This window comes from Trichosurus vulpecula, chromosome 3, assembly GCF_011100635.1.
Source record: "Trichosurus vulpecula isolate mTriVul1 chromosome 3, mTriVul1.pri, whole genome shotgun sequence".
Lineage (NCBI taxonomy): Eukaryota > Metazoa > Chordata > Mammalia > Diprotodontia > Phalangeridae > Trichosurus > Trichosurus vulpecula.
In genome coordinates, this window is record NC_050575.1 from 399,793,444 (window position 1) to 399,937,622 (window position 144,179).

The 144,179-nt window shown below is 41.3% G+C and overlaps 2 protein-coding genes across 2 annotated transcripts; one reads left to right on the plus strand and one right to left on the minus strand.

The window, feature by feature from the left end:
- Nucleotides 1-35,544: 35,544 nt before the first annotated feature.
- On the plus strand, nucleotides 35,545-81,071 carry PRSS54 (serine protease 54). Its single transcript, XM_036750081.1, has 5 exons — nucleotides 35,545-35,623; nucleotides 71,408-71,588; nucleotides 73,290-73,545; nucleotides 74,588-74,719; nucleotides 80,499-81,071. Exons 1-5 carry the CDS (start codon nucleotides 35,545-35,547, stop codon nucleotides 81,069-81,071), a joined length of 1,221 nt encoding a protein of 406 aa, XP_036605976.1.
- Nucleotides 81,072-81,577: 506 nt separating this feature from the next.
- CCDC113 (coiled-coil domain containing 113) lies at nucleotides 81,578-113,233 on the minus strand. The gene is made up of 9 exons (XM_036752571.1): nucleotides 113,124-113,233; nucleotides 96,417-96,540; nucleotides 95,722-95,883; nucleotides 92,539-92,694; nucleotides 91,578-91,658; nucleotides 90,387-90,542; nucleotides 85,389-85,496; nucleotides 83,495-83,650; nucleotides 81,578-81,664 (listed from the first exon to the last, which is right to left on the minus strand). Exons 1-9 carry the CDS (start codon nucleotides 113,231-113,233, stop codon nucleotides 81,584-81,586), a joined length of 1,134 nt encoding a protein of 377 aa, XP_036608466.1. The 3' UTR covers nucleotides 81,578-81,583.
- Nucleotides 113,234-144,179: the final 30,946 nt, after the last annotated feature.

Genomic DNA, 144,179 nt, shown 5'->3' on the forward strand with positions numbered 1-144,179 from the left:
ACTCCCTGAGGCTGTGCCAGTGAAGCACAATGTCTGGCAGCTTCTACCATGTTGGAAAGGCTTCTGCTATCATCCTGGCAGCCTATGTTCTGAGGACCAGCAGAGAGGTTCATTACCAGGAGACTAGCCACCTGGTGATCGATTCTTTGACCATGCCAGTCCACAAAACAAAGAAAATTACAAAATGGATTACAGTCCTTAGCATCCCCCTTCCACTTCTGCACTGATTATTTCAGAGTGGTAGAAGAGGGAAGAGGAGGCTAAGAATGACACAGTATTTGATCATCTATGAACTGAAAAGACCTTAGCCTGAAAGGGCCAGGATCTCCCAATGCATCCTGGGCCATCTCTAATCGTCCTGGTGAATATCAGGCCATCGGGTTCAGATGGCTCTGGAGGAGAAAGTGAGGCTGGTGACCTTGCACAGCCCTCCCTCACTCAAATCAAAGCCAACTGCAAGTCATGTCATCATTTCCCTGATGTCATGGTCCTCTTAGAGAACGAAGGACAAACACAACCAACAACTTAGCCATTTCTGCTTTCAGTGGGATATTCTTGTCCAATGACCATTGAATAAACATGTCATCAGAGGAAGTAAATCATATAAATCTTGACATTCTCCCTGAAAAGGAAGAAAGAAGAAAGCAGCAGGTAAGTGGAAGGATGACCATAGGTTCTCCTTGAATGGGCAAACAAGGGAATTGATGGATCTGATTTTATCGTGAATCCCATGGAAACTGGAAACATCATTTCATGGGCTATTTAGCCATTTCACATTGCAATGCTTCTCACCAGTATTTGCCAAAGGGCCACAATGAATAGATGCCAACATTGGCTATAGAAGTGAAGAGGTAGAACAATTCTATAAAGGAATTGATAAAAAAACCTTCAAATTTAATCAACATTTTCTTTTATCCTCAGTGGCTTCCAGGAACTGGCAACAAATATTTTGGAAAACATGGAGCAGAAATAAGGAATAGTTTAGAGCAAAGACTTATAGATTACTTGTGTCCTTAACATGAACACTTTCTAAAAAGAAAGAATTGGAAGGAGCTGGACATGGCAAGCACTGAATAACATCCTGCCCTCCAAAAAAGGAAATGGATAACATGTAATAGGAAACTGTGGGATGTGAAAATCATCCCTGAATCAGTTGTCTGTGTACAATTATATTACTAACTAAAAATAGGATGGGGTAAATTATCTCACATAAAAGAGGCAAGAGAAAGCTTTTACAGTGGAGGGGAAAGGGGGGAAGTGAGGGGGAGTGAGTGAACCATACTCTCATCATCAGAATTGGCTCAAAGAAGGAATGGCATACATACACTCAGTTGGGTATGGAAATCTATCTTACCCTATGGGAAAGTAGGAAGGGAAGGGGATCAGAGAAAGATTGGGGGGTGATAGAAGGAGGGAGGGGATAGTTAGAAGCAAAACATTTTTGAGGAGGGACAGGTTGAAAGGAGAGAAAGAATGGAATAAAAGGAGGGAGAGGATGGAGGGAGATACAGTTAGCAATAATAACTATGAAAAAAATCTTGAAGCAAGTTTCTCTGATAAAGGCCTCATTTCTCAAACATTTAGAGAACTGAGTCAAATTTATAAAAATAAGAGCCATTCTCCAACTCATAAATGTCAAAAGATGTGATCGGTTTTCAGGTGACATAGTGAAAGCTATCTATAGCCATATGAAAAAATGCTCTAACTCATTATTGATTGGAGAAATGTATATTAAAACAATTCTGAGGTACTACCTCGTACCTATTAGATAGGCTAAGAGGACAGAAAAGGTAAACGACAAATGTTAGAAGGGATGTGGGGAAAATGAGACATTAATGCACTATTGGTGGAGTTGTGAACTAATTCAACCATTTCGTGGAGCAATTTGGAACTATGTCCAAAGGGCTATAAAATCATGCATATTCTCTGACCTAGGAATCCTACTACTAGGTCTATGTCCAAAAAAAGATAAAAAAAACAAAAAAGCAAAAGGATCTATATGTACAAAGATATTTATAACAGCTCTTTTCTGGGGGCAAAGAATTAGAAATGGAAAGGATACCCATCAACTGGGAAATGACCGAACAAATTATGATATATGATCATGATGGAATACTGTTGTACTATAAGAAATGATGAGCAGGGTCCTCCCAGAAAAACCTGAAAAGACTTGCATGGGCTGATGCAAAGTGAAATGTACTGGTAATGTACAAGTAATAGCAATATTGTAAGATGATCAGTTGTGAATGACTTAGCTATTCTCAGCAACACAATGATCCAAGGCACCTCTGAAGGACTTATGATGAAAAATGCGATCCATCCCCAGAGAAAGAGCTGATGATGTCTGAATATAGATTGAAGCATACTTTATTTTTCTTGAGGTTTTTCCCCTATGTTTTCTTTCACAGCATGGCTATTATGGATATGTTTTGTGTGACTATGCACGTATAACCTATATTGAATTGCTTGCCTTCTCAAAGGGGGCAGGGGAGAGGGAGGGAATTTGGAATCAAAGTTTTAAGGATGAATGTCAAAAATTGTTTTTGCACATAACTGTGGAAAAATAAAATACTAAATAAAAGCTTAAAAAAGCCCAATTATATTACTAACTTACTAGAACAAAAAAGTCAAAATTAGTAAAGCTAGAAGAATAAAAATAAGAAAAAGATATGGTGCACTATTTTAAAAAGTTCTGACCTATTTAAATATGTTATTCTTGCTGACAATGGAGTATAGATGAATGAAAGAAGTTACAGATGACAATAATTTCTTACAGAACTTTTATCTGTGAAAATTAATTGCCATAATAAGGAGCCCCCAAAAGACTAAAAAGCACCTTAGTCAGGAAACACTCAGTTTACCCACCAAGTAGAAAGTTATGGCAGCTAAGGGTAACTCTAGTTTAGAACATAAATTCATCTGTAAAATCTTAAGAAAAAGGATCTTGGAAGATTATGAGCTGTACCACCTCTCACCTGGTGAGAAGCAGTCATTGAAAATGATGTCACTGGAAGACATCTGTGGTGTTGGTGGCATGAGGTGCCCCTCCGCCCAAGTGCCTCGGCCATCAGTGTTCCTCTCTTAGCACAGTGTCTGGCACATAGTAGGTACTTAATAAATATTTGTCGACTGATTGTGTACTCTGTGTGTGTCAACTCTTCCCAGTTTTATGGGGAAAATGTCTTATTGCTACTTTCCTTATTATTCCATTTCATCAAATGTCTTTGCTTTGAACTAAATGTGTTCTTTGGATGATTATTAAAAGCAAACCCATCAGTTGAGGGCATACGAGCTATACTTTTTGGGTGCCGATCCAGAGAATCCCTTGAACCTAAGATAGCTGTCTACTAAAGGACCTACCCTGCTAGTTGGAGGAGGTGGGAGGTACCCATCAGGTGCTCCATTAACACCACTTAATTTCTTCTTCAATTTCTTCAAGTGAACCATGGTACTCCAGCAGCTAAAAGAATTTGCAGCAATTACTAAAGTGATTAAATTTTTTGAGGAATTATTTACTGCCACAGTTTGGTCTAATTATTTTGGAAGAATTCCAAGAGAATAATAAGGAAGAAAAGTCAGTTTGAGAATACCACCCTTGGAATTGCTATGAAATTATATTTTTCAATTAATCTCTCAAAACAAAGTTTTCAAAAGGATGCTGATTCTTCTGGGTTTGATCTGTTTAGCTAACATTCATTTAACAATTCCCTACTTTATAGCCCTGGAGACAACAATTATCTTGGCCTTTTTAATGAGTCTGTAGAAAGTCACCAAATAACCAATATGGCAGTGGGCCTTTGATATGAATTATTTTCAGCTGTGAAACCATTGGAAAGGAGCTGAGGAGATTAAGCCTTTGGGGATTTAGTTGGTAATACTCACAAAAATGTCTAATATTTCTTGTCTCAGTCTCTAATTTTAGAGCAGGCAGCTGTCACTGCTTTGTTCTAACAAGTCGGTAACTTTCCATTCTCCTTGTGTACACTGGTTCTCTTTATGTACTTAAGGTGTCATTCTCTCCTTGCACAAACCTTGTGGCAAAAGCAGAGTTATTCTTATCTGTGTCTCAAATCAAAGAAGGAAAGTCACGGAGGAGAAAGAAAGACAAGCACCTGTGTGTGTGTGTGTGTGTGTGTGTCCACATTTTTGTAATTTAGTAGATTTCCCTGTAAACACAGACTTTTTTTAAGGACAGTCCTCTAATGCAGATGAAAATAGCATAGCCTTATTTTACATGAATACATAACATCATAAAACACTGTCTATGGTTTTAAATCTTGAGGACTTAAGAATTCCCATGGTCATTTGGTTATATAACCCGATATACAATATAATATTACATAACACTATAATGGTTTATTGCATTATACTAATACATTAATTTATTATATAATGACATGATGTAATGCAATATTATATGACATGTGATATTATGGTTCATAATTTCTGCTGTCTTTTGCTCCATCACACATGTGTTTTCCATTAGATGATGTTTAAAATAGCATTGCTTTTGAATCTCTGTAGCATAATGTTGACTCTGGGGCAGGAGCTACTTAAAATCCAGAATTCCTTGAGAACTTGCTACAGCCAGTCCTGTAGAGTGGTCCATAGATGGACCCAAGACATGGTGGTCTTTAGTGGAGAGAGCCCTGGAATCAGTATTACAGCTTCTTAGAGCCACAGGGCAAACCCGGGGAAATTGGCTTAGCAGATGGGCTAAGTGGAAGGTAGCAGATAGGCTTTCAACCCACTGGTGAATTGGGGGAGTGGGGGTGTCTATCCCAAGCATGTGAATGGGCAGATGAGAGCAGTTCATTCTAATGGCCGTGACGGCAGCTGAAGCAGACACTATAGAGCACTTAGAGCTTGGTCAGACATGGAAGATGCCAAGGTCATCCACTGCATCCTCGGCTGTCGCCAGTCATCCTGACTTTTGTCTTGCCACCCGACTTTGATGACTCTGAAAGAGGGAGTGAGGCTGATGATTTGTGCAACTCCCACAGGCAAGGCAAGTCATCACTCATTCGTCATGTCATTGGCCTTCTTTGAAAACGAAGGAAGAGCAACAACTGAAATCAATCTAAAAACCCGTGTTTGGATTCTGGCTGGTGACCCTAAGAAAGTGATGTAACCTTTCCTCATCTACTTTGTAAACACTGAAGGCTATATAAAAGATTATTAGGTTATTTTAGTTTTTAGATGAATTATCTGATTTTTAAAAATTAACAATATATTAAAATTTTCATTTGAGGATGTTGTTTCTGAATTCAATTCCTTTCCATGATTTTAACTAGTGTGGACATTTCCTCCACTGACAAACCCTTGACAAGTTAGTAGATGGTCTTTGAAAGTTGTCAAGACCAAAAAATTCATCACCTCATAGGCTCTCTTAAAAATTACCTAGGCTGACCCTCAAATGACTGACATAAAGTTTGTTATCTCATCATAGTCTTTATATTGGTCCCCAGGGAAGAAGTTAGGTGACTATATGAGGGGGAGGCAGGAGAGAGATAGCTTGACTCTCTATGGGCTCATTTGCAAGTACTTTCTTGGTCCTTTACTGTGTAAACAAAACTATTACATGTTTTGATGCCTTATGAGCCTGGGTGCTTTTAAGGGAAGCTGGTGGCTATTCTTGGGAGAGTTAGACAGATGCTGGAATTCCCAGAATCTATCTGGCAACAAACCAGTTAAATGAGAAATACCCAATATGCACAATGATTTTGCACCCATTTCTCTCTGAATTAGAAAAGGTGTTATTAATCTAGAATTTTAAAGTATTGCTTTTGTATACTTGATGAAAGTATCTAAATTTAGGACCTAAAAAAAGACACAATGCTAAACTATCAATCAATCAATAAACACTTATTAAGTGCCTACTATGTGCCAGGCACTGTGCTACCAAAAACTATATCTTTCTAGATACACATATGATATTGAAAATGCCAAAATTCACACATGCAGAACTTTTCACTGAACTCTCAAATAAGTGTTTTGAAATTTTTAGAAGTCCAAGAATCCTTTTATTTTTTAATTAGGACTTCCATCAAACATTGAAGTTTTAATGATTTTTGTGAGGCAGCTTGCACTAAAGTCGCCTCTGATGCTTCCTGAAGGTGTGGAGGGATTCTGGGTTTTTGAAGGCTTTATCAGGGGAGCCTAAACTTTAGTCATTTCCTCCCTCCATCCTTGTGCCTGTGAAGGCATGCTTCCCGTTTGCACAGGGACCTCCCACTTTGTGAGTTAGCCATTCTTTCTTAGATTTTCTTTCCTTCTCCCAGCTTCCTCCAAGAAAAGTGGTTCAGATTATGCAAATTAGCCTTGACTATTTCTCAGAAATCTCCAAAAGAGAAGTCAAAAGGGTTAAGCTAGTAGCACTCAGAAGCTACTCCCAGCAAGGTGCCTGTGACCCCCTACTGCAAAGGCATATCAATGATTAAGAAATCCATGACAAGAAATCATGAAAGAAATAGATATTTTTATGTGTTAAGTAGAATTCTCTGGAAATAATCTTATCTTCCTTATTTCTCATCAACCTAAAATTTGACTGTGACTATGAGGCACCTAGATGGTACCACAGTGCATAGAGCCTGGAATCAGGAAGACCTGAGTTCAAATCAGGCCTTAGATACTAGCTGTGTGACCCTGGGCAAGTCACTTAACTTCTGTTTGCCTTAATTCACTGGAGAAGGAAATGGCAAACCACTCCAGTATTTTTGCGAAGAATACCCCATGGACAATATCGGCATGCTCAAGTCCACTGGGTCATAAAGAATCAGAAATGACTGAATAACAACATATGACCTAGGCCTAGCAAATTCCACCTTTGCGCTAATTCTTAATTGACTTTCATTGCTTGCCTGCAACTAGAGTCACAGCTTTCTTTAATACACCTTTGAATTGTTGGGGATAATTTGTGTCCTATCTCATTAGTTATCCCTTTCTGTATCTTTCAGATGAAATGGTAAATCTATTTTGTCAGAGCACCAAAACATCCCATAGAATATTTTATGAGAGTAACAATCTTTTGGTGTCACTAGGTGGTGCCATAGTGCACAGAGAGCTGGCCCTGGAGTCAGGAGTACTCATCTTCCTGAGTTCAAATCTGGCCTCAGACACTAGCTGTGTGACCCTGAGCAAGTCACTTAACTTAGTTTGCCTCAGTTTCCTCATTTGTAAAATGAGCTGGAGAAGGACATGGCAAACCACTCCAGTATCTCTGCCAAGAAAACCCCAAATGGGGTCTCAAAAAGTCGGACATGGCTAAACTGAACAAAAACAATCTTTTCTGAAGGTCTATTCCTAAATTTTCTCTTCATTACTGCTGTATACTTGACATACACTGGTTATTCTCTTTTAGCCCTTAGATATTATTCTAAGAAGGATGATAGATCACTTAGTATTTGCAACATTTGTACATTTATTTCTTGGGAATGGGCGGCCATTGAATCAAAAACACATAATCTCACATTCTCTAAAAAAAATTCCATACCTGACTGAGAGCAATATCTTTTTACTGGTAAGTACATGTTATAAGTGGAAATAACCTGCAAAATGCCCAGTGGTCTTAATTACCTAATAAATTATAGTTTGTCATTTATAAATTCTAATTAGAAGCTATACTTAGCATGTCAGATCAGCTACAGATTTTTAAAGAGAAAGCATTTTAATTTCCTGCTTAAAGACGATGAATTTTTTTCTGAACTAGTATATGTTTAGAAAGAAACAAACAAACACATAAAGTCTGTTTCCTATGACTAGCAAATTCTACCTTTGCTACCTGGACTAATCACCTCCTCTTGCTAGGTATAAGTTTCTTCATCTGTGAAATGGGGGTGCTGGTCTACATGAATTCTTTTTTATGTTTGTTTGTTTTTAGTAATTTCTTTTTATTTTTTTTATTTTTATTTTTAGTTTACAACAGACGGTTCTACATAATTTTGAGTTCCAGATTTTCTCCCCTCCCTCCCCCCTCCCTCCCTAAGATAGCATGGAATCTCATATAACTACCACAAATAACTTCGCATTGAATTAATTTATACACTAGTCAAGTTGCGGAGAAAAATTATGACCAATGGAATGAATCATGAGAAAGAAGAAACAGAACCAAAAAAAAAGAAACAAAAAACAAAAACAAAAGAGAAGAGAAAAAGGCGAGCATGAAGTGTGCCTCAATCTGCATTCAAACTTCATAGTTCTTTCTCTGGATGTAGATAGCATTCTGCATTGTGAGTCCTTTCACCTTGTGTTGCTGAAAGAACAAAGTCTGTCAGGGTTGGTCCTCACAGAATCCATATATCTGTGGTTGTGTACAGTGTTCTCCTGGCTCTGCTCCACTCACTCAGCATTATGTTGTATAGGTTTTTCCAGGTTGTTACGAAGTCCGTATCATCCTCATTTCTTATGGCACAATAGTATTCCATTACCTTCATATACCACAGCTTGTTCAGCCATTCCCCAATTGATGGGCATACCCTTGATTTCCAATTCTTGGCTACCACAAAAAGAGCCGCTATAAATATTCTTGTACATATGGGTTCTTTCCCGCTTGTGTGATGTCTTTGGGATACAACCCTAGAAGTGGTATTGCTGGGTCAAAGGGTATGAACATTCCTGTGGCCCTTTGGGTGTAGTTCCAAATTACTCTCCAAAATGGCTGGATCATCTCACAACTCCACTAGCAATGTAACAACGTTCCAATTTTCCCACATCCTCTCCAGCATTTATCATTTTCCTGTTTTGTTATTTTAGCCAATCTGACAGGAGAGATGTGGTATCTAAGAGTTGTTTTGATTTGCATTTCTCTAATCAGTAGTGATTTAGAACATTTTTTCATATGCCTAGAGATAGCTTTAATTCCTTCCTCTGGAAACTGCCTGTTCATATCCTTTGACCATTTCTCAATTGGGGAATGGCTTGTATTCCTATATATTTGGCTCAGCTCCCTGTATATTTTAGAAATGAGGCCTTTATCAGAGATACTAGTTGTAAAGATTTTCTCCCAATTTTCTGCTTCCCTCCTAATTTTTGTTGCATTGGCTTTTTTTATACAAAAACCTTTCAATTTAACATAATCAAAATTATCCATTTTGCATTTTGTAATGCTCTCTATCTTGTTGGGTCATGAATTCTTTTCTCTTCCATAAATCTGATAAGTAAACTATTCCTTGCTCTCCCAAATTACTACATGAATTCTAACATCTTTTCCAACTCTACATCTTATGATCACATATTGTTTCAAAATTGGACCAACTGTTGTCACAAAAGAAATAATTTCTTTAAATGTAGAGTACTCCAAGAAGCAAGGCAGCAGTTAAAAACATGATTTTAAGTCTTGCTTAATGTTATGATTTAAAGGTCATCACTCCTTCATGTATCTCTCCAATAAGCATTAGTTTAATGCTGCTCTGTGGCCGGCCCTGGGGTATACAAAAGGACTATAAGACATCATCTCAGAGCTTATAAACTAGCTGTGGAGATGAGAGAGGAAGACACATACGTAATGCCAAAAGAAACAGTAAAAAGCACTTGTGATGGGTCAGATGAGAGGTAGGGCCAATATGTAGTATAATAAATTAAAAATATTCAAATCAATAGGGAATGATCAACAAGCATCTATTACACACCTACTGCATGCCAGGTGCTAAATATAAATACAAAGAATCTCTACTTTCTTTTTAATGGTTTTTTTTTTCAATTACATATAAAGAAAGTTTTCAACATTCATTTTTATAAGATTTTGAGTTCCAAACTTTTTTCTCCCACCCTCCCTCTTCTCCCCAAGATGGCAAGCAATCTGATATAGGTTATACATATACAATCATATTAAAGGGAGAATCTGTACTTTCAAAGAACTTATATTCACAAAAGAAGCCTTATAAGAGATGTAAAAAAAAATTTAGACAGTTTGAAAAAGTTAATTATTTCTGATACCTAAAGACATTTCAGTATGAAAAGTTAGTGTTGTCAGTTCATGAAATCATCCTCTGAATTTGAGACCATCTTGATGTGCAAAAGATCACAGAGAAAATAACTCTGATGATTTTAGATAAGTGTGTGCTTATTTGTAATGAGAACTTAGCACCTCTAAGATTGTTAACTGTCTTCTTCCCATCATTTCCTCTGGCACCAGGGACAGCCATTTAGAGTATATAGAAGGACCATGCTAGGGAGAGGGTTTCCTTTCCCAAGCAATGTTTTTAAATAAATAAAATGTGTTCTCCATACTACACTAATTTGTCTCTCTGCTAAGTCTGATTTTTTAAAAATTGAGTTTCCTTAATTTATAAAAAAATTAATTCTTTAATTCAATAACTTTAAAATTGAGCTTCATTCTTTGTATTTATGTCCTTAGCTTGTAGTACTTAGTTGAGTATCTGGCATGTAGGAGGTGCTTAATAAATACTTATTTATTGATTATTTCCTTTTGATTTGAATGGTTCTAATTTATTATACTAGTTGTTGGCATTACCTCTCATCTGACTCATCATAAATGCTTTTTACAGTTCCTGTAGGCATTGAGTATACATTTGCTTCCCTCATCTCCACACCTAGTTTATAGGCTCCAAGATGATGTCTTATATTTTTTTCTGTGTGTTCCAATGCTGGCCACATTCCTTACATGCGACTAATATGGCAACCTTGTAGCTTAAAATAATTAGTGTCCATCCATCCATCCATTCATTTGTGATATTCCAGTGGAGCGAGTTCTAGCCAGTACAAACTGGTTTACTGAACTGGACAATCATTTGTAATTATACATCAAGAATAAGGAGTCCCAGGCCTGGACTTGGGAATGTTTTTCGAGAACAATTCAGGACTCTCTTAAAGGTGGCCCCGCAGTTAAGCGAGATGTTGGTGGAAGTACAAATCTCTGCAGAAAACATTGCATTGGCTACAAATTTCTTGTGCAAGAGTGAGGTTTTTCACCTGTTCCTCGATTACGGTATACTTGGAAGGCCCAGACTTCTCAACTGAATCAGTAAATCAATCAAAGGTAGAAGCTGGGTACAAACAAGTCAATTTGGGAGGAGCAAAGTGTTTTGACCATTGGATGAAGGCAGAGGATACCATGCAGGAAATATTTTGCAATTGGTTAAAGAGAATCAGTCATGCCCTGTGGGACTACATGAAACTCAGCAAATCAGAAATCTTGAAGTAAAGCAGTTAAAGAATTTTCAGGAGCTTCCAGACTCAGAAAGGAAGGAAACAATCATTACTTTCTACGTGTCAGGCATTGTGCTAGGTATTTTACCAATATTATCTCATTTGAGCCTTACAGCAACCTGGGATGTAGATTCTGTTATTATTCCTATTTACAGTGAGGCAAGCAGAGGTTAAATGACTTCTCCAGGGTCACCACTAGTGAATGATTGAGCCTGTATTTGAACTCAAATCTGTCCCACCGTAGGCCCAGTTCTCTAGCCACTGTACCACCTAGCTGCCTAAGGAGGCAAACAGATCCCTTGTATTGGTAATAGAAGGCAGCAAGTGGCAAGTGTGCCAAGAGGAAGGTTATAATCACCTACTATGTGCTTAATAGTAGTAAATAATAAAGTAACTGGAGCCAGTAACAGCATCTCTGAAGCATCAGGGGCGGGGACAGCATTCTCCATACCTGAGAGACACATAGAGGACAAATTCATACATGAAGAAAAGGCAATTTCTGGATTGTGTGAGAGCATTGACACTTGGATCCCAGCAGAGACCTCCACCTAGAAGGAACTTCATGAGAACCTCAAGAAGGAACAAAAGGACTTCCAGGATCCAAGAGCTGTGAATTTACTCTTGGTCATATAAGATCTCTTGGTTTGAGTCCATTGTCCCTAAGGATTTCATGTGTACAAGAGAAGAATGTGCCCCTAGTTTGGGGGTATGTAACTGTAACAACTATGCTTCTTACACCACTTAAATCAATAAACTTACCTAAAAGCTAATTAAGTCAGTGGCTGATTAGTAATAAAGAGCACACCAGGTAGGGGCTTGTGAAATAGACTACTTGAAACCCCAACCCCTTAGGAGTAATTTACCCTAATGGGAAGAGTGGTTAGCCACCCTTTGGGAACCAAATCTTTCAGTGCTAGTGGGAGTGAGGGAAAGAGCCCTAAAGGGGTGCTACATTTATAAAAAAAATTATAAAATACATTTATAAAAACAAAAAGGCAACCTTCACTTTCTCTAGTTTTCTTGAATTTTTTCATATAATGATAACAGCTGACACCTAGTGTGTAGCTTTACATATACTCTCATTTTTGTCTCGCAACAGCCCTGTATGGATGATTACCTTCATTTCACATATGAAACAGCATAGTGTAGCGGATGGAGATAGGTCTTAGAGCCAGAAAGATGTGGTTCAAGCCCTGCCTTTGACAGACTGAGCAGCAGATCCCTCAACCTCTGTGCCCCTAGAAGTACAAGCTACAGAACACTCACTGCTTTACCTTGGGAGAAGAGGTTTCCTTCTCAGTAATTACCTACACCCATGAACTCACACGTAGTCTGAAAAATAAAACTAGGGGAAACTGAGGCTCAGAAGGGGAAGAGATTTGCCCATAGCTGCAAGCTAATAAATGTTGGAGTCGGGACTCAAACTCAGGTCTTCCTAAGTCCCAGTCGAGCATTTGTGTTGGTAAGCAAAATGGGCCCTTAGCACTTAGTTTGGCTTTTGTTCTCTTTGAGTAATTCAGTGTATTTCATTGAGCTTTACTAGGTGCTAAGTCCCAGGCCCAAACCTCTATTAGGTGTAAAACCTTAGTGGGTGTGGATTGGCAACTAAGGCAGGGCCCAAGGTGGGGCTAACTCCAGGGAGGGCCTAGTTTACATGTCAGGGACAGCAGAGGCTCTTAGACCACGTGGGTTTAAATTGCCTCTTTGTGACGATTCTAGGTCACGTGGGTGAGTCTAATGTGTGACTCACCCCTGACGCTGAAAAAGATATAAAACCAGGGGTTGGCTTTCTTTTCTTTGGAGCTCTTTCCTGCAGCAGTGGTGGCGTGCATGACTCTGGGCCAGCCCTTGTTCTGAGCTCCTGGGCTGAACCTAGATGTTGGTAACTAGGAATTGTATTGGGTCTGTCTGTTGATGTTTGTAATTTGTTTGTACTTTGCTCTGAAGTTCAATGTGCTGGTCTTTTCCCCTGAACTAAGTGAATGATATTTGTATGCTGAATTAAAGTAAGCTTGTCAACCCCTTCACATAGCTTTCCTTAGTTAAGCAGATCAAAAGAACCTGTGCTTTTGCAGCATGCTGGTAGTGTTCTTGTTGTTGGGCTTTCACCCCCACAACAGCTGCTAGCCAGATTGTTGAAACAGCATTCCATCCAATACCTGGCACATAATAGGGGCTTAGTAAATGCTTATTGACTAGCCACTGACTATGCTCTTCCCCTTTTTCACTATCCTTGAATCTCTTTTTGCAAATGAATCAATCAAGGAAACCCTAGATGAAAAGCATCAATAAGACAGGCAGTGGGTGTAGCTGGAAGCCAGAGAAACTCCTCTCAGAACTTTTGGCTATTGAAAATGTGAGCCTCAACTATAGAAGGTAAGTTCCTTGAGGGCAGGGCCAGCACCCCCTCTATCTTTGTGTTCCCAGGCTAATGGCTTGCTCCAGTGGATGCTTAATAAATATTGACAGGGGCTTGAAATTGAGTAGTCACCAGGTCATGCCTGTGACAAATCAATGTCTCCAGGATTACTCATTATTTCTTGATTTCTTTTTCCTGGAATCTACCCAGGAGAGCCACAACTTAAGGAAACTTCTCACTTATACAGAGTTTATCTTTGTAATAATCTCAGGTTATTACACAGAAGGTCACTGAAATCAGTCTAATATGGAAAGGGGGAAGGAGTTAATGACCAGGGGAGGTGTTGTCTGAACTTAGTTTCTGAATTAAAAGAAAATATAATCTTATTTTAACCTCACTATTCCTCTTAGTAACTGAGGATCATAGATGATGTGCTTATGTTGAGGGGAGAAGCCTCTCTGGGCTTCATTTACCTCATTCATAAAGTGATGGGTTTGGACCAGATGTCCTGTATGGTCCCCTCCCATGCCAGCTCTAAAAATCAGAAATTCAGAACATAGAAATTAGAGGTCAAATCCAACCCTTTCCTTTTGCAAATGATGAAACTGAACTTGCCTAAGGCTGTGCAGATATCAAGTGCCAGAGAAGGCTTTGGATTCTAAATCTAGTCTTCTTTTCCCAATATACCCCTCCATGTGCTGGGAATATAATAGGATAGTGGAAACTTGAAAAAAAACTTCTCCCTTAACCAACCCTTAAATTGGCAATGTGGGACTTGTCAGGCCCCACTGAGCTCGTTCCCAGAGTTCCCTCAGCCACTGTCCACCGAGCTCTCCCTCCTAACTACTTCCTACCCTTGTTTCATCTTTTAACCCTTATTACCTGGGCACTCTGGTTGGAAACCCAACCCTCCCCAACTTCCAAAAAGAAACTCTTGAAAATCTGGTTTGTAAAAGCAAGAACTCCTCCATTCTTGAGGACTCTCAATTTTTTCTCTCCCATCAACTTCCCCATAAGGAATAGTGGGGAGCCACCTCTTAGCAGGTTGGCCAAAGCCAGTGTCTTTCTTTCCTCTTTCACTCACTTCCATCCGAGAGTCATAAAACAGTGTGAGGAACCCAGGCAGTGGGCCTAGACACACAATGGAGCAGATTTTTTCCTTTTGCTTTTTTTAACGAATGAATCCTCACCAATTCTCTGGAATTCTTTCATTCATTGACATTGCCTTTACTTTTAAAGAGGCGTAACGCAGACCATGCTTACTATAGACAAGAGTGCCACCTGCTGAGAGAAAACGTTATTGTAAGAACTAAGAGCACAGACTTGCATCTCTGAGCCTGGGTTTCCTCATTTGCCTTCGGGTGAAGGTGCCAAAGGGACTTGATTCAATCCAAGGGTACCTGCTAGATTCAAAGAACTGTGCTAGGTTCTGGGAATACAAAGACGCAAACTAAATAGGCCCTGCTCTCAAGGCTCCTGCATTCTGCTGGGACAGGGAATATATAACTCACAATGCTAAATAATTTGAGGAGGGAAAATCATTAAAACTGGGGGTGGGGGTTTGGGTGGGGCTTCATAGAAAAGGGTGTGAGATGAAAAGGGATTGCATTCTAGATACGGGGCATGGTCTGGGCAAATGCTTGGAGACATAAAATGAAAAACCACATTCAGGGAATAACTAGCTGGCTACTTTGGTGTGTTGGAGCAAAGCTGGTTCTTAAATTTTCAGGGTGAGCATTTACACATTGGAACTTAGCAAATGTGATGAGTCAGGACTTGATTTGTTGTTTCGTGGATTGTCTTAAGAAAGAGATGGAGAAAATGTCATTGATGCAGATTAAACTTAAAAGTGTGTCATTGGGGCAGCTAGGTGGCTCAGTGAGTAGAGCACCGGCCCTGGAGTCAGGAGGACCTGAGTTCAAATCCGGCCTCAGATACTTGACACATGTACTAGCTGTGTGACCTTGGGCAAGTCACTTAACCCCAGTTGCCCTGCCAAAAAGCAAAAAAAAAAAAAAAACAAACCAAAAGTGTGTCATTTGTATTTTTGTATTTTTTTTCTAAAGAGCTGGATGTTAAACATTTACTAGCAGACCCCAGTTGGAATACGGAATTTATGAAGAGGAGTAAACTAAAATAAAACTGGAAAAGGTAGGCTGGAGCCCTATTGAGGAGACTTTTAAATGTCAGACTGAAGAATTGTATTTTATCTTTTGGGTAATAGGGAGCCAATGGAGATCCCTAAGCCACAGAATGATGTATTCAGATCTACATGTTAGGATTATTATTTTGTATGCTATGTGGACAATGGATTGGAAAGGGGAGGAATTGGATATGGATAGACAAGTGAAGTATGATGGTAACCAAAAATGGGCTCCTTAGCACTTAGTCAACAAGTGCCCTTGACTAGTTTGGCTTTTTCCCCTGAACTGAATGCCGTTTGTACGTTGGATTGGAGTAAGCTTGTCGGCCCCTTCACCTTGCTTCCCTTGCTTAGGCTGATCGAAAGAACCTGTGCTTTCCCCAGCGTACCTTACACCCCCGCAGAAGTCAGATGGTTAAAAACAGCCTCCGTTGGAGCCAGAGGCTGCCACAGCCACAGCCACAGCCACAGCCGAAGCTGAAGCAGGAGCTGCCAGTAGCAGAGCTGACCTACAGGAGGAAGCTGAACAAGGACTTGAGGCCAGTGGGTAATCTTTTTACCATAGAGGGGGAAGCATGATTTTGCTTTACACCATCATGCTTCTCTATAGCCTCCTGGTTACTCTTGTAAGGTGTACTTATTGGGCCTGGAAGCTTTTGATCAATATGTCAAAATGGGGATGCTGGTTCATGGGTTGGTTACTGTGGAGCCTAAATATATGCTTTGATTCTTCTGCCTCTTATCTTGAGAATTTCTTATATCCAGCGGTTCCGAACCTTTCAGACATATATATGATCCTCTTTGAAATTATAAACTCTGCCCTCCTAATACACGAAGTAACTACTACAAAAGTACAGAGAAGAAGCAATGGGAGCCTGAGCTAGGGGGTGAATAGAGAGAAGAAAATGGATGTGGGAAAGTTGTAGGGCTAGAATTAGCAAGAGTTAGCAACTGATTAGATATTGGGAAGGAAGAGTCAAGGATGACTCCTGGATTATGTAACTGGGCAAAAGAAATTTTTTCAGTTGTGCCCAACTCTTTGTGGCCCCATTTAGGGCTTTCTTGGCAAAAATATTAGAGTGATTTGCCATTTCCTCCTCCAACTCATTTTACAGATGAGGAAACTGAGGCAAACAGGATTAAGTGACTTGCCCAGAGTCACACAGCTGGTAAGTATCTGAGGCTGGATTTGAACTCAGGAAGATGAGTCTTCCTGATTCCAAGCCCGGTACTCTATCCATATTTATACCTAGCAGCCCTGAAAAAGAAACATGGGAGTTTAAAGAAGGTACCTATTTATGGAGAAAGACAATCAGCTGTATTTTAGACATGTTGAGTTTGTGAACAACGAAATGGATGATAGAAAAAGATGGGTTAGATATTTGAAGACAAGACATGACAGGTGGTTAGCCTAACTGTTCCACTGTCACCCAAATAGTATCAAGAAGGCCCCCAAACACACTGGGTGGACCCCCAGGGCAAACTTATGAAAGACAAAGACAAGAGTAGCATGAAATGGCTAGCCGTAGGTGGTTATTATAGCATCTTTGGAGAGAAAATCTAGATCAAGGAGATCACAGATTCATGAGATCTCAGTTTGAAATGTTATTTATTTATTTATTTATCCATTTATTTATTTATTTATTAGGTGTTTAGTTTATTTAATTTATTTAATATATTTAGTTTTCAGCATTGATTTTCACAAGAGTTTGAATTACAAATTTTCTCCCCATTTCTACCCTCCCCCCCACTCCAAGATGGCGTATATTCTGGTTACCCTGTTCCCCAGTCAGCCCTCCCTTCTCTCACCCCACTCCCCTCCCATCCCCTTTCCGTTCCTTTCTTGTAGGGCAAGATAAATTTCTACACCCTGTTGCCCGTGTATCTTATTTTCTAGTTGCATGCAAAAACTTTTTTTTTGTTTTTGAACATCTGTTTTTAAAACTTTGAGTTCCAAATTCTCTCCCCTCTTCCCTTCCCACCCACCCACCCTAAGAAATGAAGCAATTCAACATAGGCCACATGCATATCATTATGTAAAACCCTTCCACAATACTCATGTTGTGAAAAACTAACTATATTTTGCTCCTTCCTAACATATCCCCCTTTATCCAGTTTTCTCCCTTGACCCTGTCCCTTTTCAAAAGTGTTTGTTTTTGATTACCACATCCCCCATATGCCCTCCCTTCTATCATCCCCCCCTTTTTTTATCTTCTTCCTCCTTCTTTCCTGTGGGGTAAGAAACCCAATTGAGTGTGTATGGTATTCCCTCCTCAGGTCAAATATTATGAGAGCAATATTCACTCATTCCCTCTCACCTGCCTTCTCTTCTCTTCCTACAGAACTGCTTTTTCTTGCCACTTTTATGCGAGATAACTTACCCCATTCTATCTCTCCCTTTCTCCCTCTCTCAATATATTCCTCTCTCATCCCTTAATTTGATTTTATTTCTTTTAGATATCATCCCTTCATCTTCAACTCACCCTATGCCCTCTCTCTCTCTCTCTCTCTCTCTCTCTCTCTCTCTCTATATATATATATATATATATATATATATATATATATATATATAAATATATATACACACATACATATATACATACCCCCCCACATATATATACATACACACACACACACACACACACACACACATATATATATATATATATATATATATATATGTATATATATATATATGTATATGCATATTACCTTCAGCTACCCTAATACTGAGGTCTCATAAATCATACACATCGTCTTTCCATGTAGGAATGAAAACAAAACAGTTCAACTTTAGTAAGTCCCTTGCGATTTCTTTTTCTTGTTCTTTTTCTTGATTACCTTTTCATGCTTCTCTTGATTCTTGTGTTTGAAAGTCAAATTTTCTATTCAGCTCTGGTCTTTTCACTGAGAAAGCTTGAAAGTCCTCTATTTTATTGAAAATCCATATTTTGCCTTGGAGCATGATACTCAGTTTTGCTAGGTAGGTGATTCTTGGTTTTAATCTTAGCTCCACTGACCTCCGGAATATCATATTCCAAGCCCTTCGATCTCTTAATGTAGAAGCTGCCAGATCTTGGATTATTCTGATTGTGTTTCCACAATACTCAAATTATTTCTTTCTGGCTGCTTGCAGTATTTTCTCCTTGACCTGGGAGCTCTGGAATTTGGCGACAATATTCCTAGGAGATTTCTTTTTGGGATCTATTTGAGGAGGCGATCGGTGGATTCTTTCAATTTCTATTTTACCCTCTGGCTCTAGAATATCAGGGCAGTTCTCCTTGATAATTTCTTGAAAGATGATATCTAGGCTCTTCTTTTGATCATGGCTTTCAGGTAGTCCAATAATTTTTAAATTATCTCTCCTGGATCTATTTTCCAGGTCAGTGGTTTTTCCAAGGAGATATTTCACATTGTCTTCCACTTTTTCATTCCTTTGGTTCTGTTTTATAATATCTTGATTTCTCATCAAGTCACTAGCTTCCACTTGCTCCAATCTAATTTTTAAGGTAGTATTTTCTTCAGTGGTCTTTTGGACCTCCTTTTCCATTTGGCTAATTCTGCCTTTCAAGGCATTGTTCTCCTCGTTAGCTTTTTGGAGCTCTTTTGCCATTTGAGTTAGTTTATTTTTTAAGGTGTTGTTTTCTTCAGTATATTTTTCAGTACTTTTTGGGTCTCCTTTAGCAAGTCATTGACTCGTTTTTCATGGTTCTCTCACATTCTTCTCATTTCTCGTCCCAATTTTTCCTCTACTTCTCTAACTTGCTTTTCCAAATCCTTTTTGAGCTCTTCCATGGCCTGAGACCAGTTCATGTTTTTCTTGGAGGCTTTTGTTGTAGGCTCTTCGACTTTGTTGACTTCTTCTGGCTGTATGTTTTGGTCTTCTTTGTCACCAAAGAAAGATTCCAAAGTGTGAGACTGAATCTGGGTGCATTTTCGCTGCCTGGCCATGTTCCCAGCCAACTTACTTGACCCTTGAGTTTTTCATCGGGTATGACTGCTTGTAGAGTAAAGAGTACTTTGTTCCAAGCTTGAGGGGATGCGCTGTTGTTTTCAGAGCTATTATAGCCAGCTCTGCCACACCAGCACTCCTCCTTCCCCAAGAACCCCCAACCCAGACTGGAATCAGATCTTCAGCAGGCTCTGCACTCCTGCTCTGATCCACCACTTAATTCCTCCCACCAGGTGGGCCTGGGGCTGGAAGCAATTGCAGCTGTAGTTCTGTAGCTGCCCCACCTCCACTGCCACTGGGGCATTGGCTGAACAGCAAATTCTATCACCCTGTCCCCAGCAGCTTTTCCCACTAACATTCTCTGTTGTCTTTGGTGTTTGTGGGTTGAGAAGTCTGGCAACTGCCTGTATTAGGAGGGCAGAGTTTATAATCTCAAAGAGGATCATAAACATGTCTGAAACGTTCGGAACCGCCGGATATAAGAAACTCTCAAAGTAGAAGGCAGAAGAATCAAAACATTTATTTAGGCTCCACAGTAACCAACCCATGAACCAGCAACCCCATTTTGATATATTGATCAAAAGCTTCCAGGCCCAATAAGTACGCCTTGAAAGAGTAACCAGGAGGCTACAGAGAAGCATGATTGCGTAAAGCAAAATCATGTTTCCCCCTCTATGGTAATAAGATTACCCACTGGCCTGAAGTCTTTGTTCAGCTTTCTCCCGTAGGTCAGCTCTGCTACTGGCAGCTCCTGCTTCAGCTGTGGCTGTGGCTGTAACTGTAGCTGTAACTGTCGCTGTAACTGTCGCTGTAACTGTCGCTGTAACTGTCTCTGGCTCCAACCGGAAAAGGAAAAAAGGATCTTCAAGCTGTCCTCTCCCCTCTTATAGAGTTTTTTGACATCATCAAGCACCGCCTGAACGACCAGGGCCGATTGGTTCTTGACTTGGCCCCTCCCCCTAGCGTAGCCGTTAACACCTCCCCTCAGCCAGCCCCATGACTCATCACACAGGAAGTTGTCTGCTTCCTGGAATGCTCTTTGGGCTTCCTGCCCCGGAAGAGCAAGCCACAGTGTCCAGAGGCTCAATGAGGTAAGCTGAGTCATTCAAAGAAAACAAAGGCCATTCTGGCTACACTGCCACAGCTCACTGATTCAGGGCGCTAGGGCCCGCTCCACCTGGTTCCTGGTCTGGTTGGTCCACACGGCCCACATTGGGTCTGCTCCGCTCCCAGCTCCGTGCACGATAGACCTCACCCAGCAACCATCCAGGCTGTCCTGGGATAGAGCCCTGCTTCCCTCTGCTATTTTGTGGGTTTTGCGGTTCTAGAATTGGTTCAGAGCCATTTTTTATAGGTTTTTGGAGGGACTTGGTGGGGAGCTCACGCTAGTGCCTGCTTTCCAGCCGCCATCTTGGCCCTCAGTTTGAAATGTTAACATCTTGAGTTTGGAATGTTAATAAGCCATCCATTGAGGTGGAGATATTGGCATGAGTAATATTATTCATGTTGTCAGCAACTCATCGTTCTGTCAAAACAAAAAAAAATACCTTCTGCCTCCCATTTTGCTGACCGTCAAGATTCTTCCGCATGTGAAGGGCATGAGCATGCCAAGTAGGATTATTAGTCTGCTACAGACCTCTCTTCTTGTCAGAAAAGAGCTTGACAAAAATATTGCTTTGAGTTATTTCTCATGTTAATAAATTTTAAAAGACAATTTGATTCATGACTCCTGTAATTTAAGCATGAATCGTCTCGTTTTGAATATCATGGGAACAGATGAATGCCAATGGCCATTTGTTATAATAAGCATGAATTAGTTTACAGATCCAGCTTTTGAATGTTAGTATTCCAGAAGGCTTGTTTGCTTTATATCTGATTATGAAATAAATGAGTGTCATTTGTACAGCATTTTGGTATTTTTTAAAAGGAAAATTCATTCCATTGATTTTTGTTGTTGGATGATTTTCATCTCACTTCTTAGTTTCTATATCTAATACTACCTCTAAATGTTCTCTTACATTATTAAGAAAATGTTTCATAGGGGCAGCTAGGTGGCTCAGTGAGTAGAGCACCAGCCCTGGAGTCAGAAGGACCTGACATCAAATCTGGCCTCAGACACTTGATACATTTACTAGCTGTGTGACCTTGGGCAAGTCACTTAACCCCAATTGCCCTGCCTTCCCCCTGCGAAAAAAAGAAAAAGAAAAAAAAGAAAATGTTTCATGGAAGCTGACAGACTTCAGCTAAATACCCAGAAGAGGTTAGCAAATATAGGATTTTTTTCCCATTGCCTGACCTATCTTTTCCATTACATTCTAGGTTTGAATTCCAGTTCTTCAACTTACTGCTGTTATGACCTTGAGCAAATCACCCAATTTCTCTGGGCCTGTTTCTTCACTTATAAAATGAGAGAATTGGACTGAATGGTTCCTTCTAGCACTAAAGCTCGGAGCCTATGAGATGAAATGGAATGGCCGTCATCCCTTCAGTAGGTTTCACAGATTACAGCCTCTACATCTTTTTCTTATGTAGTTCCCTATGCCTAGAATGCCCTCCCTCTTAGCCCTAGTCTCAGCCATCCTTTAAAGTCCACATTAAGATGCTTCCTCTTAGGTGAAAGAAGTAATTTTTCCATAATCTGCTTTCATAGCATTGTGTCCTCCTCTTTGGTGCTTGTATTCTGATTTCTACTTGAGCTAGCTGTTCCTTTTTCTTATCTGTTCTGTACAAGCTTAATAATCTGTTAACTGTAAGACTTGCCAAGTGTTTTACACAATCTCCCTTCCTCTTCATAACAACCCAATGAAGGAGATAAGATAGGTATTATTTTACTGGTAAACTAAGGCTAAGCAAGGTGGATGAAGCAACTTGCCCAGGGTCATACAGCCTCTAAGTGTCAGAGGCAGGATCTGAACCCAGCTCTATGAAGATCACAGCTTTAGGGACCTTCAGAGCTATCTGGTCCAACCCCATCATTCTACAGATGAGGACATAGGACTCAGAGAAGTTAAGAGACTTGGCCAAGGTCACACATAATAAGTAGCATAGTTGGTATTTGAACTTAGGTTCTTGATCTCCAAATCCAGCGTTCTTTCCACTGACCCACACTGCCTCGAGTCTCTCCTGACTTCAGATCCTCTTTTTCTTTCCACTCTAACACTAACCTTGTCCTTATAGACAAAGACCATGCCTTATTTATTTTTATATTTCTACTGCCTAGCATAGTACATAGTGGGCACTTAAATCAAATGAAGGAATGAATGAATGACCTAGAGCTATGATGCATCACTGACCTTCAAGTTTGAAGATGTTCTTGTTGACCAAAAAGTAATGCTTGATTAACCTAGAACAGTGCTATAGGGTGAAGGCTTCCATTCAAGTAAATAAGTACACTTTTTCTGTATTACCCCTCTCTGGCAATTAAAATTATTCAACCAGTTTGCATAGGGCTTTTCAGGTTGTGTGCAGAGTGGGCAATGCAAGAACTTAGGATTGCCTCTACAACCTTGCCTTACTTGACACCCCTCTTTTGGGGCTCCTCTGCACAGGTCCACTTCACCCAGTTTGCATTGCAAGGATTATCAACTCAATGCTCCCCCAGCTGAGTGGGCTCCATTATATATTTTTAGAAAATTTCTTGTGCCTATTGGTGCTAAGATTAGTTTGTTTGTAGGTTTTATCGAAAGCATGGTCCAAGACTTTACTCCAAATACTACCTCACCTTCACACATTAAATTGAATGATCAGTTACTTTGCAGCCCTTAGCCTGGTCTGGAATGTGTTGGGGTATCATGGGAATCTTTACTTCAGGACCATTGAAGGCTCTCGCTCCAAGAATGGCTTTTCTTTGAGGCTAATGGGAAGCACAAGATACGTGGAAAGATTTCCTTGGTCCTCTGGACCTGCGAGCATGCTTCAACCTCACCCATAGATCTGGAATCGGGTGCTTACAAGCCCTGTTGGCCCTGACCCAACTGGAGCCAGTGCCTGCAGCATCAGCAATAGAAAAGAGCTCTCCCTTTGGGGGCAGAGCCAAGATGGTGGCATGGAAACATCTCTCCCTCTGAACTCATTCATTCAAAGTGAAAAAAAGCAAACAAAAAATCCCTCTTTTCCAATTTGTGAATAAGCAGGTAAAGGCAGCCACATAAATGACATTTAAGTCTGGTATATTTACTCAGTCAACAATCAATCAGACAATAAACATTTATTAAATACCTAAATGTGCCAGGAGGCAGCTAGGTGGCACCATAACGCATGGAGTGCTAGACTCGGAGTAAAGAAGACTCATCTTCCTGGGGTCGAATATAGCCTCAGACACTGACTAGTTATATGACCCTGGATAAGGTTGAGGCAAACCTTGTTTGCCTCAATTTCTTCATCTGTAAAATGAGCTGGAAAAGGAAATGGCAAACCGCTTTAGTATCTCTGCCAAGAAAATCCCACATGGGGTCAGGAAGAGTTAGACACAATCAAACAACAAAGTTTAGGTATCAAGAGCAAGCATATTTGAATCTTAGAAGGAATTTGGTAAGATTTTTCCCCTATGTTTGCACACAGTTTATATAATATTGGAAATAACTGTTCTTTAAATATTTGATAGAATTCACTTGTAAATCCATCTGGTCCTGGAATTTTTCCTTTGGAAATTTATGGCTTGTTCAGTTCCTTTTCCTGAGATTAGATTGTTTAAATTCTAGTTTTTGTTCTGTTAATTTGGATATTTTATATATTTTGTAAATCCTAATCCAATTAATTTATTAATTAGTTTTGTTGTCATATAATTGGACAAAAAATTTCTCCTAATTTCCTTTATTTCTTCTTCATTTGTTGTGGTGTCTCCTTTTTCATTTTAGATCATGGCAATTTGGCTTCTTTTCTTAAAAAAAAATCAGACCAGTTAATGGTTTATTTGGTTTATTTTTCAAAAAACAGCTTCTAGTTTTATTTATCAACCCAATGGTGTTTAATCTACTTAAGAGAATAAACTTTTACCATTTTAAGAGCACCCATCTGCAGATAAGCATTTGTCAGTGCTAATTACAAATGGATCTTATCTGCTGCTTAAAACAGATGGGAATCGTGCATTTCAAAATTCAGATTTTCATTGATTCAGGTTTTATTGTGCTTACAGACATACAAATAAGCAAATAAAAGCCCATCTTTTTTAACACTAGTATTCTCTTCCCATGAAGCTTGCATGTCTGTGAGTCCTGTGATACAATAGTCTCTGAAGGATTCACATTGTAAACAGAGGCACCCTAGGAATTTTTGTACCTGGGAGGTGGAAGAAGTTTCTTCAGTTTTATTGGAGTGACAGGGATGCTGGGACAATATCATGAGAAGCAGGAGGGAGGAGCTCATCCCTTTGGATTATTGGGTGGTTTCCAATACACAAGCATTTATTGAGTCCTTACTATGTGGAGGAAAAGAAATATAATTCTCTTGTCATACCCCTTCTCTGAGGAGAGCAAGGGAGGCCAGGCTAGTAGCCTCAATCTCGTGCTCCCTTTCAGGCAATCATCAAACTCTCCCTGGAGAGGGGGTGGGTGATGTGCCATGTTATCTATTCAGTCTCCATTTAGATGATTCCATGTGGACATACATCCACACAGCCGACATGAGCAACATCCACATAGCCTACGTTTGTTTCAGGCTTCCAATACAACAATGGAACAATCATTCTATTCGTCTCATCTTAATTGATTGTTCAAGTACAACCAATTTAGCACAATTCCCCTTGACCATTTCTGCATCAATGATCACACTTTATACACAAATAATCTGAAATAATTTTCAGCATTAAAATGCTGCAGATTCTGCCAAATAATAGTTATTCTCTAATTCAGGGGTCCTTAACCAGTGAATTAGGTATAAGAGCATATAGCACAGCCTTACCTTTAAGGCAAATATTGATGCTATACACCATTTCCAAAAACACTCTCTGGGATTTCCAAGTGGAGGAGAATGTAGTCAACTTCCCTTTACCATTCACGAATTTCATTTTCAGTTCAAGCCCACCTTCTCCAGATCATTCCAAATTTTAAAAAATTTTAAGTACTTAAGATGTCTAAGATTTAAGCATTTAATCTTTAAAGTATTTAAGATGGTTCCTTTTACAAAAGTAAATATAAAGGGATCAGGGGCCTATTCCACAGCATCAAGAATGGAGCAAAAGCCTCCATCCAGCTGTCAAAGGAAGGAGGGCCCTTTGCCATGGTAACATGGTAACAAAGGTCACTAATTCCACTCTTCCCTTGAGTGTTGCTAAGTCCTTCCTTTATGTAGTCATATGGGAGTCTGAAGGTCATTTCGTGGACTGGGTGCTAGCAGCCAGGAGCAACATAAGAACTGAAAAGCTTTTTAGTTATCCTTACCCAGGTAAGAGGGAGGACAAGGAAATTTATCATTGGGATGGTAGAGGGGGGGAATTAATGAAGGAAGGGAAAAAAAGGTCTTGACAGCTCTCTGAGGGTCCCTTTTCTGTGCTAAGCAAGGCTGAAAAGGGCTAAAAACATGTCAATTGACCCCATACCCACGGCCATGTTACAAGAGGGTAACAAGACTTCCTTAGGGAAGAAGGAGCTACAATAGATTTCAGCTCCAACAAGAATCTTCTTCACAGTGGAGAAGTGGAAGTACAATCAGACCCAGTCCAGTCTATGAGGACGCCAGAACAGTGGATGCCAGCTCAAGCAGATAACAGTAGCTTGTTGGAAAGGCGAGTTTGGCAGCTGAGCCAAGCATGAGGGAAGGACAGCCAGTTGCTAGGAGACAGAGTTGTTAGTGATATCAGTGCAACCCTAAAAGCACCAGTTATCTGTGTGGTGTTCCATCACAGTGGGAATCTGTTGCCGATTACACTTCTGTGTGTGTGTGTGTGTGTGTGTGTGTGTGTGTGTGTGTCTGTCTGTCTGTCTGTCTGTCTGTGGTGTTGTAGGACAATGGTCCTACTCACTGATTTCCCCCTTATTATTTGCTTTTCTATTCCGCCCTAGTTAAATGTTTTGCTATTTGAATTATGGCTCCTCTTTTTTGTCTGTTGATAGAGAAGGCACTGGATAGAGGCTCAAACTATATTTCTATAACTATGTTTACCTGAAAAGTCCAACACTGAACCTGGGATAGAGAATTCCAGAATCTTTGGCATCCATGATAGACTAAAGTAAACACTGCCTTTTAGGAACACATTTATTGTGCAAAGAAGGGATAGTCTTAGACTTGGGGTACTGGAAAACCACCATGTGAAATACCAATTTGTTGCTGGATAAATATTTGCTAGTGCTGTATAGTGAGATGGATCCTGGTTTTGTAGTCAGAGGATGTGGAATCAGGTCTAAGCTCTGTCCTCTACTATCTGTTTGACCTTGAACATACCCCTTAGCTTCTTTAAGACACCCCTCTCCTTTCTTCATTGGTAAAATGCCGAAATTAAGTAATTGCTAATTCTATCTGGCTCTAAATTTTTTGATTCTAAGTCATTTAAAGAATCAGTTTGGTGCTGTCATAGAGGAAGAGAAGAGTTGATCAGTTTTCACTTCCCTAATCAATTTACTTTTTTATCAGCTTACAAAACATATCTTGGACTTCCAGGAAGAGAGGGAGAAGTTGCAAGAGATACTGCCTTCCACCCCCGAAACAGAAATGTTGGGTTTTTTAAGTATCAGAAATCATCAAAAGAACACTGCTTTTTTTTTTAAATAAGAAAACACTTAAAGAAAGGAAAAAAGGAGAACTCAGAGGATACCAATAAGAGTGAATTCCAAAGTAACAAGTGAAAGGAAAACTCCAATACAGTGAAAAAGTATTATAGATTAAGTGGAGACAGAAATGCCAAAAGAAAAATAGATTGCAACAACAGCAAAACAGGCACTCGAAATGAAACTAGAAGGTCCTCAGGATACAATAAAATGGAAAATGGACACAATGCAGCAAATGAAATTTAAAGGAAAAAGTCTTAGATGAAATGAAGTGAATGAATCTAAGAAATCTTAGTGTGAGGACAATGAAATTCAAGGTTGGGAATACAGTATTTCAGGAGTCCGTGGTTTCATCAATGCATGCATACCCTTGACCAACCTAGATCACTGACCTTCTGTGCCATCATAGTTGGTCTCCAAGAGTTGCTACGTAGCTGAAAATTTCATCATCCTGCAGGCCATCTGGTGATGAGCCTTTCTAAATTACCTAGTTTGGTTCTCAAATGATAAACATACATCCATACTAGAGGCAGAGTTAAAGCTCTTTCAGTGTAGTAAGGCTTGCAAGCTTGAGCTCATGCTGTGCTTATTTCAGGGTTGCCTCTGTGCCATGATGAAGCATTGAAGCAGGACTTAACTACACATCGCTCTGGAAAATGGAAAGAAAATGACTCAATGAAAAAGAGCATGATGTTTCTAGACAATAAAGTCGTGGGAACAAAAGAGAAAGCAGAAATACAAGTCTGGAACATTAGGTGCCTGGAATCTAGGTAAGCAAAAATAATGGAGTGGGATGACAGAGAAAGGATATCAAACAGAAAAATTGTTGGCCTTGACAAAAAGTGTTGAGAAAATAATTTGATAATTCTCAAACGATAGTTTAGGACGTCATACGGGAAGGTTTCCCAGGAATTTTGAAGAAGAGAAATAAGACTGAATGTCAATAGCACTCATAGGTCTAAACCCTTCATTCAACTCAGCATTCTTAAACTTCAAGACTACAATGATAACAAGATGATTTTGCAAGGTCAAGAAGAAAAGAAATATACATCCCCCCAAAAAAGAAATGAAATAGTCTACAACTTTCCCACTAAAATGAGGAGGGACAAAGGTGGAATATGATATGCCAAAAATTGAGATATAAAACTTGATCATGATATCAGTTACTCAGCAGAAAAAAAGTGTATTATTTTTGAAGACAAAAGATGGGACATTTAAGAATTACATGAGATTATAGGAGGCATCTAGATGGCCAAGTGGTTAGAGCACTGGTCCTGGAGTCACGAAAACCTGAGTTCAAATCTGGTCTCAGACACTAGCTGTGTGACCCTGGGCAAGTCACTTAACCTCTGTTTGTCTTAATCTACTGGAGAAAAAAATGTCAGAAAGAAAACCTCAGGGACAATATTGGCATGTTATGGTCCATGGGGTCATGAAGAGTCAGATGGGACTGAACAACAAGTGGGCAGAGACAATTTTAAGGCAGCTTTTGATACACAAAACCAGTAATAGCAAAAAGCCTGTGATGCATCAGCAAGATATGGTCTGCGGGTTGAACTAGCTGATACCTCAGTAGGCAAATCACAAGAGAACAGCAGCAGGGTTGTTGTGATTAATAAATGAACCAAGCAAATGGAAAAAAACAGAGAGGCGCAGGAAGAGTCTTAGAACAACGCTCCTGTCTCAAACATGGTGGGAGGGGAAACTGGAAACTTACTGAGTAAATACAATATAATACAGAAACAATTCAGTGTTGTGTGAATGTGTGTATGTGTGTGTGTGTGTGTGTGTGTGTGTGTGTGAAGGTGGGGACAAGATTGCTATTAGTAAAATAAGGAAGAATGTATTCCCTTCTTGCAAAAGAAATAATTTAACAAAATGTGGTGCAAACTTAGACAAAATAGATGACCTTTTAGTATAAAAATAAAAGGTTTTTTTTGCAAGGGTGTATAAGAGCCAGCTTATACTGGCTCACAAGACCCACTATTACATTTTCAGTGGGAGTATTTACATGGCAGAAATGGGCAAATGCTACAAATCAGCTTGATTTATTGTTTTGTTGGTTTTGAAAGTGATGAGGGAAATGGTGATGATGCAGATTAAACTGAAAAGTGTGTCACTAGTAATTTTTGTGCTCCTCCCCTCCTCAGCAGTTTGTTAAATATTTACCAGTGGACCCCTGATTTTATGTGATGAAAAGTAATGAATCCTGAAAATGGTTAAATAAACAGACTGAGGAAAATCTTGATTATAAACTTTTCTGATAAGCCTGATTGCTGAAAGCTATAATGAATGGGCATAAATTTTCAAGAGGAAGTTGAATGTCATAAATGGTCAAATTATAGGAATGGGCAGCTCTCAAAAGAACACGCATTTTTTCTTTCACAACATGGCTAATACGGAAATATGTTTTGCATGACTGCACATGTATATCAAACTGTTCGTTTCCTCAAGGGGGGAGGGAAGGAGAATTTGGAACTCAAAATTTTAAAAAACTGAATGTTAAAAATTGTTATTAAATGTAACCAGAAAAATAAAATATATAACTTTTTAACAACAACAAAAAAAGAAAGAACACATATTATCAATAACCACCTGAGCAAGTGTTCAAACTAGCTAGTAATCAGAGAAATGCACATTTTCAAAACTCTGAGATCCTGCCTTACATCCATTAAGTTGTCAGAAAGAACTGATAACAATTACGTTTAATGCTGGTGAGAATATGAAGAAGTAGGCACTCATTATGCTGTGAGAGCAGCTGTGAATTGGTGCAATTTAAGGGGTTCACTAGGACCAAGACTGGGTATTTAAATCACATCTCTAGGCTTTGATTTAATAGTCTTCTCATTACTGTAGTCATTGAATATCTGGTTTTCCTAGTTCTGCTTTCTTCACTCCATTATTAGCTCATACCAACTGTGCTACGTTTCTTTGAATTTCTTGTATTAATCATTTCTTATGGTGCAATAATATTCCAACATATCTATGCATCATACTTTGTTTGGTGATTCCCCAAGCCAGTGTTGGGGCGGGGGGAGCAAATTTTTCCATTAATTGTAGCAACTTCTTGGCTTGTCCTACATACTCTGTCTTGACCATAGTCACATCCATACCAGATAAGTGTAAAACTGGAGCATCATTCTTTTCAAAAAGATTTCTGGCTTTTCTTTTGCAGGCTGCAGGGTTGAGAAAGGCAGCTGCCCTTCTCACTTGTGCATTGGAAAGAGTAAGTTGATCTCCAAATACCTGGGCTTCTTAGCAGGCTGCTCTCCTGTCATATCAATTAAGTTGGGTGTCTTTGACTGAATCTTACTAGGTGCTAAACCCCAGGCCCAAACCCCTATCTCCTAGGTGCTAGGCCTATGTGGGTGTGAAGCCCTCAGGGTCCTAAGGGGAGTTGCTAAGACCAGAGCCAATAGTAGTCTGAATTCTGGTCACTCAAATGATGTTTGATGATGGCTAAAGAGTGTATAAAAAGAGACAACAGAGGGCATCTAGGTGGCACAGTGAGTAGAGCACTGGCCCTGGAGTCAGGAGGACCTGAGTTCAAATGTGGCCTCAGACACTTGACACATATACTAGCTGTGTGACCTTGGGCAAGTCACTTAACCCCAATTGCCCTGCCAAAACAAAAAACAGAAAAAAAAGAGAGAGAACAGAGCTCTTTGCTAGGGGCTCTCACTCTTGGCAGAGTGCTGATGTGGAGACTCTGGGCAGCTGTAGTTAAGAGCCCCGCAGCTTGTAAACCCAGATGTTCAGACTTTGTTAAACCCTGGTAACTATGAATTGAGATTTGAATCAGACAAGGTCTGTTGATGTTTGTAATTTGTTTGTATTTGCTCTGAAGTTCAGTGTGCTGGCTTTTTCCCCTGAACTAAGTGAATGATATTAGTATGTTGGATTGAAATAAGATTGTTAACCCCTTTAATGCTACTTTCCTTAGTAAAGCAGATCAAAAGAACTTGTGTTGGCAGCTTTCTGTGTACTAGTTGTTGGCAGGTCTTACACCCTTACAGCAGCTGCTAGCCGAATTGCTGCTACATCTCCTTAGCAGATAAAGTCTCTAGTGGGATGGGGTGTTTTGTTTTTGCTATTACAAAAAGTCCTGTTGTTCAGATTTGATCTTTATGGGACCTTCCTTTCTGTCTTTGAACTCCTTGGGTTGTGGTTGGTCTTTCGTTTTCAAAAAGGACCAGTGACATCACGGGATGAAGTCTTGACTCCTGCACAAATTGGACGTAAGTGAGGCAGAGTTGCACAAAGTCGCCAGCCTCATTGTCTCTTCCAGAGTCATGACCTTGGTGTCATCAGTGTCTGACCAAACTCTAGGCACTCCACAGCACCTGCTCCAGCTGCCTTCATGGCTCTTGGGACAAATGCTCAGCAATTGGATCTCTGTATCAGAGAGTAAGAAATGCATAGTAACTTTTCTTACCTAGTTCCAAATTATTTTCCAAAGTTAATTTTGGATTTTAAAGCACCTCAAAGAAGCAAGGATTGATATAGATCCTCATTTTAGAGCTAGAAAGGACCTCAGAGGTTATGTAGTACAACCCTCTCATTTTGCAGATGGAGAAACTGAGGCCCAGGGAGACTAAGTAGCTGCCCCAGGATCACATAAAGTAATAAGCATCAGAGGTGGACTTTGAAGCCAGGTCTTCTGATTTTAAAGCTAATGCCCCTTCCATTACATCATTGTATCTATGCCAAGGGAGCCTGTAATAGACTTTCAATAACAACTGGTTACAGTTAAGCATTGACCCTTGACTCCTGACATAGAAACTGTCTTCTCAAAATGTCATGAAAAATCTGATACATTTCAAGAGTATGTCATTTCATAATTCACCATTAGCTTCCCAAAGTAGTATTCATGAGATAAAAAATAATTAAGAGAACGGATGACCCAGTGAATGACTTAGATATAGATCTCTTTTCATTAAAGTTAGCCTACTATCTCCCTGTGCTGAACCATACGGCAGGTCTGGTCTCTTTGGTGTTTCTGGCCTTGAAATTAATATATTGAAATCAATCCATCAGGCAATCAGAAAATACTTATTAAGCCCCCGGTATGTGCCAGGTACCATTCTTGGCACCAGGAATACATATATAAGGAAAAAAAATGTTTCTACTCTCCAGAGGTTTATATTCTATTGGGGAGACCACATGCACCTATTGAAGTTTATACAAAATAAATAAAACTACAAATGTAATGGGATTGACCAATGAGGGCCCGGTCCTTAGAGCATGCTCAAATTTGCCTTTCTCATTGATTTATATATAGCAGAGCTGTCAAACACGTAACATTCTTGAATGCAGCCTGAACCAGATTAAGATGTAATTGGTGAAGCAGGGGGTGGGGTGGTAGCTAGGCGGCGCAGTGAGTAGAGCACGGAGTCAGGAGGACCTGAGTTCAAATCCAACCTCAGACACTTGACATGTTTACTAGCTGTGTGACTTTGGGCAAGTCACTTAACCCCAATTGCCCTGCCTTCCCCTCTGTAAAAAAAAAAAGATGCAATTGGGAAATATTTAACAAAATAAATAAAAATACAATCAAACACAGATAACATTATATTGGGGTTTTTTTAGTGTTTCTTTTAAAATTTTATATTTTGTTTTCCCCCAATTACATGTAAAAACAATTTTAACATTCTTTTTTTTCAAAATTTGAGTTCCAAATTATCTCCCTCCTCCCTTCCCTTCCCCCCCCCCATTGAGAAGGCAAGAAATTTGACATAGATTCTACATGTGCAGTCAGATATCTTTGCATTTTAAAACTACAGCAATACACAGCCAGCAGGGATCCTTATGTACAGGTTAGCAGCTTCCATTCCCATTTGGGTCTGACCCCATTAACTTAAAGCATAAGCAGACATTCCCTGCCTGGTTACAATCCAGCATGTGGAACTTCAGTAGTCTTCTTCCAAATATGTGTGACTGTACTGTGATGGAGGAAAGTCTTCTAACCATCTGTTTAGTCAGAAGAACCAATGACTCCACAGGGACCGAGCTGAAGCTGAGTTTGCCTACAACGGGATGATCCACCAATCTCTCAGTCTCTTTTCCTTCCTGGTGACACGAGGTAAAAACTGTTGTAAGCTGGTGGGTGAGGCAGTGGAATTAAGCTGTGTTCTCCCTCCCAGACATCATGCATCTATGAGCCTTTCTTGATGTCTCCTCCATTACAGTTGGGTTTTTGCCTTTTGTGTCCTCCATGCTTTGCACAGTGCCTGGCAAATAGCAATTGCTTGGATTGTGTCCACGTGAGTTTTCCCTCCACGGACTCACATCGGAATTCATCTATTACTTTGGTAGTTGGTCTTCTCGAGCTGCCAGGGCTGAGAAATGCAGCCAGCCAGTGTGGAGCCTTCCTGAACTCAGCTGAGCTTAACCTTGGACCACAGACAGGCAGTTTGCTGCAGGACCCGTCCTCGAAGCCTTTCCAGCGTGGTAGCACTGGCCTGAGCTCAGGCTGTCTTCTGGGTCAGCCTTTAAGAACCCACGGTCACCACAGCACAACGAAGTACTGGCATGAGGTCGAATTCCATGCAATGACAATAATAGCTCGTAATTATATCGCACTTTAAGGCTTGCAAAATGCTTTACAAATATAATCTCATTTGATCCTCACAACAGCTCTGGGAGGTAGCTGCTTTTATTATCCCCATTTTTCAGATAAGAAGACTGGTGTTAAATCATGTGTTCTAGGTCTGAGGCCAGATTTGAACTCAAGTCTTCCTTCCTTCAGGCCCAGTGCTCCATCTATTGTGCCATCTAGCTGCCTATTTCCATTTGTGGGCACAGGGGGCTGAGTAAATAGTAGGTGCTTTATGCATGCTTGTTTAATTTAATTAAGCTGAGTATGCCTCACATTACAATAAAACCCAGTAGGCATGCGTGCATACATGTATTGGCTTTGCAGGCTAGAATGGCTTTCCTTTAGTTTCTAGATGCATTTCGTGAGCCTGGGAATTTAAACCTGCCTGCCATGCCTGGCCAGCTCTCATGTTCCATTTCAACCATGAATAAGCCATCTGTTCATCTCCCTTCTTGGTGCCGAGGTATACAACCCCTTCTTATTCTTTTTATTTTTCACATCTTGTCCTATTTTTTGGCTTTATATTATTTCCACCTATCCTCATTCAGCATATCACCTATGAGCAAATAATAGCTGACATTTATAGAGCTTTGTGAAAACATTTGTAGACATGTTGTCTCCTCAGAGCTTCACAATATAATATGAATATCATGGTCTCCATTTTACAGATGAGTTAACTGAGGCTCAGAGAGGTGGAATGATTTTCCCATAGCTATGTTAAAAGTGGAATTCAAACCTATTTCTCTCTCAGCTTCAAGACTGGCCCATTTTCCCACTGCATCCCTATTAAGAGTCCCAAAGAAGGGAGGAGAGGAGAAAGAATCAGCAGCGAATGGCAACATTAGACAGGACCCCTGCACCAATATTGGCCAAATTGTTTTATGGTTCCTGAATATCAGTGCATTTTGGAGTAAATAATAATAATAATAGATGGTATCAATGCTTTGGAAATATAATCTCATTTTATCCTCATAAATACCATGGGAATTAAGAGGGAAAAGCCTGTATTATGTGGCTGCAATTTATAGCCCACAAATGAAAGTTTTTCTCCATGGTGATGTGAAACTTTGCCCTCGTCTCCTGATTTTTTTGTTAAATGTCTATGTTTTCAGTATACCAAAGCAGCTGGTTTTGAAACCACTTTACTTAAAAATGATGTTTTTCTTGTTGGCCTGCGCTGTGTTCTCACAATTGGCCGAAAGGGGTCACTAGAGAGTTCCCCAAGGCTGCTGTCCATTGTACTTGGGTGGTTCTGGGACTAGTTAGTTTTCTGTCAGGTCAAGCAATTTTTTTTTTGTTGTTGCTGTTGCAAGAAGGAATCAAATGGCATCACTTTTCACAGTCTACATCAGCTAAAATAAGCCATATGAATTAACGCCTTCAAATGTTAAACACTAATGTTTGATGACATGTGGAGTAATGATTATAATCAGTCAGTCAGCAAACATTTATTTATTAGGTGCCTGCTATGTACAACGTATCTTCCTAGTCATTTCAGGTCATACTATATTTATCAGCATGCCCTGTTTAATTGTCCTACACGTAATTGCAGATTCAACAGTTACCTAATTTGCCTGAAAGTGATTAGTGACTAAGATGTCAAATTGTTAGTTACAATGATCGTCCATGATTGCGATGGTGGTGGTGATGGTGGCGATTGATCTTGGTGGCGATGATGGTGGTGGCAATTCCATATGTTCCTATGGTAAAATCTAGAATGACCGGAAGACTGGGGGATTGAGGCTAATAAAATTTTCTCTTTGCTAAGACTTACTTCAAGTTGCCTCAAGCAACTTCTTTCTTATACTACTCCTCCCAAGACCAATACGTGACAATAAGGACGGTGATTTAAGTATAGTCATTTACACATTTAGGTCAATGCTGTTGCAAAATTAAAGAACAAAACAAAGGCAAAGATAACAAAGCTATGACTTGACTTTATAAACGTAATGCTCTAACCACTGGGCTTACAAGTCATTTTACTATAGTGATCTTCGAGAATACAACAAGAACAAAGAAGGGTATTCATGAAAGGAAATGTGGTCTCCATTGGCTTTCTTTTTAGGTATTTCTTTTGTAGTTCAAGCTGGGAGTGGTAGATATGGTCTCATGCACAATTAAGCCCCAGAAATCCAGTTGCCATAGAGACAGAGAACAACCGTGATGTAACCATCACTGTTTAACATCATTAGCTGGCTAAAACTGACCTCTAAAACTTAATCAGCATTCTTTCTTCTATTGCTATATTAGGACCCTGGGAATATGAATTAATGTTTGCATTTTGAAAATAATTCAATTTTTTTCACTATTAAAACTTATTCAGAGGGTCCTGTCCTACTGTGTTTTGAACTCTCCGTAAGTTCCTAAAATCCAAATGCTCCAAATCCACATTTAACTGGCTTGTTCGCAAGATGATAGAAATGAGGTCCTGGGGAGAGTGCTGCCCAATTCCTTTTATCTGTCTTTCTTTCCCTATGTTTATCTCTGTGAGACAACTCCTCGGGGAGATGAGGATTGAAGAGGAGGAAAAAAGGAATGAGGTCCTCAGAAAACTACCTTATTTTTGTAACTCTCCTGTCCATTAGTCTGGCTCCCTTTCTTCCTGAAAATCCAATAATACCTTGATTAACAATTCTTTTGGGAATGAAACTCTCTTGTATTGAAGCTAACTACTTTTTGAAAACATCTTCCTGATCCCTGAAAGGAAGTGTTGATGTGTACTATATGGCTTACCAGCAGTATTCCTGCTGAGTTTGGCCTTTTTTCAGGTAAGCAATAGGGAGCCACTGAAGGTTTTTGAGCGAGGGAGTGAATTATGTGATCCTAGAACAGTACTTTAGGAAGAAAACTCTGGCAGTGTTGTGAAAGATGGGTGGAAGCAGGGACAGACTGAAGGCTTAGGAAGACAAGTTAAGACGATTTTATAGTAGTCCAAGAGAGAAGTGAGGAGATCTAACTAAAACTAGGGCAGTAGAAATAGAAATGGGAAGGAGGAAAGGGATGGATGTGAGAAATGTGTTTTACTGATGAAGAACTTGGGGCTGAGAGAAATTACTTTCTCAAGGGCATAGGTAGTAAGGAACAGATACAGGTTTCTAACTCAGGTTCCCTGCCTACAAATCCAGTTCTCTCCCTTCTCCCAATACCTCTTCTTCCCAAGTGCCCCAGTGCCCTCCACCACTAGTTACTTGCCCCAAGTCAAACAGCCTTGGGTTTTTCTTCACTGGTCTTTTTTAAAAAATGCAAATACTTTTCAGAAGGCAACAAAACAACTCAAGCTATGTAACTTAACCAAACTCCACCAAAATCCTCCTCTGATTGGGAAGTTAACTCTAGGTTCTTGGAGGCAATTCCTTCAATCAATGAGCAAGCCTACTATTGCCAGGCACTGTGCTAGGCATTGGGGATACAAAGTTAAAAACGAAACAGTCAATAACCTCAAGGAGTTTTCATTTAAGAGTAACGTGTAAGCTTGGACAGATCCCACCAAGCTAGAAAGGCTTTGAACATTGGCCCCATGTCAGACTCAGTGCCTGTTAAGTTAAGTTAAGAATGGTTCTAAGATGATCATCGCTAGGTTGGTAGCAGAATCATAAATTCTTTGGCCACAAGTCTCAAAAGCCATCTTACTAAGAACAAAGAGGCTGCAATCTGCATCAGTGAAAGCTTCCTAACCAAAATCATTTCCCTCTGAAGTTCTGAAGCAAGACTTAACCAGACTACCTTTCTTCCTTAACAGTCAACACTTATTAAGCCCCTACTATGTGCCAAGCACCAGGATAGGTTATGGGGATACAAATATGATGAATGGACAAGGGAAGAATAAAGACTAGGTGTCTAGTGGAGGGGGGCCTGAATTCCCACTTATGATCTGGTTTACCCCTATCCTTACCCTGATCTCTACCCTAAAAAGGGAATTTCCTTAAGGGTTAGAATAGTTAGTCCTCAGGGAGCACTCGGTTTTCAGGCTTTTATTCAGATTACCAGCAAGAGACCTAATTAATGTCCCTTGCAGTGTTGGCTTTCATAATGTGGACAATGTGGATGCTACTCAGCTAGGAAATGAATTGGAAGCCTCAGCTCAGTTTACATAGACCACTGACTATCCCTCTCAGTACCGTATTTATTTTTGTTTCTCAAGAACCTGAGCTATATCATAACCACTGACTTGGCAGTGAAAGACACCTTATCCTATATGCAATTACCAAACTTCAGCTCTGGAGTCTTTTTTTCCATGATTTTTTCCCTTTTAATAACATTTTTGTAGTTATCTTTTGTTTTCTTTTTATATTCCCTTCTTCTCCCCAAAGTTACCCCTTACAACAAATAATGAGAAAGAGAACAGAGAGGAGAGACAGAAGGAGGGAACAGAGAAAGAGAGGGAAGGAGGAGAGAGGAAGAGATTGAGGAGAGACACAGAGATGGAAGAAGAGAGACAGAGAGATAGAAGAAAGAATGAAGAGGGAAGAGAGAGGGAGAAGGGAAAGTCAGAGAGAGATGGAGGGAAGAGAGAAAGAGAGAGATTGGAATAGAAAGAGGGAGGGAGGGAAAAAGAGAGGGAGAGAGAGTGTGTGTGTTAGAGAGAGGAGGAAAAGAAAGACAGAGGGTGGGAAGGAGGGAGAGGGAAAGATACAGAGAGAGAGAGAGAGAGAGAGAGAGAGAGAGAGAGAGAGAGAGAGAGAGAGAGAGAGAGAGAGAGAGTTCAGCCATACTAGCAAACACATCATCCATGTCTGACAGTGTATTCATTCTTCTGCATCCATGGTCCCCCATCTCCTCAAAGACAAAAGGGAGGTGGATTTTCTCCTATTTTCTTCAGAGCTAAGCCTGCTTACTGTAATGACACAGAGGGAATGTTCTTGATGTTGTTCTTTCCATTTCATTGGTGTATTCATTATTTTTATTGTTATCCTGCTTCTACTTACTTCACTGTGCATCAGTTCATATAAATCATGCTGTACTTCTCTGTGTTTATCATCTGTATCATTTCTTATAGCATAATATTCCATTCCATTCCATGTGCCCTACTTTGTTTAGCCAATTATCGATCAATAGACACCTACTTTGTTTCCAATTTTTTGCTACTGTAATTATACTATTTTGATCTGTATGGGACTGATAAAACCTTTTCTTAAAGCTTGTTCATGTAATTCCACATTCCCTCAATTTTTTTCTCCATCCTAAGTGTTATGCCCCCTTGGGACTCACTTGCCCAATTCAAACCGCCATTGGCAGATTGTTTCCTTAGAAAGGTGCACTTAACCCCAATTGCCCTGCCTTCCCCACCTCTGCAAAAAAAAAAAAGAAAGAAATGTTGCTGTTACCACTTGTAAGGCTCTGGGGTCTCTCCATGCGGTGAGTGACTTAGCTTATGAGCCCCCATTGGTGTGCTTCTCCTTAACAGTTAGCCAGGAAACTCCATTCTTTTGCAAAGACATTTACTCATACGGCATAGCATGAATAGTAGTACTTATAAAATATTTCCCCAAAAGCCGGGGACACATTCTCCCACAAACACACCCAGAGTCCAGGAGTGGGAAAGAGCAAGCATAAGTATGATAGTAGTGAGTTCGATAGTAGTGAGGCACTCGTAAAGGGAATGTAGTCAAAGTAACCAATAACTGTCTAGAACATCGGGATCTCTATGTTTTTCTGCTTCAGTGCTACAAGGCTCTTTTCAGCTAGAGCAACAACCCTTAGATTAGAATTGGCAGACATTTCTTCCCTTTGACTCACTCTGAGGGTGTTTGTCACCTCTAGGTAGGACATGGGTAAAGGCTTGCTCTCATATTTAGAATTCTTGTCTCAAAAGTCCTTTTCTTCATAAGTCACTCCAAATTGCCATATGGTGACTTATTTCATTTCAGTCAGTTTCACCCACCCCCCCATACTCCTTTGGGAATCTTATAGAGATGAGTGGTTAAGGACAAAAGTATAAATGCAGTCTATGCCCTGGAAGCATAGTCATGTTTTATTTTGCTGGCTTTTTCATGAGCAATTAAAGTATTTAAGCTTCCTACCCTTTCTAGGCTAGGGAATGTCTATTTCTTATCAGAAGCTTTTCTCCTTTACCTTTCAATATTTCTGTCTTTTAGCTTCTGTAGACTTTCAACTTTTGTTGGTCTTAATAGGTACCCCCTTTCCATAAGAAAATAGGGTACCACTTAATAGGTTTTCCTTAATAATAGTGTATTTACAAATACCAAGTGCTTAATAAAATTGAATTAGAACTAAATTTAGGGCTCTACATGTTATCAAGTTACTTGCCCAAAACATCCCATCAGTCAGTGTGGCATAGTTGAAAAACTCTTTGGAGTCAGAGAACCTGGTTCAAAACTTACCAAAACTTACCAAAGTCTGTGCGACTTTGGACAAGTCACTTCACTTTCTAAGGCCTCATCTGTAAAATTCAGGGGTTGAACTAGATGTTCTCTGGGATCCTTTCCAGTTAGGTCTCTGATTCCATGTTCCTAAATCCACAATCCCCTCATTAATATAACAAATCAGGCAGGCCTGACTTGTCACCCCAATTCCGCCAACTAAGAAGCTGAAGTCCAGAGAAGTAAATGATTTACCCAAAGTCACACAGCTAAGAAGCTAAGAAACTGGGACAAGAATCCAGGTCTACTCATTCCAGATCCTGTCCTTTTCCCCATTCCATTCCACATCACTTTCTCCATAGCTCTAGGTAGCATCTATAGAATTTATTCTATAGCTTATGCTTTCTACTTATAAAATGATTTATAAAACATAATTCATTCATTCATATGCCATTCTAATGAAACAGATAAGCAATAACATCACTATCTAGATGGGAAAAACCAGACAGTACAATGAATGAAATCCTATGATTTGTTAAACAATAAAACTATGCAAAGCATTTCGGAAAGTTGCTTATAAAACTTGCAGCCCAGCATGAACCCGGAAGTTTCTACTTTTCTGCAAATGCAATTACATCTCAGCAAACAAATGCCAAATTTCCAAGATAAAGAATCTAGCAAGGAAATGCGCTATTATTACCAATCAGTCAGGAAAATAACAGACACAGAATGCCCACCTTGGGCTTTTCCCAACAGAAATGCCATCATGCCTCACTGTGACGTTCATGTCAGGGAGCTGCCTTTCAGAAATAAAAAATCCTCTTGAACAGGATCAAAGATGGGGCTGTGTTACACTTAATTCCCTCTAGGGAGCAGCAAGTGCAATGTGGAGGTTTCAGTACATGGTGCCCACAATGGGGAAGCATTTGGTGTAGCAGGTAGAAGGGCTACTTTTGCCTGGAGGAACCAGAGAGAGGCCTGTTGGGGGGGAGACATGCTATCTCTCTTTCTTTAAAAAAAAATCTAAACTTAGTAATTATAAACAAAACCAGATTTCCAAATGCACAAATTAAAAAAGAAATCATACTGCATTAATCAGAATCAATGGTGGCTGAGGTCTCTTCCAACTCTCAGATTCTGTGATTCTGAAGCTGTCAACGTGCATTATTTATAGTTTTTTAAAGTCTGTTTGTTTCCTTGTCTCTTTTTGAATTATTTCTCTACTTTGTATTTATTATTGTTGTTATAATCATTATTATTAAAGAAGTAACCTGTCATATTAGAGAGTTGGCCAAGAAGACCTCAGAGATCTGTGTTTATGTTTTATCTCTTGTGGCTGCATGATCCTAGACAAGTCATTTAATGACTTTGCTCTCTAGGCCAGTAGTATCAAACTCAAATAGAAAAGGAGACCACTAAGTCATACGTAGTAGGCACAGGAGATAGAGTCCCCAGGCTTGGAGTTAGGAAGACCTGAGTTCAAATCTGGCCTCAGATACTTACTAGCTGTGTGATCTTAGGCAAGTCACTTCACCCTGTTTGCCTCAGTTTCCTCATCTGTAAAAATGAGCTAGTGAGGGAAATGGCCAACCACTTTAGTATCTCTGCCAAGAAAAAGTCACAGTCAGGCATGACTAAAGCAACTGAACAACAACAAAGACATATATAAGGATCCCTATGAATCGTATATTAACTCAGAAAACCACAGATGAACATTATCTATGATCCATCATATTTTATTTATTTTGTTCAATATTTCCTGATTATATTTTAATCTGTTTAATCTGAGAATGTTGCCGGCTACAATGGAGAGAGGGTTTGGGGCAGCATGTTTGACACCTCTGCTCCAGAAAGACTGAATTTCAGAGAAAGACAAAGCTGTACTGGGAGAAGAAATTCCTCACTTATTATTGCTAATTACATAATTGTCATCAATGTGCTTAGTTGTGATCAAAGTGTGATCACTTTCAAAAGTCCTTGCACTTTTTCTTTTTATGACTATTTGTCTATTTTAATGGAATGTTGGTAGCCATATGGAAAGCCAATCTGATCCAGTGGCTTCTGAGTCAGGAACATATGGGTTCAAATTCTGCTTCTGACACATACTGGTTGTGGAACCCTACACAAGCCACTACCCTCTCAACATCCCAAGCAGCTCTTTAAGACTATGAGATACAAAGCAGATGAATACCTTCATTGGTAGAGGGCATTTCCTCACTGGAAGCTCTTTGTACCTTTGAAATCACATATACACCCTTAAAAAAATTCCATGATGTTCAGGTGGCATAGTTTGTTTAATTATCCATCAATCATTGATCCTAATCACATTTTCACAGTAAACTTGGTTGTAGTTCAGAAAACCTTTTTTTTAAAACTATGTATACACTAGACATACCCTTTTCTCCTTCCTGGCACTTCCTCCATTTCCTGTGAACTTCTATGCCTGGAAACCTTTATGTTAGAAACCTGCACTTCCTGCCCCTCTACATAAAACCCCTAGTCCTCATCCGTATTCCTGAGCTACTCTGTGCATGGAGTTATGGCAGACCCATGAGTCCTAACTAGTGAGAGACTTGGGACAATGATACACTAAATGCAGGGTCCCTTCTCCTGCCGCATCCTCAAGAGCTTCATGCCCACGACTCTAGTGCTGTCTCAGGTTGTAATCCTTTTCTTCACCACCTGTGTCCTGTCTTGGTTTGGGAGGGTAGGGACTGCCCTGGTTTGGAAGGTGGAGGCTGCTGCCCTAGTTTGGGGAGCAGGTGCCACTTTAGTTGACCTTACCTTCCCATTCAGGTTCTCACCCTCACATATTTCAAATTAAGCCATATGGCTTTCCTTTGCAGATGTTAAAAAGTAGGACAAATGAAGGCTTATTGGTTTTAGCTTTGAATGACTAGTCTAATTCATCTAGGATGTTCCCTTTAGTCTCCAAACCACCACATTGGATCACGACAAGCTTTTGGTGACCTGTTTTGTTTTGTTTTCTTAAGGATGCTGGGGATTGATTATTAGTGATTTTATCAGTGATTATTAATTATTAGAGATTTTAAAATTTTTATTTTTCTTATTCTGAACTTAACATATTCTAAATAAAATGAGCATTTCCGTATATCTAGTAGAACAAAAACTGCGAAGAGGAGAGACATGAAACTATGAATCTCTATCGCTTTTCTAAACATATAGTAAATTCTGCATGGAACTTTGAAAACTGTCTTTCTTGTCTGTGATTCCTTCTGATCTTGTTTTCTCCTGGGAATTTTTAAAAGTTTGTATTTCAAATCATGTCTCAGATACCAGCTGTGTGACCTTGAGCAAGGCACTCGACCATAATCCACCTCAATTTGTCTCTAAAATGGGGATAATAGTAACACTTACCTCTCAAAGTTATTGTGAAGTGCATTACAAGCCTCAAAACTCTCTATAAATGCCAGCTATTGTTATTATTATCATTCAATGACCTTCTTTTCTTTTTCTTTTGGCAACTCTTTCCATATCCACCTGCTCCATTCCACCTTCCCCTCGCCATCATCAGGGGAAAACCCAACCTCTTTTTTATATGATAGGATTTATTTTTTAAGCATTTACTTTCTCTTCCTTCCACCTTCCTTCTCTCCCCACTTCCCACATATTGAGAAAGAAAAGATGAAAAACAAAGCCTTGTAAACAATATGCAGAGTCAAGCAAGACAAATTGCCACTATTGGTTGTATCTGAAAACATATGTCTTATGCTATATAGAGAGTCCACCATTACTCTGACAGTGATGCCTTTTCGTGAACATTGATATTCTGCCAGGTTGTTGCCCAAGTCATAGGCATAAAGATTTGTATCACTGCTGTACTAACAAATTAACCGATGCCCTCAATTCCACCAGTGTTTTGGCTTTTATTTATAACATGAACTCCTCATCAGAAGGCTTGTCATTAGGCAATACCTAGCTGGTTAGGGGTCACATGAGTGAAGGAATCAATGAATGAATGAAGCATTTATTAAGCCCTTCCTTTGTGTAATACATTGCGCTAAGCTCTAAGGATGCAATAGAACAGTAAGACAGTCCCTGCCTATGCAGAGCTCATATTCTAGTGGGAGAGACAACACATATAGGAGATTTCTGTTGCAAATCAGATGGAAAGGTCCCATGATCAGGAGTGCAGGGGCAAGGTAGATGTTAATGCCTCTTCATGAACATATCTACATTAACATTAAGGGAAGCACTGGCCCTGAAGTCAAGAGGACCTGAGTTCAAATCTGGCCTCAGACACTTGACACAAGTACTAGCTGTGTGACCTTGGGTGAGTCACTTAACCCCAATTGCCCTGCTTTCCCCCACTCCAAAAACAAAACAAACAAAAAAACCATTAAGGGAAGCCCTGCTTGGATAAAATCATGGGTCTTTAAAAATGTTGAAGGATTTATAACATCCAAATACATTCTTTTTTTCTTTTTTAAAATTTTAATTAATTAATTTAATTTTAGTTTTCAACATTCACTTCCATAAGTTTTAAATTTTCTCCACCTCCCTTCCCTTTCCCCTCCCCAAGATATAGGCTCTACATATACATTCTTATTAAATATATTTTCACATTAGTCATGCTACCAAATACATTCTTGTCAGTCTTCCCCACACCTTTTTTTTAAAGATCCCTTTGTCTCCTCCTCCTTATTCTACACGAGGTAGAGAAGTTTAGCTGGTGATCAGTGCATAGTCAATTTGAACTCTTGTGGTCTATATGGAAATAGGAGGAAGTGAAAAAGAAACCTTTTCATCCATTTCTCCCTTGAGTGTTAAATCGCTTCAACCGGCTATTTTTTTTTCTTTTTCAATAGGTATTTCATTTCCTCCTCAATTGGCTTATAGAGTTGCTTTTGTTTTGGACTCAAGAACATTTTAACTGGCTTGGGGGTTCTGTTTAGTTTCCTTTAAATATTCAAATATTTATCTTATTATGAAAAAGTATCTCTCCCTTATTTGCTTAGGCTATGAAGCAGTATAATACAGTGGGAAAAGCACTGAGACACTGGAGATTGAGGAGATGGGTTCGAATTCCACTTCTGCCACTTACTTTTGTGACCTTAGACAGGTTACTCCCTATGCCTTAGCTTTTCATCTATAAGATGAAAAGGGTTAGACTAGACATCCTCTGAGGTCCCAATTCAATATCTATGATCCTATGGAAAGGAAGAAACATGAAACTTCTTGATCACATGACTAACAAGATGGCAGGCTAGACATTTTCTCCAATCTACACTCTCAAAAATCTCCAAAAAAATGATTTCTCTGCCAGAAATAGAGCAATTATGCATGAATCCAAATGATAAAAAAGAAAACACCACAAGGTAGAATCTTTATGAGTTAACACTGGGCAACATGAATCCTTCAAGTGCTCATTCAGTACCCTTCCCCAACTAGCATCCGAGTTATAGACAGGACAACCCAAGGGCTGGTACCTGGGATCCACATTGGGCATCCCTCTTCTGCTGTAAAAAGTACAAGAACCTCTTACTCCTAGACAATAAGTAGATAAACACAGATTTTGCCCAGCCACATAAGGAGAGTAGGGGAAATTGGATATCTTCTCCCTGGAGCAATCCTAAGGTTACCCTGAAGTTTATAGAGAGTCTTTCCTTCTCTGACCCTGCAAACCTTAGAAGACACTGATTTATCCTATCCATAGAAGGATGGGATGAAAATCAAGGGAGGAATTGAGGTAGAGGGCTAGTGTAAGTGGCTACAAATGGCCTGAAGGGAAGGAGAATAAAACACACTGGAGGCAGTTATACCCCCAGAAGCTACCTAGGGCGGGGACCCAGGTGGGTGAACCATATATTCCCAATGTAGGAGGCTGCTGAGACTTACAATCAAACCCTGGAGATGTACCTATTATCAAAAGTAGAAGTTAAAAAGTGAACAACTAAGAAATATGAAGAAAAAGATTAAATCATAAAAGATTTCAAAAAGGAAGAAATTCAACAAAAACCCAGGATACAAGCATATAAATCAAGAGAGGGGTTACCTTAACTAGAAGAAAAGATGTGTACTAAACTTTCAAAGACAATACAGAGTTCTCTTAAATACTATAAGACAGAGGAAAGTAAACCAATGTTTGGTTGGTTGGTTGGTTGTTGTCCTTTGTTCTTGAAGAAGACCAAAATGGCATCACTATGCTTGAGTCAAGATTCAATGTGTCCAACTGTGGCTGATCAGGGCAATATGAGCTCAAAATGCTCTACCACAGGTCGGGCACAAATACTCTGTGTGGACATTTGGGGAGGATACTCCAAACTTGTGTATCCTGCATTTCCTTTGAGCTGTTTCAATTCTGCTTTGCTCATAGAGCAAATCACCTTCTCTGATATGGGAACACCATGCTGAGTGGTTTTGTGCCAATGTCTCCCATGTCACACAATCAATTCCAAAGTTCTTGAGAGAGACCTTGAGAGTGTCCTTGTATAGCTTCTTCTGACCACCATGTGAACACTTGTCCTGTGTGAGTTCTCCATAAATTAGTCTTTTTGGCAAGCATATGTTTTGCATTCGAACAACATGGCCAGCCCATCAGAGTTGCACTCTCTGAAGCAGAGTTTGAATGCTTGGGAGTTTTGTTCAAGTAAGGACCTCAGTGTCTGGTACCTTATCCTACCAGTGGTAGGAGAAACACAGAATCCTGTGGAATCTCAATAAAGCATGGAATAATAATAAGAAATCCCCCCCAAATAGTCAAGATGCACAGGGACAACTTAAGAATCATCGATCTCCAAGAATCAAAAAACCTGAACCCCATAATGTAGGAAATAATCCAAGAAAATTGCCCAAACATTTAAATACATAAAACAAAGCATCTGTTGAAAAAATCCACAGATTGCCTATAGGGAAAAACTCTATACCTAAAACTCTAAGACACATAGTAGTATAATTTCACAATTCAAGTAATAAGCAATAAATTCTGCAGAGATCTAGAAAGGGGACTGTCAAATATAATAGAAAGGGAATTTGAATAATAGAAGACTATTCAACACCTACCAGAAATGTCAGGAGGGAATAAAATAGTATATTCCCAAAAGCAAAGGAGCTCAAGACATTGCATCCTGTAAATCTGAGTCTAATCATCCACAGTTAATAAAAGAGGGGCATTTGCGGCATTACTGCAAAACAAAACCAGACATGAGCAGACTATTCTATTTGAAAATGTGCCAAACAATAGAAAGACAAGAATTATAGAATAGTCATTCTATCCTTACAACAACCCTGGGAGGTAGGTGTTCTTATGACCTTCCTTTTACAGATGAAGAAACTAAGGTAAACAGAGGTTAAGTGACTTGTCCACCATCCCACAGTTAGTAGATACTAGCTATCATTATTATCTTTTGCAAAATCTTAAAATGCTATATAAACATTAGTTGTTATTACTACATTATTATTATTATTATCATTTTCTCTGCATTCAGTCTCCTTTCCTGCTAAATGGGGGAGTCAAACCAGATGACTCCTCAGCCTCCCTTGCATCTTTGACATTCCATGATTTTTCAATAATTAGGAAAACTTTGAAAACTGTGAACTGGTTGCCTTCAAAATCTCAAGCTGAAAATTTCCCTTTTTTACATGGAGTTGTTATCCAAAATGTGTGTGACATAATTCTTAAAAAAAAAACTTGTCCCAGTGTATAGAACCAATATCCTTGTCTTAGCCTAATTAATCCAGCCTTTATCATAGAAAGGCATGTAAGGTATTCTGAGGGACATGAAGAGAAGATGAATAACTATGAGCCAGCCAGCTGTGTGGAAATGAACTAGACAGACCCTGTGAATGACAATACCAACTTCCCCTTGTAGATTTTAGTTGCCAACATTCTACTGGGCACCTGCAGTTATCCACAGGCAAACACCATAGCATTTTATTTCTATATGAATGGTCAGATTTCAAGTGTCCAGGAAAGAGGCTTAATTCTTGTTTAATTACTGTTCTGTAGGAACTCAGATTCAATACTAATCTTCCAGGACCTGATGGAATTTGCCATCAGGTCCACAAGTAGATGGAACTGAGTATCATTAATACATGTACTCTGTGTTTTTCAGTTAAGACTGCTACATTTAGGCTATGAAATATGGCTCTTGAGAATCCTTAATAGTAATTGATTTTCTTTATGAAAGATTAAATCCCTATGAATATGACTTTTTTCTCTCTCTGTATTAGACCTCAAATTTTTGCTGGCCTAAAGATTTAACTATAAAACAGTGCAATTAAGCCTTGACATGAGATGTAATTAATGAACGAGTTTTATGTTTTATGTGCCCTCTCAGGAATAGAAGGGTACTTCAGAAATGTAATTTTTTGGGTTAGTTTGACAGCTTTGAGATTTTTGTTAGAATCTTAGAACCCCTGAGGTGGAAAGGACCTAATTATGCATCCTGGTGTGCTGAGTTGGAATTCCATAATTAAATTAACACAAAGAACACTTACTGAGTGTCTTCTGTATACAAGGCATTGTTCTAGGATATAAGGACAAAAATGATCTCTTTATGCCCCCTTCGAATAGTTTATGTTCTTCTGGGGGTGGGGCAAACACAATACATGCAAGACAAATAATTATGAAGTATATACAAAATGAGACAGCTAAATAGCTCAGTGCATAGGCTGGGCCTAGAGTCAGGAAGACCTGCTTTCAAAACTGGCCTCAGACATTTACTAGCTGTGTGACCCTGGGCAAGTCACTTGACTTCTGTTTGCCTTAATCTACAGGAGAAGGAAATGGCATCCAGCATCTTTGTCAAGAAAACTCCATGGGGGAGGGGGGAGAAGAGGGAGGGGGAGAAAATTTGGAACTCAAAAACTTATGGAACTGAGTGTTGTAAATTAAAAAAAAAGACAAACACTAGAAAGCTTAGGACTAAATGGAGCCTTCCTTAAAATCATAAGTAGCATCTACCTGAAACCATTAGCAAGCATTATATGTAATGGGGATAAGCTAGATGCATTTCCAATAAGATCAGGGGTGAAATAAGGATGCCCATTATCACCCCTATTATTCAATTTGGTACTAGAAATATTTGCTTTAGCAATAAGAGAAGAAAAAGAAATTGAAGGAATTAGAATAGGCAAAGAAGAAACTAAATTATCACTCTTTGCAGATGATACCATGATTTACTTAGAGAATCCTAGAGAATCAAGTAAAAAACTACTTGAAATAATAATAACTTTAGCAAAATTGCAGGATATAAAATAAACCCATGTAAATCCTCAGCATTCTTATATATTACTAACGAAGCACAACAGCAAGAGATAGAAAGAGAAATTCCATTTAAAGGTACTGTAGACACTATTAAAAAAAAAAACCATGAATGGTATTGACATGCTATGGTCCATGGTGTCATGAAGAGTTGGACACAACTGAACACTAACAACAACAATCAAAAATAATACAAAGTAATTTAGGGGAAAGAATACTGATGACTATGGGGATCCAGAAAGGGCTCACATAGGAAGTAACAGCTTAGCTGGGTCTTGGAGGAAGCTAGGGATTCCTAGAGGCAAAGAGGAGGAAGGAAGCATTCCAGACGTGGAATAGAGCTAACTATGCAAAGACATGGAGTCAGGAAATGGAATGTCCTATGTGTAGCAGGGAACAGGCCATCTTGACTTGCTAGAAGAGTGAATGGGGGGGGGGGAGTGGTATGAAATATGACCGAGGAGATCAAGAGGAGACAAATTGTGAAGGGCTTTAACTGCTTAGACTGAGGAGGTTGTATTTTACCCCCTAGGCAAGAAGGAGTGATTGAAGATTCGTGAATAGGGAAGTGACCTGATCAGACCTGAATTTTCAGAATATCAGTTTGGTATTTGTGAGAAAGGTATATTAGAGAGAGGAGAGACTGGAAACATAGAAACCAATAAGGAAAGAGACTATTGCAATATTCTGGGTGAGAGATTAATGGTTGCTTATCTTATCCTAGGATATAGACTTTATAAATAGAAATAGGTGGACATGCAAGAAAAAAATGGTGGATTAGGAAGTTTTTTTCCTTTCATAGAACTGAACTCTGCCTCTCTACAACTTCCACCCATCTGCTTCCATTCATCTTCCACATGGGAAACTTTGTTCACACATCTGAATGCAGGCATCATGTCTCCCCTAAAAGTCTTTTCTGAGTTCAGTGTCTCAGAAAATGACAGTTAAGGCTCTTAATCTCCAACTCTAAGCTTGCTGAAGAGCATTCCCTTCAAGGAATATATCCCATTTATTTCTAAACTTGAAAGAGTATGTGACCTTGGGTAAATCACTTAACTTCTCTGATGCTCCATGTCCCTATCTATAAAATGAGAGATTACAGCTACAATCCTTCCCAGGTCAAAATTCTCTATGAAGGATTCTCAGTTTGAGCAGAAACAGTCGTATGTTGGCTGAAGGGCAAACTTTTGTATTTGTATAAATATGCACGACTAGAGGCAATTACCCACCCTCTTTTTCCAGACCAGGTCTTTGATTTCATTGGCACAGACAGCTATTTATGAAAAACTCTTATCACCTGTACTGTACTTTATAGTCTTTTTTTAATATATGTTAACAGCAATAGTTTTTTTGGTTTTTTTTTTAATTTTTATTTTTAGTTTACAACATACGGTTCTACATAATTTTGAGTTCCAGTTTTTCTCCCCTCCCTCCCCCATCCCTCCCCAAGACGGCATGGAATCTCATATAACTACCACGTATAACTTCTCATTGAATTAATTTATACACTAGTCAAGTTGTGGAGAAGAATTATGACCAATGGAATGACCAATGGGTGAAACAAGGATGTCCATTATCACCCCTACTATTCAATTTGGTACTAGAAACATTAGCTGTAGCAATAAGAGAAGAAAAAGAAATTGAAGGAATTAGAATAGGAAAAGAAGAAACTAAATTATCACTTTTTGCAGATGATATGATGATTTATTTAGAGAATCCTAGGGAATCAAGTAAAAAACTACTTGAAATAATAAACAACTTTAGCAAAGTTTCAGGATATAAAATGAACCCACATAAATCCTCAGCATTCCTATACATTACTGACAAAGCCCAACAGCAAGAGATAGAAAGAGAAATTCCATTCAAAGTTACTGTAGACACTATAAAATATTTGGGAGTCTATTTGCCAAGACAAACCCAGCCTATATGAACATAACTGTGAAACACTTTTCACATGAATAAAGTCAGGTCTAAATAAATGGAAAAATATCAGTTGCTCATGGTTAGGCCAAGCTAATGTAATAAAAATGACAATTTTACCTAAATTAATCTATCTATTCAGTGCCATACCAATCGAACTACCAAAAAATTATTTTACTGAGCTGGACAAAATAATAACAAAATTCATCTGGAAAGACAAGAGGTCTAGAATATCTAGGGTATTAATGAAAAGAAATGCTAGAGAAGGTGGCCTAGCCATACCAGATATTAAACTGTACTACAGAGCAGCAGTCATCAAAACTACCTGGTACTGGCTAAGAAACAGAGGTGTGGATCAGTGGAATAGAATAGGAATACAAGATGGAGAAGTCAACAACTATAGCAATCTACTCTTTGATAAACCCAAAGAGGCCAGCTTCTGGGCTAATAATTCACTATTTCACAAAAACTGTTGGGAAAATTGGAAAATGGTAGGGCAGAAACTGGGCATAGACCAATACCTTACACCATATACCAAAATAAAGTCAAAATGGGTTCATGATTTAGGAGTAAAGGCTGATACTATAAGTAATTTGGGAGAGCAAGGAATAGTTTACTTATCAGATTTATGGAAAAGAAAAGAATTCATGACCCAACAAGAGTCAGAGAGCATTACAAAATGCAAAATGGATAATTTTGATTATGTTAAATTGAAAGGTTTTTGTACAAAAAAGCCAATGCAACAAAAATTAGGAGGGAAGCAGAAAATTGGAAGAAAATCTTTACAACTAGTATCTGTTATAAAGGCCTCATTTCTAAAATATACAGGGAACTGAGCCAAATATATAGGAATACAAGCCATTCCCCAATTGAGAAATGGTCAAAGGATATGAATAGGCAGTTTTCAGAGGAAGAAATTAAAGCTATCTATAGGCATATGTACTTTATAGTCTTAAGAGAATTTCCTGGGGCACTGACAGGTTGACTTACCCAGGGTCACATAGCCAGTATGTATCAAAAGAAGCTCTTGCTGACTTGAGGACAGTTTTCTATCTGCTACGTACGCTTCCTCTCCCTATGCCAGTGAAATCACAGCTCGTGTGAAGAGGACCATATATCTTTTTTCTAAGTTGAACATAACTTAGAACATTTGGTAGAATTGTCCAGAACTTGAGCCTTGTGTTTTTGAGACCCTAAACCACTTTGCTGCCATGAAGATGAATTGGAGGAGAAGGACTTTTGTAGAAGAAGTAGCAGCAAACATGGTAAACAAAAGAGTGAAAACCAGGGTCTTTTAGATTTCAGGCTAAAATATCTGACTGGCTTTGGGGAACGGTAATGAAAGAAATGCTATTATTCTCCATAGACTACACTATAGAGCAGAAGTTCCCAAACTTATTTGGCCTACTGCTCACTTTAAAAAAAAAATTTCTTGGTACCCCTCTGGAAATCTTTCTTTAATCCTTTAATGTTTTTTTAATTTGCATCATTTCAAAAAATATAAATTTTTAAATGATACATCTTAAATATAATAATTTTATGTAAATTTGTGTTTTTTCCTGCATTGAAATTTTGATGATGCAATATTGTCATGTAACCATGTAGTACTGTATTGCAAACAAGTCATTACACACACATATTCCTGCCAATGCATGCTGAACTTCCCGACAATGTTTGACATGCTCACCTGCCAACCCTTGCTTGTTAAGACCTGTCAGCAGACTTCACCACTGATTGGTTAATAACTTGCACTTTTTTGTGTCTATTTGGAAAATAATGTGATCATTACGACTTTAACTCTGTTACACAACAGATGAAACATGCACAGTTTTCAAAATTTTCTTCTCTTCTTTCCCTATGCTTCTGTTGTCCCCTTATTTTTAATTCAATGCCCCTCAATCATATCCAAAGCTACTACCACCCCCTTGGATCATTCCAGCACCCCTCAGGAGGTGGTATTTACCACTTTGGGAACCTATGCATAGAGTATGGGAAAGGAAGGAAAGGAGATGAAAGAAGACCTAAAAAGGACCAGAATTTTATATGCAGCTGAATCTAGGTTTCATGGATTTTTGTGCAAGTGCTATAGTGGGAAAATTCAACCATTATATGATATACAACATAGAAGGACCAAGAGAGGCAATACAGCGTCTGTACGCTTTTCCTGGCATGTAGAACAGTGTTGAGCACATGATAAGCACTTAAATGATTGATGATTAATCGCCAAGTTTTGGAGAAGGTGCTACTAAGGTGCTCTTTGACCCAGGTGGGGTCAAATGAATGAACAGAAGGAAAAGGAAGGAAAATTTATGACATATCCTGGGTTGGACCTTCTGAGAATTCATTCAGCTTGAATACCTTGGTAGCCCCACCACCAAGGCCCACATTTAAATCACCCCAAAACATCTGTTTTTTTAAAGACCTCTAGGGAACCTTTCATAACATTTAGGATTATAGATTTAGAACCAATAGGGAACTTAAAGACCACCAAGTCAAGCTTCATTCTTTTACACAGACACAGAGGGAACAGAGACATGGAGAGGTAACATGACTTGCCCAGGGATCACACAAAGCTCATAAATGTCAAAGGTGGGATTAGAATCCAGCTCTTCCTGGTTTTTAAGTCTAGTGTCCTGTCCATTATGACACGCTGCCTCTAGGTGCCTCTTTCCCCCATGGGGGGAGCAGTTGTGTGGGGTTAGTCAAAAAACTAAGAATCATTTGAAAATATGATTAAGTGCCAATCCCGTGGATGTCTTAATGAAAAATAGAGTCAAGCCAATCTGTGTTTATTGATGTGGGGCAGTGGAGAGAGAATTGTATTTGGAATCAGATGACCTGGGTTAGAACAATGACTTACTATTTACAACTTCCTACTCATGGGACCTCAGGCATCTGGCTCTTATGGTTACATTTCTTTAGCTCTCCATTTGTTTCTGTATTAAAGGAAAAAATCAAACTAGATGGCTTCTGAGATTCCTTCCAGCTCTAAATAGGTGATCTAAAAAAAAGATTATTACTGAGCTTATGCATACATTATTATTATTATTATTATGCAACCTTACTTAAGCACTATGGTTGAGGAAATGAGAAATAATGAGGGATCTCTTTATAAATGATAAATTGTCTTACATCATCTTTATCACTGATGCATGAGGCACAGAGATGATGTTAGGTAATAGAACAGCAAACTAGGGATCATGGGCTCTGCAACTGACTTTCCGAAAGGTTTGGATCAAGTCACAGAAACACATCTCATCAGAGCTGGAAGGGACTTGAGAGGCCAGCCAGTCCAAATGATCTTTAAACAGAAATCATAATATTTAATATAATATATAATAAAAGTTATAATAAAAATAATATAATAAAAGCTAGCATATAAAACTTTCAGGTTTGCAAAGCATTTTACACACAGGTTAATGGATTTGATCATCCCTGACTCACCTCAAATAAAGACGTCCAGCTTTAGGGAATACCTTCTCTCCTGAGATAGTCCATGCCACCTTGAGTCAGCTCTGAGGTTAGAGTTAAGCACTTATTAAGCATTTACTATGTGCTAGCCACTGTGCTAAGTGCTGGGGAGGCAAAGAAAAAAGTGAAAGTCTCTGATCTCTTGGAGCTTACATTCTAATAGGGGACACAACATGAACGTAAATAATCACCATATATATATATATGCATACATATATATAAAACATACACACAATACATACAGAGTAATTTTAAAAGGGAGGGTACTAGCAGCTGTGGGGGTCAGGAAAGGCTTCATGTAGCAGGTGGGGCTTGAGCTGAGCCTTGAAAGAAGCCAGAGATGCCTAGGTGAGGAGGAAGTACTTCCAGACCTGGAAGAGAGCTAGTGGAAAGATATGGAGAGAAGAAATGTAGCATCCTGTGCTCAGAACATTGAGTAAGCCAGTATGACTAGGTCATAGAATCCATGGAGGGGAGTAGTGTGTAAGAAGACTAGAAAGGGAGAGCCAGGTGTTGGAGGAGAATTAAATGTCAATTAGAGGAGTCTAGATTTGATCCCAGAGATGATAGGGAATAGCAGGACTTTATTGAGTGGTGCGATCAGACCTGCTCCTTGGGAAAGTTCACTTTGGCAGCCCGATACAAGTTCTCCTCCTCTTCTGCACTCACGCCTTCTCTTTTCTGAACTAAACAATCCTGACTCTTGATCAATCCTTGTGTGTCAACTTCTCAAAAATATGGCTGTGGTTTCCTCCTATGTAAATTGGAGGTAGAGGGTGAGATGGCAGTGGTGTGCTGGTAAATGTTTAATGACCACCAACAAATCAAAAAAAATAAGTCCTGATTTATAGCATTCACCAGTTTTCAAGATAGAAAATTTAACACTCCTCAGCCAGTCTCCCTGTGAGGGCAGTATATTGGACTAGATTTCCGAGGTCTCTTCTAGATCTAACGAGTTCAAGTATACTAGCCGATCTCAAATAATGCAATGCTGAATATTCTATTCCATAACAATAGTCTTCCACATTATGCAAATGAGAATGTATACATGAGCCCATGCTGAATGGAGGCTGTTGATTGTCCTTTCTCGAAGAGAACCGAGACATCAGGAAGGTAATGTCATGACTTGCAAGTGAATTGGATTTAAGTGAAGCAGGGCTGTGCAAAGAAACCAGCCTTACTTTCTTCTCTGGAGCCATCTGGGTCCAGTGGCAAGATATAGATCAGGAAGATTGAAAATGGCCTTAGATGCAGTGGGAGACCTCGGCCTTTTCAAGCTAAGATCTTTCCCAGGTTTCAGTTTGATTGACGCAATTTCCTGAATGGAGTCTATGAAAGCCCGCAAGTCAAAATGGCAAAATATTCCCTGATGATTATATTTCTTTAATTTTTAAAATTTATTTTTAACCCACATTTGTCATCTCCCGCTCCTATTTCCTCTAACTCACCAAATAATGAAAATAAAAACAAAAACAAAACTCTTACGCCAATGTGCATCGTCCAGCATAAACAAATCCCCATGTTAACTATTCCCAAAAATGTCATTCAGGGTTATCGCCTCTGTGGAAGGAAGTGTGAGGGCTGTGTGCTTCACCTTTGGATCCCTCCCTTGGTGGTTCATCATTCCATTGATCAGAAATCTAAAGTTGTCTAAAGTCTGGCAAGTTGTTTTTCTTTACAATGTTGTTGTCCTTATATAAACTATAAGGGAGATTCCCCATTTTGGCCTGATTAGTTCATCAGTTGCTGATTATATTAAACCCCTTGATGCTTCTAAATCTTTGTTAAGATAACAATGATGGTGCCTTGCATTTTTCTGGTACTGTCTTTACAGTAACCCTGTAAGGCAGGTCATGTCAATCTGGTCATCGCCTCTTTACAAAAGAAGAAAAGAGAATCTCAAAAGAGGCTGAAGGACTGGCTCGGGTCACATGAAGAGTGAATATCAGATCTGGGTTTTGGGTGCAGGTTTTCCTGATTCTAAGACCAAGACTCCTTCCATTCAAGCTCGCTGTAATTGTCAGAATAAAACAAATTAAAAACTGGATATTTCAGCCAGAGTATCCACATTGCTATAAAAGGCTGCCTCAGGAGCTCATTCAGAATGCTATAAAGGCTAGAGGGTTTTCCCTTTCCCCTTATTACATTTATTTTCACTACTTTTCCCTTTACCCTTATAGTAACTCTCCTGTCACAGATACACACACAGGCGCACACACCCGCACATGCATCTTCTGTGTTCCCCCAAAGTTCTGGGTAAAGTGGAAGGCTCCTGAACTAATGGGTCTGGTCAATGATGTGCTGGTAAATGTTTAACTAAATCTCTAAACATCATTTAACCAAATTATTTATTTAATTAAATTTGCATTTAACAGCCAGCCCTCTGAGGAAGGTGGGGGGAGGGCAAGGCAGGGAATATACCCATTACACACTTTCAACTTTAATATGCATTATTAATAATTTTTCCATCACTTTCTTAAGGCTGGATTATCACCAAAAGTATAAATCAATCCCTGATTTTTAGCATTGGCCAATTTCCAAGGTGCAAATGCTTGTGCTGAAAATTTAACAATTAGCTCTGGAAGACAATAAGAGCTACCTGTGACACACTCCTGGGTCTGGTTCCTATTTATGTCTTACACGATGCTTAGGCTGTAATAAGCAGTGGATACATCATTGATTAATTCATTTGAAATGAATTGAAGCCAACCCTTTTCTGCCTCCTTTGGACCAGACACATTGGAGGTGCTGTTTGGGGTGAATGTCTCTCATTGCAAGTCTGTTTCATCCACATGTGGTCAGAAAAATTCTTGTGCCTTTTTTTCAGCATAAAGTTATGTAAATGCAGATTTAACTCAAAACCTCCCCTTTCCTTCCACCTCTCATTTATGGCATACTTTTATGGACCTAATGTGTTTTCAATCACTTAACTGCCCTCTGTCTAATGATCTTTCTTTGTAGGTTGTTCTTGGTCACAATGCTAATACCAAAAAAAAAATCTGGATACAGAATTTTAAATTCTGCTAATGACCTGTGGAGAGATGGGGAGTTTGAGCTCACATTCAGTTGATAGAGTATCATATCAATATAAAATAAAAGCATTAAAAATGAGTAGCACACAGAGGGCCGAAAAGGGGCTCATGATAGGTATCGGATAAGGATATGTTTTCACTAGCTGTTCCCCCCATGTTTGGAATTTCCTCCCACCTCATCTCTACCTCTTGACTTTCCTGGCTTTTTAAAAATTCCAGCTGAAGTCCCACCTTCTATAGGAAGCCTTTCCCAATGCCCCTTAATGCTAGTACATTATCTCTGTTGATAATTTCCTGTTTATTTTGTATATAGCTTGTTTGTACATGGTTATTGGCATATTGTCTCCCTCCTTAGGCTTTGAGCTCCTTGAGAGCAGGGACTATCTTTTGACTTTCTTTGTATCCCCTGTGCTTAGCCCCCTGCCTGGCACAGAGTAGGTGTTTAATAAATGCTTATTGACCTGAGTTAAAGGACTTCATCAAAGACATGATCACATCTGTACTTCCTATCTCACAGGGTTGTTTTGAGAGCTTTATAAATGTTAATGTGCTATATAAAGGTGACCTAGAAAATTATTTTACCTATACTCAAAATATTCAAATGCTCAGAAATTCCAACGGATCTGTGATCTCATTAAAATTGGTGCAGATTACGTCTTCTCCATGCCTCCCATAAGTTGACCACAAGGGTCCAGCCAAGATGCATGCAGGGAACCTTCCTTCATTTCTTTTCACATCAATGTCAAGGACACCAGTGGGGCACATGGGCTATCTACCTGCCATACACTGTTCTCACCATGAGACCAGGTTTTTTAAATAATTATTTTAAAAAAAGAAAAAAAGATTGGTCTGGTCATATGGCTTTCAGTAATCAATGCTGCTCCATGATGTTTTCGTTGACTAGGACCCTTGGAAGGATGGATGGTAAGAAGCGTCATCCCTTTGCAAGGACTTATAAAGAATAGCTAACAGGCCTGCTCAGTCTCTTTTCACCTTCCCGCTTTCCCTTTGTGACTGTGTCTGAACAGCAGAGAGATTTCTCCATTGCTCCCCACCCCCTCCTCACTCTTAGCTCACCTTGTGGCAAGAGCATATATCAAGCTGTTTTGTTCCTGCCCAGGTGACTTGGGTGAGGTGTTGCCGGCTACCTTCTGTCTTTGTTTCCTTCTCTGAGAACAGGTCATCTATCAGGAATCTATCAGGTCAGAGACTGGAGAGCTGATAGATTTTGGCAACCCCAGAAGTGGCCACAACTGGGGCGATGATCGTTTGGGCAGTGGCAGACATACATGTGGCCTCCAGATCTTAACCCCTGTCTGCAGACCCCTAGGCACTGTGATCTGACTTGTTGGATACAACCTATGAACTGCTAAGCCTTGCAAATCTACCACGCACTGAACCCTGAGTATTTCTGAACTTCCCATTCACCGGCAGCCAAATGTTTTTTATCTGTGTTGCCTCCCCAGTTAGCGTCAGCTCCTCAGAAATAGTTATCCTTCCACATTGCAGTTTCACGGGAATTTGGGGGGAGTTTTGGGGAAGCTGCAGATGACACACAAAGGCCCACAGATGACGCAGAAAAAGTTTAGAAACTCAGAAATGCATAAAATATGTGTATAGTATGGTACAATATCAACCCAAATTTTATAATAAGATATTGTACACACCCCATAAAAGACAAAGAAAAAATTCAGACTTCTCTGGTATGAAGGGAGGGCCAAAAAATTTTACATGGATTTTCTAGATCGTGAGGGCACCACATTCCTAACCCTGCAATGTGGAAGGGATAATTACAGCGATTGGCTCCTGTTTTTCTGTTTTTCTACCCCCTCCCCCACCACCCAGTGCTTATCACGGAGGTAACCACGTAATAAATTTTTTTTATTTATTCATTCACCCATCAATTAGTCATTATGCATTTTTAAGTACTTGCTTTGTACAGACATTATGCCAAGGACCGAGGATAAAAAGGAAGTGCCAGATGTCCCTTGCCCTCGAAGAGCTTACATGTTAATGAGGGGATAACCATAAAGAGGTAGGCACAAGATACCTGCAGAATAGGCTGAAGGAAGGTGGCCTTCAAGGAGGATCCACGTTCAAGATTCCTGAATTCTGCCAGACCAGAGGAAGGAGGGAGGGGAATTTCCTAAGGAGTGGGATCCCAGAATCTAGTCTGTGAGCAGAGGGGAAAGATTCCTTGGGCAGCTCCAGTCTGGGGGGCTGCCTCACAAGTAACCTACACACGTAAGAGTTTGGAGACTTGGCCTTCTGGGGAGAATGGGGGTCCCTAAATAACTTCCTCTTGGAGCTATTTTATGTGTATACACACACATATACATTTATACCATATAAATCATATATATACCATGTATATAACCACATAGATCATCTCTCTCATTCTCTCTCTCTCTCTCTCTCTCTCTCTCTCTCTCTCTCTCTCTCCCTCTTTCTCTCCTCTCTCCTTTCTCTTCTCTCTTTTCTCTCTCTCCTCTTTCTCTCCTCCTCTCTGTTTCTGTCTCTCTATCTCTGTCTTTATCTCCTCTCTCTCTTTCTCTGTCTCTGTCTCTCATACACACACACACCATATGTATCATAGATATTCCATATATATACTGCATATATAACCACATAGATCATCTCTCACACACACATATACACTATATATCATATTCATATATTTCATGTATATAACCACATAGACCATCTCTCTCTCTCTCTCTCTCACACACACACACACACACACACACACACACACACACATAGACGTGTGTATACCATGTATATAATGTCAAAATAATTATCTCAGTCTTTTTTTTTACCTTGCTTGCTACTGCCTTAAAGGAAGATTAAGTTTAATCTTCCACCTCAAGCATAATAAAACAACCCTTTATACTTGACTGGTTGGAAAATGGCATCACTCAAGATGAAAGAATATTTATTAATTAATATTTAATTTACTATTTCCCAGGGATTGATCGATTTTCATGGCCAAAGCCAAGACACATGGTAGAGATGATGACTCTGTGCTGAAGGCCCAGCAGATCACTCGATTCACTGGATTTAAGTCTGAATTGTAAAGAGTTGGTAGATGCCTTGTGCAGCAGTTTCCCCTAACACAGTCCTCCCAGCTAGATCTGCATGATTCGAAGCAATCTTTGGCCAGCGGGGACTTCCTAAGCTATAACTGTTGTGACTTAGGGTCTGGAAGGCCTCTTAGAGCTCATCCAATCTAGCCACCTTCTTTTATAGATAAGAAAATGGAGGCTTACAGAGGTGGTGACGGGTACAGGGTCACACAGATAATCAGTAACAGACCTGAGATTTGAACTCAGGTCCTTGAAACTCCCAAGTTTAATATGCTTTTCACTATCAATCCAGCATTTGTTAAATATTATGTGCTGGGTACTAGGGTACTAGGTCTATTATGTGCCGGGTACAAGGTAGGAACTGAGGACAGAATGACAAGAGCAAAATAGTCCCTGCCCTTAAGGAGCTTACATTCTACCTAGGGAAATAACACACACACACACACACACACACACACACACACACAAATATGTATGATGTGATATGTGTATATATTTACATACAATTTCCGCATATATGTATGTCAATATACATGCATATATGGATGTATATAATTATATATAATCCCCATATATATGTCTATGTACACACACATATATGAAACAAATACAATTATCCCTTCTACATTGCAACTTTCCCCATGGAGGTTTTGTTATATCACAGGTCAGCATAAGAAATTAAACAGGAATTTTGGGGGAAGTTTTGCAGAAGCCACAGACAATACAAGTCCAGCAGATGACACAGAAAAAGTTTAGAAAATCAGAAATGCATAAAACATAAGTATAGTATTGTATAATATAAATATATTTTATCTTTTAATATTACAATAATTCAGACTTCTTCTCTGGTACAAAGGGAGGGCCAAAAAATTTTATGCTGACTTTTCAAATCACAGGTTAAAAGGGGCAGTGGGGGTTGGGGGGTGCACTGATGCCCTAACTCCAAGGCTGTGGAAGGGATAATTGTATAAGATAACCATAGAAAGGAAGGTACCTGAATCTGGGGAGACCAGGAAAGACTTCTTACCTAAGGTGATGCTCAAGTGGAGTGTCAAGGGAAGCCAGAGATACCAAGAGAGTAAAAGGGGAGGAATTCCAGGCTTGGAGAACAGCCGGGCCAAAGGTAAGAAGGTAGTAAAGGGAGCGCTGAGCATGAGGAATAGGAAGTAGGCCAGTATGGCTGGACTATAGAATATAGAGAAATAATGCATAAGAAGGCAAGGGCTTTAAATGCCAAACAGAGGAATTTTTATTTGATCCTGGAAGGTAATGGGGAGCCACAAGGGTTTATTGAGTAGGGGAGTCAGACTTGCATTTGAGGAAATCACTTTTGTGACTCTGTAGAGAACAAATTCGAGTGAGGGGATGTGAGACGGGCAGAGACCAAGGAAGAGGCCATTACAATGTACAGCGCACTGTGTTCTCACTGTTGTTCAAAGCTGTTCATTCTCTCTTCGTTCCAAGCCATTCAGATGCTGCTGCTGCAAATGTCTGAGCACATTCATGGCCAAGAAAATAAACCGTTTTAGGTGGCAATTACTTTTCTAAGAATGTACCATGCATGCTAAGCCTCCCTAGACGGTAATTATTTTATTTTCTTTTGTATTTGATGATACCATCAAGAAGCAATGTTTTCTTCTTTTATATACGTTATATATTCTACATTATAACCTTTATAGGAATATGGGGCTGAAAAGACCAGATCGTAAAGAACGGACAAAAATGTTGGAATGCCTAAATTCAAAGCTCTAACTAGTCGGGGTGATTGGGGCTTTGTTCCAAGGCATCTAAGTTCAGACGGCAGCATAGAACGACTGGGCTTAGGGTTATATAATAATACTTAATTGAAGCAGGAAGTTACTGTTTCCTTCCTCTTCCCTCACTTGCCACACCTCTCTCCCCACAGGTGAGCTCTCCTCTCTAGCCTGGCTCAGCTCCACCCTGTTCTCCCATCTCTATCAGAGGCTTCCTCAGCAGCAGCCTCACAATGATCAAGGGTCTCTCTCTCTCTCTCTCTCTCCCCTCCTCATTTAAATTTGTCTCCAGAAGTTGACTTAAGGGCGTGTTTGGGCTCTGTCTGAATCTATATTCAAAGCCACAGGAATCTACCCGAGCTTTCCAATCCTGACTCATTCTGTGTCCCTCTTCGAAGCTCTGTTTAGGTAGTGATGCCATGGTAACCGTGACGGCACAATTGGACATTCCTCACTCAACATTTTTTTAATAAGGTCAAGGTGAAATCCTTTGTGTAGCATCAGTAAACTTGAAAAGTTCAAGGAAGGCATCAAACTGGGAACCAGAAACATGTGGTGACACCAATGAAACAAGGTGACTTAGAAACTGAGTTGGGGCAAGGCAAGTTGTTGATTGTGAGAAGTTCAAAACACATCTCCAGGACAGGAAGGCTGCTGAGGCGATAAAGGAAAATGAAGCATTGTTCTTAATATTGGAGTAAATGACGGGGCTAGAATAAAAGCTTGGCTTACCGAGACCTAAGACCCAACAAAGAAGTTAAATTCGGAGGGGAGTGGTTTAAAACCTCAAGTGTTTGCATTGCCAAATGCCTCTTAGCCTAACAATAGTGTGTGGCCATGGGGTGACACAGGGGTGGGTGCCTGGCTTTGAGAAAGGACCTGAGAACCGGCTCCCTTCAAAAATCCCAAGGTCTGTCTTGGATTGAGGAGGAAGGAAGCAAATATTTGGCATCTCCCTCTCCCTGGATCCATATTCCCAATTGTTAGCCTAATCGGTAACATAGGACAGATACCTTCCCATCTCCTTTTGCTGATAGGACGAGCAATGAGAATGAAGACACTGGGTAACTCAGTGGATAGAGCAGCTAATTTCAAAACCTGCCTCAGACGTGAGCTGTGTCCCTTAAGTGTACCCAGACTCAGTTTATCCATTTGTTAAGTGGGGATAACAACAGCATCTACATCACAGGGTTGTCTTGAGGTTTAACTAAGATAACATGTAAAGTACTTTTCGACCTTTAGCTAAAGGGGGAAGGAAAGAAGGAAGTCCAGTCAGTGCCTGTCTCAGAAGGCAATGAGTTCTGTAATATAAGGAAGTTGACGTAGAGATAGTGTTGGAAAACCCGAGTTCAAGTCCTGCCTCAGATGACTCCAGGCAAACCACTTAACCACTGCCTGCCTCAGTTTCTCCATTTGTAAAAACAGCAATAACCACAGCACCTTTCTTCCAAGGTTGTTGTGAGGATCCAATGAGGTAAAATAAGTGAAGTTCTTTGCAAACCATAAAGCCCTCTCTGAAGGCTAGCTAAGATAATGGGCCATGGTCATGATGATGATGGTTGGCTTCCTAGAAGCTAAAGATGTGCTTTTGTCAATGATAGAAAGAAAAAGATAAATAAAACACCACAGACTGGGGTGAGAAAAAAGATGCTTGTGAGCTGAGCCAAATGACTGAATCATGGGCTCTTTTTTTTTTTTCATTTTCGCAGCTGTCCCGGGTTCTCAGCTGTCTCTTGCTCTGGCTCTCTTTCAGGATGGCAGAAAGGAGAATGCAATTTTCTCTATTGTTAAGCATTTTACATTCTCTTGCTGGTGAGTTACTTCTATTTCTTTTGGGATGGCTTCAATGGGGGGGGGGAGGGGCTGGAATCCCAAAACCATCAAATCATTGGGAGGTCCATTCCCAGAGATGGTCTTGGTCTCCTTCGAGGATCAGAGTGATTTCTTTCACTGACAAAAGCAGGTTTTCAGCTACCAAAGCTTTTGCCCTAAAAACAAAAGGAGATGAGGTAGTGTTTGTCCCTATCACCAGTGAGTTACTCTAGGCACAAAAACTGTATTTATGAACAGGAGACCTGGGTGTGGTGGTCTTGGGCAATTCATCTTCCGAGTCTCCACTTTCTCATCTGTTCAGATGGGAATGGTTACGATCATAGCTGCGCTACATACATCATGGGATGGATGAAATGAGATTACGCCTGTAGAGTGCTTTGTAACCATAAAGCCTTCCGTCAATAAAAGCTCTTGTTTGTGTGATCCAGAATACTTGGTTATGCAAAGAATGCCAGTGAAAGTACAAACACCAAAGCGTGTAAACAGCTTGGGGACAGCCTCTGAACTAAAGAGCATATAGAAAAATCCTATAGAAACACCACCCAAGCAAAGCGAGTTAGCACCAAGAGCTTGATGCGCCCAGGTACCGCTCAGATCATCGATACGGCATTCTGGGGCTATCCAAAGCCCCTTCCCATTTTCTGGCTGCCAGCCCACATCAGCCATAGCGAAAGGACACCTTTACTTGTTCAGTAGATGCGGAGACGAAAAGCCTTTTTACAAGTCGAGGAGCGGGGAGGTTTGTAACGAAGGACAAAGATCCTCCCAGTCCCAGGCAGTGACCCTTCTGGGATTATTTTCTCCAAGACCGACTTTTCCTCCCACCCTCAGACCTTGGTCATTGGTGCAGGGTCTCTTGCAGCTGGGAGCCAGATCCTCTGCACGTTTGCATTTCCGAGGCATGTCTAACAAGGCCCTTTGAAGATAAGCCAAAAATGCTCGTTCTTGAACCGTATGTATAGGAATAAATATGTGTAATGTAGATCTATGCACGTATAAAATAGTATGTCTATGATATTAATATATGTATATACAACATGTATGATAGTTATGTATATATAATTATATATAACTGACCTGCAGAATAAGAAAATATAATTCTACCCAGTGTACCCACTCCTGGAGTTACCATGACTCAAATGAGATAATGTATGTAAAAGTGCTTCATAATGATCAGGCATTATCATCTGCATGTTACAGATGAAAAGACCGAGGTTCTGAGATCAGTGATTTGCTCAATGTCATACATTCAGTAAGATGGAAATTCAAACCCATGTCCCTTCTGATTTCCAAGTCCAGAACTCTTTCCATTATATATATGAATGTATGTGTCTGTGTACACACACACACACACACACACACAGTTTGGAGGGGTGGTTGCCTTTCTTCATGTCCCCAGTGTTTAGCACAGTGTCTGGCACATAGGAGGTGCTTAATAAATGCCTGTTGTCTTTACTTATCATATGTAGCTGGCCTCAGCAATAGTTATTAGGCACCTATCTAAAGCACTATGATTTAGGGACATCGAAATGAACCCGAGCCACCAGCCTTGCTCCTGCCTTGCTACTGCTGATGCCATCTCCAGTTCCCAAAGTCCTAGAAAGCAGGACCAACCTCAAAGGCAAAGGAGTCCCTGAGGGAGAGCTCCTCTTGTTGTTTCTTAGGGACTGAGCATATTAGGAAGAAGAGGTTCTGGAAGGAAGAGAGCAGGAGGAAATAAATTTGAGCTTGGTCCCTTCCCCCTCCCAGCTGGCATATCTGGCTTTGTACCACTTGCCTAGCATCAGGGATGTGGTCTAGAACTTCAGTAGGGGACTCCCACCCCACTCCACCCCCACAATTCTTGGAAATGCTCTGAGATCCTTAGGGAGTAGAATAGAGAGGGAAGGTAATAGGGATGGGGAACATGATGCCTTGTGGTTCCCTGCCACTGGGAAGGCGCATAGGCAGATGGAAGGAAGGAAGGAAGAAAGGAAGGAGGGAGGGAGGAAGGAAGGAAGGAAAGAAGAAGGAAGGGAGGGAGGAAGGGAAGAAGAAGGGAGGGAGGAGGGAGGGAAGGAAAGAAGAAAGGAAGGAGGGAAGGAGGGAGGGAGGAAGGAAAGAAGGGAGGAAGAGAAGAAGGAAGGAGGGAGGGAGGAAGAAAAGAAGGGAGTAAGAGAAGAAGGAAGGAAGGAAGAAGGGGAGGGAGGGAGGAGGGAGGGAGGGTTTATCATTCTCCCTTAATTTCTCTCCACTGCTCTTACTTTCTCCCTTGTTTCCTTTTCTCTTCCTTCTCTCTCTTTTCCCTAGTATTCCCATTCCTGTTTTCCTCTTTATATCCTCATTCCCTACTTCTCACTTTTCCCCAGACCATCTTCTCCTATCTCCTCTATTTCCCATCTTTTGCCTCTTTTCCTCTCCCACACACAATTGTCCCTATTCCCTTTTCTTGCCCCTACCCCGCTATTCTCTTTCTCTTCTGGTTTTTCTTCTGTTCTCCCCATTCCATTGTTTTCCTAACCCCTTTCCCCTTACCTAGTCATCACCCTACCAGACCTATTTCCGCTGCAGATTTCAAGTTAGGCTGTGGAGAGAGGTACAAATTATCCCTAGAGCACCATTTTGCCTCAGGCCAGCCCTAAAAATAATTCCTTGATTATCCATAGCTAGTGAAACGATCCATGCTCAAATTATGGGTTGGTTTTTTTTTTTAGCTTTGCATTTAGGAGTCAGAAAACATAGGCTCCAACACTGGCTCTGCCACTATGGGACCTGGGGCCAATCACCCAATTATTCTGTCTTCTATTTCCTGAGCTGAAAAATGGAATTAATGACACCTCCCTCCCTCCCTTCCAGAGATGTAAAATAAAACGTGATAACAGATAAGAAAACTCTTTGAAACAGAAAAAGTTCTATAGAAATGCACAGCATTATCACTGCTATCACCAGAGATTAAATTGTATTCTATTACATGGTTAAGGAATAAGATGCCCTGGTTAAGAAAAATCATGACTCACAGACACTTATCATGTATACTATACATAAGTGACCACTTTCCAAAGAATTTAACAATAAAATGTTTTAAAATGTTCCATCACTTGCTTCCATCACTCCCTACCTTGTCGAAGCAGCTAGGTGGTGCAGTGGATAGAGCCCTGAACCTGGAGGCAGGAACGCAAGAGTTCAAATCCATCATCAGACACTAGTCATGTCACTCTGGGGAAGTCACTTAACCTTTATTTACCTCTGTTTCCTCAACTGTAAAATGGGGATAATAATAGCACCTATCATCTGGAGTTGTGAAGATTAAATGAAATAATATTTGCAAAATGCTTAGCACAGGCACTTAATAAAGGCTTGTTTCCCATCCTCCCTTACAGTATTAGTTTCTTGAAGGAAGGGCTCACTTTGTTTTTGCCTTTGTCTCCCCAGTGTCTAGCTAGCACAATGGATTCTTAGTAGATGTTTTGCGAGTTCATTTAAATGCCATTCGCTCTTAGATAATTCAGAAAGCACTCCATTGAGTTGGTGAGTCTTGGAAGTGTCCATTATTTGAAGTCTCTAGTTCATAATCTGAAGGACAGTGCAAAGATACACAGTAGGTATAGGCAGGCAGCAGCTTGTTACTAAGAAAAGATTTGTATGCAAGAAGTGGGATAAAAGGTATTATGGAGAATACATCCGACCAGAAAAGGATGTGGGCTAGTGAGAATGGGAGTCAACAGATGGACAGCTTAAGCAGCATACCCAAGATACTAAAAGAGGAAAATCTTCAGTGGGTTAGCTGGAACTTCTATTAGGGATTTATGGGAGAATATGGACAAGAATTACGCAGGATGCAAAGATGATGTGTGTTGATGGAAAGAGGACTCCATATTGCAGATCTTTCAAAGTAGACCACTGAGCAGCACAACATTTATAACATTATGACTATTATAATATGAAACAATTTTGGCATGTGGGTGATCTCTAAGGTCCCTCCCTCTTCTAAATCTATGTTTTTCTTCAGTCAAATTGTTTTCATATCCCATTGGTATTGGTTTGAAATCAAATACAGTCCATAAAGTTCTAGATGTCTGAGCAATGCCCCATGGTAGCTTTTTGACCTTGACTTCTTTTCAGAAAAAACAAAAACAATGGCCTCTTGGATCTTTGTTTTAACTCTCCTCTTATAGCCGGAATGAGGATGGTAAGACTCTTCTCTCTCCAGTAAATGGACTGGATACCAATGTTAGGAGTCTCAAGATTCAAGGAATCAGAGCTTGGGGGATACCAAGAAAGGGGAGAATGAGGAGGAAGTAAATCCATTTGTAACAGAAGTAAGACAAGATAAACGTGAAACCAGGAGACTAAGGAACAATAAAAGAGAATCAGTGGCATGTCATAATTAAAAGTCATGCCTAAAGACTGATCTTTGTTAATGTTTATCCTACTATAGGCAATATAGAAACCCAACCAGTGCATAATGTGGTAGCAGTTCATTTTCCTTTCACCATCATCTATTTCTTCACATCATTTTTAGATGTCACTCAGATTATTTGAGAGGTAACATGGAATGAACACTGGCAATTCAATTCCGAGGACTTGGAGGACCCAAGTTCAAATCCCAATTCTGTCATTTTGCTAGCCATGTGACCTTGGGCAAATTGCTTTATGTCTCAAAGTCTCAGATTTTTCCCGGGTAAAATAAGGGGATTACACTAGACGATCCCCAACTCTAGATCTTAGGAATTGAAAATCAAGTTTCCACAACAATTAAGTCTGGGGAATATTAGTGCTGGAAGCTTTTTCCAAAAAAAAATCCTTTATGGAATTCCAAACTGGTAATGAAATGACAAGGTGAGCTGTCTTTGTGTTCTACCTTACGAATCCAGCCTCTCCCTCAGTTGTGTAGAGAAAGCAGGTCTGTGTATTTGCTTTAGATGACATCTTGAACCAAGTAGAGTTCAAGAATGTTAGTGCTCTGTCTGAAAGTTCAACTAATATTTAACTTAAAGTCAAGGCAAAACTAAACCCAGACATTCCTAGGTGCCTGTTCAACACTGCACCTGCCAGATAATGCAAATACACTGTAGGACTTGGAAGTCAGAGAGGAAAAACACAGAAGCCTCGTTCATTAAATCCATGAATGTTTATTATGCCCTGTTCACAGGGCTCAAACATGCCACTATGATTCCTGGACCTTTTGCAAGGAGGGGAAAGACTCAGTAGTACATGGGATGGAATGGCAGTAATAGAGGAGACTCTATTTGACTCCTCAAAGATGACAGCTCCTCTGTGAAGTTCAGCTCATCCTAGGATAGCTCGATACAGCTCTCTGCGATATGCCGACCGAGACCATGGTACTCGTATACTGATACCTTGGTGCTGTCCTTGGTGGTGCAGCCAAGGACCGATCAAGACCATGCAACTCATATACTGATACCTTGGTGCTGTCCTTGGTGGTGCAGCCAAGGAATGAGGGTATTAGATCATTCATTAAAAATGCATGAATATGGGGCAACTAGGTGGTGCAGTGGATAGAGCACCAGCCCTGGAGTCAGGATCTGAGTTCAAATTCCTTCTTTTTCAATTACTACCTACTTGACTTTGGACCAGTCATATTACCTCTCTAGACATCATCTAAAGCATGTTCTAGCTGGTCTTTAAAGGTCCTTTCCATCATCAGATATGTTGAATACTATCTAAGAGTGAATGTTATATTCACTGGGAGTTGAGGTCAAACAGTTAAATTGTGGGATCCCTGTAATTTTTGTAGGGCAAAATCTTGTCTCAGCCTGTAAAGGGATTCACACATTTGGGTCTCGAGACTGATTAACTGTGAGAATTAATGGAATGGTCAGAGGGCTTTGTATGGGATGTGAGTACCATGGGCAATGTGCAAGAGAGAAGAGAGTACACTCTGAAATATTGGACCCAGAGGAGCATTACCAGACAAGCAGGGTTATGTATTAAGCACTATCCATGGTCTGAAGGGCAATTGACTCAAGTCCCAAGGTGCATGAGGAGACATAGGCATTCAAATATCACAAATGAAAAAAATATTAAACAGATATATCCAGTGGATGCTATTTTCCTATTAGCACATTCACAATAAAATATCTAGAGGGACATTTGATGGCTTTGTAGATAACTATGAGCTATTAAACAACAACAGAAAGATTGCACCAATTCTATCAGCATTCTGCTAGCACAAGGTTCGCGTACCCTCATCTGTGCTCAGAACATTCTCACAATAGCAGCATCCCATCTGCATGAGATAAATGGCCAGGAATGTCCTGAAGGCCATATCTTCACTTGGTGAGAGACAAGATGAAGAAAGAAAACCCAAAGTCTACCGAATCTAACAATCTCATGGAAGGGTGGCTTCTCAGAGAAAGGCTTTTGTTTACATATTACAAAAGATACTAGTCCTTAAGGGAGACATTCTAGAAAATATGCATGATCCCTTTTATCTTGGGATCTCTCCCTCTGCTTCTCTCTCTCTCTCCTCTCTCTCTCTCTCACACACACACACATACACACTCTCTCTCTCTCTCTCTCTCTCTCTCTCTCTCTCTTTCTCCTCCCCCCCTCTCTCCACCCATTCCATCTTTCCATCTTAAAGGAAATCTATGTATATACCAAATAATGCTTAGCTTATTTTTATTTATTTTGTTACTCATACAGTAACCTGAAAAGAAAAATTTTATTTGGAAATAAATTAAGCTATTTTTGTAACACAAATTATGCTCTGTCCTGGTCAATAAGAGTTTTAGGGTAAGGGTAGAGGGTAGAGTGAGAAAATAGCAAGAGATGGGTCCAAGAAGTCTTTGACTTTGCTGCAGTAAGAAGTCATCTGAGAGCTTGACCTGCCTTTCCCTTGCAGGTTGTTTGATCCAAAATAGCTTCAATTCTGCTGTTCTCCCCAATGATGACAATGATTTAGCCACTGTGGATATGTTCCCTTGGGTAGTGTCCCTGCAGGATTCACAGTACACCCATTTGGCTTTTGGATGCATCCTAAATGAGTTCTGGATCCTAAGCATCGCTTCCTGCTTTCAGAACAGGCCAGTATCGGCTATTTCCTTATTCCTACACCTGAGCTATCTCAGAGAGGTACAAGGAGCTGGAAAGGGGCAGGGAGGAGGTTGGGGTTGGGGACAGGCAGAGCAAGTGGGAGTGCTTAAAGAAAAGCTAGTCTGGTACACTGTGCCCACACGGTGCTCTGTCTGGAGATCACGCTTCATCTCTGATCTCTGGCGATGGGAATTTGACAGGCTGAACCCTTCTTGCCCCACACAGCATGCTGAGTTCTAAAAATGCTCAGCCTCCAAAGGCTTGAGTCAGCCAGGCTTGGTTGGGCTGTTTTATTTTTGTTTTGTTTTGTTTTGAACTTGCCATGGCAAATCCAGTAATGAGGCCAATTGAAAAATGAAATTCCATCTGAATTCCAGAGAGAATATTTTAATGATGAAAAAGCACTGGCTGATCCCACAGAAAGACGCTGCTCCCTCCTCACCAGTCCAGGGCCACTTCCCTTTGACGTTATCATTATCACTTTTGATTGCTGAAAAATGTGAGAAAGCAGGTTTCTGCTTGGATGAACTGGGGAAGAGTTAGTGGTGCCATAACATCTGTGAAGATATTTTGTGTTTCCTTCCCCTCCTCCCTGCCTCCTCACCCACTATCTACTAGCCAACAGTGAGCTTAAGCTTTTTGAAAGGCTGGATTCTGCCCCGCCCCCCCCATAACCTACATAGACACCAAGCTAGGATGAAGATGTTCGTATGAAGTTCCTTCATTTATTTGAAAAACCTCGATTAAGGTCCTACCACGTTCCAAACATTTGGCATACGAAGACATTAATGAAACAGTTGTTACCCTCAAAGGGCATACATTCTATTGGAGGAGACAATATGTATGTAGATAAACACAAAATATACACAAAACATAGTTTGGGAGAAGCACTAACAACTGGAGAAGTCAGAAAAGATTTCTTGTAGGAGGAAGCCTCTGAGCTAAGCCTTGAAGGGAGCTGAGGGTTTTAAGAGCCTAAAGGTAAAGCAACTAGATGGCACAGTGGCTACAACACCAGACCTGGTATTAGGAAGACCTGAGTTTAAATCCAGCCTCAAATACTTTAACCCTTTTGCCTCAGTTTCCTCATCTGTAAAATGAACTGGAGAAGGAAAAGGCAAACCACTGCAGTATATTTGCCAAGAAAACCCCAAATGACGTCGCAGAGAGTCAGACACAACTGAACAAGGTGAAGGGAAGAGCATTCCAGGGAACAGGCAAATGTCACCTCTATTGCCAATGAGAGAATTTGTTTTTCTTGACTGAACCTATATGTTAACAAGGGTTTTGTTTGTCTTTTATCTTTTCCCAATGATGAGGGGAAGAAAAGAGGCGGGTAGAAAGGAGAAAAAGCAAAACCTTGTTAATTGAAAAAAAATAATTCTAATTTTTTTTAAAGCAATGTCATATTTAGGGAATCTAAAGCAGGCCAGTCTTGGCTGGAACACATTGTGCAGGTGGGGGTATGGTGCACAATCAGTGATTAGAAGGGATTCCTGGGCTTGCCAACAAGAAGCCTGCTCCGCTCAGTGTTCCCTCCTTCGTCCCTTTGGTGTCAAGGGTTTGTCCCCACAAAGCAAGGTGGGCTGGGGAGGAGGGAGAAGTTGGTGGCTTCCTTTCTTCCTGGTTGTCAATGGAGGAGAAGCTGCACAGGTATTTTTAGCTCATCCCATGCTTTGTTGTCTCTCCAGGAAGAAGGTTTTGGCATTGGTCGGTATCACTGACATGAATGCCCGGAGAAGAACCCAGCCAGAGTATCCCATCTCTGCCATTCTCAGGCACGAGGGCTTTAATTACATGACCATGGAGAACAACCTTGCTCTCCTGAAGACCTATGCGGCCATAGAGTTCAATGACCAAGTTCAACCCATCTGCTTCCCCGGCAGGAAGCTGGCCCCAGGAATCCTGGAGAACTGCTGGGTGTCAGGATGGATCCACACTGCTGCAGTTAATGCCTTTATTCTAATAAAGGAGGGTGTGTGCTGGAGATGGGTTTGGCTTACATGATCTCCTCAGTTATTCAGGCAAAAAAAAAAAAAAAGCAAAAGTTGGGCTAGAAACCTGGTAGGTGGCTCAGGGGATAGAGCCCTGGGGTCTGGAGTCAGGAAGAGCTGAGCTCAAGTCTGGCCTCAGACATGTATTAGCTGTGTGACCCTGGGCAAGTCATTTTACCCGGTTTGCCTCCGTTTTCCTCATCTGTCAAATGAGCTGGAGAAGAAACAACAAACCATTCCAGCATCTCTGCCAAGAAAACCCCAAATCAGGTCACAAAGGGTCAGACAGGACTAAGCAGCAACAACAAACACAACAACAAAAATATGTGGGTGTGTGGGTCAGGTGTTTTCTTGAAAAACATTTAGTTTTAGAGTCAGGAAGACAAGTTCAAATTTGGCCTTAGATACATGATAGCTGTGTGACCCTGGGTAAGTCATTTAACCTTTAGCTGCTTCAATTTCCTCAGCTATAAAAAGGGAATCAGAACGGCATCTGCCTCACAGGACTGTTGTGAGGATAAAATGAGATGTTTGTAAAGTGTTTTGCCAACCTCGAAACATGCTATAAATGCCATATTATTGTTATCATTATTAACAGCACATAAATACGAGGCCCATGCGTCTCGTTAAACACTGATTCCTTCCTGTCCCAAGTTGATTCTAGTAGTCCTGAAAATTGGTGCCAGCTGACAGGAAATGAGGTGAAAATATGCCCTGAAATAGAGGGTTGATTGTCCATTCATAGGACTCACCCAAGGGGATGCCAGTAATTCTGTTAGATAAGCTCTCACGATAGACCAGGGAAAGCCCACTAGATTTAGAGGCAGAGGCCTTGAGTTCAAATTCTAACTCTATGCCTTGGTAGGATAAAGTTTGAGTAGATCGATAGTGACCTTTCCCACTCTCTCATATTTTACCATCTTTATTCGGATAGTCTCAGCAAAGAAGGAAGTATTTGTGTTAATGTATATTGGGCTTGCTTTTTCATGGTCCAGAATAGAGAGAAAATGGAGATGGGCGTCCTAAGAAAGCTCCCAGTACAGGAAGTGTGGCCCTGCTCCTTAAAGAGACCCTGGGGAACGGCCTGCTACAGCTCCAGGAAAGAGGACAATGCCTTTGGATGCTTGGTAAGAGTATCTAGTGGTAGGCACGGGGCATAAGCCCACTGGAGGAGCTGTGGTCCACGTCTAATCAATTATGTGGCTAATCAATTAATTAAAAAAATAATTATGTGGCTAAATTAAAATTATTGATGACCAACATCACTGAGGGAATTCAATTCATGTAAATGAAATGAGCATTTGTGGAGAGCCTCCTATGTGCAGGGCACTGGGTTGGGCCTTGGCAGACTTACTCCTGATCAAACATATAGCATCGTGAACTTATTTTTATCCAGATAAACCTCCTCTAAGCCTGTTAAGTGTAGAATCACAAGATTTCATTTCTATGGAGACCAAACTCCTTTTTAACGTAGATCCTTATCACTTGTTTAGGTGGTTCACTGGCTAGAGGGCCAAGCTTGGAGTCAGGAAGACCTGAGTTCAAATCCTTTCTCAGAGACTTACTAGCTGTATGACCCTGAGCAAGTCACTTAACCCCTCCTAGCCTCAAGTTTCTTCACCTGTAAAAATGAAGAGGTTGGCCTCAGTGACCTCTAAGATCCCTTCTAGATCTAGGATCCCACAAGTCTTCCTAAATGAAGTCTCCCTGATCAGACAGTTGTACCACAAACCATTTGTATTCTGAAAGCTCCTCAGACTCTTGGCTTATTAAAGCTTAACCAGCTTCTCCCTCTAAATAACATTCAGTAATCCTAAATGGAAACCACAGCTAGGTCCCAATTAGTTCAAGTAATGAATCCTTAGAAGTAGTTGCAGATATCTGAATTGATAATTATGTAAAATATAGTAAGTGTTCCAGCCCAGTGGAAATATGTAGTATGAATTCAAATAATGGGACCAATTCTCAGATATTCATTATTTCTTTTTAATAGTATTTTTTCCAATTACATGTAAAGACAAATTTTAACATTGTTTTAAAATTTTGAGTTCCAAATTTTCTCCCTCCCTCCCTCTCCCTCCCCCAAGATGGTTGCAATTATGTAAAACATATTTTCATATTGTCATGTTGTAAAAGAAGTAATAGACCAAAAGAAAAAAAAAGCTAAAAAATAAAGTAAAAACAGAATGCTTTGATCTACATTCAGACTCCAACAGTTCTTTCTTTGGGGGTGGATAGCATTTTCCATCATGAGTCTTTTGGCATTGTCTTGGATCACTGTATTGCTGAGAAGAGCTAAGTCATTCACAGATGCTCATCATACAATGTTGCTTTACCATGTACAATGTTCTCCTGGTTCTGCTCACTTCACTTTGTATCAGTTCATGTAAGTCTTTCCAGGTTTTTCTGAAATCCGCCTGCTCATCATTTCTTTTAACACAATGATATTTGTTACATTCATACACCACAACTTGTTCAGCCATTCTCCAGTTGATGGGCAGGGGATTCATTACTTGAACTAATCAGACCTATCTGCATTTTAAGGAGAAAGGAGATGCCAGACATTCAAGTTGAGAGGACAACTTTACAGAGATAAATATAACACATACACAAAGTTATATGACCCCTACTAGGAGGAATGGGGTACAAATCAAAAAAGGCCTTTTGTTGAGCATGACCGTTGGGAGGGCCTCTCAGGATGCTCAAGATTCCAAAAGGCAGAGGGGAGGAAGGACTGTACTACAGGCATGAGCAACAGAGCGAACGCAGGAGATAGAAATGTCACATATAGGGAGAAGCAAGAAGACTAGTTTGGCTAAAAGGCAAGTGTACACATTTTGTATCTGACATGATATTTTCCTCCTAACAACCCCATCAAATGGGTGGCACAAATCCTTATTTGCCTCTAAACTGAGGTTCAGAGTGAGGAAGTGATTTTGTCTATGTCACAGTATGTGTTTGAGGGAGACCTGAACAAGGTCCTTGGACTACTAAAACAAAGGCCATTTCCATCACCCCCCCACCCCCACCCCCACTCTGACAACCTTCCTACTTCTATCTCACTAAAACACAACTTCAGGGATGGCAAATAGGCAGTATGGTGGATAAAGCACAGTGCCTGGGGTCAGGAAGACCTGAGTTAACAGCTGTGTGACCCTGAGCAAGTCATTTAACCTCCATCTGCCTCAGTTTCCTAATGTGGAAAACACAGGTTATACTTCCCAGGGCTGTTGCAAGAAGGGAATGAGTTAACATATGTAAAACTCCTTGAAAACTTTAAAATACTATATAATGCTGGTTATTATTCCTGGCTTCTGCTTGGGTGAATACACGGAGTGAGCATGTGGAATCTGGGAAATAGCTAAATAAGCAGTCCAATTTTATGGAACTGAAGCATCCATGAAGAGTTCAGTGTGAAATAATGCTGAAGAAGTAGATTGGAGCCAAATTGTAGAGGTCCAGAAAAGTAGGGCTAAGGGGTCTGCATTTATCCTAGAAGCACCAGGGAGCCACAGAAAGTTTTTGAGCTGGGGAGTCACAAGGAAGATTTATTTTGGCAACTGTGTGAAGGATGGATTGGGAGGGAAAATTCTGCAGACAGGGAGAAGGATTAGGAGGAAACCTGAAATGAACATCTTAGACACTGGCCATTCAAGTCTTTACTATCCCATAAGTGACTTTGCTTAGCAAACTGGTCAGAACAATTTGAGGGTTCTGAAAAGCTGACATCTGAATAGCAGATGTGAAATAAAATTTTCTAGTTAGTCCCTGATACGATGAGCCTCCTGTAAGTCAAGAAATACTGTTTTGATGATAAAAAGCATGGACACTGGTTTTACACAGAGTGTCTAAAGTCACAGGGAATGAGGTCATTTGAAGCTGTCTTCACATTCCCAGTTCCAAGGTATTTTTGGCAACAGCCACCTTTTAACACTGCTTTTCCTCTTGCCAAGGCATTCATTCATGCCACCCATGTAGAACAGAATAAATCACCACCATCAAGCTGATTAGAAGGAGCCAACATTTTGTCATAGGACTAAATGGATCAGGCAGGGGGAGCAGGATAATTAGAAGGATGAAATTTTCCATTAATATCCATCCTACAATGAGCAGAGACAGAGGCATAGATTATTTAACAGGACAATTAAAATTCATTATAACCTGGGCTTTCAGGAATCATCTTCCCTGAATTTCTTGGGGTGGGGGGCAGATTCTGAAAGTGTCTATATAATTGGAAGGGTTAACCCCTTAAGTGTCCAGACCATTTAACTGGCTTGGGGGGGAAGGGGTGAGGACGTGGTGGAGGAGAGAGATGTAAAATTTAGTGGAAATATTTTCAAAATGGACATATACTTCCCTGCCTTCTTAAGCAGAGTATAATGTACCAGATGCAGTCTTTTCTTTATCATTCAAGGTCATCGTTATCAGCTTTATGAGGTTTTAAAAGTGCAGACTGAAGCGAAGATACTGTGAGATACAGGATTAATGGGCAGTGACTTGAGAAGTAGCTTGGACCTCGTTTCTTTAATAAGGTTATATTGTCAGCCCTCTTTTTAGGTATTCCTCTTGTAAAAATTATTGTAAAGGATATGTTGTTACAGGACCTCTTCAGCACTGCAATAAAGCTCTAGTGCTAAAAAGGTAGTGAATTCAAGGCTCCCAAATGAGTGTGTTGGGGGTGTTTTCCTCTCAGAGGCCCTTGCTTCTGATCAGAACATCAACAAAGTCTCTCTCTGGACCTGTTTCCTCCTTGGCAAAATGAAAGGGTTGTACTAATCCAGCCAACAACATGCATTTATTAAACACTTACTGCATATACCATCGATTTCTAAGGTTTAGCCTAAATCTAAAGCCTCAGACGCAATGACCTGTGATGGCAGCTGCACTAACATGACGGTTGCAAGGACTGCCCTTTCGCCCACCTTACTGACAAGGATTTTGCCATCAGAGTCCACACTTCAGATTCTGTGCTGTTGTTTGGTGGATGCTTTAATCTGGAGCCTGCCAGCTTTTTATCAAAAGAAGAAAACATTTCTGCACGACTGAAATCTGGTCACCGGTTCTTCCAAATTATTTGACTTTCAACAGAATTTCAGGAAAATGGTTGGTTGGCTGGTTGTTACCCTTCATTCTCAAAGAAGACCAAAACAGCATCACTACGTCAGGGCTGAAGTACAGTGTGGCTGACTGTGGCCAATCAGACCAATGTAAGATCAGAAGGCTCAACCACAAACAGTCCATATGCACATTTGGAGTAGAGATGTGCATCTCCCATTTCCTTTGGGCTCATGCAGCACAGTGTCTTCTTTGATGCAGGCATGCAATGCTGGGTGGTCCATTGCCAGTGTCTCCCGTGTCATGCAGTTGATACCAAAGTTTTTCAGAGAGACCTTGAGAGTGTCCTTGAATCATTTCTTCATCCAGGAAAATACCACATGGATCAACTTTATTCTCAGCTAAAGCTTGTGGCTACATGTTTAAGGGGCTGATTCTTTGCTGTCAAAGGGGAATAAGGCTGGGTCCACAAGCCATTCTGGAAGCTTGAGGGTTTTAGACAACTGGGTCTGGGATAGCTTTAGTTTTTCCAATTAAATTTAATAAGCATTTATTAGTCACACAGTGTATACGGGGCACCATGCTAAGTGCTGAGGATGTAAAGAGGAAATGTAAAGATATCCTTGCCTTCAAAGATCTTATATGTTCTACTAGCAAGATGACTTTTCCTATGGATTTTCATTTCTTTTTTCAGTGTAATGGCAGGGCATTTAAAATGACACTTTATTTTTTCCTGACAACCGAAGGATATAGTTAAATATACTTAACTTAGTGGACTCCTGCTGAAATAGAAATTAAATTGGCATTTGACTGACTTTCTGGAATTTGGCTGAACTAAGAAGGAAGTGAATAGGTCCTGTGTCTAACGACAATCAAATATCATGTTTCCCAAAAGCTGAAAGTATCCTGCACAGCATTTAGTGAAACAGAATTCCAGAGTCTCTTTGGGCTGAGAAAGCAACAGGCTACTTTCACTGGACAAAAGAAGGAAAGTACAGTTAGAAACCTAAAGAACGCTAGCTGGGCCACTGCATTTCTGACCTCCGCTTCTGCAGCCTTGGTGAATCCCTGCTTCCAGCATTGGTACAGACTTAGCGAGAACACCAAACTGCAACTCAGAACCCCTGAGCTCACGTGGTCCACCAGCCTCAGCCTCCCCAGGAGCAGAAACCATAAACTTGAGCTACTATGGCTGGCCAGAAGAAAAAAAGAGTTTTAGATCAAAGTGACCATGGGCAATGAAATGCCTTGAGGAGAGTGTGGCTTTCTTCTGGAAGCCCAGCTCTTAGGCAGCTGGACCTCAGGGTACAAAGTGCTCCAACCAAGAAGTGAAAGGAGATGCACAGACACCTATTGTGGTATAGTGGGAAATGTTCTGGCTCCAAGGTCAGAGGAGTGGAGTTCAAATATCAGCTGAGTCATTTACTGCCTTTGGTGACTCTGGGGCAGGTCACACCCTCCTGCGCCTCAACATCCTCATCAGCAAAATTGGTCCCTTCCAGATCTAAATCCACATACAACAGAGAAAATTCAGTTGAGAGGAAACCATACTGAGAAATTTAAAAAAAAAATTAGGAGTCTGAAGTTCTGGAGAGATTCAAGAAAATGAAAATAAACGATGAAAGTTTTCTGCTTGACAAAATAAAAATTAGGGATTTTACATAACAAAAGTCATTGGCCTAGCTTACAGGTTAGATCAAGAATGTCCCATAAGCTCTTTTTCTCTTGCTCTCAGCAGGGATAAATCTAAAATATTTCCCGCACATAAGGACAGTAAAGTGGCACAAGCCTAAGCGGGAGGGAGTAGACTTACATATGTAAGAGCTCAAAAGCTTCTTTTCTTTTTCATAGGGAGACCCAGGAAACCCAGTGATGTGCCAAGCAAAGGAGAGCAGCCTGTGGGTTCTAAGCGGCGTCCTGAACAAAGGTGGTGTGAGATGCGTTGGGCCGTTCCTCTACACCAAGCTCTCTTACTATGGTGACTGGATTTCCAAAAGGATAATGAGAGATGGGGTCGATTCATGCCCCATCTTCAGATGGCAAGAACTGCCGTCCACACCCTCTCCTGTTGTGAGAGCAAAACTGCAGAACAGCAGCTTGGTGAAGGCACCCCAAGCCTTCTCCTTTCCTCCTCCTCCTCAGAGAGAGGACCAATCAAAGACGCAGAAAGGACAAGCCGGTCTGAAGCTGGCTCCAGTGCAAACAGCCACCTCCTCGACAGGGGAGCAGGCTTTTGGGAGTGCGAATATGGAATCTCAAGAGAATGAGGTGGAGAGGGCCAGGAAGATGGGCATCGAGGAGCCCATTTACTATGACTACTACAACGGAGAAGTCATGCCCATCTCAGATCAGGACGGGCTTTGTCAGACCCGGGGAATGGTCTCTGCCCTCTGCGTGCTGGCTCTTCTCTTTGCTGGCTTCTGATCCAGAATGTAGCTGGCTGACCCAAGATCCCCGAAGGATGAAATTCAGAATTCAACATCCATGGTTTCCATGACCTTTTTTGATAGCTGCCTCCCGGTGCTCCAGGCACAGGAAAGGTGCTCTGCATACACTGTGCCCAAAATCTCCTTTCTCCCTGGTCACTCAGAGTTACCTACTTCGGGGCAGGGGTTTGCACTTGGGAACTAAATTTCGGCTAACCAATGTCTGTGACCCATAGTCCCCTGAGGCTCTTTTAGTATTAAGTGGTCCCAGGATCAATGCAAATGGAATGTTTCTTTTTTGGAGACACAAGCACAGTCTGTACCAGTCCGGAGGAGAGACAGAAAGCATGGGCCTGCCTTCCAGCCATCGGAACCAATGTAACATTTAAAAGACTTTATTACTAAAAGGGGATTTGTTACTTTTAATAGTTTGGTTTTTTGATCACAGAACTATCCATATCAATCTCTGCATTTTCTTGATTATTTAGGTCAAGTTTCTCACGGGCCACTTCACAGCACGACACTTGTCTCCAGTAGGTTACTGGTCATCTTTACTCTATTCCAAGCCTTTCGGTAGCTTTTTAGAGACATCTGGGGGGAAAAGACAATCAAGCATTAGGGCAAAACTGTGCTTCCATGAATGTTCAGCATGTTTATTAGAGTGGCAGATTTGGGAGCTTGACCTCACTTCAGAGGCCACCTGGCACATGCTCCTCATTTTTCCAGAGGAGGAAACTGAGGCCCAAAAGGCACCTGCTCATGCTCCCAGAGGGAGGAGAGAGAGCCAGGCCAGGCCGGGCAGGGAGTCAAGCCTGGGTCTATCCCTGCTCCCTCTTCCAGGCTTTTTATAACAGCTTTATGGGATCTCTTTGACAGAATGTCTTTTGCTCGTAGAAAATTCTGCCAGAGATTTGCCCTTATGAGTGACGGGAAATGAGACAGCTATGAGTGCCATCCCCCACGAGTGCCACTTGGCTGGAAGGAAACTCTCTGAAAGAGCAGGAGGAGAAGCCCCAGCCTCTGGCCACTTCTGCTCCGTCCAGGTGAGCAGAGCCAGTGCCCTCCCAGGGAGGATGGGGAGGCCTGCTCACTCTGGTGCTGGGGTCCTGAAGTACAGCCAGCCTGCCCCTCCCAGCCCCGTGCTCTCGTGGCCACCGCATCCAAGGCACTCTGCAGATGCTGCGGTGACCTTTCATCCTGCAGAAATCCGCCTCTACTCACAGATATCACCAGGCTCTTCTCATTCTCTTTAGCAAGAGCACATTGGTTCCACTGTATTAATTTCTCTTCAACTCATAAAGAGCACAGATTACTACTGCGTTTAACAACACATCTGTTTTGTACTAAAAATCTTGGGGGTGAAGAAGTGGGGTAAGGAAGGGGGGGAGCCTAAAGAAAAAAAGAACTGGAGTCGGCATCCAAATGCATGAAGGCACGTGCTGAATGTCGTTTAAAAAAAGCAATGACCCCTTGCTGAAACTGGACCTTCACGTATGAAGCAGAAACCCCTGGATACATTAGGCTTGCAAAGGGAAACATTTAGACTGACAGGTGTTCTACATTTCATGAAAACAAAAAGCCACTTAAAATATCCTCGCTATAGAGCCCTTCTGGGAGTCTGAAATGCCCCCATCGCTGTCAATAGTGAGAGGGCAAAAACCTCCCCCTTCTCTGCCGGGCTGGCCCTAGGGTGAAAGATCTCACCATCCGGAGAGCGCAGCCAAAGACCTCTCTCTTCCCAGAAAAAAATCAAGGAGTCTAGTGGTGTCTTTCCTTGGCAGCCCAGTTAATCATTTATTAAGCACCTACTGTGCCCCAGGCTCTGTGCTAGGTGCTGGGAATGCAGACACACTGAAATGCGCCCTGCCTTCAAAAACCTTCTGTTCTATCCAGGGAGACAAGTACATAGCTAATTATACATGTACAAAACTGATACCAAACCAATACCAGGCAATGCTGGGGGGCTGGGAGGAGGGGTACTGGCAATGAGGAAAGTCAGAAAAGGTCTCATGCCGGAGGAGGGGCCTGAGCTGAGCAAGGAAGGGAACTAGAGATTCTTAGAGGCTGAAGAGAGGATGGAGAGGCCAGCCTTGGGCACAGAACAAGGAGATGTGTGTGTGTGTGTGTGCATGTATATGTGTGTGCATATATGTGTGTGCACACACATGTACATGCGTACAAATGTGCATGTGTGTGCATGTGTGTGTGTGTGTGTGTGTGTGTGTGTATGTAACAGGAAAGAGGTCCCTCTGACTGGTCTCTAGGGTCCATGAACAGGAGCAATGTATAATAAGACTGGACGTGAAGAGGCTTTAGAGCAATCTGTATTTGACCCTAGAGGTAACAGGGAGCCCCTGGAGGAAGTGACCTGATGGGACCTGTGCTTTAGACAGGTGCAGGTGAAAGGTCATCTGGTCTTACCTCGGCAATCTCCACCTTCCTCTCCCACGTCTTAATGCTCTTTTCCAGCTCATAGTTGGCCACCTTCTCGTGGACGTACATCATGACGGGGGGCACTTTGTAAGTCGCCAGCCGCTTCCTCAACTTCTTGTTCAAAGTTTCTGCTTTGGCTCGGTCCTGAGGCAGGAAGGGAGATACAAGAGAAACCCAGAGCTGCAGCTGCTGTTGCTCCGGTAGCTGCCGCTGGCACGAGCACTGCCCTGGAATACAGCATGTTCCCTGCAGTACTGAAATACTTTTTAATCTTCTGTTGTCTGTTTTCAAAAAAGGGAAAATAGAATCTGCAACCTGTAGACCGGTGAGTTTGACTTGAATTCTTGGCCAAATTCTAGAACAAATGGTAGGGGATGATTAGTGACCATCTAGAAAGGGAAGCAGGGTGCATTCCTGACAAACACAAGTCCTCCTCGAGAACCAGTACTGCCAGACCTGGTGTGTTTCCTTTTTTTGGCAGGGTTTCTAAACAGGGAGGTGGAGGTAGGGCTGGCTCTCCGTAGAGTTTACGGAGAATTTAGCAAAATACTTGGCACAGCACCCCATGTGATTCTTGTAGAAAGGATGGAAGGATATGGGCTACACATGATGAGAATGAGCTGGCCCCAGAGTTCAGTGGTCAGTGGCCCGGCATCAGCTAAGCAGGAGGCCTCCAGGAGAGTGCTCCAGAGGGTCAGTGTTTAATATCTTTATCAATTACTTGATTAAAGACACAGTGGGCCTGCTAATCCCCTTGTGATGACACAAAATTGCCTATAGCTAAAATGCTAGAGGAGAGAGTCAGGATCCAAAAAGTTATTGACAGGTTGGAAATCTGATTGAATCTTACAGGAGGAAATTTAATAAATGCAAAGGGCTCAAAAACTGACCTCATCGGTATAATACACTTGAGGCAAAGTTAGATGGCCTTTTGTTTGGAAAAGACTGGGAGGTTTCAGTGGGCTCCAAAGCCGGCCAGTGGTGTCATCAATATGGTGGCCAAACAAGTAATGAAAACCTCAGCTGCAGGAAGACAGCCACAGCTCCCAGGACTAAAGAAGCCAGATGTCTGCCGGGCTCGGTCTGCACTGGTAAGGACGCATCTAGATTAGTGGGCTCAGTTCTAGGCACTGGTTAAGAAAGGGAGGCCAGAGGAGGGCAGCCAGCATGGTGACAAATCTCCACATCATGTCACAGAAGACTGGCTGAAGGAACTCAGAAGGCTTAGCTTGGAGGAAAGGGGGCTTAGGACCTGTCTTCAAACACAGGAAGGATTAGGAGGTGAATGAGGATTAGACTTTTAGACTCAAACAGCAGAACCAGGGACCATGGGTGGGAAGTTCTGAAGGCAGATTTTAGGTCAATATCAGGGAATACTTTCTAATGATTATGGCTGTCTACCAGGAGAATGGGCTGCCGCTGGGGGGAGGAAGAGGGTGTATGTCCCCTCATTAGAGGCCTTCTGAGACACAGAGTGGACAGCCGCTTGTGGGGCAGGCTGTAGTGGGAACTCTTCCAAGGATGGGTTGGACTTGATGGCTGCTGAAATCCAACTATAAAAAAGTGTGATTCTGTGTTATACCTAGAGGCCATTTTAACTACTGATGATCTATGCTTCCCTTCATAATCTAGACAAAACATTTTTAGATCATAGGCTTAAAGCTGGAAGGAGACTCAGAAATCACTTAGTTCAACCTCATTTTACTTATGAGGAAAATGAGGCCCAGACAATTGAGTGCAACTTGCCCGAGTTCACAGAGGTGATGGGAGGATGAGCTGGACTCGAACCGAAGACCCTCCAGCTCCCAATCTGGGGACTCTGCAGCACATTCCACCACTCTCAGGAGAATTGAGACATACAGCATCTAAGCCACTGTCTTACCTCTTCTGCTTGCGTGGTTTCCTTTTCAATTTTCTCCAGGATCTCCTTCCTCAGGGCAATCTCTTTTTCCACATGGGTGGTTGTTTCTGTCACTCGCTGAAGCTTGCCCTGAAATAGGACAGTGCACCAAAGCCAGTGAGCAAAGACCATCTCCCTGAACTTCGGAGGAGAGGGAAGGTCTCATTGGAAGGGATCTTCCCTACTCCAGGGCCTTCCAGACAGTGAGGGGGGCCCCAGCCCCAAGGTCAGCCTGGGCTAACAGAAGGAGAGAGGTGTTCCCTACAGAGAGGCACGTCCTGATATCATGTGCCAGACAGATGCCCAGCCTCCTCTGAACCCAAGCATGCAAAGTGACCAAAGACCTCGAAATGCCATTACTTGCCTCCTGTAAAACATAAAAACTTTATATAAATAAAACATAAAAACTTCATACAAATACAACATAAAAACTTTCGCATAAAACATAAACTTCCTTAATTCAGATTCTGCTGACATGGAATTTGGGAGAGTTCAGGTGTAGACTGGGCTAAAATTTCCCTTTGCACTACAGAAAAAGGATGTCCTAGGAAAACTAATAGTATAAACAAAATGCTTCAACCAACAGGGAAGGCTAGGGAGCACTACAGAGCACCAGCCTGGAGTCCGGAGGAGCCGAGTCCAAGTCCAGCCTTACTCATTAACTAGCTGTGTGATCCTGGGCAAGTCACTTAATCTTTGCCCACTTCAGTGTCCTCAAATAGCGTCCACCTCCCAGGGTTGTTGCAAGGGTCCAGTAAGATAATCTCTGCAAAGCATTCAGCATGGTGCCTGGCATGTAGCGAGTGCCGTATGAAGCTTATTCTCTCCTCACCTTTTGGGACAACAGGGCATTTAAGCATTGGAGAAATACTCATTCATGCTGTGAGCTCTTCCACCCAGCATGCACTTGCCTCCCCCCTGCCCCCAGGTGCGGCACCACCTCCTCTCTCTTAGAGGTTTAAACTTGCCACTTCAAAGTTCACCATGGATGACGATACTGCTGCTCTCTTGGTTGACAATGGCTCTGGGATGTGCAAAGCTGGCTTTGCAGGAGACAATGCCCCTTGGGCCATCTTCCCTTCCATTGTTGGGCACCCCAGACATCAGGGTGTGGTGCTGGGTATGGGCCAGAAAGACAGCTATGTGGGGGATGAGGCCCAGAGCAAGAGAGGTATTCTGACCCTGAAGTAACCCCACTGAACATGGTATTGTCACCAACTGGGATGATATGGAGAAGATCTGGCATCATACTTTCTACAATGAGCTCCGTGTGGCCCCTGAAGAGCACCCTGTGCTGCCCACAGAAGCCCCCCTGAACCCCAAAGCCAACAGAGAAAAGATGATTCAGATTATGTTTGAGACCTTCAACACCCTAGCCATGTACATTGCCATCCCGGCTGTGCTGTCCCTGTATGCCTCTGGTCATAGCACTGGTATTGTGACGGACTCTGGTGATGGTGTGACCCACACTGTGCCCATCTATGCAGGTTATGCCCTTCCCCATGCTATCCTCCGTCTGGATCTGGCTGGCCATGATGTGACAGACTACCTCATGAAGATCCTGACCAAGAGACCACAGCTGAGATGGAAATCGTGCATGACATCAAGGAGAAGCTGCGTTACATTGCCCTAGACTTTGAGCAGGAGAAGGCCACTGCTGCATCTAGCTCCTCCCTGGAAAAGAGCTATGAGCTCCCTGATGGTCAGGTTATCACCACTGGCAGGTTCTGATGCCCCGAAGCCCTCTTCTAACCGTCTTTCTTAGGTATGGAATCCTGTGGAATCCGCGAAGCTACCTTCAACTCAATCATGAAGTGTGATGTTGACGTCCGTAAGCATTTGTAGGCCAATACAGTATTATCTGGTGGTACCACCATGTACCCAGGCATTGCTGACAGGATGCAGGAGATTACAGCCCTAGCTCCCAGCACAATGAAAATCAAAATCATTGCCCGACCTGAGCGCAAATACTCTGTCTGGATTTGAGGCTCCATCTTGGCCTCTCTTTCCACCTTCCAGCACATGTGGATCAGCAAGCAGGAGTATGGTGAATCTGGGCCCTCCACTGTCCACCGCAAATGCTTCTAAATGGACTGTTTGTGGTTTTTTTATTTTTTTCTTGTCAAAGGGTGTGACATGATAATAGCCCAAAAAAAGAGATGAGATTGGCATAGCTTTATTTGTTTTTGTTTCGTTTTGTTTTTTGGCACCTGACTCAGGATTTAAAAACTGGAATGGTGAAGGTAATGGGCAGTCTAAGTATGTTGAAGGCAAACATCCCCAAAGTTCTACAGTGCGTCTTCAGGACTCTGATTGTACGTTTGTTTTAATAGTCATTCCAAATATTGTATAATGCATTGTTACAGAGTTATAAGCCTCTGTGAAGGCTGTCCTAGAGCAAAGGAGTTAAGTAACAAAAATCCAGATGGGGAGGAGGAAGGGGGGAAGGTACTAGTATTGCTTGACATGTAAATTATGTAATCCTTTAAAAAAAATTTTATCTTCCACCTTACTACTTGTTCCTTTTAAATTGTCAGCCATAATGAACGACCCCCTAAATTCCCTCCCTGCCCCCAACATAAGTGTGAATGAAGACTCTACAATCTCCCTGCAAGTTTTTTGAGATTGGTACCAGAACTTGGGGGAGGGAAGGAGCGTTATCTGTACACTGACTTAAGACCAGTTTAAATAAAAGTGCACCCGTTAAAGAAAAAAAAAAAGAAATATTTATACGTAACTGATTAACTGATCACAAATCAACTTTCACATGTCTGTTAAAAACAAATCCCTCCCTTTGTCATTGTTTTGTTAGGGTGAGCATGATTATAGCCTGTAAAGTAACAAAGTATATTTTTTTTAAAATACTCTTCAATTCAGTTTTGGATTTTTTTTACTAATTCATATGCAGTCTCTGAGCCTGGTCTGAATTAATAAAATTCTACAGGACTATTTTGGGAAAACAGGACTAGATATGTGATTTCACTGGCACTGGGAGTTGAAGGAGACTCCCTTGATGAATGCAGATGGGCATTTGCTCAGTAACTGACTAGTCTTCACAAGCTGGCGAGGTGGGCTGCACAGGGTCACCAGGCCATTGGATCAGGCTTTGAATGCAGGTCTGGCTGCCTAGAAACTAGCTCTCCATCCACCAAGCCGTGTTGCCTGTCAGTGCTTTAGAACTCAAAATCAAATATTTTTGTAGGACAGCCAATATTTGGGATCATTTCGGAGCCTTGGGTTCAAGTTCCAGCTACGTGCCTTTGGCAAATTCCTTTCCCTCTCTGAGCTTCACCGTCCTCATTTGTAAAAATGAGGTGGTATGGATTCCGTTCCAGCTCTGACCTTCTACGAATGTGGGAAAGAGCTATTCTGGCTAAAAATAGACCAGAGAATATAGCAGAAAAGCAAGCCCAGGCAGAGTGTTTCCTTTTCTGTGGCTAAAAGGAATATTTTGTCTCTCTCTGGAGGCCATGGATCCCAGTCCTGGTTTTGAGAAAAGACTTTGGATCAGACAGAGGAATACCTGTTATCAGCCTTTGTAAAAGTCAAAGGGGGTCACACAACTTAGAAGATGTCGTCACTGAAGTATCCTTCAGTAACAATAATTAATAATAATAATGATAATGATAATGATAATAATATCAGGAGCTGAATGAAACCACCTTAGAACCCAGGAGCCGGGCTCCCTAAACCCTCAGCCCAGGTTCACAGGACTGTGCAGGCCCAGGGCTCAGGCAAGGAGACGAGACGGGCATCTGTGTGGTCTCACCACATGGTCAGAGGGCCATGCCCTCTCTCTAGGTTGGTTACTACTCTCTGAACACAAGGCAATCAAGTAAATGTGGAAGATCAGCCCCACCAGACGTATGGATCATGAACAGCAGAGACAATTAACATTGGCTGGGGCAGTGGTTTGTTTCTAAATCTTCTCCTGCCATCCTGTATTTGTGGTCTTTCCTTTTCTCTCTTTCTGGCCATCTTGAGGTTACCTTCAGTTGCCTCAGGAGACCCCCAAACAATCCCATGCAGAGGGGCCCTGGGGTACTATGGCTAGTCCTCAGTCATTGCTTCCTTCACTTTCTACCAATAGCTACAGTCTCATGGTTGCTTGGACACCATGATGCTTAAATTCCAGGACAAAGACTCTGGAAACACTGTGGGACTGGAGAGATCACAAGTGCAGCTAAACATGTTTAGGCCTCTGAAGCTGTCTGTGTTACATGGGTGAATCCATAGAATTTGAATTTGAATTCAGAATTTGAGGGTCTCCTCTCTCTCTCTCTCCCTCCCCCCCCCCCGCCTCTCTCTCTCTCTCTCTCTCTCTCTCTCTCTCTCTCTCTCTCTCTCTCTCTCTCTCCCCCCTCCCCAATATCCACTGTCTTCAAGGATGGTGTTACTGATGTCAATTAACAGAAGGACACCATATTTGGGAAAGGACAAACATCTCTCCACACTATTTGCAGAAGATGATGCTTCCATGACTTGAAGCTCTAGCTTCTGGTTACACAACATACACATGGAAGGTGGTTCTTTTCCTCCTGCTCCACAGATCAGTAAGGAAGGTTAAGTGAATTTTGGGATGTCTCGTAATGAAGAATAATGGAAAACCAGGCAGCTACGAACAAGAATAATGTTCGAGATGCCATCGTCTGGGCTGTCTCCATTACACTTTGCTGGTTTCAAAGGGATTTCGCACACATGACCTCATTTATTCCTCACAACAGCCCTATGAGGGAGACAGAGCAGGAATAATTATCTCCATTTAACAGGTGAGGAAACTGAGTCTCAAAGAGATTAAGCAGCTCATCCTATTCCATTCAGCTAGCATGTGGTGCCCAAACAAAGACCCAGCTGGATCCCTGGATGAGAGATTAAAGGATCTTTCCACCAGATGACTCTACTAGTACTAATTAATCTAAGACGCTGCTGGTAACCAAAGTGGGCCAGGTGTGCCACGGCATAAATTCCTGCCACTCTTACTTTGTATAAATTGAGAAAATGGAGAGCGTTTCCTGCTGTAAGCTTGAGCTGTATCAGTTCTCGATTCCGCTGATCAATATTCTCCAAAAACTGAATATTCTCGATCTTCAGCTGCTGAAAATCCACATCATGGAGCGCCTCCCCAACCTCTTCCTTCTACAACTCAGAAAAAAGGAAACAGCTAGTGATCATGCCGGTGGTGACTTCCATTACCCACAATTTGGTGAATTAAATTACCAATGTTTTCTTGGTGAATATAAGTAATCTTGGAAATACATTTGGTGCAGATATTTCTATCCTTGAAAGCTCAGGAAAGGTGGTTCCTAAAATTTACTGTGATGGAAAAACCTCATTTAAAATAAAATCAGGTGAGTCTCAGACTGGCTCTCAAGGCCCCAGCAGCTGCCCGGATGGCAGAATGTTGGTCCTAAGGTGGAGCCTGCTAGTCCTCGGCAGCTGGCTAGTGAGCTCGGAATGGCCAGTCACTGAGACCCAGTGAAAGGCACTTCTCAGAAGGGAGGACTAGTGATGGGAGGCTCTCCCACACATCCCTGGCTGGCCAGACAATAAGAACCTGGAGGGAGCTGCCCAATGACCTGCCTATTCAGCAGCCTCCCCATGCTCCTGGGAGTCTTTCCTGCCCTCCAGGAGGCTAAAAGAGGAGTGACAGGTTACTGTTTCATGTTTTAGATATTTGTCCATCCATACTTAAGAGTCTTTTGTATTTAATGCATTGTGTGTGTGTGTGTGGTGGAAGAAATAAATAGCCTCATACATTTGAGTAACTTTTCTAGACAGGCCTCTCTGATCTTTTTTGGCGAGACTATGTTTAAGGAAGTTTTCCTGGAATAACTCCAAATGGGGGCATTTTGAGACAGAGAGCACAAAAACCCCTGAACCCTCCCTTTGGGGCAAGTGCCCCCAGGACTGAGCCCAGTCTGCCTAAGGCCAGGATAGGAGCCCCTGGTGGGAAAGCAATGCCCCAAGGCCACAGACTTTGAGTAATCAATACATTTGTGTGTGTATACATATATACATACACATATATATGCATAAACACATCATTTTTATGCCTAACACCTCAATATGCCAACCCCCTGCTCTCCTAGGACACATTTCTCAGTCCATTCAGATGCCCACAGAAACAAAAAAATCATATCTAAGACACTGCTACGTACTCCCATTACATACCTGTTTCAACTGCATCAGAAGTTTTTTCTTCTGGACTTTGAGAGAAAGGTTTTTCAAACGTAATTTATCCCTCAAAGCATCCTTTAAAAACAAAAAAAAGGTATGTTTCTCCTTCTTTCCCCTTTCCCTTCTCCTCACACAAACCCTGAACTCAAACCCCTTTATTTTGAGACACAGGTCATTCTATCCACATGGTTACAGTCATACTTTTGGCCAAACTCATTTTTAGGTTCCACTGCACAGAAGACAGTCCTGCCTTAATTCTAGCAAGGGGCTGGATTGTTGAACCTCTTGAGAGTCTTTGGAGCAAAAGGACTCTGGTTCTTCAGACCCTTCCCATCAGCCTTCCTAAACCAGGTTTCCCAGGTCCCCCTTTTAACATTCTAGGAATCCATTAGCTACAGACAGTACACAAAAAGCTCTCTATTCCCTGTGGCCTTCAAAGTTGAAGATAAATTTCCCCAGTGTCAACTGAAAATGGGGTAAGGAAGAGAAGAAAGCAGAAAGAGCAGATACTTTGCCTGTCCATACCCCATGTGGTTTTTAGGCTAAAAATTCAAAATCTACCTACCTTTCTCAAAAAAATAAAAAGGTCTCATATCTTTAAGGAAATAAAAGCCACATTGCTGGATCAGAGGTATTACATGAATAATAATTTAGATTTATGAAGTATAAACCGGTTGGAGTTGTGCAATGGGAAGAGCCCTGGGTCTTGGAGGTGGAAGAGCTAGGTTTCAGTCTCAGCTCTGGGGCTGGAGCAGATCACACCGCTTCGCTAAGTCTCAGTTTTTTCCTCTCTAAAATGGAGTCCTGGACGTGCTGTGGTCCGTATAATGTTTGGTGGTCATTATGTCAGACGTGTACATGTCTAGCTGAGGTCACGGTGCCACAGGTGCCACTGTCCTTGCAACTGCTGTGCACACTCCTCCCTCCCACCCCCCAAGGGCCCCATCGAGCTCACCCTGCGAACATTCCTGTCCTCCACGTACTTCAGCACCCTCTGAGTGGCCACGGCACTACCACGCTTGTGAGATATCGTATTTATAATCTCCTTCTCAAAGTCCTGCACAGCCTTTTTAATGTCAGCCCATCGGATTTCAGCCTCTTCTATGATAGCCTAGAGAAAGTCAAGCCAGAGCAAAGAGGTCTGAGGTTCAGCATGGCATCGGGCACATCGCTTCCCTTCATGGGTGCAGGCTCTGTGTGCCCCTGAGAGGGGCTGGCCAGCTGCTCCCTGACCTTAGCGCACCACCCAAGCTGTCTACTCCCCTAGCCTCTACCCCGAGAATCAGTAACTCACTTAAAGTTAAAAAAAAAAAAACCAACCATGAATTGCCTACTATGTGTAAGACACTCTACTCCCTTCACGTGTCAACTTAAGTACTGCTTGTCAGACAAAGCCTTCTCTAGTATCCCCAATTGTCAGCAGTCTAGATTCTTCAAAGCATCTTGAATTTATCTACAAAGTACATGTCAAATCCCCTGGCAGAAGAATTTCCCCAGACCTTTCTCCTTGTGGGAGCTTCCCCCAAATAACCTGGACCTTGCCCTGGTGGTCATCATAATGGAGTTCTTGTTAAGAAACAGGACTGGGGCATCTCCCCCTTGTATTCTGGAGGGGATGAAGGAAGATGAGCACAGCCCTTTGAGGCACGTCCTCCACACTGGCTCTACCGTGGCAGCATTTCAGCTCTGCCATAAAAATAAGCACATGCCCCGAATACTGAAGAAATCATGGAGAGCCTAAAAGCACTGAGATAGAAAGTGGTACAAACTGTGCAGCTGGCCTAAAAGAAACTGAAGAATGTAGTTCTCAGCTTCTCCTTTTGGAAAAGCCTGTGCTTGCAGGGGGAGTACTGACTCAAGGTAAACTCGAGGGTCTCTTAACTACATGATACAAAGGACAACAGGTGAAGAGTAGGACAGATGGAGAGGGTGGGGAAGGGGAGCCGGCCTAAGTGAAGAAAAACGGAGTCCATGTAAATGTTCTAAGTCACAGTGAATTTTTTGTAAGCTTAACGTTCTGTGGGAAATAATAGTGAGTGGTATCAGCCTATATGATGGTCTTTCAAGGTTGAGACAAAGACAGGCAGCTAAGAGGCAAAATCAGGAAGACCCGAGTTCAAATCCAATCTCAGACCAGGTCACCTAACCTCTGCTGACCTCAGTAAAATGGGAATCATAGCACCCAACTCCCAGGGCTGTTGTGAAGATCAAATGAGATCATATTTGTAAAGTGTTTTACAAGCCAAAAGTAGCATATATAAGCATTAGCTATCGTTAGCTAGTATTATATATTTCTATACGTTTATAATGCAAGTTTACTGAAGTCAAAGCAGCCTCTAAAACAGGTATCTCATGAACCTTGCTAGTACACTGTTCACAATCTTGATTTTTTGCAGACCCCGTCCCATTTGATTAGTCATAGCTATTTCTATTGACAGGGAATTAATGTTTAGGAGCAGAATCTCCTAAAAGAGAGGATGAGTTAGGAATAAAATCAGATGATTGGCACTTGACAGTCTAGGATTCCTTATTCACCAGGATCCTGCAATAGGTGAAGATGAAGGAGCTCTCCAAGGAAGTGGCTTGCTAGCAGTAACCCTCATGAGAACCCCACATAGTAGACCTATGTCTCCAGGGCAGCTGAAGAAACCAAAGAGACAACTTCACAGAGAGGGCAGGTGGTGAGAGGTCACTGTTCAGGAGTACCCAAGGTCGTTCTCAGAAAGTCTTTAACAAACCACCTTCTTGAGCGCTGCCTTCCAGAGCCCAAGGATGACTTCCCCATCCTGCTCCCTACACTCCAAGGATGCCGCCTCCCAAAAGCATCACCATTCTCCCAGTCACCTTGAATTTATTTTGACCCAGCCCTCTCTCCTTTGGGATCTTTTAAGTCACTGAATCCTGGCAATTCTTCCTTTAAATTTTTCTGGTTCATCTCTCCTCTTCCCTCAACTTCTGCCCTAAATCCTTCCAAAAACTTCCTTTCTGATTCTAGCCTCTGTCCCTCAGACCTGCCCTTCATTTGATGCATCTGCATCTACATCATTTGAGTGCATGCGGCCCTCTTCACAGAACAAATCCCCTTAATAAAAGGATTGTTCTGTCAAACTTGGTCTCAATACAAAGGCCGCACTCAAGGACCTAAAAGGCCACATCTGGCCTCAAGGCTGCAGACTCCCCACCCCTGGACACCTTTGTTAACTGGTGCTTTTGTTTGGTCTCTCCTCCACTCAAACTTCAAGAGATTTCTTCTGTTCTGTTGTGTGCAGGCTGGACTCTCTGCCCACCATAACCTGGCCCCAGCCTCCCTATCTAAATTTATTCCTCCCACCCCAGCTCCCCAATATGCTCTCCTTAAGTAGGCCAGTCTCTTCACTGTCCCAGGAACACACCACACAGTCCCTTCATTTGTGCTTCTCCTTGCCTGGAGTGAATGTGCTTCTGTCCCCTCCGACTGGCCAAATGCTACTTCTTCAGGCCAGGGCTCCAGTCTCCCTCCTCTGGGATGCCTTCCCTGACCACCCTGGCCCTCATGGATTCTGCTCTTCCCTAAGCTCCAATGTCTGTATCACACACTTTACCATTTAATTATAAACTGTATTGCATTGTTCATGATTGTTTCATGTGGGTTAGTCTGGTCTCTCCAACCAGGCCATACGTTTTTTGAAGGCAGAGATTACTTGGTGAGTGTTTGCTGAACAACTGGCTCTGGTTCCCCCCAGAGCCCTGATCTCATAATGTGGAATTCTCTCCCTCCACTGCTCAGCCTCCTGGCCTCCTTCCAGACTCAATTCAGATTCCATCTTGTGCTGGAGGCCTTTCCTGGTCCCTCTCCGGCCCTCCTTGCCAGGGCCTTCCCCCTACACAATCTCTCATTCACTCAGTAGACATCTTGTACGTACAGAGTTGTTTGCATGTTGTCTCCCACCTTAGGCTACAAGCTTCTAGAAGCCAAAGACTGCTGGCTGCCTTTCTTTACAGCCCAGGAGCTTAGCACAGCATACAGCAGGTGCTTAATAAATGCTTATTGATTAACTAATGGGTGCCTAATAAACATCTGCATTTGTCAGCTAATTGATTAGTTAATTAGCAATGATGCAGAAGTGAAGTGTACTGACTATTCTGGGGAAGGTGGTACCTCGTGCCGCTGAAGTTCCCGCTCAGAATTTGCCCTCAGTTGCCTCATTTCCTCTTTGATGTCTTCTAGCTCCCGCAGGGCCAGGTCGCATTTCTGATCCACTGTGAGGACTATCAGATGATCTGTGGTCACCCGGGATTTGGATTTCCGCCTGCCCCGAAACTGTTAGGTAAGAAAGTCATGACATCATCAAGCAGTAAGCAGTCAGAGGAGCGGATAAATAAATGAGCAGCTGGATCCTGGAGCCTCCCAAGAGGAGGACCCAAAATGGGAACTCCAACCCAGCCGAAGAGGTAAGAGAAGTGCGATGGAAAACACTACCTTGGCGTTCTCCTAAGAAAAGTTCAGAAAAAGAAAAAGGCCACGAAGCTCTGTCTGGACCAACCCTAAGCTCCAGGCTCTGAGGCTTCAAAGGTAATGCAGTTACAACCTCTTCTAGTGTCCTTCCTTCCCACCATCCATGTATTCATGGTAACAGTGAGAAGCGGGACATACATGTTGAGGAAGGCTCTCTCCTACGGAAAGGACTCTTTCACACCGATTGGGAAAGCAAAGGAAGGGAGACATGAAAGTCAGAGCGGGGAGAAAAAGACAAGGCAGCTTCTTGGAGGAGGTGGTGAGCTACTAAGCAGAGAGGGGATTGTATCTAAACATAGGAATGAAAGGGTACCAATGTCTCTCACTACAGTAAGTACCTGTGTAAAGTCCGTTGCTATTTTAAAATCTGACATGCGTGGGAAGCGCTGATCTCGAGGCTCCAGCTTATTGTAATATTTTTCAAACATCTCAGTTTCGACTTTGAGAGAAGAGTTTCCGTAGCTGCAAAAATGGTGGATGACTGAATAAATCTTGCTGTTCACTTACTCTTGAGCCAAAAAGGACGGTGTTCAGTGTCTAGCTTACTTAAAGAGCCACAAAATTCAGAGGCTGGCAGTCAAACTATGGCTTATTACTAAGATAAGACTACAGGTTTCACCTTGAAATTTCCACTATGTCAAATGTAAGTCTACCCAACTACTACATTTTTGCAATTACACACTTAGCACAACCTTCAGACATTTCCCCTGGTTTATGTGTTTTTTCTCAGTTATTTTATTTCCAGCACCCAACAGATGGAATAATCTACTGGAAATTCATTATAAACAGAAGCAAGTTTGCAACAGATGGTTCTTAAAAAGTTTGAGATGACAAACGATATTCATCACGTTCCTGCCTGAATGATGGCTTTCTAACCTTCTCAAGGGCAAAGACATAAGCTTATGCCAGTATTAGGGGTATTTCTACTATTGCCTTGTTAGAGACAGTAGAATTTGTTACTTCAGTGGCAAAGACATTTGTAAGGCCCATGCTGGGTGCAGAGCAGCTCTGTTAAGTGTGGAGGGGGATACCAAGATAAAAAAGAAGAAATCTACCCCACCCCTACCCCACCTGCCCCACCCTCAAAAGAGTTCCCAAACTAGGAGCCAGAAAAAAAACAGGGCAAATCACTAGATTTTTCTCCCACTGTGGAATTTTAGGAATAGTGTAGGGGAATTGACATTTGACAGCCTCCCCCTAGCTCAGAAGACCCAGAATCTAATCACAAAGTGCTGTTAACAAGGTGTTAAAAGATATCCTGATCCATTTGTGATGTGACCTTTCTCTGGTAGAATTAAAGGGAATAACTTCATCTGGACAAGCAAAAAATTAAATCCCCTTTTGATAGCCTTAAATCCCTACAGGCAGCAGCTCAGTTAGTGGGAGTTCCAAGCCAAGAGGCAGAAGTGGGAGAGGAATGGGACCCATAAAAGGGAATCATTCTTTAGGAGGACAGAGTTTCTCTCTTCTCTCACAAATGCATTGCTTTGAAGTGGAGCCACTTGACAGGCAGGAGACACTTAATCCATAAAATGGCAGAGAGCATGCTCCAGATAAAAACATATAAAGGGAGGTCGTCTCATGAGAAAGAAGAAGCAGCTTCATAGAACAGAATCCCTGGGAACAGAGAAGAATGCTAGCTATAAAGAAAGAAGATCCTATAAACCCAGCTAAGCAACCCATCCAGCAGAGACAATGCACCAAAAAGGAAGTGAATGAGGAGTCTACAAAGACGGAAGGGACTTCCGGACCCTCCAATAGTACCAACAGTGGTAAGATGCTTTCACCATATACATATCCTAAACATCATGTACCTCACTACTACTGCCCCCTAAGTTTGAGCCTACTCTTCCAATGGTACTGCATGAGGACGAATGTGCCCAGGTTTATGGAGGGATGTTTTGTAGCTACTGTTCCTTACAATGCCATTTACTTACTACTTACTATTAGTACTACTTACTACATTTACTTGCTATGCCATTTTAGTAAATACCTTTACTAAGAGTTAGTTGTGTCTACTGGCTGATTGTTAATGGGAAACTTACCAATAGGGGCTCATGAGCAACAGTGTTAAAAGTACAAACCCACAGGGTTATCCCCAGAACCTGGGGACCCAACCCTCAAGTCTGAATGAAAGTTGGAGTAGCCCCAGAAGGAATCATACACTAAAAATAGAAACTCAACTCTTCTTTCTTCAACATCACATAACTTTGCCAGGGTACCTAAATTGTGATCTGGACTGTACATTCCACCTTGTTCTTTCTGTTCTAGCTTCACTTCCTGCCTTTCATGGTCTTGACCCTACAGTCCAGGGATTCTTAACATGGGGTCCTGGGACAGATTTTAGGGGGTTTGTCAACTTGGATAAGAAAAAAATTACATTTTTATGTTTTCACTGACCTGTAAATGAAACTTAGCATCTCCTTCAATTATTTAAAAACATTATTCTGATAAGGAGTCTACAGGTTTCACCAGACTGCCACAAGGATCCATAATACAAAAGAAAGCTAAAAACCCCTGCTGCAGTAAAACATTTCAAAAAGCCTCTGTCCTCCACCCTTAAATCCTTTACTCTCTTGTCCTTTCATTTTCCATCACCTACTAATCCCCACTTCTAGGTGATATCACCCCTAGCTCACAGTTGCCAAGTACTACTGGAATAAGTCTTGAAACTGTGTTTCCTGCATCCCCTTCAAATTCATGTTTTCTAACCTCAGTTGGGTCCTTGCTGCTGCACTGCTGTGTGGCAATCCTTATATTATTTCCTATCACACTCCCCCACAGCTGCTCTTCTAAACCTTCTCTCTCTCCTCAAGGCTTCAGCTCTATTCCCACTTGCCATTCTTGGCAGAGAACCACACAGCTTACTTTATGGATATAATAGGGCATAATCAGTTCTTCTGTCTGCTTCTGGTCAACCATGGGTGTTGACTCAGTATTAAAGGACTCTGGCACTTTGGGGATGTTGAAACAATCCCTTTATTCACTGAGAAGCAGGAGGAGCTATAGATCTTTAGGAACTGCCTCACCATCCCCAAAGCATTCAAGCCTTCCAGTTCTGAGACAGCACTCATGATTCGCCAGAAGCAGGCAGAACAGCTCTGTGTATGCCTTGTTACCCTAAGACTGTGGCTGCCCATTATCTCCCACCCTGCCTACCTCAAAACTTGAACTATTTCCTCCTTCTCTCCATTCTAAAAGAGAAGAAGTACTCTTTCCGACTTGCCAAGGCTGACCTGTTCCATTTCCATCCTTAATCTCAACCTCCCAACTCATATACATGTCTCTTGTGGGGCCTTACTCCACCAATCCTTCCCTTTCCCTAATTTTCAGTCCCTTCACCTCTGCCTAAAAACACTTTTTCTTTTACCCTGCCATACCTTATACTATCCTCATATATCTCTCCTTCCTTTATGGGATAAATTTCTAGAAAGAATAATCTATACTAGCTAACTGTCTCAATTTTCTACCATCCATTTAATGTTTAATCCCCTGAGATCTGGCTTCCAGTCCCATCACTTTATTGTAATAACCTTTCCAAGGTTACCAGTGACTTTTTAAAAAAACTATTTTTGATACCTTGTTTTACCACACTTACATTCCCTAATGTATTCCTTCCCCTTCTCCATTATCTTCTCAGAAATCCATCCCTTAAAGAATAACTATTGAGCAAAACTAACATATCAGAAAAGTCTGAAACAATTTGAATATTGTGGAAACACAATCAGAATATCACAAGTTCTAGCAGCTTCTACATTCAGGGATCGAAGGGCTTGGAATATGATATTCCGGAGGTCAAAGGAGCTAGGATTAAAACCAAGAATCACCACCCAGAAAAACTGAGTATTGTGCTCCAAGGCAAAATATGGACTTTCAATAAAATAGAGGACTTTTAAGCTTTCTCAATGAAAAGACCAGAGCTGAATAGAAAATTTGACTTTCAAATACAAGAATCAAAAGAAGCATGAAAAGGTAAATATGAAAGAGAAATCATAAGGGACTTACTAAAGTTGAACTGTTATGCTTACATTCCTATGTGGAAAGATGATGTGTGTAATTCAGGAGAACTTTCTCAGTGTTAGGGGAGTTGAAGGAAATATAGACAGAGGGCACAGGATGAGTTGAATATGAAGGGATGATATCTAAAAAAATGAAATAAATTTAAGGGGTGAGAGGAATATATTGAGAGAGGGAGAAAGGGAGAGATAGAATGGGGTAAATTATCTCACATAAAAGTGGCAAGAAAAAGCAGTTCTGTTGGAAGAGAAGAGGTGGCAGGTGAGGGGGAATGAGAGAATCTTACTCTCATCAGATTCAACTTGAGGAAGGAATAACATACACACTCAATTGGGTATCTTACTCCACAGGAAAGTAAGGGAAAGGGGATAAAAAAGGGGGGATGACAGAAGGGAGGGCAGATGGGGGAGGAGGTAATCAAAAGGGACAAGTCAAGGGAGAAAATTGAATAAAGGGGGACTGGATAGGATGGAAGGAAATATAGTTAGGCTTTCACAACATGAGCACTGTGATACATGATGCATAGTGATACATGTGTGATCTATGTTGAATTGCTTGCCTTCCTAGGGAGGGTGGGTGGGAAGGGAAGAGGGGAGAGAATTTGGAACTCAAAGTTTTAAAAGCAGATGCAGCTGGGAAACAAGATATATAGGGAATGGGGCATAGAAATCTATCCTACCCTACAAGAAAGTTAGGGGAAAGTGGAATGGGGGGATGGGGTGAAAGAGGGGAGGGCTGATTGGGGAACAAGGCAATCAGAATAAATGCCATCTTGGAAAGGGAGAAGGGTAGAAATGGGGAGAAAATTTGTAACTCAAAATCTTGTGGAAATCAATGTTGAAAACTAAAATATTAAATAAAAAATATTCACTATTTCACAAAAACTGCTGGGAAAAATGGAAAATAGTATGACAGAAACCGGGCATAGACCAATATCTTAACCGTATACAAAAATAAGGTCAAAATGAGCTCATGATTTAGGAATAAAGGCTGATACTACAAGCAATTTGGGAGAGCAAGGAATAGTTTACCTGCCAGATTTATAGGAAAAGGAAGAATTCATGACCCAACAAGAGATAGTAAGCATTACGAAATACAAAATGGATAATTTTGACTATGTTAAATTGAAAAGTTTTTGTATAAATAAATATTAAGAGGGAAGCAGAAAATTGGGGAAAAAAATCTTTATAACCTGTGTCTCTGATAAAGGCCTCATCTCTAAAATATTACAGGGAACTGAACCAAATTTATAGGAATACAAGTCATTCCCCAGTTGAGAAATGGTCAAAGGATATGAACAGGCAGTTTTCAGAGGAAGAAATTAAAGATATCTATAGTCATATGAAACACTGCTCGAAATCACTATTGATTAGAGAAATGCAAATCAAAACAACTCTTAGGTACCACATCTCTTCTGTCAGATTGGCTAACATGACAAAACAAGGAAATGATAAGTGCTGGAGAGGATGTGGGAAAATTGGAACATTGTTACATTGTTGGTGGAGTTGTGAACTGATCCAGCCATTCTGGAGAGCAATTTGGAATTATGCCCAAAGGGCTATAAAAATGTGCATACCCTTTGACCCAGCAATATCACTTCTAGGGCTGTATCCCAAAGAGATCACACAAGTGGGAAATGGACTCATATGTACAAAAACATTTATAGCAGCTCTCTTTGTGTTGGCAAAGAATTGGAAATCAAGAGGATGCCCACCAATTGGGGAATGGCTAAACAAAATGTGGTATATGAATGTAATGGAATACCATTGTGCAATAAGAAATGAGGAGCAGATGGACTTCATTACAACTGGGAAAGACATATATGAACTGATGCTGAGAGAGGGGCGCAGAACCAGGAGGTCATTATACATGATTACAGAGACAGAATATCTGTAAAGACTAACTTTGACAGACTTGCCTCCTCTCATCAATACAAGGTTCAGAGACAGCTCCAAAAGACTCATGATGGAAAAAGCTATGCACATCCAGAGGAAGAATTACAGAGTCTGAATGCAGATTGAGGCAAACTATTTGCTATGTTTTATTCTCTTCTTTTTTGGTTTTATTTCTCCTCTCTCAGGATTCATTCCATTGATTATAATTCTTCCTTACAACTGGTCTATTATGTAAATAAGTTCAGTGAGAAGGTAAATGTAGAACTTATAACGAATTACATGCCGTCTTGGAGGGGAGCGGGGAGGAGAGGGAGGGAAAGAAAATTTGGAACCCAAAAACCTGTGAAACTGAATGTTGTAAACTAAAAATTAAAAAATTAAAAACAAGAATGAAGTAGTAGCTTCTATGTTTCAAACTAAGGAAACTAGCAATTCACAATTTAGTATCACTTAAAGGCATGTATATACATCTGTTTAATGGATTTATTTAGTGGGAAAAGAAGACACAGTATTCGTTTTTAGTCATGTTGTGGTAATTATTCTTTCCACTCACATTGTTGTAGTTGCTATGTGTATTGTTTTCCTAGCTCTATTTGTATCAGTTTATGCAAATCTTTGCATGTTCTCTATTTTTTTACAATATAGTATTATTTCAATACATTCATCACAATCTATTGAGCCATTTCCCAATCAATGTATATTTACTTTGTTTCCAATTCTTTGATACCACAAAAAAGTGATGCTATAAACATTTTGGTGCATGTGGAAAAAAAAAAGATGAGAGTGGGGATGATAGAGAGGGCAATCTGCTGGAGAAGACAGGATGGAATGGGGTCACCTGTGACCCCAATGAGGAGTTCTGCCTTGGCAAGGAGAAGGGCCCAGGTGAGAGAGAATGGAAGGAGGAGGAAGTGTGATGTGAGATAAACAGGAGGGGAGAAGAGGGAACTCTCAGTGAATGGCCTCATTTTTTTTTCAGTGAAATATAAGAGGCAAGAATTTCACCAGGGAGCTGAAAAAGAGGGCAGCCAGGAGGTATGAAAAAGTTTGGGGGAAAAAACCGACTGTGGTGAGTGTGACAGTGAGTCACTAGGAAGGTATGAAAGGACTGCCTTGCTGCAGTGAGGACCAGCTTGAGCTTATGTAACATAAATTGATAGCCGATCCGGTCATTCAGCAGTTTCATGATTTTCTTTGGCTTCATTCATCAGATACATGCGTGTAAAAGCAAAGGCTGCAGATAGCGGGGGCAATTCAATGCTGAGGCTTGTCAGGGCAAGATATTCTATCTTGTTGGGCAGATAAGTTTACAGCCTATGCTTCCACATTTTGTTTTATTCTAGTTTTGATTGTCTCATCATAACCAACAAATCCACTGTAATCTCTGATTGATGTTCCTTGGCTTATTGTCTTCTTGAAGTTGGCAATTACAGTGTTGATTTGATGTGTCTGAGAGAGTAGAACCTTGCACTCTTCCCTTTTGGGATGCTGTGGTTTCTTTCTATTTGCAAATTGTTGCTTATTTTTGTGGACTTAGAATTTTTTTTTCTAAAACAATTTCCTTGGATCTAACTTATTTTTTCCTCATTTCCATTCCCCTTATAATTTATTACTTTCTTGTTTTATGTGTGCTTGTCATTTTTTTTACCAGTGTTGTCTTAGTTAATTTTTTTTGATGTGTCATTTGACCCATGAGCTGGGTTGCCATGATCAAAAAAAATTAATCAACAAATGACCAACTTGCTGGCAATGAATCTCTCCATAGGTAACTTGGCTGGTCCTTGAAGCCTTTCCAATATGGTAGAACCTGATGGAGCTTGTGCCGTTGGCATAGCCTTCAAGAACCCAGGGTCACCTCTGCATTAAAAGGAGGCATCAAAGTCCCACAGGCTGCTGGAAGATCCTCTTATGCACGAATTTATACAGTGACATTCATCAGATGAGAGCTGTCCAGGCTAAAAAGGCATGGATGGTCTGTAACCTGCATCTCTAGAAGTAGGGAATAGCCACATCAATGAGGTGTCACTGAACCACACAAGAGTTACACAGCCATTCCAAAACACCTCTCCGGGTATCCCATCTGTGGATGCCTCTATTACATTAATTACTTTAGGCTCTTGCCCATCACTTTATTTCCTACTTTGGTTGATTTTCCTTTGCTTATGTGGATCTTTCACCATTTTCCTTCCCCTTGGTGATTTTTTACTCTTTGAGGGGTACGGTGAGGGGCCTGTGCCCTTTGAACTTCTCCAATTCCAGCTCCAATGCCACATCCTCCAGAATATTTTCCATGGTCTCTTCTTCCAGAAGGAAGCTTTCCCTCCTCTGCGCTCCTACAGCCCTTTCCACCATTCTTCTATTAATAATAAGATGCATTTTTATAGATTATCACTATTTCAAGGTAGTTTCACACGCAGGATTACCTTTGATTCACACAACTATGTTAGGTAGGCAAATATTACCCCATTTTACAGATCAGGAATGGGAAATTCAGGCCTGGAGGGAACGTGATTTGCCAGCAGAAGTCACACTAGCTGCAAGGCATTACATGAGAAAGCAGGGTCTACAATCCAAGTCTCTCTTCAACCCTGACCCTGTGCTTATGATACCACCACACACGGCTTCTCTTCGGACCCAGAACCAGGAGAGCTAGGTTTGAGTCCCAGCTCTAACGCTGGCACGAGAGCCTGGGCAAATCATTTCACCCAGCAATATTTGTATGCCACTGACCCCTCCAGTTCCCTTAAATGGGGCTGATGCTCGTACTGCCTGCCTCCAAAGGTGAGGGTGAAGAAAGCATTGTGCAGAGTTTTCGGCATCCTATTAATGGGAGACAGCATCATGCAAAGGGCCCATCACCTTCTGCCTGTATGTGTCTGAGCTCCCCCACCCCCCAGTCATTTTAAGTTCCCCAATGGCAGGAACCATTCTTTCTTCATTTCTATAACCTCACACTGCTTGGCACAATGCCATGCATATAAATATCTGGTGTGTGATTATAAATGTAAAGAACTGCACATGCTACCCTTTATATTTTCATATAGCTTCTTAATCTGAAAACACAGCACTCCGAACTTTAGAAACAATTAGACGTGTCAAAGGTTTAAGATCACAGAGATGAAAGGAAAGGTTGAAGCTGTCCACTCTGACCCTAACCCTCAAGAACAGATGAGGAAATACACAGTGACAGCCGCACAGTGCGATGACTGACTTTGACAGACTTAGCTCTTCTCAGCAATGCAAGGATCTAAGACAACTCCAAAAGACTCACCATGGAAAATGCCATCCACATCCAGAAAAAAGAACTATGGAGTCTCAATACAGACCGAAGCAAACTATTTTCTTTTTTGTTTTTGTTTTTACTTTATCATGGTTCCTCCCATTCGTTCTAAATCTTCTATACGACATGACTAATGTGAAAATATGTTTAATAAGAATGTATACGTAGAGCCTATATCGGATTGCATGCCATCTTGGGAAGGGGGGAAGGAAGGGATGGAAAGAAAGTTAAAAACTTATGGAAGTGAATGTTGAAAACTAAAAATAAATAAATTAATTAAAAAAAAAGAACAGATAAGGAAAGTGAGGCTTTGAGAGGTAAGGGGCTTGCCTAAGGCCTCCCTGCAGGTAACCTTCAAATGTCCTTCAAATTTGGGTCCTATGACTTAAACTCTATTCAGGGCATTGGGAATTTCTCTTAAGACTGCATTCACAGATTCAATAAATACTCAAGTACTTACAAATTAAAGCACAAAAGTGATGGCAATATTGACTTTATTATTATTAATCAAAGATATCACTGTACATTTTAACAGAGGTATCTTGCCCCTCCTGTCTACAGACCCTATGATCCAGTTACTAAGGTGAGTGCATTATAAACTATTTTAGAAAATCTGGCTTATTTTCTAAAACTGCTCCTTTGCATTTGTTACATGAGACAAGCAACAGCTTCCCCGCATTTAAGTAGTTGTGTAAAAGACAGAGGGCCGGAAATCCAGTCTCCAAATGGACTTGTGGCCTTGACCTTATACTTGCTATTCAGAGAGTCCACAACTTCTTGGGCTTAAACAATTGTTTCTCACACTAACAACAATGATAGACTTTTTAAATTCCTGAATACCAGAACCACTGTAATTTTTATTCTTCAAATCAACAAATGAAGGTTTCTAAATGATCTAAATTCAAAATAATCCTCATATTAAAGGTGTTCAATTAATATTAAATGAAATCATTAAAATTAATGAAAATGATTATTGCCTTAGAAACTTTTATTTCTTAATTTTTCTGAAAGCACTTATTCATATACAAAGTGGACTCTTAATACAAATTAATTAAATTTTAACCTAAGACTCCTTTCATTTTTTTAATCTTTTTTTTAAAGATGTTAAAAGTTTCACAAGCTCAATAAAAGAAAGAAAAATCCAATTTAAGAGCTAGACACAATCGGAATGTTCATGGAATCCAAACCCTCACTTTACTGTTGGGGAAAATGAGGCAATGGGAAGCAAAATGCCCAGTCCAATGTCCCTAGCCTATTAAATTTAAATACCAGGAGATGGATTCCAATCCAGGCCCTCTCCTCCAAATTTAATGCCCTTTCGATTGTACCATGATGCCAAGGACTAACCCTTCCCACATTAAACAAGAGAAGGGGGAGCTTTTCTAGACTAGCATCTCAGAAGACTTGTGGGCTTTCATTTGGAAGGGGGAGAGTTGGGGAAAGGGAAGGGGTCAGGGAAGAGCTGCAGCCTTTGAGCTTATGGGACAGAGAGGTAAGCACGGGCAGGGCTGAGAGCCTCGGGCTGGGGGGTCAGGATCTATTGCATCGCAGAGGCAGGAGGTAACGAAGAGACTCCCCACCAGGGGAAACCCAGCCTCCCCTCAGAGGCTTTCAGTGATGAGGCGCCCATTCGCTTGGGGGCAGCCCCGATTATTAGCTTTCCCTTACACTAAATAGAAATGTAGCTCTCTGCACCCTCTGCTGTTGACGTCAGAGGTCAAGCTTTGAAGCACCAGTCTCTCAGCCCTCTCTCCTGAAGCACCATCCAGATTCAGGTGCTGCTCAGTCCCAGGAAAGACAAATGATGGGCAGCAGGGGGAGCCAGGAGGATGTAGCCAGCCCCTCTCCCAGGAGCATCCCCACCTGACCCAGGGAGGTGTGACAGCTCTACAGTCAGGGGCGGTGAGACTATGAAAAAGGCCCCAGGAGGCATCTCAGTCCACCTCGCCTCAGCAAGAAACCCAGCTACCCAGATGGGTTCTGCGGCCCCTTCCCCTCTCTCACTCTGAATTTCCTCCTCAGTTAAATGGTCCTACTGATACCCACTCTGCCCCACTCCCAGTACCATGCTATGGAAGCTCGGGTGATGGATCTCACAGAAAAGCAGATGTTTGCCACTTCCCAGGGGCCCGGCATGTGGAAAGAAGCATTTCCTAAATGTTTTCCACAACCTTGGAATGTGGATGCTGGTAGCATGAAGTCGGGCTGAATTGTTCCTTTCTTTCTTTCTTTTTTAACAAATTTTCTCTGACCTAACCTTGACCCCGAGGTATTCCATATATTCCAGTCTTTGCATCAGGCTCTGAGCCCTGTCCATTCTTCAAGTGCCAGGTGGGGGATATCCTAGTGGTCAACACCGGGCCTGGAGTCAGGAAGATCTGAGTGCAAATGCACTCTTGGGCAAGTCACTTCGTCCCCCTCTGCCTCAGTCTCCCTAACTGTAAAATGGAGATCCCAGTGCCAATCTCACAGGCTGCTGGGAGGATCCAATGAGCTGATATGTGTAAAGCATTTAGCACTTTGCCCAGCACACAGTAGGTGCTACATAAATACTACCTATTACCATCCTCATCATCAGTCCATGGTGTAACCACATCAGTGTGTGCACTGTAGAAATTCTGTAACAACATTTCACTGCATCACAAGGTAAGTCCATTGTTCCCTGACCCAACAGGAATGACCACTCCTGCAGAGAGTACAAAGAGCTTCAGAGGCTGGGTCTGGGCAGCCACACAAGCGGCATCACCGGCATCACTTACAGGCACGGGCATTCACACGGTTACTTATCTATCAGTATAACGTTAATAAACATATATCAGTTATTACTTATAGGCATTTACAGGCATCTCAAGTCCTTGGGCTTCACAAATCCTGCTACCACCACACATGCATGCAAGTGTACACATACATACACACACACACGCACACCTTCCACCTTGACTCTGGCAAACTCTACACGTTAAAGCAGGAGTAAAGGGTCTAGCTCAGCCTCCTCAGTACAGTTTCTGGCTGAAGCCCTCTTCTCCCACCCAGAGTGAGAGATATCAATCTATCAACATTTATTAAGCACCTCCTGCGTGCCACGCACTGTGCTAAGTGCTGGGGATACAAAAAGAGGCAAAAGAGGATTTTCTGCCCTCAAGGAGATCACAATCTAGCAGGGGAAACAAGCAAACACATATGTACAAACAAGCTACAAACAGGAGAAATAGGGAATAAAGCACAGAGGGAAAGCACTAGAATGAAGAGGGGTTGCAGAAGGCTTCCAGTAAAAGATGGGGTTTTAGTTGGGACTTAAAGGCAGCTGGCAGTTAGAGCAGAGGAGGGAGACACTTCCAGGCGTGGGGCACAAGCAGAGAGAATACCCAAGCTGGAGGGTCTTGTTTGTGGAGCAGCCAGTAGCCAGAGTCACTAGGCTGAAGACTGTATGTCAGGGAGTATGGGGTTAAGAAGCCTGGGAAGATTGTGGGGGGGCTGGGTGGTAAAGAGCTCTGATTGCCAAACAGAGCATTCTGTATTTACTTCTGGAGGCAACAGGGAGCTACGGCAGTTTACTGAGAAGGGGGTAACATAGGTGGACCTGTACATTGGTAATTTAGCAGCTGAAAGGAGGATAGTATGGAGTGGGGAAGAGACCAGAGGAGGGTAGACCCCCCCCAACAGCTACTGCAGGAATCCAGGCATAAGGGGATGAGGGCCAGCACCAGGGGGGGGACTGGTTCAGAGGAGAGATGCCACAGAGGTGAAGTCAACAGGCCTCAGCAACAGCCTGGATATGGGGGAGGGGTGGGGGCAAGTGATAGTGAGGAGTCCAGGATGACCCTAGGTTATAAAGCCTGGGGGACTGGAAGGATAGTGATAGCCTCTGTAGTAAGAAGGAGGGTGGGAAGGAATAGATTGGGGAAAACATATGAGTTCTGTTTGGGACATGTTGAGTTTAAGATGCCTATTGGACATCCACTTTGAGATGTCTGAAAGACAGTCGGAGGTACAATACTGGAGGTCAGCAGAGACTCTGGGGTAGGATAGGTAGATGTGAGAGTCATCAGCCTAGAGATGGTAATTAGATCCATGGGAGCTGGTGAGACCCCGAGTGAAGCAGTATAGATGGAGAAGAGGGAGGCATCTACGCTTACACGGAATGATCTGGAGGAGGATCCAGAAAAAGAGACAGAGAAGGAGCAGCCAGAGAGGCAGCAGGAGAATCAAGAAGACCTAGAGAGAAGAGTATAGAGGAGGAGAGTGATCCACAGGGTCAGAGGCTGCAGAGAGGTCAAGGAGAATGAGGAATGAGAAAATGCCTTCAGATTTGGCAACTAAAGATCCCTGGTAACTCTGGAGAGAGCAGTTCTGCAGGAATAAGGTCAGAAGCTGGACTGTGAGGGGCTAGGAAGAGAGTGAGACAGAAGAAAGGGGAGTGTTGATTGTAAACAGCTTTCTCAAGGAGTTTAGCCACAAAAGAGAAAAGAGATCCAGGACAATAGCAGGGATGGAAGGATCAAGTGAAGGCTTTTTCAGGATGAGGGAAGCAGGGGCATGTCTGCAGGCAGCAGGGAAGGAGCTGGTAGAGAGGGACAGACTGAGAATAAGTGAGAAAGTGGGGATGATAGAGGAGACAGTCTGTTGGAGATGGCATGGGATGAATGGTGGGGGCAATTCAAAGCTGGGGCTCGGATGGGCCCAATCAGGGATAAAAGGGAGCCAGGGATTCAAGAGAGGAGGACACTGTAGAGCTGAACTGGTTCACCAAGGAGCCAAGATGGGGAGATGAGGAGAGAGTGACCAGTGCAGAGGAGATGGCCTAGAGAGAACTGAGGGGTCAACGGACTGGAGGTCACAGTGCAAATGAAAAGGAGGGTTACGTATGGGAAGGCAGAGGAAGAGGTGAAGAGCCAATGGATTATGGTTGAATAAGGGGATACGAATTCCTGAACATGGAGGTGGTACATTTGTGGCTGGTGGCAAGATGAAGGGTGTGGCCACCTTTATGTGTGGCTAAGGGAGGATGGAGGAGCAGCTCATGGGAAGAGAGTGAATGGAGGAACTGAGTAGTTGAGGCGTTTGAGAGAGAGACCACACACATCTTCAAATCCCCCTAGTATGAAAGCAGAAGTCGGGGAAGAGAAAAAGTCAGGTATGGGACTCCTTGAGGAAGGAAGGGAAGTGGCCTGGAGTGGGGGTGGGGCCTGTAGACAACAGCTTCTGGGCTTTTGATTGAGTAGAAGACATGAACAGGATGAACTTCAAAGGCAGAGAAGTTACTGAATGAGGAAGGGGCTCAACGGGCATGACTGGGGAGACCAGTGTACTCCAGGGAGCCTAGGAGAATGAAGGAAGGGTTGGACTCTCTAAAGCCTGTATGCAGTCAGAGGCCTCTGGATCCGGACCTGCCTCTGAGGTGAAAACAGACCTCCGAAGGGAGCCAGGACATTTTCACACTTAGGGCCACCGTGGTCCCCTTTGTTTCTTGTACAACTTTTGTCTGGGGCAGGTATTTCATGAAGGATTTTCTAAGTCTTTGGACTTGATCTTTTCAGGCAAGAAGCTCCCTGGAAGAGGAGCTCATTACAGGAAATTTTAGATCAGGGTGGGAGGAAATGGGAACAGAATTCTTTTAATACAGTAACTGCCTAGTGTGACTAGGGCACAATTTCTTACCAATTCTTCCATTAGTCCAAAATCCAAGAATCTCAGAACCTGTATTAGGACAACAATCCTTTCTACAAGATCCTGGCCTTTCTAATGAGAAGGAACACATGAAACCTGAAGGCAGCCCAGTCCACTTTGGGACTAGTGAAAAACCTGTATGAAAACTTTTCCCAATATAGAGCCTAAATCAGTCCCTGCACGACTTCTACCCACTGCTCCTACTGGGCTTTCTGAGGTCAAGAAGAAGGGCTAGGATGGAGGCCTGGGCTGGAACCCCGGCACTGTACCCACTTCTCTATCCTGTACTTGACCTCTGAGGTCAAGCAAGGAACGTACTTCCACCTCACTTTGATGAGGAAGTGAGAAGCCCTGCTCAACCACCAAACTTTGGTGATGACCCGGAGCCAATCACATCGTCTTGCTACATCTAGGTTTCCTCACCTGCACAAATGAGAGGGGCTGAATTGGCTGGTCTATTCCTTTCCAGCACTGAGGCTCTGTGGTTCAGCCAGGGCTAGAAAGAGAATCTTGGGCTGGAAAGAGGCCTTGGAGATGCCCTAGGCCAGAGAATCTGAACCGGGGGTCTGTGGACTTGTGTTGTGGATAGATGGAGAGATGGATGGAGAGAGAGGGAGAGAGAGGGAGAGAGAGAGAGAGAGAGAGAGAGAGAGAGAGAGAGATACAGAGAGAGAGACAGAGACAGAGAGAGAGGGAGGGAGAGGGGGAGAGAGAGAGAGAGAGAATATGAGAGAGAGAGAAGGAGGGGGAGAGAGAGGGAAGGAGGGAGAGAGAGGGAGGGAGGGAGAGGGAGGGACGGAGAGAGAGACAGAGAGAGATACAGAGAGAGAGAGAGAGAGAGAGGGAGGGAGGGAGGGAGAGGGGGAGAGAGAGAGGGAGAGAGAGAGAGAGAATATGAGAGAGAGAAGGTGGGGGAGAGAGAGGGAGGGAGGGAAAGAGAGGGAGGGACGGAGAGAGAGACAGAGACAGAGAGACAGAGAGAGAGAGAGAGAGAGAGAGAGAGAGACAGAGAGAGGGAGGGGAGAGAGAGAGAGACAGAGAGAGAGGGGGGAGAGAGAGAGGGAGGGAGAGACAGAGAGAGACAGAGAGACAGAGACAGAGAGACAGAGAGAACAAGAGACAGAGAGACAGAGAGAGAGACAGAGACACATAAAGAGAGAGAGAGAGACAGAGAGAGAGAGAGACAGAGACAGAGATGATAGATGATAGATAGATAGATGAATGAATAATGGATGTATGGATGGTGATGAACAGCGATAGGTATGAGTATCAACAGAGATATTTGTGTTTTGAAAACCACTTCATCATCATCGTGTTCCTCTGTAATCCCATGTATTTAGGCAGCTGGTGGCAATGTGGATAGAATGCTGGGCCTGGAATCTGGGAGACCAGAGTTCAAATTCAGCCTCAGACACTTACTAGTTGTGTGACTGACCCTGGGCAAGTTACTTAAGCTCTGTCTGCCTCAGTTTCCTCAACTGTAAGTTGAAGGTAAGAATGTCACATGGGCCTGAACTAGAGCAGTGAAGATAAAGGGACAGGCTGAAGAGACGATGTGGAATTGGGAACAAAGGACTGGCTAGGTGGGGTCAGGGCTGGACACTGAGGATGCAAACCTAGGAGGCTGGAAGTTGGGGATTGGAAAACAGCACCTCCTGTCAGTCAGCACAGTTATTGTGTGGATCAAAAGAAATATTGGTAAAGCTCCTGGCACACAGCAGGTGCTACATAAGTGCTTACTCCATTTGCTTTCTTTCCTTTCCCACACATTAAAAACACGATTCTGAGGAGGGTTCTCCCAAAGGGGTCCGAGGCCATAAAAGACCATCCTGGTCTTGTACAAGATTCCTCATTGGAGGAGTGGAGGAAACCAGGACGCAGAAACCAGAGATGACTTATCTATGGTCAGAAATTTGAACCCAGGTCCTCTAGCAACACATTCTAGGCTCTGTGTCCAAAGGCAGAGCTGGAAGCGAATTGTCTGTCCACAGGGGCATCCGTGCATTTGGGCAGAAGAGGAGCCCGACGGCCCAAGCGGGCCACACACACGCCTCCTCCGGCCGAAAAGGAGCCCGACGGCCCCAGGGGCGCTCCCTCCGCCACGCGGAGTGCGGAGGCCCCTTTGGAACCTCCGCACCTCCCCCACCCGGCCCGGGGCGGGAGGCGGCCATGCGGCGGGGCGGTACCTGAGCTCCTCCACCAGGCCGCAGAGCTGGATGATGGGCAGCTCTACTTCCTCCCCGAACTGGGAGTCGGAGGTGGCCAAGCTGTCCGTTTCCTCCTCCACGCTCGTCATCCCGCTACTGCTTGTCGTCGCCGTCTTCCTCCTCTTTTTCCTCCCGCAGCCTCGGGAGCCTCCACCTTGGACTTCGCGCGCCGCTGCAGAACGCCGTTGACATGGCAACAGGTGACGTCACTAATCTGCGACGCGCGCGGTGCGTTGCCGTGGAGACGGTACGCCGTGCAGCCACCAGCGCCTGAGCCCTGCCTCGGGGAGCTCCCCGCCCCGCCCTCCTCCCAGCCCCGCTCCTTCCCCGCCTCTTGGCAGAAGCTTCCGGGAGCGGTGCCCCGGTTGCCGGCGGAGGGGAAGCCCGTCGTGCCAAGATGCCCAAGATTCACAAGCGCCTAGGCAGTAGGTACCCAGAGGTCCTTTAGCCTCTTGCAGCCCCCCAGGAGGGACTGCTTGTCAACCAGGGTCTCCTACTCCGCCCCAAGAAGCCAGAGAACAGCTTTTAATCACATTCCCATCCCCCCCAGAACTGATTAAGCCTGCAGCCTCAGTTTCTTTATCTGTAAAAAGAAGAGGTTCCATTAGATCGGTGGTCAACTTTTTTTTTAAATCAGGGACCCCTTTAAGGGCAGTCTAGTGAAGACTAGGAACCTCCTCAGAATAATGGTTTTGAATGCATAAAATATAAAGGAAACCATTTATATTGAAATAGTTAGGGTAGAAATTTTTTTTAAGTTCCATGACCTGTATATAACTCGCTAAGTAAGTCCTTGCGGGGCAGGGACTGGCTTTTGCCTCTTTTTGTATCCCCAGAACTTAGCAAAGTGTCTCTGGAACATATTAGGCGCTTAATGTTTAGGGAATTGAATTGATTAAGATCCCACCCTTTGCAGGAAGCCTTCCCCAACCTCTCATAATTCCAGCACTTTCCCTCTTTTAATTATTTATCTTGTATATACCTTTCTTTGTAGAATTTGTTTGCATATTGTCTCCCCCATTAGATTTTAAGCTCCCTGAGGGCAGGGACTGTCTTTCCTCTCTTTTTTTTTATTTCCAGCTCTTAGCACAGTGCCTGGTACATAGTAGGCATTTAATAAATGTTTATCGACTGGTTGATTAGATGCTCTATAAATTCTTTCCCAACTCTAATATTATATATTCCTATGATATTTTATGTAATTATCCCCTTGGTAAATAAAAAAGGATCTGACCAGTTCCTTACACTTGTCTCATTGATGGAACATGCTGGAAAGGAGTCTAAGCACTATTATTAATAGTGGGTAATCCAAAAATAAAAACCAGTTTTGGCCTTGGAATGCAACCTATGAACTCACAAAGGCATAAAGTCAGAACTAGAGTTGCTAATGGCTTGGTATTTGATCTTGGCTGGGATTTTATCACAGAAGCAGGTTGCTCCCTATTGTGTTCTGTCTCTGACGTTCCTTATTTTTGTTTAGTTTTGGGTTTTGATTTCAGCAACCCTAACCCAAACTTTACTTGAGTGGAGGGGTAGTGATCATAAAGTTATAATAACATACAACCCCCTGTGGTTTATAGTGCTTCAGAACTGCTATCCCTATCCCCAATCCCCCCATCCCATATGTCCAATTGTTAGCTAAATCTGGTTGAGTCTGCCTTCACGAATCTGTCCCATAGGTCCTTTTCTACTTACATGCTACCAGCCCTAGTTCCCCTCTCGTCTGGACTGTTGCACTATCCATCTAATTGTCTCCCTGCATCTGGGTTGTCTTATTCTCTAAACTATACTCCAAACAACTGCCAAATTGATCTGACTTTTTCCCTTCTGAAGAAGCTTTAGTGACTCTCTATTGCTTCTAAAAACAAACTCCCCTATTTGAGATTTAAGATCCATCCCAGTCTGACTCTAGCCTATCTTTCCAGACTGACACACAGTCCTCAGCCCTTATGTGGTCAGTTTTCCAGCCAGTTTGGCCTATTTGCTATTTCTTAGACAGGACATTCCATCTCTGGCCTCTATGCATTTACAGAGGCTATCTCTTCTCCATTTCTGGAATCAAGCAAGCAAGCATTTATTAAATACTTATTATGTGCTAGGTTATGGAGATTAAAAAGACAAAAATGAAAATATTCCTCATGTCAAGGATATTAAGAGTCTTGGGAAGGGGAGGGAAAGAGAAGAAAATATATGTTAAAAATGTATACATATGCATACATATATACATACATACATACATACATATACTCACCCATTTGGCTATTTACAGGGTAGGTACAAGGTGATTTGGGGAGGAAGGCTCTGGCATCTGGAGGAATCTGGAAAGGCCTCAGGTAGAAGATAGTACCAAATGAGCTTTAAAAGAAACTAGAATTCTGAGAGGCTGAGGTTTAAAGAGAGTACATTCCAGGCATGAAGGACAGGCTATCCAAAGGCATGAAGAGAGGAAATGTTATGTGTGAGAAACAGTGAGATTACTTTGGACGGTAGAGATGCAGATGACTAGAAAGGTAGCTTGGAGCCAGTGTGAAAACCAAACTGACTCCATCTCATGAACACTAACTCCATTTTGTGAGCAACCTCCATTTTGCTGTTTTCCTTTAAATCACCTGATTTTGAGGAATTCTACCTGCTCTCTCTCTCTGTCCCTCCCAACTTGGAAAGTCCCAAATCTCTCTCCAATAAGAAATCAGGTTAGCTACTCCTACATCCTACTTTATATCCTGTTTATTGTTTTCTTTCAATGTATAGAAATCTGGCAGAAATCTGTATTGAGGATGTTTGTGCCTGCTGAGGGGCCCTGGGCCTGATTTGTTCTGCAACTACTTGCCTTGGAAATAAATCACATGGTTTAGCCTTTCAATCTTCAGTTATTATAAATCAGGTTATGGAGAGATTTAAATGACAGAGGACTTTGTATTTGACTGAAGAGGTAATAGGGTGCCATTGAAGTGCAGAGAGTCCAGTGGGGTGTCATAGTCAGACCAGCATTTTAGGAAAATCATTTTGGCATCTATATGGAGGGTAGAGAAGAGAGAAACTTGAGATAATGAGGCTAATTAGGAGGGATGAGGTGATGAGGGCCTGGACTAGGGTAGTAAATGGGTGCCTGGAAAGAAGACAGGTACAGAGTTGTTGTGGAGGTATAGAAACAAGGGTTGGAAACAAAATAGCCACGTAAAGTGAGGAATTGCAGATTGTATCAAGGTCGTAAACCTAGGTGCCTGGAAAGATGGTGGTACCTTCAACAGGACTAGGACAGATTCCTAAGAGGGAGTAAGTTATGAGGTGAGAAGAATAATGAGTTCAAGTTAGGACATTGTTAAGTTTGAGATGTCTCCAGGACTTGGTGATGTGGTAACTAGAGTTCAAAAGAGAGACTAGATCTGGAATATAGTTGTGGACATCATCAGCAAAATCCTTAAAATTGTGTGAATTGATGAGTTTACTGAGAGTGTAGAGAAAGGGGAGAAAAGGGCCCAGGATGGAGCCATAGAGTACACCTCTAATGAGCTAGCAAAGGGACCTGAAGAGTGATCAGTAAACATTTATTAAGCATCATTAGTAAACATCAATCAGTAAACATTTATTATGCACTTACTGTATGCCAAACACCACTCTAAGTGCCGGAAGCAGTGGGACAGTTAGGGTAGAGTACCAAGAAAACACAGGGTCTGGAAAATCCAAAAAAGAGAGTATTCATCAGGAAAGAGGGTCATCAACTACCAAAGAGGTCAGGAAGAATGAGGATTGAAAAAAAGGCCAGCAGTTTCATCAGTCTGGCCAGTGTTGGTGACTTTGGAAAAGGTGGTTTTCTGCTGAGGAGTAAGGTGGCAGAGAGTATAAAAGACAGGAGAAGAATTAAAAGCACTGAGTGTTGACAGCTTTTTCAAGGCATTGAATTGAAAAATGGAGACTGTGACCCTGGGCAAGTCACTTAACCTCTTTGCCTCAGTTTCCTCAGATGTACAGTGGGGATAATAATAGCACCTACTGCCCAGGGTTGATGTGTCAAATGAGATAAAATGTATGAAGTGCTTAGCTCTGTTCCTGACACACAGTAGGTGTTAAATAAATGTTAACTTATTAAATATTAAATACTAGCTATTACTTTGTATATGTCTGTATATAGTCTTCTATGTCCATACTCATCCTGACCCCTGGCTTCCCTCAAGTCCCAGCTAAAATCCCACCTTCTACAAGAAGCCTTTTTTTTTATTCCTCTTAATTCTAGTGCCTTCTCTCTAATGATTATTTCTAATTTATCCTTTCTATAGCTTGTTTGCACATAATTGTTTCCAGATTTTCTCCTCCATTAGATTGTAAGCTCCTTAAGGACAGGGACTGGGTTTTGGTTTTTTTTTGTGGTTTTTTTTTTTGTCTTTCTTTGAGTCTCTGGCTCTTAGCACAGTGCCTGACACATAGTAGGTGCTTCATAAATGTTTATTGATTGACTGACTGACTGCCTCCGCCCCTCCAGTAGAATATAAACTTTAAAACAGGAATTATTTCATTTTTTCTTGTCCTGGTATCCTTGTCACTTGTAGCTACTTAATAATGCTTGTTTGATAGATTGAGGAACTGGAGTAGAATACCAAAAGCGTACACACTTTGGGGCACTGAGACTATTCCTTGAGCCACAGTGGAAAGATAGAGCTTCTTCCAAGAGCTTGCCAGTTTTTAAGGAGCACATTTATGGGTTCCCTCATGATTTCTGGGTCCTCATGCATAGAGAGCTCTGCGTATAGTCCCAGTAAGGATGAATTTCAAACAATGGCATATCTCTATGTCTGTTCCTACCACTGCCGCCACCCCGTCATCCCCAGTATAAAAGCTATCAACTCTATCTAGTCACATAAGTTTGACATTCTATGTTTATCCTATATCTTCTTTTCCACCCTTCCATTCCCTAGAGGGTAAGCTCCTTGACGGCAGGACCTGATTGCCTTCTTATGAATTAACTCTGCAGTATCAGCTGCTGTCCTCCATGGTCAGCTTATCAAAGGTATATGCTGAGAAAGTGTCTAAGAAGGTTTGGAGGGAGAAGTAGGTAGAGGGGTAAGGCTCACCTATAGAGGTGCACCATAGGGCAGTTAGGGAGGAAAGATCTGTTGAAGGGAGTAAAGCCAAGATTGGGGAGTAGGAACCAAAGAGGAGAGCTTCTCAATGGCTCTGGGAAGAATGGATCACAGAAGTTTCTGAGGGGCTGGCCCCTTTGCTCTGAATTGTGTCCAGTTAATTTCATCGGGGTAGGAAGGAAGACAGAGCTGGCACTATTCAACAGTAAAGACTGTGCAGTTGACTAGAGTTCTTCCCATTCTGAATCTGTTGGGAACTGGAGCACCAGCTGACTAAAAGATAGCAGAAAAGAATTTTGACATGGGAGGAGACACAGAATACTGCAGCCTCAGAAGCTGGGGGCTTTAGAGCACTGGGGGCCAGGGGCCAGGCCACTTAACTGTCCTACTTATGGACTGTTTGTGCCTGACCCGTGGTAGAGCCTTCCGAGCTCATACTGGTCTGATCAGCCACAGGCAGACACACTGTATCTTGACCTGGACATAGGGAGGTCATTCTGGTCCTCTTTCATCACAACTACTGCTACTGCTTGTGCAAAATCACTCACATCATCCCTCTGAGCATTTGCGTCCTCCTCCCTTCCCTGACTCCCTCTCAGTGTTGTTGAGAAGATCAAATATGAGGATACAAAAAACCAGGTAGGCATAAAAGATCGGTCTTAGTAGAAAGTCAGGCAATAAGCATTTATTAATGTGTCAGGCACTGTGCTAAAAACCTTATACCTGGAAGGATGCTTTGCATAAACTTTTTAATGATAGACTATGCAACAAGAAATATATATAACGTGTGTTAAGCACCTACTGTGTGCAAATGGTGCACTATTGTACATCTGAGGAGGTACAGAATTTATATGGTAGACACTACCCTCAGGCAACATACAGTTTGGGGGAAGGGCAGAAAAGGCACCCACACAAAATTCACAATATTATTTAAGCACATTAGTTACAAAATTATTGCATGAAGATAGCTATAATTCACAATATTATTTCAGTACATTAGTTACAAAACCATCCCATGAAGATAGCTATAATTTACAATATTATTTAAGTACGTCCATTATAAAAATGTCCCATGAAGATAGCTATAATTCACAATATTATTTAAGTACATTAGTTACAAAATTATTTTATCAAGTTTAAAGAGGAGAGAGTTATTATACCATGGCGGGTAGGAGAGACAGAGCATCAGGAAGGAGAAGATGGTAGTCGGGGGCTTATTTCAAAAGATAGTTAGGAATTCAAGGACAAAGCGAAGGAAGGATGCCAAAATAATTTAAAGAAAAAACACTGTGGCCCCCTCTATTCCTCTGTTCCTGCCATCCATAATTTACACATGTGCCTTAGCTCCAAGCTAAGCTCATTTCTCTCCTTTTTGGCACTAACCAAATCCTAAATTTCCAGAAAAAGTCAGATGACCATTTTAACCAAGTTAAAGCAATCTAAGTAATGACAATTGGACTATTGGGCCAATTTCAAAAGGATTTTTAAAGGTGAGCAAGACAAAGATGCCTGAAAGCCACTTTGGGCCCACAAATTCCAGGTCTATGAGAACTAGGAAAGACAATCAACTTTCCTCATGTTCCCAATAAAATAGGGAATGTTGTCTCTCAGGTTACCACTGGTCCTCTCAACTGTTTTATGATGTCACAGGTGTTCCCAATGGTAATGCTGTTGGAGACTTGCTCAAATCTGATTACCTTGTTTTCTTAGAAGAGAAAAACTTGAAAACGGAGGCCTATTTCAGCAAGAATAAGCTGAAGGGCTAAGTGCACAAAGCTAATTAGGAGCTCTGGCAAATCCATAGTAAATCAAGTTGGAGTCTATTGAACCATTTACCCTGTGAAATATTTAACTTGTTGGGTTTGGGAGCCTTGGGTTCTAATATCGTGTAATATTTTGTGACACCCTGAAATAAGTATCAAGTTCATACTAATGCTAATGGGCCATTTTCTCTTTTGATATTTATTTAGGGTGTTTTTTTCAGGGCCATATCAGACAGGATCTCAGAGAACTTTGAAAATTAGCCCCCTTTTTTAAAAGATCTGATCAGATGGAGAAGGAAAAGGCTTTGAGAACTACCCCCTACATGTGGTTCCCATTGTTATTTTAGGTAGCAAGTAAGTAGGTTGGAAGATTCCTAAAATACCATCTTCATCACATCATTACTCTGCTGAAAGGCCCTTCAGTAGTTCACCTTTCTATGTAGATAAAGTCCAAACTCCTTAGCCTGGCGTGTAAGGCACTCTGGTCTGGTCCCTAGTTACCTCCAAAGTCATACTACCCTAAATGTATATATGGTCTGATCTTATAATTGGAACCACATGGGAACAAAGTCAGTATTAGATAGTACTTGGTTAGGAGACTGCTGTAGAATATCAGGCTTTTCAACTGCCTCCAAAAGGTCAAGGGCGTGCAGCTGGCATGTTGTAGAGGAGATTTCTGTTTTGGAATAGGTCATCCTAGACAACCTCAGTGGCTCCTTCCAACTCTCGATTCAGGGATACAGTTCCAACCTTCTCTCTCCCTACACCAGCCCCAGGTCATATTCCCACTGCCACACATACGTGTCTCCATTTTTGGAACGCCCTTCCTAGCTCCTCTCTGGGCTTCATCCCTGATTACTCCAATCTGCGATAATGCCTACCTCCTATCAACCAATAGAGTTTTTGGTCTGGAACATGTCATATGCTATTTTGTTTTGTTACTTAATTTTCCATGCGTCTGTCTTCCCAACTAGACTGTAAACTCCTTGAGAGCAGACATTTACTTTTCTTATCCCTTGAAGTGCCTTATATACATGGTGGAAGTTCAGTGGATGCTTAAGTGAATGAAATAATTAGAAGGAAAACCCCATTGCCTTCTTCCTCTCTGCCATATCCACTTTTCCATTAGAATTATACCCCTGGGGGCAACTAGGTGGCACAGTGAGTAGAGCACCAGCCCTGGAGTCAGGAGGAACTGAGTTCAAATCTGGCCTCAGACACTTGACAAGCTTACGAGCGGTATGGCCTTGGGCAAGTCACTTAACCCCAATTGCCCTGCCTTCACCCCTCCAAGACAAAAAGAAAGAATTATATCCAAAAAGAGTTGTTTTTTTTTCCAGATGTTGATTTATTCAATAGTGACTACAAAAGCTGTTACTGTATTTCCACCCCCCAAGGAAGACAATCTGGACCACTAAGGCAGATGAGCTAGAAAATGATCTAAAATCATTTGGTCAAAAAACTCCACCCTCTCATTTTATAGACAAGGAAACTGATTCCTAGAACATTAAAGTGACTTGCCAGTTGTACAGCTTGTACAGAGGTTGTACAGATAATATCAGATGAAGCAGAGATGAAGAGTATTTTTAAAATATCTTTAAGATACTGCCTTTTACATGCTTCAGATGTATCTAAGTTGTCATTAGGACTCTTGGTCCATTTGAGCAGATTCACTTTATCTTATGCATTGCCTTGCCTGGTTGCAGCAGATTGTAACACCCAGCACAGACTTGGGTGAACATGGATGTCAACATTTGGGATTTCAATAAAAAATGTGATTCAAAAGTGAAACTGTAATGTCTTATCTCTTTATTCTTGAGTATCTAGTTGAATTTTGATCTAGTTTGATCCCTGTTCTGGCTCCTTTATCTAATGCTTCAAAAATCCAATTGAATCCTAATCAGAAGTCTGCTTCTCTCATACATCTAACTCATTTTTTTGGTAACTTTGCCAAGAAAATCCCAAATGGAGTCACAAAGAGTCAGACGTGACTGAGAAATGACTGAACAACAGCAACATGCATCCTAGGAGCTCTACTCATTTTTACTGACCATGAATTAAGTAATTGACACCAGAGAAAACAAATTTAAAAGGGCTTAGGGGGGAAAAAGTCCATTTCCTCACCTCCTCTATGCTGGTATCAGAACCATCCAAAGCTGGTGACTTAAAATGAACTATGGTAATGTGGAAAGCTTGGCAATGTTAGGTTAATAAGACAACTTTCGTGATTCCTTACCTGAAGGACATCAGTACTTATCCCCACAGAGACTCTGACCAGGACCAATCTTTCTCAGAAGGTAGGGTGACTAGTGTGGGCTATCAGAGACATGCAGAGGAGGGTCCCTCTCTCACTCACCTCTAACCTATCCCTCCACAACTGCTAGCCTATGATTGACATCACTTAAAGAATAGATATAACCTTTCGTTCCATAATTATCCACATTTAAATCAAATTCAAAATTGAAATGGCCATGGAAGATGACACATGTAGCCTTAAATTCACATTAAAGTATAAACTATTCATAGAGTCTATGATTAGGCTTTGGTTGGAACAGCTGACTGGCTACTTGAAGGAGGGTGGCAGAAGAAGGGGTGCCATAGACAAAGGAAAAGTATAGAAATGAGGATTTAGGACAAATTTTAGGGACTTCCTTTTTTGCCTAAGGCTATATCCCTGGCTGCCAAAGTATAAGTCAGCAATGGAGTCCAACAGATAACCTAGAAGCTGAGCAAAGATTTTTAAGAGCCCTTAGAGCTGGAAGAGATCTCTAAGATTCTAGCCCAACTCCTTCATTTTAGAGAGGAGGAAGCTCAGACCTTGGGAAGGCAAGTGATTTCCCACGGTCTTACAGCTAATAAATGTCTGAGCAAGAATTCAAGTCCAGATCTTATGGCTCTAAGCACGCTCCCTTCCCCCTACAGACATAGCCTTACAAAGTCCTGAGTGTGTAGTGGAATTTACTACTCTATCATGCAGCCCCTTGTTAATGAAATCTCATGCTAAGACTCATACAAAGGGCATATGGAAGAAAACTCATCTTTTTCCTGCCTCAACCAGAGAAGTCAGGGAAGTACAGTGGGAAAGTCCTGGGACCAGAGTCAGGAGACTGGCGTTTTATAAGCTGCATAAGTGGGTTAAAAAATCACAACTTTTATGAGATTCCGTTTTCGCATCTATGAAATGGACACAATAATACTTGTACTACCTACCTGAAAGGATTTGTTGCAAGAAAGGCTCTTTTCAAACCTTGAAGTGCTCTTAAAAAATGTGAGTGTGGAAGGAATATATGTATGTGTGTATCTGTAGATAGACATATTTTATTTATATATTTTATAAATTTATATAAATTACACACTCATACACACACACACACATATCACCTACTACGTGCCAGGCACTGTGCTAAGCTCTTTATAAATATTATCTCATTTGATCCTCACAACAACCCTGCAAGTTGGGTGCTGTTATCCCCCTTTTACAGTGGAGTAAACTGAGGCAAACAGAGGTTAAGTGCCTTACCCAGAGTTACATAGCTAGGAAGTGTCTAAGGCCAGATTAGAGCTCAGGTCTTCTTGACTCTAGGAAGCCACCTAGCTGCTTCCTGATGTCCTCCTACCTATTCCCATAAAGACCAAATGTTACCTCCTCTAAGAAGCCATCCCCACCCCCTTTTTAAAATATTTTATTTTTAATTTTATTTATTATATTTTTATTATATATTTATACTATATTTTATACATAATATATATAATGAAGCCAGAACATATATATATAATATGTATTATATATATTTTTAAAGATTAGATTTTGAGTCAGAACATCTGAATTCAAATCTCAGCCCTATTATTTACTATCTATCTGAGCATAAGCAAGTCCATTAAGGTACTTAAGGGAAGTCCCTTAAGGTCTCTCTAGGCCTTAGTTTCTTTAGTTGTGAAAGGAAGGAATTAGACTAAAGCTGTATCTCTAAGGTCCTTTCAAATTCTAAATCTTACGATCCCCTAGTTGGTGACAACCAACCCCCTCAGATCACATATAATACTTAAATTTTTTGTAACTCTAATGTACACATATTATTTAATATCGTATATTACATTTACCTTTGTTGATGTCTTATCCCCTTATAGTCTAAATGTAGTAAGCATGGGCCAAGAGGACAGGTGCAGACTTCCCAGTGTAAGATGGGGAAGCTGGAAGCACAGGCATGACAGGAAAAAAAATGGAGGTGTTGGGTACCAAGGCCATGAGGAATGCAAAACTTATTGGGAAAAGTGTCGTGCATTGGCTGAATGGCCAACTTGAGAGCTACAGGAACCATGAACACTAGGAGGAGAGAACAAGAGAGCCAGGACAATATTTGAGGATGCAAACTTGGAGAATGTTTCTGAAGCGAGCATATGGAATGTGGGAGCAGAGGAGTGAGCAGAGCCCAGAGAGAAGCAGGTGAACAATAAAATGCTAATGATATTTTTCTACCAAGATCCTTGATACTACTACCCATGTTGCTGACAATGTTTAGTGCTAGTCTGAGTTTGGGGAGGGGGGGCAGTGCTATGACTGAACCCCTGTGGAGAACGGAAATAAGCTCACTGCAATGAGAGAACAACTATTGCCTTCATAAAAGGGATAGGGTGCTATTCCTTTCTGTTTTTTGCATTTATTTAATTTTATTTTATGGATGTCTTTTGTTTTTACATTACAATTATTTCCATATGCATTTCTCCCTGCCCCACTGCCCAGTGAGCCTTCTTGGTTCTTCGCTGCCTTTAATAAACCCGTTCTATGATTAACACTTTTGTTAGCCTCAATGCTTTCAGGGGGTTGGTGACCCTTGGGAGACATGAACCAATTTTTATAGTTCCCAAAGGAGAAGTCTGGGTGGGAGCAGAGAGGAGGAGGAGGAGGATTAGAGATAATTCAGTATAGTCTTCTATACTAAACCCATTCCATTCCATTTCTCAGCAGAGTCAGATACCAGCAACACTTTATGATTAAATAATTAATCCTTGTTCAGTGTTAATGTTTTTTTTTCAAGGAGAGGGAGCATCTAAGCTATCTGTGGTAGCAGTACATGAGGCTGGACAGACCTATGCAAGCTCCAAGGTAGGATTAAACCAAAGGAGCATTAAGAATTAAGAGAAATCCCTTGCCTACAGATTATCCAGTGCCAGATGCCCAAAATGGCAGCTTGGGAGAGAGTTTAGAGAAGTGTGTGTGTGTGTGTGTGTGTGTGTGTGTGTTGCATGTTGCAGTTGTATGTTGGGAGAGAGTGGCCAGTGTAGCTACACCATTGCATTTCACAGTGATGGATAACTGGACCTGAAGTTCTTGTTTATGTCATAGACCCCTTGGGCAGTCTGGTAACCAATGGACCCCCTTCTCAGAATAAGATTTTTTTTTTTATAATTAACTTCTTTTATGATCCTATGTATTTTATTTTATGATTTTTTTTAAAGGTGTTTTATTTATTTTTAGTTTACCACACATGGTTCTACATAGTTTTGAGTTCCAGTTTTTCTCCCCTCCCTCCCCCCTCCCTCCCCAAGACGGCATGAAGTCTCATATAACTGTCATGTATAACTTCGCATTGAATTAATTTATGCTCTAGTCAAGTCGTGGAGAAGAATTTTGACCAATGGAATGAATCATGAGAAAGAAGAAACAGAACCAAAAAAAAAACCAAAACAAACAAAAAAAAAAAACCCAAAAACAAAAACAAAAGAGAAGCAGAAAAGGCGAGCATGTAGTGTGCCTCAGTCTGTATTCAAACTTCGCAGTTCTTTCTCTGAATGAAGATAGCATTCTCCATCATGAGTCCCTCAGAATAAGATTTTTAAATGCATAAACTAAAATATGTATGATTACGAAAGAAATCAATCACTTTCCAATTCCATCACTAAAATATTTTTAAGAACAAGTTTGTGAAACCCAAGTTAAGAAGCTCTGGTACAGATCCTTGCCAAGGACTGTTTGATAAGGCTGCCACTAAAAAGACTTCTTACCTTGCCATGGACTCCTTGGGAGGATATAATGTGCTAAGGAAAGTATTCAGGAAGGAGAACAAGGCAGCCACCACTGTATGGGAGATGTCTGTCTTTGTGATGCCTTCTCAGGTCTTCAGAGACATACCAGGAAAAGGGAACATTTAGAAATCTGATATGTAACCTTCTATTTCTAGCTAGGATTTGTCAAACCAAGCTGAGATCCATTACAGATAAAGAAGGCTATATTGATGATTTAAAGGGATTATTGCAGAATGTAACATCTTTCTCTTTAGTCTGTCCAGTCCCCCAGTGCAACAGAGACAGGGGCTTATGCCACACAACAGGCTGTCAACAGAGGAATATAGCTGGAAAGGAACCATTATGGACAATTTATTTTTGTTTGGGGCTAGGAAAGAGAACCATTTATCTGAGGAGGAGGCCTTTGCACCCTGGATAGAGCATGCCACAGAAAGAATGCAAGGGCACCAGGCACCTGAGATTCAGGGAAGGAGCAATTGCTAGAAAGTCTCATAACAGTTACCTCAAATTTTGTAAAAGTAACTTGAAGATGCAACACCCCTAAGTTCACCATGCCCAGATGTTTTCAGGTGTTGGATAGCCAACTTAGAGAAAGTGAGAGATAGGTTACATTTATGTTACGTTCATAAGTACTACCCGAGAGAGAGAAAAAACTCCAAGTTTTGTGCAAAGGTTGGAGAGTCTAGTCCAAAGAGTGGAATTCGGTCACATCTGAGCCAGACTAGAATGGTCCAGGTGATCAGGGTGACTGCAGATAATGAATTATTGCTGTCCTGATAGCTGCCTGCAGGGAGCAGGAACCCACCCCCAGCCCTTCAGCACAGATCTAGCTGATCAGGGAGCTAGAGAGAGAGTGTGAACAGAGAGTAGCTGGAGGGAGCAAGATTTAGCTCCAATTTCCCAAGGGATCTTCTCAGTTGTGGGTCATTGATGCTAAAGATGCTAAACCATACTTAATAGACCTCACGATAAAGCTGGAAGGAGGCTGTTCAGAGTAGGATCTCCCCAGATGGCCAAGGAGGCTCCAAGATTGAGTTGCCCACTGAGGGAACAGTAGAGGATACCTAAGTGATGCCACAACAGTAGTCAAATTAGGCAGAAATGTACTGGGTGGATTTCAGAAGAGGATCTGGTACTGATTTTTCTAGAAGCTGAGTCCAATGGACCTGCTTTGGGGGGGAAATGAGGCTGAGGAAAGGGCTGTCCTAGGTTTTTTTTAAAAAAAAAATTATGGAATAAAACAAATATTTCCATAATATAGTACAATAAAAAAGATGATTGTACATAAAACTGCAAATCTACTATGCACAACTTGCTCTTCCTTTCAAATATACAACAAAATTATGATGTATATTTTCTTTCTTTTTTTTGTCCTAGGTTCTTAAGAAATTAAGAGAAACCCTTTGCCTATAGGTCATCCAGTTCTCACACACACACACAGATACATATAGATACATGCATATACATATGTATATATACATAAGTGTGTATCAGTATATATGTATACATTATACATGTATCAGTGTATGTGTCTGCCTGCATACATGTATGTATATGCATGATAAATGTGTATATACATGTGGGCATATATGTAAGTAGAAACACGTACTATGTGTACACACATGTATAGTATATATGCATAGTATATAAATATACATGTATGTATATATGCACATGTGTATGTGTGCAGACAGATACAAATATCTGGGAATCATCCAATTAGGGATGATAACTGAACTAGTTTAAGTTGATGAGTTACCAAGTAAGGGGATTTCTTTAAATAGTAGGAAGAAAAGAGGACCAAGGACTGCCACCAGCAGCTGTGGTGCCAAAATGGCCAGAGATGGCCAAATGCCGCAGAGAGTGAAAAGAAAAACACAAAACACGGGCCAGGCGGAAGAGTAAAGAACAGCTCCATTTATTAAACTGAGGGACAGGGCTTATATACCTTTTAGGCAAGCAGAATCAACAAATCCACGTGAGGCATTCGCATAATGCATGACTGCCTAGTGCTTTTGTTCTTTTTAATAGCCCACAGGTGGTATTTAGCACTTGCATGTGCTGTGAGGTGGGGGGGGGGGAATAATTAGAGAGAGCAGGTGTATACTGTGTATACCGAGGAGGCTTGAAGAGCCTTCATCCTGAGCAGCCCATGCATGCCAAAGCAGGAGGATGGAGAGCCCACGTGCTGAGTTATCAGCCCAAGGGCAAGAACAGGCCTCTGGCCTGTATCTTATCCCAGAATGGACTTTCTCAGAGCTGGCCCTCTACAAAGGACAGAGCCTTGGAGAAGCTGCTTGTTAGTGGGCATGACTCGGATGACAAACCAGCAAAGGAGTGAACAGACAGATGAGAACTAGTAGAGAGAAGTGTCACGAAATCTTAGAGGGAGTACACAGAAGAAGAAGGTAATCAACAGTGTCAGAGGCTGCAAAGACATCAAGAAGGATGAATATTGGGGGGGAAAAGGCTATCTGATTTGGCAATGAAGAGATCAATGACGACTTGGCAGAGAGTAGTTTCAGTTGAATGATGAATTTGGAAGCCAGATTGCATAGGGTTTAGAAGAAAGTGAAAAGTGAGTAAGTGACAGGCAGGGCTGATTGCAGTTTAGCCAAGGAGTTTAGCTAAGAGGGAGAGGAAGATATAAGATGATAACTAACAGGGATGACAGGAGGATGAGGAGATATGGACATGACTGTAGACAGAAGGAAAGGAGCCGATAGATAGGGAGAGACTAAAGACTAGACAGAGAGTGAGAATGAGAAAGGGGACAACTTGCTGGAGAAGAAAGGATGGCATGGGATCTCTTGTGCAAGTAGAGAGGTTGGCCAGGCAAGGAGAAGGGCCAACTCTTCATAGGAGCTACGTGTTAAGAAGGTCGGCATAGTAGAAAATGTCTGAGGGATGAGAAGGAGGGGAGAAGTAGGAGCTGTCAGCAAATGGCTTCAATCTTTTCAGTGAAGTATAAGACAAGGTCTTCAGCTGACAGGGTGGGAGAATGGGATGAAGGAGCCATAGGAAGCTTGAGAGGAAATGAAAAGGTTTGGAATAGTCACTGTGGTGAGGAGGAGAGCAAATCTATTAGATGTGTAAAAAGATTTCCTTGCTCTGAGGAGGACCTAGTTAAAATTGTGTAACATGAATTCTTAGCGGACTCAAGTCAACATTATTTTGTCTTTCTCCAACTTCATTCACTAATAGTAATGAAGGTGGGTGCAATACAAGGTTATGTTTTGGCAGGGCATGATTGGTGAGCAGACAAAAGGTTGGGAGATTAGAATAAACTATATATATATATATGTATACCTATATACATATATATATATATATAAACTATAGAGTTGAACTGATTCACAGTTCAGCAGATAATGAAAAACGCTTCTCTCCTCTCAGTAGAGAGTTGGGGAACCATGAATGTGAAATGTTACATACACTATCAGGCATACTCTACTGTTTTGATTGTTTTTGTTTAACTTTTTTCATACTTTCCAAGAAAGGGTTTGATGTGGGAGAAGGGATCGTGTTGGAAAAAAAATGTTATATTTTCAATACTACTATTTCTTTGGTGTTGCTGTATGGTAATGGGACATATAGAATGCCACTGATTCCCAAGAATTAAAGAAGAGTATTATGCAGAGGGAATTGGAGGAGAGTGCTGTGGATGGTAGCAGGCTACAACAGGTAATCTATGAGGAGTGCTGAACAAAACAAGATTAAAGGACACCATTAAGGAATTGTATACCAGGAAGAGAAGATGGGCTGGCCATATAGTAAGAGCAAAGACTGGCAGGTAGACAGACAGAGGACTCCATTGGTACCCTCTTGATATAAGGGAAAAGCAAGGAAGATCTCCAGCATATTGGGTGGGTCCCTTGTGTTGAACCTCAAGGAGAACAATGTGAAGAGAGTGAAACAGAATAGGTAGGATGGATGGATGGGTGGCTATTTGCATTCCAAATTGATGAGATCCTAGATTCATTTGAGCACTTGGGTCCTAGGTTAACATTTACCAGATTTTAGGTTGGGAGCAAATTTCTCAATAGATTGTGCCCACCACTTTATCTCGATTCTCTGGTTTTCTCACCCCTAAAATGAGGACGGTAATGCTTGCATTACCTAAGTCCCAGGGTGTTTGTGAGAAAAGCATTTCATAAATGGAAAAGTGCATTATAAATGGGAGGGAGCTGCCATCATTCTCCGAAAAAAATGACTTTTTCTTCTCTTGATCTAAGCAGCTAAAAATGGAATCGGTCCCAGATTCTCTGAAAGACCTATGGTCCCAGGGGACTACTTCCTCTCACCTCAGCCCTATTCTCTTGGGTATCCATTCTCATCCCTAAACCATCATGCCATACTTGTAATTTAATTCTGCTGTCTAGGGTGTTTAAAATAGTGCCTGGCATATAGTAAGCACTTAATAAAAGCTTGTTGGTTGATTTAAGGGTACGTGGATGAAGGGTAATAGTGTCAGATCAATATGTACTTATTAAGCCTCAACCATAAATAATAATAATCATAATAAAAAATTGGGCAGCCTTGTTCTCTCTCAAGGAGATTCCAAAGTAGAAAAAGACCATCTGTTCAGAAGACACCATCATTTACCCTGAGCTGGTAAGTGGTTATTTGCGAGCCTATAGTACAAGGATGAATTTGGAGATTCAAAAGCACTTTTTAAAATTTTCCATTATTATAATAATGTAAATAACTCAATGGGCACAAAAACTTTTAAAGCAGACAAATCAGGCAGCTAGACACCTAGCATTTATTAAGTACCTACTGTATGTAAAGCACTGTGCTGAGTGCTGGAATTAGGGTTAAATCAAATACAAATTGTTACTACCTCTCTATTGCCTCTGGGATCAAATATAAACTCTACTTAGCATTTAATACTATTCACAACCTGGTTCCTTCTCTTTTCAGCCTTCTTACACCTCCACGCTCTCCATGGTCCAGCCATATCTGTTTATTTGCTTGTCTTTACCTAATATGCTCTGTCTCCCACCTCCAAGGCTTTGCATTGGCTGTCCCCCATGCCTAGGATGCTCTCCCTCCTCAACAACATCTCTTGGAATTCTTGGTTTCCTTCATTACTCAGCCCAAGCTCCACCTCTGCCAGAGACCTTTCCTTGTCACAGCTATTAGTGCTTTATCCTTTAATTTTACCTTATATCTGTTTTGTATGTGTCTTGTATATACCAGTACAGGAGTGTGCTAGAGCTATCTCATACCGCGTCAAGAGAGGTGATTGCTAAATATTTGGTGTGAGGTTTTATACCTCAGAAATCAGCAAATCGACAAACCAGGGCTTGATTTATTGTTTTGTTGATTGTCTAGACAGGGGAGGGGAAAGTTCAGCAAACTACTGCCCAAGGCCAAATCCTGGCTGCCCAGCCAGGTTTTGTACTGCCCTTGAGCTAAAAATGCTTTTTAGAGTTTTTATTTTAAAATGCAAAACCAACCAGGATTAGGCCCTGGGCTACAGTTTGCTGACTTAAGAAAGTGATGAAGAAAATGTTAGTTATGCCGCTTAAACTTAAAAGTGCATCCTACATTCATTTTCTTTCAGGGAGAGCTGATTGGTAGACTTTTTACTGCACATTCTTGCCTATATATGCCTATGCTGTAGGCCCCCATTAGAATATACATGGATTTTCATTTGAAAATAAAATAAAATGTAATTTTTGGAAAAAAGAATGGAAGCTTCCTGAGGGTGTTTGTGTGCCCAGTGCTTAGCATAATGCCAAGCACAGAATAAGCACTTTTCCTAATTGCTTTTTGACTGCATGTCTCCTCAGTGTAGATAATCCTTTCACCAGTGAAAATCACAATCTATTCATACCTTTTAATCCTATGAAATCCCTATCTATGTCTGTCCATGAATCCTCCACAGAGAATCTACCCAATACATTGCAGGTCTCCTCCTGAGTGTTTTAATCTATTTCAAGAATAACAGTCCAACCCCACCCCACCCCACTCTATTCATCTGTTAGTCTTTGCTCTCACAACTTGGCCAGCCCAACTCTTTTTCCAATCATGTATGTCCTTGAAGATGTATTTTCTATCATTTCTTATGTGTACAAATCACATTGGAAATACGCTACAACCTACTCACATCCACTAAGTGTCCTTTCCTTGTGCTTTGGGTTCCCAGCAATTTTGAATCTTTACTTAAATTGTGGCTCACCATAATTTGAAAGTATGTAGGGTCTTAGTTAATATCTTATGGGTCTGTAATCTCATTCAGTAGTGCACATTGCAGCTCATCCACTCCTCAATCTGCCAGTCAGTCAACTGACACTTATTAAGCACTTACTTTGTACCAGAATTGGTATTGTTGTTTGTCCTTCATTCTCATAGAGGACCATGGCATCAGGAAGGTGAGGCCACGACTTGAAAGTGAATTGGATTTCAGTGAGGGAGGGCTGTGCAAAGTCACCAGCCTCACTTTCTCCTCTGGAGCCATCTGGGTCCAAAGGCAAGATAAAGATCAGGACAACTGGAGATGGCCTCAGAAACAGTGGGAGACTTTGACCTTTTTTAAGTTGAGGTCTCAGTTTGAGGCAATGCCCTTTCAGTGATTAAGGTTAGGTAAGAAATGAGACAACTTCCAAGACAACCTCCTCCCTTCCCCTTCTCCCTCTTTTCCTAGGGCCCTGCCTTTAAACTCAAGTCAAATAGAATACCAGGTAAGAAACTTAGAATTGTGTAATATTCAAATTAAAGACAATCCTTGGTCTCAGGGATCATCCCACGCCTTGTCCATGACCAGCCTCAAATCTTCCCTGAATATCCACCCAAATACTCTGGGGGGAGCTTTCCTGTAGGTCCCCGAGCACAATGTCTATTCATTCGATAGCTTTCACTCTTCCTACAAGACCAGCCCATCTCCTTTTCTTTTGTTTATCTCTCGGATTAGATCCTAAATGTGCCTTTCCTGACACTAGTCTTTAGGGGTAATGCCTTGCAGCCTTTTCAAGGCTATTCTTTGCTTTTCCATTGTCCTTTGGGTAACTGACAACTTGAATCCTTCTGGAGAAAATGGTGTTTCCTGACTCCCAGTTATTCCTGCATCACTAGAAGAATATTGTTATTTAAAAGATGGCAGGGGAAAGTTTAGTGTCATTAAAAGCACTACATAGTTTCCCAAAGGAGATCTGGCCCATTCTTTGCCTCTCATTCAATTTCAGATCCCCTTTATAATTTATCTATGGGCATGTATAGATGGACCTGGTTGTCTATCTACTGACCTGTAATAATCTAAACAACATTCTTCATCCATCTGGTTGTTCCTATGTAGACAATTAAGCTAAATATCTTTGAGTTGATTATGGATCTCATTTTGGGAGCCCTGTAATGTGTTAGGACTTGACAAAATCAACATACTGTCAGCCACAAACAGGAATCTCCAGAAGACCTCCTCATCTGTAGGCAATACATCTGCCATCTGCACTTTCCAAGAGATATCTTTCTAACGATGGCAAACACCATTAACAATCATACCTGTGATGTGCCTTGCCTTACAATAATCTGAGCATCATGGAATAAAATTATCTCTTTTGTTAGATATTTCAAGGCATCTTGCATGACTGACATATGCAAGGTGTTATATTGTTGGTATTTGCTCTATTGAATCGAAATATTTTATAGTCAACAAACAAAGACAATTAGATCTTATATTCTCTATATACTTCAATCAGTCGTGACTGTAAAGATGTCGTTTGTCGTAAAATACATTTAAGAAAGCCTAGTTCTCTTCTAAAATTTCATCAAGGCTGGCCTCAAGGGATGTGGAAAACTAAGGACACTGGTATACTGTTGGTGGAGCTGTGAACTAGTCCAACCATTTTTAGAACAATTTGGAACTATGCCAAAGAGCATACCCTTTGACCAATACTTTTACTAGGTCTGTATCCCAAAGAGATCAAAGAAAAGGAAAAAGGATCTATTTGTACAAAAATATGTACAGCAGCTCTTTTGGTAGTGACAAAGAATTGGAAATTGAGGAGATGCCCATCAGTTAGGGTATGGCTGAATAAGCTGTAGTATATGATTGTGATGGAATGCTATTCTGCTGTAAGAAATGATGAACAGGATGGTTTCAGAAAAATCTGGAAAGACTTATATGAACTGATTTAAAGTGAAATGAGAGAACCAGGAGACCATTGTACACAGTAACAGCAATATTATATGATGATCATCTGTGCATGACTAAGCTATTCTGATCAATACAATGATCCAAGAGAATTTGGAAGAATCTAGGATGAAAAATGCTATCCACCTCCAGAGGAAGAACTGATGGAGTTCGAGTGGAGATTGAAGCATAATTTTTTCACTTTATTTTTCTTGCTTTTTGTGACATGGCTAACATGCAAATATGTTTTGTAGTATTTGAAATATATAGTTAGTATCACATTTCTTGCCTTTGCAATGGGTGAGGGGAGGGACAGGAGGGAGTGAAAAATTCAGAATTCAAATTTTTTTAATGAATGTTAAAAATAAATAAAATGTTTGAAAAACATTCTTTCAAGGTTTACATAGATTATTCTTATAATGGTTTTTTTCATCTTTTTCTTTTTTTAAAGATAGGAAAGAAGGCATGTGGTTCAGTAGTTTGTGATATTGGGGGTGGGGGTGTGATTAAAAAAAAAGGGGGCTCATGATTTTTTCAAAAACTTTAAGTGTCCCTCTTTGTTTCAGAAATCTCAGGAACCCTCATGAGATACAAATTCCCTCCCTCCTCCTCCCCTCTGCCCCATTGATCCCTCAATGCCCTCAAGATTGTATCAACTCCAACACAGAATTCCTCCCCAAGCATACTTTATATAATCTAGCTACTTCTATGAACTTTGCTTTTCCTTAATGTCATTTTTACTTCCCCATACAACATATTAGGGAATGTGATGTCAAAACATGATGGCTATATGGTTACTGATAGGGAAGAAAGTTATAGAAATCTTTATGAACATTTTTCATTTTTTTGGTCATTCTTCTTTCAGTATCATCTGTAAAATCTCTCAGGTTATTGTGCCTTAATTGGTTTCTTGCCAAACTTTCTATAAACTTGTTTGTTTGTTTTTTTCCACTGCTTTTTACTGTTTTAAGAGGCCTGACTGTTCATAATCTTTCATTATCTACCTCCATAAGATTTTGCAAATTAAGTTTATATTCTAAACCAATCTTGTCCTTGACTGCTACATCTCTTTACTTGTAAGTAAATTAAGCATTTTCTGGCTGAGGCATTTTCTAAGTTTTTTATTTTTTGAGGGGGGTGGTCTTTGATTAATATTCATTGGTTACATTTCCTTAGGAACGGTATTAGTCTGTGTTGATTTCTGTTCTTTTATCCATTTACTATTTTTCAGTATCAACAGTTTATTTAAATAGGTCAATATCCTAGTCTGTTTGAGGAATTTAAAGACTTTGCAAAAGAATCTAAAGATGAGAGCCCTTTATTACAGCTTTGTTTTAATTCATGTAAGAGAAAGTCTTGAGGTTTAAAAGGAAACCCATTGTAGTAGTACTGAGGGGGAAGCAGAGGTGAGAAGGGAAGAAAACAAGTATGGTGGCTGGACATTTTTTAGTCATGGTGGGAAGGGGAATTCAATGATGGATCTGTGAAGAAGCTATTCTCATACCTTGGCACCCCCAGCTTCAGTTCTCCTGTCCTTCTTCCTATTTGGTATGGGAGTTGTCTCAGATCTCATCTGTCCAACGCAATAGCATGCAAAAAACTCATATTGAAGACATAAGCTAATCTCTCATAAATTACAAGGTGTCCCCTCACCTATGCTGCTAGGGCCTCTCCATATATTAGAACAGAAGATCTCCTGGGACAATATAGAACAGAAATGAAATGGGTCAGGACCAAAAAGGATTATGGTGAAAGACAGAGTCTTAGGCACATCTAGTTTCCTACCTCTGATATTATCAGTTTTGAGTTACTAATTAGCAAGGCTTGCATGAAAAATATAAGTTTCTGGCATGGAATGTCCCAGGTATAGAATATTCCACAAAAGGAAGGGAGTGTCAACAGGAAGCAGCGAAGTACAGCTATAGAGCAGAGACAGCCTATTGCAAAATAGATTAGTAGTCAGGTTGAATTTGGTTCCATAACATGCCACATCTTTTTCTCATATTTAGAATTTCTTCTAATTTGGTATTGATTTAGATCTTTCTCTAACATAAGGGTTAGGGTCCATTAATTTTATAAAATATTTTGATAACTGCATTTCAGTATAATTTGTTTCCTTGACTTTATTTTATGCATTTCAAAATATGATTCTGAGAAGAAGGCCATAGGTTTCCCCAGACTGTCACCAATAGGGTCTGTGATACAAACCAAATTAAGAGTCCCTATATTAAGTCAACTATCTTACTGCACATGAGCAGCTGATTGAGAAATGAATCCCACAGTGGCAACCAGCCATTTTTCTATCTGTTAAAATAAGCCATCAATTCCATTTGTTGCAGTGTTGTTTGGTGCTTGCTGTATTTGGGACCTCCTGATTCATCTTTAAGAAAACACTCATGAGCCATGAATATGAGATTTCTGTATAGCCTGCATAAGCCATTAGCCTCACTCTTTTCTTACTCCTGAACCGTGTTTTCCAATATATTTTTGTTGTCTTTGCTATCCCTACCTTTGCAGTTAAGTCACTGGTTATTATAGGTTTTATTTTTGTTTTGTCTTATTTTGTTTTGGCGGAAGGGAACCAGTGATTTCGTTGGAAACCAGTGCTTTTACAAACTGGCTGTCTCCCATGCCTGGAATGTGTGTTCTCCTTACCTCTGTCTCATTGAATTCCTCTCTTCCTTGAACATGCAACCCCGCCCCCCCCCCCCACATGAAGCCTTTTCTGGTCTTCCTAACAGCCTGTGCCCTCCCTCCCAAACTACTTTGCGTTTGTCTATCTTATATTTATTTTGTATACTTAGATAGGGCTTCCCAAAAGTCTTAGTGGGACTTTGGGGATATATTATCTATGCTCATATCTCTTCCAGCAGAATGTAACTCCTTGAGAATGGTAATTGTCTCATTTTTCATATGGTTTTGCCAACAATTGGAACAGTGCAATATAGCGGTACAGAGGAGCTTAATAAATGCTGTTGATTAATTATTAATTGATTGGGATAGGGAACTCCAAGTGAGGAAATTCCTCCACCAATGCAATTTGATACCTGCCTTATGGTTTAGTCTTGGAGGTTTCTCTGCGGGGACTGATTCATCCAGGGTATGTCTGTCAGTCAGTCAGTCAATAAGCATTTATTAAGCATCTACTGTACGCCAGGCATTTTGCTAAGTTCTGAGGATACCAAAAAGGGTGCAAACACAGCTCCTTCCCTCAAAGAACTCACATTTATAATATTCAGACAACTATGGACATAAAAAATTCACAGTATCAACAGGAGATATTCTCAGAGGGAAGGCACTAACAAGACAGGGGGTAGAGTGGGAAAGGTGTCTTAACAGAAGATGGGATTTGAGCTGATTATTAAAGAAAGCCAGAGGAACCAGGGGAAGAAATGGGGAGGGAGAGCATTCCAAGCATGGGGAAACAGCCAGTGCAAGGAGATGGAGTGTCCCACGTGAGGAAGATAAAGACTTTCTATTGAGGTTGTTCTAACTCCAAGGCTGGCTTTCTATCTACCATGCCTCTCAAATGTCTATGTCAATTGAATATGGAGAATCTAAGAAAGTTCTTGATAGAACTCTTTTCTTCCACAACAGATGCTGGTGCATAAACTACAATTATCTTGAATTGGAGTCTTTCTGCAGTTTTATAACAGTACAAGCAAAAGGACCAAACATCCCAGGAAAAGATTCTTCTTTCTTTGGATACCTGCTAAAACCCAATTCTCTTTCCTTTATTTGGCCCTCCTGGGAGAACCTGGGTGCCATCTTGCCTTTGAGCCTCAACTTCCTTTTGTCTTCTGTCTTCTTTTATAATGTCAAGACTGATTCTATTCATCTTTAAAAAAACAAAACAAAACATAATTGATTCTATTCCTCTAGATGGTAGGTTCATTCAATGGTCACTGGACAAGGAGGTGGTTTGGTATAATGAGAAGAATACTGGACTGGAAGTCAAGAGACCTCAGTTGTTTCTAATCTGATATTCGCTGTTAACTTTCATTGTGGACTTTTCCCACACCAGGTCTTGATTGCCTCCTCTGTAAAATGAGAGGGTGGGGCTGGCTAAGCCCCAAGGTTTCTTCTAGCTCTTAAATTCTATAATTCTATTATTATAGTCTCTTCACATAAAAGAGAGATATCACTACCAAGGTTTGACTCTCACCCTAACCTAGAACCTTTCTGTCTCTTTCTTTTTTCCACCTCCCCCAGGAAAGCAGGAGCAGAGTCTAGCCAGATTTTTTTTTCTGAAAAGAAACAGGACACTGGGCGTGACTATGAAATGAAAGACTGTATATCCTCCCGTGTTTTCAAAGCACCCAAAAATAGATCTAAGTCGCAGCTGAAGCAACGGCAGCCAGAGTTCCCAAGGAAAGCGTCAGTACAGGGGAGTGTTGGCCAATTAGCACCCACAAATTGTGAAAAGCAGATGCCAGAGGGAAATGCCAAGAGCCATAGGACACCCAGTCCTTCTGTTCTCCTGATGCCTTTCCCTGATTCTCTTTGGGTCCCAGGATGGTTGGCAGCATTCTTTCCCATCTCTTGGACATGGAGCAGAGAACCAAAGTCTCTTCCTTTAAGCCAATTTCCATTCCCAGGGTTGTTCTCAAGATCAAATACGTGTGTGTGTGTGTGTGTGTGTGTGTGTGTGTGTGTGTGTGTGTGTGTGTGTTGGGCAGGAGAGAAGGGTTAGCATTGAGATGTGTGATGCAGAAATGACTGGTGGGTAACATGTGGGATATTAGCACCCAGTTCCTCCATGGCATTATCATCAGATTGAGGGTGCCAAAGCTTAGCAGCTTTTTTCGATGGGTTCCTGATTTTATCTGTGTGAATAGTCCCTCCAACAGTGTAAATTTGATTCAGTTCAGTTCACTTCAGCCAGCAATTTTATCAACATCGGCTGATGAAGCAGTAGTAGTCCTAAAGGGGCTTATGCATTCTTTTGCTGATTGTAACCAGTCTTCTTCTCATCCAGGGAATCTTGGATATGTTATTCTATGAATCCCTCCATAGGCAATCTACTCAAGGTACCAAGGCCTTCGTCTGGGGCTATTAATATTTTTAATTGATTAATTTAAATTAATTATTGATTATCGTCTGTCTTTTATGATATTTCCTTGATAATGTATTTTAGACCTTTCTTGCATATAGGTCATTATTGATAATATGCTCCAGCTGGCTTAAACCCATTTTCTCCAGTGCCTTTTGGATTACCTACAATTTTGATTCTTCAGAGATCATGTTATTCCCCTACTCTAAAATTCTCAGTGGTTCCCTATTGCTGATCAGATAAAATATGAACTCTGGTATTTAAACTCCTTCACTTTCTAGCTTGCATATAATTTGTTTAATTTAAATTAATAAAAATGTAATATTATAAAGAATTTTTTAAAACTTTTTAAATCATTCACAATTAAGGTAGAAAAAGCTGAAATTATAAAGCAGCCATCTAATGAATGATTTCATATTTATAAAGGGTCCAGAAAAGAAAACATTTAGAGACTGGTCAAGCCTCTGAATCAGGGGAACAGCAATGTTACTCAAGGGGACATCCAACTTGCTGAAAAATGCCATCAGGAAAAAAAATGTTAATGTTAAAAAAATGTTTGTTAAGCATTTGCATTAGGCAGAGAACAATTGGAAATGTAGTCAAAGTATGCTACATCCCCTTTCCATAAATAACAAGCGCCTTCCTGTTTTCCTAAGGTTGACATCAAGATACCTAAGGAACAAAGAGATAACATTGCTTATTTTCAGTTCACAATACTTCCAATTTACTCCCTTTGTCTTCGAGACTCTTCCAAACTAATTTCTTTTTACTCTCCTTCCCACATTCTAATTAAACCAGCGTCCTAGCTGTTCCTAGAACTTCATATACCATCTTTCATTCCTGTGCCTTTGCAAACCTTGTCCCCCATGCCTAGAATGCCCTCCCTCCTCTTTTCTGCCTTTCAGAGCCCCTAGCTTCTGTGAGGACTTAGCTCAAGTGCCGTATCACCTGTAAGAGTCCTTTCCTGAGTCCTAGGGTTTTAGGGAAGGGGAAGGAAATAAGTATTTCTACATCACCTACTGAGTACATTGTACTAAGTGCTTTAAAAAACAACCGACATTCACTAAGTGCCCCCTGTATGTAGGCACCGTGCTAAGTACTTTAAGAATATCTCCTTTGTCCTTTGTTTTCAAAGAGTACCATGCCATCAGGGAAATGATGACATGACTTGCAGTTGACTGTGATTTGAGTGAGGAAGGGCTGTGCAAGATCGCCAGCCTCACTTTACCCTCCAGAGCCATGTGGATCCAGTGACCAGATAGTCATCAGAATGACTGGAGATGACCCAGGATGCAATGGGGGACCCTGGCCCTTTTAGACTAAGGTCTTTTCATATATTCACTTAGAGTGAGGTAACTCTCATTCAGTGAATAGGCCTCTTTAAGAAGTGAGTCAAGGGATGGCCCCTTTAATTAGAAAAAAAAAGATTTAAAAAAATTCAAGTTGAGAGGAGAAGACCCTCAGGGTTGCTGTTCCAAAGAGAAAGGGCCAACCCTTGACCCACTTCTTAAAGAGGTATTTGTTAGTACCCTTCCCCATGGATGCCCTACTGTGGGGCTTTTAACTCATTTATTTGCCTATTTATTTATTTGTTTCTTCTTTCATTCATTTGTTTACTTACTCATTTATTTGTTTACTACTCATTTATTTAGTTGTTTATTGATTGATTTACTTTCTCATTTATCTACTTAATTTGTTTACTTAGCATTTGTGTATAGCAAAATAATGGTCCTCTTTTACCTGAAGGCCACTGTTACCTTGAGCGTACATAGAGAAGCCAAGGATCTTTCTACCCACACCTTTGTAGAACTAGACAAGAGCTATGTTGGATTTGTTTTCTGAGATATCCCAGAGGCAACTCTGTGTGGGAGCAAAAGGAATCAAAGAGATCTGATTTGGATCAGATAAACCCGGTGGTCAGTCAGTCAGCAAGCTTTTATTATACATTTACTCAGTATCAGGCACCCTAATGGGGCTTTCCATATACAATGAAAAAAACTCAAAACCTAGCTCAAGAACTCCCATTCTAGTGGGTGAGACAACTTGGGGATAAACAGGTCCCTACAAGATAATATATACAAAGTGGCTGAAAGGTAATTTTAGAAGGGAAGGTAGCTGACGGGACCAGGAATGGAGATGGAGCATCCAGGTGGAAAAATAACTGGGAAGCCAGTGATACTGGGTCATAGAGTTCAGGGGAAGAGAGTGTAGTGGTGGAAGAATTGAGGGAGAAAGACCAAACACAAAAGATATAGTCCAGAGGTAAAGAGGGCCTGAACCAGGGTCAGGGTGGGGGCTGTGGAAAGAGGATATAGGTGAGAGATTATGAAGGTAGAAATGACAATATTGGACAACAGATCAGGTGAGAATGAGGAATGACACCTAGATTGTGAACCTGAATGACTGAGAGGTTGATGGTGACCTCAACGGTGATAGGGAAATTGAGAAGAAGGAAGAGGGGGTTGAGGGTTAAAATAATGAGTTCAGTCTTGTGTTAATTTTAGGACATCCAGTTTGAGATGTCCAAAAGGCAGCTGGTGTAAATCCAAAGACTTGGGACCTAGGTCGTGGATTACATGCAACTCTCTGTGGACATAGATCATTCTTCCACTAGAATATAGGCTCCTTGTGGGCGCAGGATTGTTTTGGGTTTTATCTTTATAACCCCACCATCTTGTAAACTGTGCTTAATAAATATTTGTTGAAACCCTGATGTACCACCTCATCATATTGGCTAATGTGACAGAAAAGAAAAATGACAAGCGCTGGAGAGGATGTGGAAAATAGGTACACTAATGAGCTGTTGGTGGAGTTGTGAACTAGTCCAACTATTCTGGAGAGCAATTTGTTACTAAGCCCAGAGGGCTACAAAATTGTGCATACACTTTGACCCAGCAATACCACTAGGTCTATACCCTAAAAAGATTTAAAAAAAAAAAAAAGGAAAAGAATCCATATGTGTAAAAATACTTATAGCAGCTCTTTTTGTGGTAGCAAAGAATTGGAAACTGAGGGGATGCCCATCAATTGGGGAATGACTAAACAAATTATGGTATATGAATGTGATGGAATACTATTGTGCTATAAGAAATGATGAATGGGATGGTTTAAAAAAAACAAACCTGGGAAGACTCGTATAACTGATGCAGAGTGAAGTGAGCAGAACCAGGACAACAATCTATACAGTAACAGCACTATCGTAATGACAATCAACAGAAAGACTTAGTAATTCTGATTGATACAATGATCCACTACAACTCCAAAGGACTTATAATGTAAAATGCTATCCCCCTCTAGAGAGGGAACTGATGGACTCAGAGTGCAGATTGAAGCATATATTTTTTTCCTTCCTAAATTTTTCTTGCTTTTTTTTTCAGATCATGGCTAATGTGGAAATGTTTCGTATGATTTCAAATGTATAATAGGTATCAAATTTCTTGCCTTCTTAATGGTGAGGGGAGGGCTCAAGGGAGGGAGAGAATTTGGAACTGAAAATAAAATTTTTTTTAAAGTTCATTGAATGGAATTCCATATTAACAATGATAATCATAATTATTATAATCTCCTATCTGTATCCAACTTTCAAAGGTACTATCTCATCTGTTCCCCTAGATAGATGTTCCTTTGAGGTCAGCAAAAGATGATTAGCCCCATTTGACAGATGAAGAACCTGGGGCTCAGAATTAATATTACAGAGCTAGTTAGGTGAGGAGTTGAGTCTAGAACTCAGAACATCTAATTTCAAATCCTGTGTTCCTTCCTAGCTAGACAGGGTTTGAAAAGCCAAGGAATTCTTTATGTGGTTCATATGTTCATATTCTGCCAGGCTAGAATGGGCTTCCTGTCAAAACAAGTCCAGAAAAAGGTAACCAAAATGGTGAAATGACCTAAGGTTCACATCATATGAGGACTTATTAAAGAAAGGTGAGCCTGGAAAAGTGGAAACTTAGGTGGGACATGATAGTTATGTTCAGGCATTTGAACAGTTACCATGTGGAAGATGTTTGTTCTACTTGGTCCCAGAGAGCACAACCAGGAGCAAAGACTAGAAGTCACAAAAAGGTAGACTTAGGCTTGATGGCAGGAAAAAAAACTTCCTATTAATTAGACCTATTGATAGCTTGAATGGGCTATCCCTAAAGGTGCTATATTCCATCTCCCTAGAGGTGGTCAGGTAAAGATTGGATGATTACTTGTTGGCTATATTATAAATGGATGCTTATTTGGGGTATCCCCAAAAAGAAGGGAGCAGAAGTACCAGCCAACTCTAAAGTGTTGTGATTCTATCAAGTTTTACCAAATTCTTTCTATAACCCTGGATTCTCTACACCAATGATGCTTAGACCACACACTTAGCAGCACTTGAGATATGTTAGCTTGTATTGTCACCCTCAACAACATTCATTCAACTGCCAACAATTAAACACTTACTACAGATAGATGTGTTCCCTTTCCCAAACTAGATCATAAATATCCCATTAGCCTCTAAAAGGCAGGGATTATGCCATACCTACAGTGATACAATCTTTTCCATACTCCACATTGGTACGCGTGGTCCAACAAAAGATATTCATTCCCTTTGAAAAACTTTCTTAAAAGCATTAACATTTTATTTTCTTGAAATCAGGAAAATCCCAGACCTTACAGTGGCTATACTTGTTTCTCTTGTAGTCCAGTGCCCTGCACATAGTAGGCATTTCACAAACGGCATTGGTGATGCTGTGATTTTTCCACAAGGAAGTCATCAGCTCTTCAAGTTGTCCAATTCCTGTTTTAGAATATAACAGAATATACTGTGCACATTAGGCTTAATTATATAGGGTGTGTGGGAGCTGTATAACCCTTTTAGTTAATGGCCATTATAGATCTAAACCAATTTGAGCCAAGCGTGCCTGCAGCATTAGGAGTGAAATGTCTGTGGGTAAGGTTCCCATCTGTCATCTCCTTGGCTCTTGCCTTCTACTGAGAAGGATATTGATACAC

Bases quoted from the DNA above. Each gene is read 5' to 3' on its own strand.
- CCDC113 (XM_036752571.1), bottom strand. From the start codon at position 113,233: ATGACGAGCGTGGAGGAGGAAACGGACAGCTTGGCCACCTCCGACTCC. The intron at 91,659-92,538 runs GTGAGCTCGATG...TTGTTTTTAAAG, and splicing joins AGGACAGGAATGTTCGCAGG to GATGCTTTGAGGGATAAATT. The intron at 90,543-91,577 runs GTATGTAATGGG...TCTGAGTTGTAG, and splicing joins TTCTGATGCAGTTGAAACAG to AAGGAAGAGGTTGGGGAGGC.
- PRSS54 (XM_036750081.1), top strand. From the start codon at position 35,545: ATGATTGCGATGGTGGTGGTGATGGTGGCGATTGATCTTGGTGGCGAT. The intron at 35,624-71,407 runs GTAAAATCTAGA...TTTCCCTTGCAG, and splicing joins CAATTCCATATGTTCCTATG to GTTGTTTGATCCAAAATAGC. The intron at 71,589-73,289 runs GCCAGTATCGGC...TTGTCTCTCCAG, and splicing joins GCTTCCTGCTTTCAGAACAG to GAAGAAGGTTTTGGCATTGG.